The 144179-nt window shown below is 43.6% G+C and overlaps 2 protein-coding genes across 14 annotated transcripts in view; one reads left to right on the top strand and one right to left on the bottom strand.

The window, feature by feature from the left end:
* The window catches only part of ramp1 (receptor activity modifying protein 1), a 94623-nt gene extending 80421 nt beyond the window's left edge, over positions 1-14202 (top strand). Inside the window, exon 3 of the mRNA XM_021579710.3 lies at positions 13066-14202. Within this exon, the coding sequence (XP_021435385.1) occupies positions 13066-13321 (256 nt within the window). The 3' untranslated portion in view covers positions 13322-14202. The remainder of the gene's footprint in view (positions 1-13065) is intronic.
* Positions 14203-31989: 17787 nt separating this feature from the next.
* On the bottom strand, positions 31990-130990 carry LOC110501860 (NEDD8-conjugating enzyme UBE2F). 13 transcript variants are annotated; one of them, XM_036959292.2, is made up of 11 exons: positions 130645-130961; positions 126467-126603; positions 121099-121128; positions 118260-118325; positions 101845-101912; positions 96692-96762; positions 96149-96206; positions 68494-68526; positions 66621-66683; positions 39548-39594; positions 31990-32733 (listed from the first exon to the last, which is right to left on the bottom strand). In XM_036959292.2, the coding sequence occupies exons 2-11, from the start codon at positions 126582-126584 to the stop codon at positions 32523-32525; spliced, it is 765 nt and encodes a 254-aa protein (XP_036815187.2). In that variant the 5' UTR covers positions 126585-126603; positions 130645-130961; the 3' UTR covers positions 31990-32522. The 13 variants fall into 13 exon arrangements, 5 of the variants coding, with proteins under 5 accessions (XP_036815187.2, XP_090072297.1, XP_090072298.1 ...); XM_090216171.1 differs by having other exon boundaries at positions 126467-128250; positions 130645-130873; XR_016490652.1 differs by lacking the exon at positions 31990-32733 and adding an exon at positions 38078-38418 and having other exon boundaries at positions 38485-39594; positions 130645-130990.
* Between the last annotated feature and the right edge of the window lie 13189 nt (positions 130991-144179).

Raw genomic sequence — 144179 nt, 5'->3', positions numbered from 1 at the left:
CATTAGAGTTACCAGCCTCAGAAATTGCAGCCCAAACTAATGCTTTACAGAGTTCAAGTAACAGACACATCTCAACATTAACTGTTCAGAGGAGACTGTTTGAATCAGGCCTTCGTGGTCAAATTGCTGCAAAGAAACCACTACTAAAGGACACCAATAAGAAGAAGACACTTGCTTGGTCCAAGAAACATGAGCAATGGACATTAGACCTGGTAGAAATCTGCCCTTTGGTCTGATGCGTTTAAATTTGAGACGCAGAGTTGGTGAACGGATGATCTCCACATGTGTGGTTCCCACCATGAAGCATGGAGGAGGAGGTGTGATGGTGTGGGGGTACTTTGCTGGTGACACTATCTGTGATTTATTTAGAATTCAACGCACACTTAACCAGCATGGCTACCACAACATTCTGCAGCGATATGTCATCCCATCTGGTTTGTGCTTAGTGGGACTATCATTTGTTTTTCAACAGGACAATGTGTAAGGGCTGTGTAAGTGCTATTTGACCAAGGCGAGTGATGGAGTGCTGCATCAGATGACCTGGCCTCCACAATCACCCGACCTCAACCCAATAGAGATGGTTTGGGATGAATTGGACTGCAGAATGAAGGAAGAGCAGCCAAAAAGTGTTCAGCATATGTTGGAACTCCTTCAAGACTATTGGAAAAACATTCCAGGTGAAGCAGGTTGAGAGAATGCAAAGAGTGTGAAAAGCTGTCATCAAGGCTGCAAATTTGAAGAATCTAAAATATGAAATATATTTTGATTTGTTTAACACTTTTTTGGTTACTACATGATCCAAATGTGTTATTTCATAGTTTTGATGTCTTCATTATTATTATACAATGTAGAAAATAGTAAAAATAAGAAAAACCCTTGAATGAGTAGGTGTGTCCAAACTTTTGATTGGTACTCTATATATGTACAGTGCCTTCAGAAAGTATTCAGACCCCTTGATTTTTCCTTATCAATCTACACACAATACCCCATAATGACAAAGCAAAAACAGTTTTTTTTAAGTTTTTGCTAATTCATAAAAAATAAAAAAATATCACATTTACTCAGTAGTTTGTTGAAGCACCTTTGGCAGCGATTACAGCATTGAGTCTTCTTGGGTATGACGCTACAAGCTTGGCACACCTGTATTTGTGCAGTTTCGCCGTTTCTTCTTTGCAGATCCTCTCAAGCTCTGTCAGCTTGGATGGAGAGTGTCATTGCACAGCTATTTTAGGTCTCTCCCGAGATGTTTGATCAGGTTCAAGTCCGGGCTCTGGCTGGGCCACTCAAAGACATGCAGAGACTTGTCCCGAAGCCACTCCTGCATTGTCTTAGCTGTGTGCTTAGGGTTGTTGTCTTGTTGGAACATGAACCTTTGCCCCAGTCTGATGTCCTGAGAGCTCTGCAGCAGGTTTTCATAAAGGGTCTCCCTGTACTTTGCTCCGTTCATCTTTGCCTCGATCTTGACGAGTCTCCCAGTCCCTGCCACTGAAAAAAATCCCCACAGCAAGATGCTGCCACCACTATGTTTCACCGTAGGGATGGTGCCAGGTTTCCTCCAGACGTGACGCTTGGTATTCAGGCCAAAGAGTTCAATCTTGGTTTCATCAGACCAAAGAATCTTGTTTCTCATGGCCTGAGAGTCTTTAGGTGCCTTTTGAAAACTCCAAGTGGGCTGTCATGTGCCTTTTACTGAGGAGTGACTTCTGTCTGGCCACTCTACCATAAAGGCATGATTGGTGGAGTGCTGCAGAGATGGTTGTCCTTCTGGAAGGTTCTCCCATCTCCACAGAGGGACTCTGTCAGAGTGACCATCGGCTTGTTTGTCACCTCTCTGACCAAGGCACTTCTTCCCCTGATTGCTCAGTTAGTCCGAACGGCCAAGTCTAGGAAGAGTCATGGTGATTCCAAATGTCTTCCATTTAAGAATGACGGAGGCCACGGTATTCTTGGGGACCTTCAATGCTGCAGAAATGTTTTTGTACCTTTCCCCAGATCTGTGCCTCGACACAATCCTGTCTCGGAGCTCTACGGACAATTCCTTTGACCAAGTACTCTCTAACATCCTGTTTACTTTCTTATTTCAGTAAATAAGAAAATCTCCTTTCTTTTTTTCATTCAAGCAGAAAAACAGAGAAAGGCATCGGGAGAATGTTTTGTAATACAATACAATGCACCAGTTTGGCTTCTCACTGCAGCAACAACAAATAAAAAGGGATCCAATTTGCTTCACGCTTTGTTTGCCTCAGACTCCCACATGAGTTGTGTTTGTTCCCATTTGTTTCCAGTCAATGGAGCAAACAAACCCTAAACAAACTAAGCTCTTTCTCTAGCTTGTCAATTACCATCTCTCTGTATCATCCTCTGTTACAGAAACAAAGCTTTCAAAGTCATTCATTTGGATCATTTATGTAATGACATGGGATGACATAATGGGAGCAGGAAACAAGTGATCTCTTTCAGTTGTTCAACATTCAGTTTTCAATAGCAAATATCAGCAGGCACAGTCAGCTATATGGCACTCCAAATCTCTGAGATTACGATCTTTCTGATGCCTGTTTAATAAAGATATTGAATGATGAATTGGCAGAGTCTGACATTGTATCTCAAAGTCTCAACCTTTACACTGCTGATTCAATATGTAACTATATGACTTTGTCATGAGGGTTGATGGGGGGGGGGGGGGATGAGGAAAATCAGCTCTCAAGACATTATCCAGAGCAAGGTCTTCAGTAAATGTCACAGAGCCACTCGCCCATTGAAATGACTTACAAGGGGTTGCCCTCCTGCCCTTTTTAAATGTGGCGTCATGTGGCGAAAACAACCAGTTTTTGTGCAGTATTGATTTACCATCCTTACAAACCACTTACTGTAAATGTGCATTACTGTATAGTACATAGGCTGGTCATCGAGGTTTGTACCTGTAGACTTTACATCACCATGAAGAAGAACGATGCACAATACAGTAATTGAGTACATTGAGACAGCAAGTGATTGGTGATGATGTGGCTCAGTTGGTAGAGCGTGGCGCTTGCGATTCCTTTACAGACCTTTACTAGCCCTGTATTAGCAGACCTTTACTAGCCCTGTATTAGCAGACCAATATAGACGTCTGTAACACTGGGTCTTTACTAGCCCTGTATTAGCAGACCTTTACTAGCCCTGTATTAGCAGACCAATATAGACGTCTGTAACACTGGGTCTTTACTAGCCCTGTATTAGCAGACCAATATAGACGTCTGTAACACTGGGTCTTTACTAGCCCTGTATTAGCAGACCTTTACTAGCCCTGTATTAGCAGACCAATATAGACGTCTGTAACACTGGGCCTTTACTAGCCCTGTATTAGCAGACCAATATAGACGTCTGTAACACTGGGCCTTTACTAGCCCTGTATTAGCAGACCAATATAGACGTCTGTAACACTGGGCCTTTACTAGCCCTGTATTAGCAGACCAATATAGACGTCTGTAACACTGGGCCTTTACTAGCCCTGTATTAGCAGACCAATATAGACGTCTGTAACACTGGGCCTTTACTAGCCCTGTATTAGCAGACCAATATAGACGTCTGTAACACTGGGCCTTTACTAGCCCTGTATTAGCAGACCAATATAGACGTCTGTAACACTGGGCCTTTACTAGCCCTGTATTAGCAGACCAATATAGACGTCTGTAACACTGGGTCTTTACTAGCCCTGTATTAGCAGACCAATATAGACGTCTGTAACACTGGGTCTTTACTAGCCCTGTATTAGCAGACCAATATAGACGTCTGTAACACTGGGTCTTTACTAGCCCTGTATTAACAGACCTTTACTAGCCCTGTATTAACAGACCTTTACTAGCCCTGTATTAGTGGACCAATATAGATGTTTTCAGCGCACAATTTCTTCTTCTTCTGTGCATCCCCCCCCCCCCCCCACCCCCCCCAGTCTTGCAGCACCACCACCCTCACAGCACCCCCCACGGCTATGGCTTACCTTAACCCTAACCCCTAACTCTAATGGTTGCCACCTGGCTAACATTAGCCTTAACCACAGCTAACATTAGCCTTAGCCACCCAGCTAACATTAGCCTTAGCCACTCAGCTAACATTAGCCTTAGCCACCCAGCTAACGTTAGACGTAGCCACCCAGCTAACGTTAGCCGTAGCCACCCAGCTAACATTAGCCGTAGCCACCTAACTAACGTTAGCCACAACACAACACACTCCAGCCACTTTAATAATGGGAATTGATGGGAAATTATGTAAATATATCACTAGCCACTTTAAACAATGCTACCTTATATAATGTTACTTACCCTACATTATTCATCTCATATGCATACGTATATACTGTACTCTATATCATCGACTGTATCCTTATGTAATACATGTATCACTAGCCACTTTAACTATGCCACTTTGTTTACATACTCATCTCATATGTATATACTGTACTCGATACCATCTACTGTATCTTGCTAATGCTGCTCTGTACCATCACTCATTCATATATCCTTATGTACATATTCTTTATCCCCTCACACTGTGTACAAGACAGTAGTTTTGGAATTGTTAGTTAGATTACTTGTTGGTTATTACTGCATTGTCGGAACTAGAAGCACAAGCATTTCGCTACACTCGCATTAACATCTGCTAACCATGTGTATGTGACAAATAACATTTTATTTGATTTGATTTGATTTGATTTTTATTCGTAACATATACATTTAGCAAATTCATAACATACTGTATCATAGAAATTGTAAATCGTAAAAAAACATACTAAAAGGATGATGGACCTCTACAGATAAATACATACCATACGAAACATAACATATCATACTAATTGGAGCGTCTCGGATTGACATTTACTATGTTACGTCTACCCAAGTCCAGGTTGCAGCTGCTTCTGTACATCGAGGAAGGTTAGGGGACTTTTGACCACCTGTTGGTTTATAACGCAAGGTGCCATTCTTTTTGTTCTGGAATGGGAACTGGGTGATCGGAGCGGAGGCAGTGAAATGTTAGCTAACCGTTTATAGCAAGCAGTGTGAACACTAGGTACTGCTTTGGAGTCTTGTTTCGTGCATGCGTGTGCATATGTGTGACTGTGTGTGTGTGTGTGTGTCAACCCGTCTGTCTGTCTGTGTTTCTTGCCATCAGTCAGTCTGTCAACAGCTTCCAAGGCCTCTAATGTTGCAGTATGGAAAGTAAACAGTAAAGAGGACATCGAAGAGGACAGTATGTGAGAGAGAAAGGAGGGGGTGGATTTAAACTGACATGTTCCCTGGAAGAGCAGGAAGGAAGGGGGTGGATTTAAACTGACATGTCTCCTGGAAGAGCAGGAAGGAAGGGGTGGATTTAAACTGACATGTCTCCTGGAAGAGCAGGAAGGAAGGGGTGGATTTACACTGACATGTTCCCTGGAAGAGCAGGAAGGAGGGGGTAGATTTAAACTGACATGTCTCCTGGAAGAGCAGGAAGGAGGGGGTAGATTTACACTGACATGTTCCCTGGAAGAGCAGGAAGGAGGGGGTGGATTTAAACTGACATGTCTCCTGGAAGAGCAGGAAGGAAGGGATGGATTTAAACTGACATGTCTCCTGGAAGAGCAGGAAGGAAGGGGTGGATTTACACTGACATGTTCCCTGGAAGAGCAGGAAGGAGGGGGTAGATTTAAACTGACATGTCTCCTGGAAGAGCAGGAAGGAGGGGGTAGATTTACACTGACATGTCTCCTGGAAGAGCAGGAAGGAAGGGGTGGATTTACACTGACATGTCTCCTGGAAGAGCAGGAAGGAGGGGGTAGATTTACACTGAAATGTTCCCTGGAAGAGCAGGAGGGAGGGGGTGGATTTAAACTGACATGTCTCCTGGAAGAGCAGGAAGGAAGGGGTGGATTAAACTGACATGTCTCCTGGAAGAGCAGGAAGGAGGGGGTGGATTTAAACTGACATGTCTCCTGGAAGAGCAGGAAGGAAGGGGTGGATTTAAACTGACATGTCTCCTGGAAGAACAGGAAGGAGGGGGTAGATTTACACTGACATGTTCCCTGGAAGAACAGGAAGGAGGGGGTGGATTTAAACTGACATGTCTCCTGGAAGAGCAGGAAGGAAGGGGTGGATTTACACTGACATGTCTCCTGGAAGAGCAGGAAGGAAGGGGTGGATTTACACTGACATGTCTCCTGGAAGAGCAGGAAGGAAGGGGTGGATTAAACTGACATGTCTCCTGGAAGAGCAGGAAGGAAGGGGTGGATTTAAACTGACATGTCTCCTGGAAGAGCAGGAAGGAAGGGGTGGATTTACACTGACATGTCTCCTGGAAGAGCAGGAAGGAAGGGGTGGATTTAAACTGACATGTCTCCTGGAAGAGCAGGAAGGAAGGGGTGGATTTAAACTGACATGTCTCCTGGAAGAGCAGGAAGGAAGGGGTGGATTTACACTGACATGTTCCCTGGAAGAGCAGGGAGGAGGGGGTGGATTTAAACTGACATGTCTCCTGGAAGAGCAGGAAGGAGGGGGTGGATTTAAACTGACATGTCTCCTGGAAGAGCAGGAAGGAGGGGGTAGATTTACACTGACATGTCTCCTGGAAGAGCAGGAGGGAGGGGGTGGATTTACACTGACATGTCTCCTGGAAGAGCAGGAAGGAAGGGGTGGATTTAAACTGACATGTTCCCTGGAAAAACAGGAAGGAGGGGGTAGATTTAAACTGACATGTCTCCTGGAAGAGCAGGAAGGAAGGGGTGGATTTACACTGACATGTCTCCTGGAAGAGCAGGAAGGAAGGGGTGGATTTACACTGACATGTTCCCTGGAAGAACAGGAAGGAGGGGGTAGATTTAAACTGACATGTCTCCTGGAAGAGCAGGAAGGAAGGGGTGGATTTACACTGACATGTTCCCTGGAAGAGCAGGAAGGAAGGGGTGGATTTAAACTGACATGTCTCCTGGAAGAGCAGGAAGGAAGGGGTGGATTTAAACTGACATGTCTCCTGGAAGAGCAGGAAGGAAGGGGTGGATTTACACTGACATGCTCCCTGGAAGAGCAGGGAGGAGGGGGTGGATTTAAACGGACATGTCTCCTGGAAGAGCAGGAAGGAGGGGGTGGATTTAAACTGACATGTCTCCTGGAAGAGCAGGAAGGAGGGGGTAGATTTACACTGACATGTCTCCTGGAAGAGCAGGAGGGAGGGGGTGGATTTACACTGACATGTCTCCTGGAAGAGCAGGAAGGAGGGGGTAGATTTACACTGACATGTTCCCTGGAAGAGCAGGAGGGAGGGGGTGGATTTAAACTGACATGTCTCCTGGAAGAGCAGGAAGGAAGGGGTGGATTTAAACTGACATGTCTCCTGGAAGAGCAGGAAGGAAGGGGTGGATTAACACTGACATGTTCCCTGGAAGAGCAGGAAGGAGGGGGTAGATTTAAACTGACATGTCTCCTGGAAGAACAGCAAGGAAGGGGTGGATTTAAACTGACATGTCTCCTGGAAGAGCAGGAAGGAAGGGGTGGATTTAAACTGACATGTTCCCTGGAAGAGCAGGAAGGAGGGGGTGGATTTAAACTGACATGTCTCCTGGAAGAGCAGGAAGGAAGGGGTGGATTTACACTGACATGTTCCCTGGAAGTGCAGGGAGGAGGGGGTGGATTTAAACTGACATGTCTCCTGGAAGAGCAGGAAGGAGGGGGTGGATTTAAACTGACATGTCTCCTGGAAGAGCAGGAAGGAGGGGGTAGATTTACACTGACATGTCTCCTGGAAGAGCAGGAGGGAGGGGGTGGATTTACACTGACATGTCTCCTGGAAGAGCAGGAGGGAGGGGGTGGATTTAAACTGACATGTCTCCTGGAAGAGCAGGAAGGAGGGGGTAGATTTACACTGACATGTCTCCTGGAAGAGCAGGGAGGAAGGGGTGGATTTACACTGACATGTCTCCTGGAAGAGCAGGAAGGAAGGGGTGGATTTAAACTGACATGTCTCCTGGAAGAGCAGGAAGGAAGGGGTGGATTTAAACTGACATGTCTCCTAGAAGAGCAGGAAGGAAGGGGTGGATTTAAACTGACATGTTCCCTGGAAGAACAGGAAGGAGGGGGTGGATTTAAACTGACATGTCTCCTGGAAGAGCAGGAAGGAAGGGGTGGATTTACACTGACATGTCTCCTGGAAGAGCAGGAAGGAAGGGGTGGATTTACACTGACATGTCTCCTGGAAGAGCAGGAAGGAAGGGGTGGATTAAACTGACATGTCTCCTGGAAGAGCAGGAAGGAAGGGGTGGATTTAAACTGACATGTCTCCTGGAAGAGCAGGAAGGAAGGGGTGGATTAACACTGACATGTTCCCTGGAAGAGCAGGAAGGAGGGGGTGGATTTAAACTGACATTTCTCCTGGAAGAGCAGGAAGGAGGGGGTAGATTTACACTGACATGTTCCCTGGAAGAGCAGGAGGGAGGGGGTGGATTTAAACTGACATGTCTCCTGGAAGAGCAGGAAGGAAGGGGTGGATTTAAACTGACATGTCTCCTGGAAGAGCAGGAAGGAAGGGGTGGATTAACACTGACATGTTCCCTGGAAGAGCAGGAAGGAGGGGGTAGATTTAAACTGACATGTCTCCTGGAAGAACAGCAAGGAAGGGGTGGATTTAAACTGACATGTCTCCTGGAAGAGCAGGAAGGAAGGGGTGGATTTAAACTGACATGTTCCCTGGAAGAGCAGGAAGGAGGGGGTGGATTTAAACTGACATGTCTCCTGGAAGAGCAGGAAGGAAGGGGTGGATTTACACTGACATGTTCCCTGGAAGAGCAGGGAGGAGGGGGTGGATTTAAACTGACATGTCTCCTGGAAGAGCAGGAAGGAGGGGGTGGATTTAAACTGACATGTCTCCTGGAAGAGCAGGAAGGAGGGGGTAGATTTACACTGACATGTCTCCTGGAAGAGCAGGAGGGAGGGGGTGGATTTACACTGACATGTCTCCTGGAAGAGCAGGGAGGAGGGGGTAGATTTACACTGACATGTTCCCTGGAAGAGCAGGGAGGAGGGGGTAGATTTAAACTGACATGTCTCCTGGAAGAGCAGGAAGGAGGGGGTGGATTTAAACTGACATGTCTCCTGGAAGAGCAGGAAGGAGGGGGTAGATTTACACTGACATGTCTCCTGGAAGAGCAGGAGGGAGGGGGTGGATTTAAACTGACATGTCTCCTGGAAGAGCAGGAAGGAGGGGGTAGATTTACACTGACATGTCTCCTGGAAGAGCAGGAAGGAAGGGGTGGATTTACACTGACATGTCTCCTGGAAGAGCAGGAAGGAAGGGGTGGATTTAAACTGACATGTCTCCTGGAAGAGCAGGAAGGAAGGGGTGGATTTAAACTGACATGTCTCCTAGAAGAGCAGGAAGGAAGGGGTGGATTTAAACTGACATGTCTCCTGTAAGAGCAGGAAGGAGGGGGATCTGTAGAAATAATACAAGGGGAATAACACTGTTCTCTTCTGATGCGATATAAAACTATAAGGACAATTTTTTTATACATTTTTATTTCACCTTTATTTAACCAGGTAGGCCAGTTGAGAACAAGTTCTCATTTGCAACTGCGACCTGGCCAAGATAAAGCAAAGCAGTGTGACACAAACAACAACACAGAGTTACACATGGAATAAACAAACTAACAGTCAATAACACAAAATCAGTGTGTGCAAATGGCGTGAGGAGGTAAGGCAATACATATGCCATAGTACCAAAGAATTACAATAACTACCACACCTTCTGCATATGCATACCCCCACTACACATAGTTCAGCAGGTCACATAGCTAAACTGTATTAGAAGAGCCAGAGTATATATACTCCACATTAGGTCATGTAAAGAAGATAGGATCATACAGAAGAAATGATTACAGGTATATGTGTGTGAGTTCAGACAAGATAAGTTAATACTGACAAGGGAAGATACAACCTCCTGTGTGTGTTGAGACAAGACACGTTTTAGCGGAGCTCTTGAAATTGTGCCATATCTGGGTTATTATAAATCTCTTAGTTCTCAGTACAGAATAGGTTCCAGTTAGCAGGGGTGCCCTTGCCTTAGCCAATGAAGCATCGCCATTGGCTCTTAGGGATAAATGTTTTGGAGAAATGTACAGGGAGAGAAAAGGGACTGTCTAGCAACGATTAATTTCCTCCGATGATGAAATGTTGCAGATGACGTGACTTTGGCAAGAGTGTTCTTTCAATAAAGCAGCTGTAATATAAAGGTATTGAATCCTGTCATGTCAATAAATTGGTCATGGCCGTACATCTGTAGTGGATAAATGTGAGGAGAGAATAGGGGTTTGCTCATATTTCTATTCTTGCTGAGGTCTAATTTTACACTGTGTTCTCCTACACAGAATATCAACTATCACTATTTCTCTCTCTTCTCTTTCCTCTCTTTTTCATTCTTTCTCTCTCTCCCTCGTTCCTCTCTCTCTTCCTCTCTCTTCTGTTCATAATGATCACGATGCATGATTATAATGTCTGTCTGCCTTGGAAGATGAGCCAGATGGTCTGCCTTTTACCCTGTGTATCACTCTCCCACTGGGGGATTGGGTAAGCTGAGACAGACATTACTCCTCGGTTGTGTTAGGGGACACCTGTGGATTATAAAAAGGTCCTAGCTATGCCAGGCATGCCACACCAGGGAGGATGTGGGTAGAAAGAGCAGGCCATATGGAGGGCATGTTCTGAGGAGAGGGGGGAGAGCTCTTGTTCAGGAGGAGGGGAGGGTGGATGTGTGTCTCTGTGTTTTTCACTCTCTATCTGTCCTCTGTCATTACCAGGGGTCATTACTCTCAATCATGGCAGGCCTATACACACGAGGGAGCACAGTCACACGCAGAGAGCTGTATGAGGGAAAATATTGATTTGCACACGACGGTTGATTGCACCATTAGTGTGTGTATCCCGTTTGTGTATTTCATTTTCAAAGTCTCTCCCCTAACTTCAAATTAACATTGCCTACAGTACGTTCCATGAAGGCAGTCCAGGTAGATGTTAGAGGGCCCTTTTACTGAAGAATGTGTTCGTTTCATATGATTTGTGTTTAGCTTCTTCATGTTTTGGGGTTGCTTTTCAATGTATTGTTGTGTAATATAGATATGTACAGTGTAATTGATGTGTACATAGATATACAGTTGAAGTCGGAAGTTTACATACACCTTAGACAAATACATTTAAACTCAGTTTCTCACCATTCCTGACATTTAATCCTAGTAAAAATTCCCTGTCTTTAGGTCAGTTAGGATCACCACTTTATTTTAAGAATGTGAAATGTCAGAATAATAGCAGAGAGAATGATTTATTTCAGCTTTTATTTCTTTCATCACATTCCCAGTGGGTCAGAAGTTCAAATACACTCAATTAGTATTTGGTAGCATTGCCTTTAAATGGTTTAACTTGGGTCAAACGTTTCTGGTAGCCTTCCACAAGCTTCCCACAATAAGTTGGGTGAATTTTGGCCCAAGTTTGACGTTTGACCCAAGTTAAACAATTTAAAGGCAATGCTACCAAATACTAATTGAGTGTATGTAAACTTCTGACCCACTGGGAATGTGATGAAAGAAATAAAAGCTGAAATAAATCATTCTCTCTACTATTATTCTGACATTTCACATTCTTAAAATAAAGTGGTGATCCTAACTGACCTAAGGCAGGGAATTTTTACTAGGATTAAATGTCAGGAATTGAAAAAAACTGAGTTTAAATGTATTTGGCTAAGGTGTATGTAAACTTCCAACGTAAACTGTGTAGTGTAATTGATATGTATAGTGTAATTGATGTGTATATAGATATGTATAGTGTAATTGATGTGTATATAGATATGTATAGTGTAATTGATGTGTATATAGATATGTATAGTGTAATTGATATGTATAGTGTAATTGATGTGTATATAGATATGTATAGTGTAATTGATGTGTTTATAGATATGTATAGTGTAATTGATGTGTATATAGATATGTGTAGTGTAATTGATGTGTATATAGATATGTATAGTGTAATTGATGTGTATATAGATATGTGTAGTGTAATTGATGTGTATATAGATATGTGTAGTGTAATTGATGTGTATATAGATATGTATAGTGTAATTGATATGTATAGTGTAATTGATATGTATAGTGTAATTGATGTGTATATAGATATGTGTAGTGTAATTGATATGTATAGTGTAATTGATGTGTATATAGATATGTATAGTGTAATTGATGTGTATATAGATATGTATAGTGTAATTGATGTGTATAGTGTAATTGATGTGTATAGTGTAATTGATGTGTATATAGATATGTATAGTGTAATTGATGTGTATATAGATATGTGTAGTGTAATTGATGTGTATATAGATATGTGTAGTGTAATTGATGTGTATATAGATATGTATAGTGTAATTGATATGTATAGTGTAATTGATATGTATAGTGTAATTGATGTGTATATAGATATGTATAGTGTAATTGATGTGTATATAGATATGTATAGTGTAATTGATGTGTATAGTGTAATTGATGTGTATAGTGTAATTGATGTGTATAGTGTAATTGATGTGTATAGTGTAATTGATGTGTATAGTGTAATTGATGTGTATATAGATATGTATAGTGTAATTGATGTGTCTATAGATATGTATAGTGTAATTGATGTGTATATAGATATGTATAGTGTAATTGATGTGTATATAGATATGTATAGTGTAATTGATGTGTATATAGATATGTATAGTGTAATTGATATGTATAGTGTATATAGATATGTATATAGATATGGTGTAATTGTTGTTTATTGATGTGTTCTGTTCTGCTCTTGGTATCAGCATGGCTCCCTGCTTAAATAAAAGGTTCAATAAAGATTACACTGTAGATCATGAAACTGGTGTTCAATTTAAAAACCACACTTTGGAGACCCATTAAGAACCCCAAACTGTCCTAAATGTCTATTCAAAGGTGTAGGCTATTATTTACCCTCATTGGGATGTACGGGACACAAACCAAACCTCGTCTTCATTCCATTAATGTGACCTCCCACTGTTCCTTTCCGTCTCTCCCTACAGACCTTACGGTGAGCTCACCAACTGCACCTACCTGATCGCCCTGAAGATGGACTGTTTCTGGCCCAACCGGCTGGTGGACGAGTTCTTCATCCGCATCCACAAGCACTACTTCCACGACTGCTCCCTGTCGGGACGGCTGCTGCGTGATCCGCCCAACCGTATCCTTGGGCCATTCATCGTGGTGCCCATCCTTGTCACGTTGCTCATGACTGCCCTAGTGGTGTGGAGGAGCAAACGCAGTGAAGGCATGGTGTAGCCAGGCCCAACCTCCAGGCCACCAGCCAGGGAGAAGAGGTCCAGAGGAGGCCCCCTTCACCTCCACCTCCACCCATGACAGACTCAGATACACATAACACTGCTGCTACCTACTACAGAACAGACATCATGGACCAGGTGAGGGACTGGGAGGACTGTCTAAGCCTGTCTCAAGGATAACATTATAGAGCATCTCTGGTCCTATCACTGTTTGATAGGAGACCGAGCTAGAGGCACAGGATATAGGAAAGTACACGGACTACAAGATGAGAGTTCATATAACTACAGTGATTATACCCTGCAGACGGACTGGTTTAAAAATGGAAGAGTGATTCCATTGCCCTTTATCTACTAAATCCAATCTGGCTGGAGAATCACAAGCTGTTTGCCATGAAGGACAGATGGTGTCTGATTGGTTTGAAGGACTTCCTGGACACATTAGGTAATTTCCTGTGCAGTGAGTTGAGACACTTTGGCACAGCTCCTGGAGTGGACTTCTTACAGTCAGTCACTGATTGGTTGATATAAAGCATCGTCCTATCATCTCTGTGCTTTATGGATGTTGTCTGTGCACTCTGTACTCTCCTCAAACACTGTTTGGTCCCCCCTGTTCCTGTCCTTGCCCGTCAGAACCAACAGATTTCCACACTCACCCTTCAAGTCCTTACTTTGTGTACTGTGCCAAAGTACCTGTCAGTAACCAAAATAATTACAAAAATATTCAAATCAAATGTGTCCATGAATAGAAAGTGAATGTGAAAAAGAGAATATTATTTTATGTGTGCGAGACTGAGGTACAACATACTGTGCAAATGATGGATTAATAGCCTCCTGTTGGTATTTCATAATGACTGTGTTCAATAAACTTGGATTAAAAACAAAGACGTGACATTGTGTATCGGCTGCTTTGTAAAGGTGGTTTGGTGGGTATAACTTTTATCTTCGTGGTCACGAGGCTTGTGGATTGTTTTGTAAGTTACTGATACACCGTCGTGTCTGTGGAACATCTGAGTTGATTGGGTCTTTAGTAAGGCTAATGCTGTCATCACCAGATAGGGACATTGCCTTTAAGAGCAGAGCATCCTGCTAATGGCATTTTCTGACGCACTCTTCATCTTATTAGTACTGAGAGGCAAAGCGTCTGCGTGTCTGACTGCCTTACTAATTGCCTTTATATTACTATGGCTGAGACACGGTTTTGCTACAAGATCTGAGCTCCCAATGACTCCAAGTAGATACCTGCTTACTCTTCACAGGGCAACGGAAAACTATATATATTTTTTCTATCTCTGTGTGTGTGTCTCTTTCTCTCAAAGCACCTTGATTGCTTTAAGAGATATCCTAAACCTTTTGTGGTGCTCTAGTCAGACCCTGTATTAAAACTCTCCCCGTCATTATGAGTCTAGTCTGGCTCCCGTGTAGAACCCAGTGTACTCTGGGAAACGCAGTTAAAGACCTCCCAGAGGATAACTGACTGTTAGTCGTTGGGGAATTCTTTAAGGCATTAAATATAGAGAGCATATTTATCTAATTATAATTTTGTGGTGTTTTAATCTAGTCTGGTTACCAGTCTGTTTAGCTATCATTCCACTCCTTGCCACTCTGTGTCGTATGTCAAAGAGACTGGCAAATGTCACGGGAAATAAACCAAAATTAAACCATCTTACTGACCTGAGAACGAATGGTTTCCGCCATATTCCTGTTTTTGTTTGAGGCTGAAGACAGCAGCACATCTTAAAAAGAAATACAAGTCTGAGACAGGCTATTAAAATCCTAGTTTTCCTTTGCCTACTCTACAACAGCTACATTCAAGCCCAGTAGAGTAAATAGAGAAGAAGAAGCCGGTATGACCTAAGTCTCTCCATACAAATAGAAGGCTCCATCTGCTCCCAGTCCGATGCACAAGCATTGGATGTCCATTCTGCAATACTCTGCACTTCGAAATGCCATGTATTTAAGGGCAGGGCTGGCCAGGGTTAGTTAGGCATGCCTTAGCTGTATTAAACGTGGCTGGTTCTCATGCAACTGATGAGATAACCTAAAAACATGACAATTACCAGCAAATCAATAAAACAAAGAAAGCTTGAAGAAGGGACTAAACTAAAGCCTGTGGGTTGGGATTCGATGTTGGTGGAGTACATTTAATTACATCACAGAGTGTAGGCAGAGTTAAACAGTGTCTATTGTGACAGAGCTGGTACAGAGCTGACAGGGATGTGGGATTTCAATGTGCTTGATTTTCCCTGCCTGTGGCATGTTCCTGGGTCCCCCACATGAGTTTGCAACTGGGGTAAACCTCCATCTTTCTCCTTTCCCTTCTCCAGAACAGAGCATAGCGGAACAGAATAGAACAGAGAAGAAAATAACAGAAGACCAGAGCAGAAGAACAGAACAGCAGAACAGAGCAGAAGAACAGAACAGAACAGAGCAGGGAAAAACAGAACAGAGCAGAACTTGAAGAATGGAATAGAGCAGAGTAGAACAGAACAGAATAGAACAGAGCAGAATAGAACAGAACAGAGCAGAATAGAACAGAGCAGAATAGAACAGAGCAGAATAGAACAGAACAGAGCAGAATAGAACAGAGCAGAGCAGAATAGAAGAGAGCAGAATAGAACAGAGCAGAATAGAACAGAGCAGAATAGAACAGAGCAGAATAGAACACAACAGAGCAGAATAGAACAGAGCAGAAAAGAATAGAGCAGAATAGAGCAGAACAGAGCAGAATAGAACAGAGCCGAGCAGAACAGAGCAGAATATAACAAAGCAGAACAGAGCAGAGCAGAATAGAACACAACAGAGCAGAATAGAACAGAACAGAGCAGAATAGAACACAACAGTGCATAATAGAACAGAGCAGAATAGAGCAGAGCAGAATAGAACAGAGCAGAGCAGAACAGAGCAGAGCAGAACAGAGCAGAACAGAGAAGAATAGAACAGAGCAGAGCAGAATAGAACAGAATAGAACAGAATAGAATAGAACAGAATAGAACAGAGCAGAGTAGAATAGAACAGAATAGAATAGAACAGAGCAGAGTAGAGTAGAACACATCAGAGCAGAATAGAACAGAAGAGAACAGAGGAGAGCAGAGCAGAGCAGAACAGAGAAGAATAGAACAGAGCAGAGCAGAACAGAGCAGAATAGAACAGAATAGAACAGAATAGAATAGAACAGAATAGAACAGAGCAGAGTAGAATAGAACAGAGCAGAGCAGAATAGAACAGAATAGAATAGAACAGAGCAGAGTAGAGCAGAACAGAACAGAGCAGAATAAAACAGAGCAGAGCAGAACAGAGCAGAGCAGAGCAGAACAGAACAGAACAGAACAGTGCAGAATAGAACAGAACAGAGCAGAATAGAACAGAGCAGAGCAGAACAGAGCAGAGCAGAACAGAACAGAGCAGAGCAGAACAGAACAGAGCAGAGCAGAACAGAACAGAGCAGAGCAGAGCAGAGTAGAACAGAGCAGAACAGAACAGAGCAGAACAGAGAAGAATAGAACAGAGCAGAGCAGAACAGAATAGAACAGAAGAGAACAGAGGAGAGCAGAATAGAACAGAGCAGGGCAGAACAGAACAGAGCAGAATAGAGCAGAACAGAACAGAACAGAGTAGAGCAGAACAGAGCAGAGCAGAACAGAGACCATAAGAGAATCCTAATGAAAGTCCTGCTCACTGTGACTGAAAAAGCTGAGATGGCACTTACACATTCATACACACTTTCACTCATGCTCTGATGCATATTGTAGGCACACACACACACACACACACACACACACACACACACACACACACACACACACACACACACACACACACACACACACACACACACACACACACACACACACACACACACACACACACACACACACACACACACACACACACACACAAAGTTCTCACACACACACAGAAATAAGTAGTCTGCCGTGTTTTGGTCTACTTTCGGTGATATATTTCATTCCCTCACAGGAGCACCTCAGGGAAAGTTTGTTCATGACAGAAATATGCCAGAGCCTCACGGGAGACAAAGACAAATTGGATTCTGCCACACAGACTGAACACTGAGTGAGAGTAAACTGATATGTGATGAAAGACAGACATCTGTAAATTATATTACAGACATTTTATCCACTTTGTGATGACCCAGAGGGCCTAGTGCCTCCCTCTCTACAGAAACATCTCCCCTTGTCAGGTCTTCCTTGATGTGTCAGTCATAAGCTCATAATGACCCACAATGGCTATTGTCGTTAGATCGCTCACACTGAACCGATTCTGAAATCTTTATGAAAGAATAGAACATATGGTGGTAACCTATGTCCACACTACCACATTACACAACCTTATCATGAATGGACAATATTACCCATTCTAATCACAACTGCATGATTCTGTGTCAATACACACTTTTCACCTCGGGAGGGACAGTGTTTGACCATTCACGCTTCAACATGCTCTATCAGACGTTCAGTTGGTTATCTATAGTAACTCCTTCTGGACTTATCCAGACTGATACAGCACGGCAGATCCAGGCTGACCTCTTTTATGGAAGGAGACCCAAGTGTAGATCTATAAAGGACACATTGTCTACTTTATCCAGCAGTGATACACTGCTGGATCCGGTTGTTCTAGCAAAAGCGATACACATATCTATCTTGTTGTTGAGTAACCTCAGCAAGCGCCGCTGTTTTTGTCTTTATCTCAGCGCCATGTCTTGTCATGGCTGCTGTTTCTCTCCTCTGGAAAGAACAATCTTGTACAGTGTTTATACTGTAACTGGCCCATGGTGACAAGCAGCATGTGTTCGACGGTCAAAACACACTACAGTCCATGACATCACAAAGATGTCAGACACAATCAGAATCAATAAAATGACAGAAAGTGGAATCTCCTTGCTAATGATCCAAGGAGTCATTAATCAGTTAAGTGTCATAGCGTATATTTGCAATCACACGGCTTTTGTGTTATTTCTGGAGAAGACTGATATGAGACATTCTGGAGGATTGGAGAGGTCCCACAGCTCTGAACGAGACAGAAACGTACTAATTACCAAGGAGACAGTTCCACAGGGGGACAGACAGGGACGAGGACAGGGATGGAGGGAGAGAGCGAGAGAGAAAGTATGAGAGAAACTGTGAGATAGAGGGAGATGAGGAGTACAGAACTCATAATTAGAGTGTAATTAATCACTGATGCATTAGAAATCTGTAGAAACTGAACCCAGACCGGGCCTTAGCTGCTAACTTAAGTACTTTGTCTCATTTCAGAAGGGTAATTGGAGACCGGAAACGCAGCTTCACACGGTTTAATAATCAGACTGGGAACAAGTAACTTGACCGTTGGTGTGAATATTTGACATAACTTCTCGTCCAGAACATACCTCATCATCACCATGAGATAAATGTTGCCAGAAAACAGAAATATAAAATAGTCAAACTCAAAGATGTAGTTTGACATGAATTCATTCTAAAACCTGTAATATTACTATATCTAATAATATCTAAAAACAAGACAACTGTGATAAAAAAAAATAATGAATAAAACTAAAATAAACTCTTTGGACAGAGGAGTGCATGGATCAATGTCCTGGAGGAAGCGAGGAGCATAGCCTTTGTCTTCAGTAATATAATCTATCCTTCACACAGACAGCTCAGATTAGCTAGCGGAGGATGAGCACAAATTCAATTTTTCAATTGAGGCTATTGGGTGGGGCCTTGCAGCTATGTTCAGTGGCCCAGATCCACAAGGCAGAGGCTGAGACTGCTGACATCACAGGAAACTCACTTCTGCATTCTAAATGGTACACTATTCCCTTTGCAGTGCAGTACTTTTGACCAGGGACCAGAAGTAGTGCATTATGTAATAGGGTTCCATTTGGAATGGAGGGTAATAGACTTTCACATTGGAGAGTATGTCACTTTCAAAGTACTATTGTAGGTGTATTCATTGTCACATTTCACTTCTCTGGGTATTACTTCTGCATCCCATGTGTTATTTCAGTGCAGTTATAATAACTTCAGCATTCCATTGTGTCTTTGTGAAGGGGGATTGCCTCATACAAAACCATGGGGCGATAAAGACAAAGGTATTGGAAGGTATATGAATATTAATAATGGCATTAGGATTCTTTATCTGAAATAATACATTAGCATATGTTCAAAGTGGGAGAGAAAGAGAGAGAGACAAGGAGACAGAGAGAGAGAGAGAGAGAGAAGGAGACAGAGAGAGAGAGAGACAAGGAGACAGAGAGAGAGAGACAAGGAGACAGAGAGAGAGAGACATAGGGAGACAGAGGGATAGAGAGACACACAGACAAGGAGACAGAGCGAGAGAGACAGAGACAAGGAGACAGAGAGAGACAGAGAGAGAGTCCCCTCCTGTACTCCCTGTTCACCCACGACTGCGTGGCCAGGCACGACTCCAACACCATCATTAAGTTTGCTGACGATGCAATGGTAGGCCTGATCACGGACAACGACGAGACAGCCTATAGGGATGTCAGAGACCTGGCCGTGTGGTGCCAGAAAAACAACCTATCCCTCAACATAATCAAGACTAAGGAGATGATTGTGGACTACAGGAAAAGGAGGACTGAGCATGACCTCATTCTTATCCACGGGGCTGTAATGGAGCAGGTTGAGAGCTTCAAGTTTCTTGGTGTCCACATCACCAACAAACTAGAATGGTCCAAAAACACCAAGACAATCGTGAAGAGGGCACGACAAAACCTATTCCCCTCAGGAAACTAAAAGATTTGGCATGGTCCTCAGATCCTCAAAAAGTTATACAGCTTCTGTTATCAATTGGCTACTTTGAGGAATCTCAAATATAAAATATATTTTTATTTGTTTAATACTTTTTTGGTTACTACATGATTCCATATGTGTTATTTTATAGTTTTGTTGTCTTCACTATTATTATACAATGTAGAAAATAATAAAAATAACTAAAAAACCTTGAATGAGTAGGTGTCCAAACGTTGGTACTGTATGTAAACATTAAGTTGTACTTAAATCAAATCAAAGTTTATTGGTCACATACACATATTTAGCAGATGTTATTACGGGTGTAGCGAACCGCTTGTAAATAAGGCGAGAACCGGGTGCATTTGAATGAATTCAAAGTTTTATGAAAATGTTAGTTTTTCTGTCTTGAATAAAAGTAATAATAGAAACAAATTATGGCTGGATCTTCACTTAATTATTTAATGTTATTATATAGTCCAAGTTTGTGTAGCCAGGAGGCTCACGTTTTATTTATTTTATGCTGTGACATAAATAAACGTTTTTTAAACAAGACCTTGAGAGGTAATCATTGATTTTTTTGGCTAGAAATGCCATAGATTTTTAGGCTAATGAATGATAACTGATAAATGTTAGCTTTTACGTAAAATATAGCCTAACTTAGAATGGCACATGATTCACCTCAGGTTTAGATTCGCAGGCAATGATCAACTGCAGTACTGTCCATGGTGCTGAATCGCCACAACAGCTTATCTGTATGATTAGCAGAGAATCAGATATGTTCAGATATGTTCTCTCTGACAGAATCACCACAATAAGCGGGTTAAAAACCACCACAACATTCTGAAATTCTCCCGATAGCCATGTGCAAGGGGAGAGAAAAGGACCAAGCTGCATCTTTCAGTCAAAGGTAGGCTAAAACTAAAGTCATTTTCACTAGACTGCAATAACCTCATAATATTTTGAGTCGGCCAACAGGCCAATAAGGCTACGTCAACGAAATAGTTTGGTGACTTTGAGAGAACTTTCAGTTGAGTAAATTGCAACAAATACAGCAAGACACTGTTAAGATTCATGTGTATATTGTGGCAGATGGCAGGGAGTGGTGATTGAAGGAAGATATCTTCAATCCCCAAGCCTTAAATGGACTTCCTGACCCAATGAGGCAAGGCAAAGCGGATCATTAAGCCATTGAGTGCTTGGGGATAAAAGAGGAAGCGGACTGCACAGAGGGGGAAAGGACCGAGAGGGAAACGCGCGTTATGGAGTGAATACGGAAAAGGAGAATGATCTGTATGATTACCTGTTGTGAACTGGTTGATGGAATCCCCCCCTTTCCCACCGTGTGCAAATATCCCTAATAAATTCCTGATTTGCATTCTAGTTGTGCTCCCTGTGCATGTTTGGTTGTTGAACTTGGTGATGTGGAAACCCCACACCCTTGAGCCTGCTACATATGGTGGAGAATGCGGGCACCCCAAACCAAGCTCAATAACTAAACAGAAACGGAGCACAATGGAAGCATTTGTGAAACAGCTGGTGGAGGCGAACATAGCGCAGCAGGCTATGCATCTGGAGCCACTGGAGGAACAGCGTCAGCAGCTGCGAGCTGAACTCCCTTCGAGAGGACGGCAGCTAGGGAGAAATGGCCCCATGACCAGTTAGCCAGCCTGCTAGCACCCTTCCTGCCAGGCATAGAAGACCTATCAGAATCTGACGGATGACCAGGCGATGCATCCTGCGTTGGGATGGTTACACCCTGATTAGCAGAGCGCAAAGATTCCATTATTGGGTGTATGACACCACAGTGTCACCCCAGATCGCAAATGCATGATCTGATTAGGCTGGCTAACTGCTGAACCACTGACGATCACGGCCATCGAGAAAGTGGTCATAGATACATTTATACGCTCTCTCCAGTTCTAAGCTAAAAAGTTAGCAAGCCAAGCAAACACGCAGAGCGTGGATCAGCTGGTGGAACTGGTGGAAGGTCAACAGGGGGTTTTGGAGGTCCTGCGCAGGGGACAACCACGGAATGCTGAACCCTCCACTCGCCCAAAAGAGCAAAAAAGGACAGAGGACCCCGGACAAGGATGGGGGGGACACAAACAGCCAGCTTCCCGAGACGATACCCCGCCCTGAACACGGACAGCAGGAAGTGCAACGAGTGTGGCGAGCCGGGACACATTGCCTGGAACTGTCCAAACCGCAATGTCCCAATGCCTTCGGCTTCAGCCAGTGGGGTAGCCACTGGGCGTCCCTGCGGCTTGCTGATGACAGGATGGGCTAAGAAGAGTGGTCCTTCCCGCCACCCCAGTAAGAGCCAATGGAAAGGACACCATAACAACTTTCGCCCAATCCCAGAAACTGACTGACACCGTGGCCATCACGTGCATAAACGGTGAGATCAAGGACTACCCTACCACACTCCTCCACCTACAGACCACAAAGAGACAACACAAGTAGCCAGTGGGAGTCGTCCCGAACCTGCCAGTGCCGGTCCTTATCGGAAGGGATTTCCCAAAGTTCCACCAACTGTGGACCTGTATTTTCAGAGACGAGGGAACCAGAAGGGAGGAGGAGGCCGGAGAGGCGGGCGGGACCCCAGAAGGAGGGATGCTCGGATGTGTGGATTCCAGGAAGTGGACCCACAGGCGTCAACAGAACCCCTCTCTGAGGGGGACTCGGGTGAAGCAAGACTGGAGGAAGGTGAGGCGAGTCTGGGCGACATGTTCCCGATGGACCATGAGGTGGAGCCAGAGCCCGCCTCTCTTGCGGGCCGGTCCAGCACGGCCCAATTGGAGCATCTCAACCTGGCCAGCACTCAGCAGGTGACCGTGGTAGATGGAAAGCCCATGGAGGGGGTAAGTCAGATCTCCTACCCCCATTTTGAAGAAGAATGACGAATGTATGGATTTGTTGTTGGTGCCCCGTCCCGTTGTACAATCTGTCCTTCAGTTGGTGTGCTCCCACCTTCTTGGGGCTCACCTACGGTTGGAGAAGACCTTTAACAGGATCAAGGCACGATTTTACTAGCTGGGTGTGAAGAGAGCAGTGGAGGATTACTGCCACAGTTGCCCGGAGTGCCAGCAGGTGGTGCCAAAACTGCACTTTCAGTCCCTTTCAGCAGGATCGCAATGGACCTGGTGGGACCTCTACCCAAGAGCAACCGAGGCCACCAATACATCCTGGTGATTCTGGATTATGCCACCAGGTACCCAGAAGCCATTCCCCTGTGCACCATGTCTACCAAGGGAATCACATGTGAGTTAGTCATGCTATTCTCCCTAGTCGGCATTCCCGACGAGATATTAACTGACCAAGGAACCCCATTCATGTTGCGAATCATGAATGATCTCTGCAAACTAATGAAAATAACCCAGTTGCGCACCTCAGTGTATCACACGCACACCAATGGATTGGTGGAAAGATTCAATAGAAACCTGAAGCAGATGCTAAAGAAGGTGATGGAGGTGGACTGAGAAGTACCAAAAGCTTCAACAGGGTTCTCTCCCTTTGAATTCCTGTATGGGAGACGACCCGGAGGACTTCTGGATGTGGCTAAAGAAGCCTGGGAACAGCAGCCGTTGCCCCATCGAACAATGGTGGAACACATGAGAGACCGGATGGCAACCCTGTGGCCCCTGGTACAGGAACACATGCTGAAGCCCAGGATGCCCAAGCGCGGGTGTACAACAGAGGGGCCCAACAAAGAAACTTCTAGCCAGGAGACAAAGTGTTGGTGTTTTTATAAACAGAGTTTTTTATTTTATTTCACTTCACTAATTTAGATTATTTTGTGTATGTCCATTACATGAAATCCAAATCTAAATCAATTTAAATTACAGGCTGTAATGCAAAATAATAGGAAAAACAGCAATGAGGATGAAACATTTTGGAAGGCACTGTAAGTAGGAGCAAGGAGACAGAAGGAAGAGTAATATAATGTTAGACATGTAAAGTCAGAGGAGCTCTCTCGAGACCACAGCGGAATCAACCTTTATAACTAATCTTGATCCTTTAGGCCAGAAGCGTCCATCAACCTCTGTTCTCTGTCAGTACAAAGCATACATAAACTCATCTAAAAAAAATAAACGTCCTCTCACTGTCAACTGCATGTATTTTCAGCAAACTTAACATGTATACATATTTGTATGAACATAACAAGATTCAACAACTTAGACAAACTAACATGTGACTAACAGAAATTGAATAATGTGTTTCTTGAACAAAGGGGGGTGAATCAAAAGTAACAGTCAGTATCTGGTGTGGCCACCAGCTGCATTAAGCACTGCAGTGCATCTCCTTCTCATGGACTGCACCAGATTTGCCAGTTCTTGCTGTGAGATGTTACCCCACTCTTCCACCAAGGCACCTGCAAGTTCCCGGACATTTCTGGGGGGAATGGCCCTAGCCCTCACCCTCCGATCCAACTTGTCCCAGACGTGCTCAATGGGATTGAGATCCGGGCTCTTCGTGGCCATGGCAGAACACTGACATTCCTGTCTTGCAGGAAATCATGCACAGAATGAGAAGTATAGCTGGTGGCATTGTCATGCTGCAGGGTCATGTCAGGATGAGCCTGCAGGAAGGGTACCACATGAGGGAGGAGGATGTCTTCCCTGTAACACACAGTGTTGAGATTGCCTGCAATGACAACAAGCTCAGACGATGACGGACCCTCCACCTCCAAATCGTTCCCGCTCCAGAGAACAGGCCTCGGTGTAACGCTCATTCCTTCGACGATAAACGCTAATCCGACCATCACCCCTGGTGAGACAACCTCGACTCGTCAGTGAAGAGCACTTTTTGCCAGTCCTGTCTGGTCTAGCGAGGGTGGGTTTGTGCCCATAGGCGATGTTGTTGCTGGTGATTTCTGGTGAGGACCTTCCTTACAACAGGCCTACAAGTCCCCAGTCCAGCCTCTCTCAGCCTATTGCGGACAGTCTGAGCATTGATGGAGAGATTGTGCGTTCCTGGTGTAACTCGGGCAGTTGATGTTGCCATCCTGTACCTGTCCCGCAGGTGTGATGTTCGGATGTACTGATCCTGTGCAGGTGTTGTTACATGTGGTCTGCCACTGCAAGGACGATCAGCTGTCCGTCCTGTCTTCCTGTAGCGCTGTCTTAGGCGTCTCATAATACGGACATTGCGATTTATTGCCCTTGCCACATCTGCAGTCCTCATGTCTCCTTGCAGCATGCCTAAGGCACGTTCACGCAGATGAGCAGGGACCCTGGGCATCTTTCTTTTGGTGTTTTTCAGAGTTAGTAGAAAGGCCTCTTTAGTGTCCTAAGTTTTCATAACTGTGACCTTAATTGCCTACCGTTTGTAAGCTGTTAGTGTCTTAACGACAGTTCCACAGGTGCATGTTCATTAATTGTTTATGGTTCATTGAACAAGCATGGGAAACAATGTTTCTTTTTTTGATGAGTTTATTATCTCACACATAAATCATGCACGTACGCACATACAGTGGGCTGCTTCTGGAGTACCCCACACACTCAAGTATTCTCTTCAATCTATCTACACTACAGGTCAAAAGATTTAGAACACCTACTCATTCAAGGGTTTTTCTTTATTTCTACCATTTTCTACATTGTAAAATAATAGTGAAGACATCAAAACTATGAAATAACTCATATGGAATAATTTAGTAACCAAAAAAGGGTGAAACAAATCAAAACGTATTCTATATTTGAGATTCGTCAAATAGCCACCCTTTGCCTTGATGACAGCTTTGCACACTCTTGGCATTCTCTCAACCAGCTTCACCTGTAATGCTTTCCTACAGCCTTGAAGGAGTTCCCACATATGCTGAGCACTTGTTGGTTGCTTTTCCTACACTCTGCGGTCCAACTCATCCCAAAACATCTCAATGTGGTTGAGGTTGGGAGATTGTGGAGGCCTGGTCATCTGATGCAGCCTTCCATCACTCTAATTATTGGTAAAATAGCTTATACACACCCTGTTGGGTCATTGTCCTGTTGAAAAACAAATGATAGTCCCACTAAGCCAAACCAGATGGGATGGCGTAATGCTGCAGAATGCTGTGGTAGCCATGCTGGTTAAGTGTGCCTTGAATTCTAAATAAATCTCAGACAGTTTCACCAGCAAAGCACCCCCACACCATAACACCTCCTCTTCCATGCTTTACAGTGGGAAATATACATACGGAGAGCATCCGTTCACTAACACCGCATCTCACAAGGACATGGCGGTCCTTTGGAGGACAAATTTCCACCGGTCTAATGTCCATTGGTCGTGTTTCTTGGCCCAAACAAGTCTCTTATTATTATTAGTATCCTTTAGTAGTGGTTTCTTTGTAGCAATTCAACCATGAAGACCTGATTCACACAGTCTCCTCTGAACAGTTAATATTGAGATGTGTCTGTTACTTGAACTCTGTGAAGCATTTATTTGGGCTGCAATCTGAGTTAACTCTAATGAACTTGTCCTCTGCAGCAGAGGTAACTCTGGGCCTTCCCTTCCTGTGGCGGACCTCATGAGAGCCAGTTTCATCATAGCGCTTGATGGTTTTTGTGACTGCACTTGAAGAAACTTGCAAAGTTCTTGAAATGTTCCATATTGACTCACCTCATGTCTTAAAGTAATGATGGACTGTTGTTTCTCTCTGCTTATTTGAGCTGTTCTTGCCATAATATGGACTTGGTATTTTACCAAGTAGGGCTATCTTCTGTCTACCACCCCACCTTGTCCCTGATTGGCTCAAACGCATTCATTTAATTCCACAAATGAACTTTTAACAAGGCATTCCAGGTGACTACCTCATGAATCTGGTTGAAAGAATGCGAAGAGTGCAAAGCTGTTTTCATGATAAAGGGTGGGTATTTGATGAATCTCAAATACAAAATATATTTTGATTTGTTTTACACTTTTTTGGTTACTACACAATTTCATATGTGTTATTTCATCGTTTTGATGTCTTCACTATTATTCTACAATGTAGAAAATAGTACAAATAAAGAAAAACCCTTGAATGAGTAGCTGTTCTAATACTTTTGACTGGTAGTGTAGTTCTAGTGACACATTCCAAATGCTCTTGTAGACTGTGGTATCCACACTCCAACACCTCCTCTCACAATGATAACTTCAAACTGTGTTGGGTCAGGCAAGGCTTTCTCCTATAGAGCTCCATTTTTATGGAATGCTCTGCCTACCCATGTAAGAGACGCAAACTCGGTCTCAACCTTTAAGTCTTTACTGAAGACTCATCTCTTCAGTGGGTCATATGATTGAGTGTAGTCTGGCCCAGGAGTGGGAAGGTGAACGGAAAGGCTCTGGAGAAACAAACCGCCCTTGCTGTCTCTGCCTGGCCAGTTCCTCTCTTTCCACTGGGATTCTCTGCCTCTAACCCTATTACAGGGGCTGAGTCACTGGCTTACTGGGGCTCTTTCATACCGTCCCTAGTAGGGGTGCGTCACTTGAGTGGGTTGAGTCACTGATGTGATCTTCCTGTCTGGGTTGGCGCCCCCCCCCCCTTGGGTTGTGCCGTGGCGGAGATTTTTGTGGGCTATACTCGGCCTTGTCTCAGGATGGTAAGTTGGTGGTTGAAGATATCCCTCTAGTGGTGTGGGGGCTGTGCTTTGGCAAAGTGGGTGGGGTTATATCCTTCCTGTTTGGCCCTGTCCGGGGGTGTCCTCGGATGGGGCCACAGTGTCTCCTGACCCCTCCTGTCTCAGCCTCCAGTATTTATGCTGCAGTAGTTTATGTGTCGGGGGGCTAGGGTCAGTTTGTTATATCTGGAGTACTTCTCCTGTCCTATTCGGTGTCCTGTGTGAATTTAAGTGTTCTCTCTCTAATTCTCTCTTTCTCTCTTTCTTTCTCTGTCTCAGAAGACCTGAGCCCTAGGACCATGCCCCAGGACTACCTGACATGATGACTCCTTGCTGTCCCCAGTCCACCAGGCCGTGCTGCTGCTCCTGTTTCAACTGTTCTGCTTTATTATTATTGGACCATGCTGGTCATTTATGAACATTTGAACATCTTGGCCATGTTCTGTTATAATCTCCACCCGGCACAGCCAGAAGAGGACTGGCCACCCCACATAGCCTGGTTCCTCTCTAGCTTTCTTCGCCTTTCTAGGGAGTTTTTCCTAGCCACCGTGCTTCTACACCTGCATTGCTTGCTGTTTGGGGTTTTAGGCTGGGTTTCTGTACAGCACTTTGAGATATCAGCTGATGTACGAAGGGCTATATAAATACATTTGATTTGATTTGAAACTCAAAGTCTCTTTTCTTATCTCACTGGTATCCATGCAGCTAGCGTCATTGGTAGCTAACCTTGGGGCCTAGCCAGTGGTGGAAAAGTACCCAGTCTTCATACTTGAGTAAAAGTAAAAGACACCTTAATAGAAAATGACTCAAGTGAAAGTGTGTCACCCAGTAAAATACTACTTGAGAAAAAGTCTAAAAGTACTCGCTTTTAAATATACTTAAGTATCAAAAGTATCTCCTGGTCGAGGATCCAAGGCCTCAGATCAGCCTGGCAAATGGCTGACGATAGCCAGACCCCCCTCTCTCCCATAGAAGCGAGGGGGGGCTGGGCCAGTTTAATGAAACCTCGCGGCAATCGTACATCATATGCAGCCCTCTTATACTCTTCAGAACCCTCTTCTGCTCTTCAGTATCAACCAAAGGAATGCCTTTGTCTCCAGAAGACTGTTGCCAGCCAAAAAACTCTAACATCCAAAAAGTGGATAATGGAACAATAATTCTAACATAAATAATTTGGGAAATGGTCAGTGGGGATCTAAAGAATAATAATGTCATATTGCTTTTCATTTTGTGATGTTATTAAAACTGTATGAACCAAATACTGTAACTTAGGAAGGAAACGCCCTTCGGCTGTTAAGTATGACAATATGACGTTAATTCAGTATGAAAAATGATGAACCTATTTTGTTAAGATAGAGAACTAAAATCACATTCCTAACGAGATCATTGTTTTCATGTCCTTTGCAAATTAACCATGCCACGCCCCGAATGAGGTCAGAAGAGCGTGTCAGTTTGATGTAACCGCCCTTTTGACCAGAGTGCTTAAAAGGACTCGCCATGAATGAACATACCAGACCAGCAGATGTGAAGCGTGAGCTAAACTTTACAAATGGTTGAAACTCCCAGACCAGAAAGCGTGCAGCTGTGGCTACACGTTGAAATGGTTGGAGACTCTGAAACTCATCATGAGGTGAAGAAGATAAACACACTAGACCAGAACATTTGACAGTCTGCAGCTGTGCATGTAGAAAGATCTAGAACTTTGACTAGCTACCTGAAAAAGAGGCAAGAAGCTCACCTCAAACAATCACGGGTGCATCTATGTAGCTGCGCTGGAGAAACACGCCACTCCAAGCCAGGGCAACCAGAGCCTTACACCCAACGAGCCCTTCCCATAGAAGGATTGTTTGGTTTCAACAGAGAGACGATGAACAAAGACATCTACACGTAAATACATTACATTTCTTACCCAAACGGGTGGTGGTCCATGAGCAAAGTTTTATTATTACTTTGAGGGTAGTTTCCAAATGTACGATTGTCTCTCCCCCTCTTTATCTACCCCTCCCTCTCCATATGTGTAACAAGTCGTCATATCTTGTCAGTCCACTAGGGACTTTTGTCTCATGTAAGTGTGTATGTGTATTCTGTGTTATTATTTAGTTAGTAAATAAATCAATGAAATACATTTGTGTAGTACTGAATAATCAGAAAAGGCTGGGGTTCTTGCGGATTCATGAAGTCTGCAACATTCAGAATTGAGACTGAAATGACGTAATGATTAATAAGTGACTTTTATCGATATATAACATATATGTATGTATATCTTTTAGAGTTGAATTCGGGAGATGATAACTCTATAAAAAACTTCTGTTGTGCCTCAAATTCCTAATGAGTTAATTGTTACATGATTCATTTAAATCAGGTAACAATTAAACATAGTTAGTTGATTAGATAAATAACAGTCATCAGATTAATGAAAGTCCTGACAGTATCAAGCAAGCCAGATGGCACAATTTAGTTTTTTTTAAATTTACTAACCGCCAGCAGCACACTCCGACATAGTTTACAAACAAATAATTTGTGTTTAGTGAGTCTGCCAGGCAGTAGGGATGACCAGGAATGTTCTGTTGATAAGTGCGTGAATTAGACCATTTTACTGTCCTGCTACGCATTCAAAATGTAACAAGTACTTTTGGGTGTCAGGGGAAATGTAGTAAAAAATACATTATGTTCAAAAATATAAATAGTAAAGTACCCCCAAAAACTACTTAAGTACTACTTTAAATCATTTTTACTGGAGTGCTTTAAACCACATGGCCGCTGTAACCCACAGCTCTACTTTACTTCCTTGCTACAGGGAGAAAGATTCCATTCAAGTGTCTCGGTGCCCATTTAACCTCCACATTGTTTCCTCTACCCAAATCCCCACTATATTTCCTCTGTTTAAATTGACTTCGCCAATAGCTGTTTGTTTGAAGGAAGTCTAATCTCTCCACAATGCCTCCCACATGTGGAATAAATGTGTGGGTTTATTTTCCCTCACTGTCTCATTACATGTGGGTGACTTTGATGAGATGAAGAGAAAGAACACGAGTAACTGGAGATTGGGTGAAGGGAAGCGTCCAGGTTGGTCGCTGCATGAGCTGACAAATCACAAAGACAGCTTTCTCCATGAGGAACATAACCCCTGCATCATTGGTCATCTATTAGCCATATTGCCCAGTCAATACTTATACTTTCATGCACAGATTAACCATGAAATAAAAAAAATAACATTCACCGCTTCAGTGACCCTTTTCCAAAGACATTTAAGCATTGGTGTCGAAGGGTAACGTAGCAGGAACTCATAGAGTCGGACCCAGTCCCAACAGCTCAGTATAAACTAGTAAAGTGGTTATTTTATCCTGGGGAGGCTGAAACGGCAGTCAGAACACAAATGGAAATAGCTAACCTTTTCTCGCTAATGCATTTCACGCATGCACACACCTCACTACATAATCCCCCAGTGATTTCTGGGCTGTTTCCTGACTGCTGTCGAACCGCTGGGGGCCAGGGGAGGTCACGGAGGGGCGTATCGATCTCCGCCCGGCTCATATTACACCTGCTCAGCACTTCCCATTGGTGGCGACCCCTAACCCTATCATATTACACCTGCTCAGCTCTTCCCTGTGGTGGCGAACCCGACGGTGGTGTGAGGAATACAGTGTCCCCTTTCCCTTGTGCTTAACTTTAAAGCAGAAAAGGCAAGCTTTAACATTTTTAAAGGCATGCCATATATTGGTGTTTCTTGGGATGGATACATGTGAGTGCTGTGGCAAAGGAGTCCCTTTAAATGGGCAATTTACCACTCAACCAACCACTGGACAGAAGACAAGAGAGGACAAAACCCTACACTCAGGTATGGTCACTGTGCATGCCGCTGGGGCTCCTGATCAACCTATGACACTGGGAAGGAGAACCCTTACCTCCATTTGGTTCGGAAGGACGTCGACACTCAGGTGTGAAGTCCAACCCCTGGCCTGGGCCTTATTGCTACAGCATGTCTGTCAATGGCTATAAGAGGCTATGATGAACATTAAGTAACATAAGGGTAGATGGATTACAGAAGCCTCTTGTTTGCCCTGGTAGTGTCTCAGGCAGACAGCTTATAGCAAGATGTATAATGCATTATAAGTACACTGTATCACTAGGCCTTATAAATGCATTTATAAAAGGCATTTTGTGTGTGACTTATTTTCCCTTTCCAAGGTATGGCACACGGTCTCGTCTCCTGACCTGAGTGCTCTCAGTAAGAACAGTTTACACAGCTCGCTCCTGAAAGTCTGTGTCCTCTGTAAAAGCAGCTACTGCGTGACTAGGAATAATTCAGTGTTTTTTTTTTTGTACAGAGGCATAATGACCATGTCTTTAAATACATCAAGTTTTATTGGGGTATTTTCTGTCTGAAAGGTTAACCTGTGAATCAAGGACCACAGAGACGATGCTGCAGAAATGCAGTACAATAAAAAACACTGCCAACTTTAGGACTTGAACATTACCAGTGTCAATACCTTAAATGGGTAAATAGTTTGGTTGTAAAGCAATGCAGTTTAAACTTCAAACAGAACAGATTCATGATTGATGCAGACACCAGTGTTAAATGCTACATGTAAAGGGTTGAGCTTATGTTTCCTTATTCTAAATAAAATATCCCCGAAATGTTCCATACACACAAAAAGCTTATTTCGCTCAAATTTGTTAGTGAGCATTTCTCCTTTGCCAAGATAATCTATCCACCTTACAGATTTGGCATATCAAGAAGCTGATTAAACAACATGATCATTACACAGGTGCACCTTGTGCTGGGTACAATAAAAGGCCACTAAATATGAAGTTTTGTCACACAATACAATGCCACAGATGCCTCAAGTTGAGGGAGCGTGCAATTTGCATGCTGACTTCAGAAATGTCCACCAGGGCTGTTGCCAGAAAATTGAGTGTTCACTTCTCCACCATAAACTGTGTCCAATGTCGTTTTAGAGAATTTGTCAGTACAGCCAACCGGCCTCACAACCATAGACCACGTGTAACCACGCCAGACCAGGACCTCCACATCCATCTTCTCCACCTGCGGGATTGTCTGAGACCAGCCACATGGACAGCTGATGAAACTGTGGGTTTGCACAAACAAAGAATTTGTTCACAATTCCTGGAAGCTGAAAATGTTCCTTCCTGGCCTGCATTTATCACCAGACATGTCACACATTGAGCATGTTTGGGTTGTTCTGGATCAACGTGTACGACAGCGTGTTCCAGTTCCCGCCACTATCCAGCAACTTCACACAGTCATTGAAGAGGAGTGGGACAGCATTCTACAGGCCACAGTCAACAGCCTGATCAACTCCATGCGAAGGAGATGTCGCACTCCATGAGGAAAATTATGTTCACACACACGGACTGCTGTTCTGATCCACGCCCCTACTTTTTTAAAAGTACGGTATCTGTGACCAAAAGATTCATATCTGTATTCCCAGTCATGTGAAATCCATAGATTGGAGCCTAATGAATGTATTTCAATTCACTGATTTCCTTAAACTGTAACTCAGTAAAATCTGTTAAATTATTGCATGTTGTATTTATATATTTGTTCAGCGTACCATCACATCTGTACTAGAAAAGAGGAGGGAATCGTTGTTCTGCTCCTGCTGTGAAAAAATGGCTACATCTGACATTCCTTTTTCTGGGTTAGTGTGTGTGGGTAGATTATCATCAAAGACGATTGTCCTATTTTTCTTGTGAAATGAGTGTACATGTCATGTTGAAAGCAGATAATGATGTAACAACACACTGTGCACTACAGACAGGCTGTGGTTGGTCATTAGTGCTGGGTTTGGATGTGGTTGATGAGGATGATGGCTACCTACAGATTTGACTAATGACTCATCCTACCACAATCGTCATTGTACTGTTTTTAGAAAGGAGAGAGTGGGTGAGTGAGTGAGGGAGGGAGATGGGTTTGTACGGGTGTGGGCACAATGAAAAACACTTTCCGTCAGGCTGACTGATGTAATCTGAGAAGTTTATTCCATTGCGCCAGATGTTATTAATTTCATTGGGGACCGTCCACAAAAGTGGCATCGCAGCGCGCCCTTGCTGTTGAAGGTTCCGTCGGGAAACAGATACAGCATCATTTGAAATTTTGCAAACTTTGCGTCATCTTTAGTGCAGCCAGATTCCGTCAACAGAACAGCAAGTTACCAAACCACAGAATAAGATGAAAATTAGTTTTTCGGCAGAATGGGATAGCTAGCGAGTAATATTTTATATAAATGTCAATACACATTGGCTGTTAAGCCAATTATATATGACTGTTGCTTTCCATTTTTATTTATTTTGATGGTAATGACGTTTGTAACGATAATGGCTCTCCTCCATCTTGTCTTGCGTTGTGAAACCCTCCCTATGCTCTCAATCCAGTAGCGGAAGGAGATGCATGAAGATGACGTATGGTGTAGAAAAATACTTTGAGATGTAAACGGGGCATGACTGATCAGAGCCCATGATCTGCTATTTTAACACAACGTGGAGAGTTGTCCTGCTTTGTTCGCGTAAGACCTTCACTTCTCATTATCAAAACACTCACTGGAGCGAAGTGACAATCAAAAAACAACAACATAATGGTATTCATTGAGTACATGAGCACCTCTTTAATGCTAAGAGCCTGGATTTGAATCACAAGCGAAAATGGAAACTACACCGAGTGTACAAAATATTAAGAACACCTGCTCTTTCAATGACACTGACCAGGTGAATCCAGGTGAAAGCTATGATCCCTTATTGATGTCACTTGTTAATAACTTCTTTGAGATAGGGGGCAGAGTTTTCACTTTTGGATGAATAGCGTGCCCAGAGTGAACTGCCTCCTACTCAGTCCCAGATGCTAATATATGCATATTATTATTAGTATTGGATAGAAAACACTCTGAAGTTTCTAAAACTGTTTGAATGATGTCTGTGAGTATAACAGAACTCATATGGCAGGCAAAAACATGAGAAAAAAATCCAGGTTTGTAGTTTTTGAACTACCCCCTATTGAATACACAGTGGGATTTTGGTTATGTTGCACTTCCTAAGACTTCCACTAGATGTCAACCGTCTTTAGAACGTTGTTTCAGGCTGCTACTGTGATGTGGGACCGGATGAGAGCTCTTTGAGTCACTGGTCTGCCAACAGCCTCGTTCTCAGTCATGCGGAGATTTAAGCCTTGGGGCATGGATTTTGTATGTGTGCCATTCAGAGGGTGAATGGGCCAGACAACATGTTTAAGTGCCTTTGGGGTATGGTAGTAGTTGCCAGGCGCACCGTTTTTTGTCCAGAACTGCAACGCTGCTGAGTTTTTAACACTCCACAATTTCCTGTCTATCAAGAATGGTCCACCACCCAAAGGACATCCAGTCAACTTTACACAACTGTGGGAAGCATTGGAGTCAACATGGGCCAGCATCCCTGTGGAACCCTTGACACCTTGTAGAGTGATGAATGAAGTGAGGCTGTTCGGAGGGTAAAAGGGGAGGGGTGCAACTCAATATTAGGAAGGTGCTCTTAATGTTTTGTGAACATTGTATTTATTATGTTTATTCTGATTCCCCTGATGAATACAATCTCTCCACTCTGCTTTGTTATGCTCCACTAGTGCTGATTCATACTATGGAAATCAACTAAATACTACATTTAGTTCATATCAGGGCTTTGCAAGGATCCAAATAGTCATATTTTGAATAAGGAGGATTACAGTTAGTGGGTTGATACATCTTCGAGAGACATCTTCCCGACTCTGGTCTCTTTAAGGACACTCTCTGTGTGCGAGTACCTAATCTACCGACCGTCTGATTACCCACTGTCAGCGGTCCAGAGGAACCTTCATTCAGCCACTCTACACATGGCAGGTAGGGAGACGCGCTGCCACTGTCATTGTGTGGACAGATAGTCAGCCAGCCAGCCAGTCAATAAATCAGCCAGAAAGCGTGGAAAGAGATTAGTACAACACTTAACAGATAAATAGATACCATCTCCTTCAGATGGCCGTGGACAAAGGGGCCACAAAAGGTTGGGGGAATCAGCTCTTTTGGTCAATAAAAACCTTGTCCCCGAGGTTGCAGTGTTGTAAAGAAGTTAAGGTCTACGTGCAGAGGAAGAGAAGGTGTCTGGGTTTATAGTTCTGGGTGTACACCCCTAGTTAAGGAGGCAGTAGCAATGAGAGGAATCTTTCATGGGGAAAGGAAGAAGCTTCGACCCAGTGATGGTAAAGTGGGTGTCTCAGGCTCAAGCAAGATGGCCGTAGTCCAACTGCTCCATCTGCCTGCCTCAGTACAGCAGTCTCCCCCCCGTTAGAAGAGAGCGTGGGGCGGTACAGCAGTCTCCCCCACGTTAGAAGAGAGCGTGGGGCGGTACAGCAGTCTCCCCCTCGTTAGAAGAGAGCGTGGGGCGGTACGGCAGTCTCCCCCTCGTTAGAAGAGAGCGTGGGGCGGTACGGCAGTCTCCCCCTCGTTAGAAGAGAGCGTGGGGCGGTACAGCAGTCTCCCCCTCGTTAAGAAGAGAGCGTGGGGCGGTACAGCAGTCTCCCCCACGTTAGAAGAGAGCGTGGGGCGGTACAGCAGTCTCCCCCTCGTTAGAATAGAGCGTGGGGCGGTACAGCAGTCTCCCCCTCGTTAAGAAGAGAGCGTGGGGCGGTACAGCAGTCTCCCCCTCGTTAGAAGAGAGCGTGGGGCGGTACAGCAGTCTCCCCCTCGTTAGAAGAGAGCGTGGGGCGGTACAGCAGTCTCCCCCTCGTTAAGAAGAGAGCGTGGGGCGGTACAGCAGTCTCCCCCTCGTTAAGAAGAGAGCGTGGGGCGGTACGGCAGTCTCCCCCTCGTTAGAAGAGAGCGTGGGGCGGTACGGCAGTCTCCCCCTCGTTAGAAGAGAGCGTGGGGCGGTACAGCAGTCTCCCCCTCGTTAAGAAGAGAGCGTGGGGCGGTACAGCAGTCTCCCCCACGTTAGAAGAGAGCGTGGGGCGGTACAGCAGTCTCCCCCTCGTTAGAATAGAGCGTGGGGCGGTACAGCAGTCTCCCCCTCGTTAAGAAGAGAGCGTGGGGCGGTACAGCAGTCTCCCCCTCGTTAGAAGAGAGCGTGGGGCGGTACAGCAGTCTCCCCCTCGTTAGAAGAGAGCGTGGGGCGGTACAGCAGTCTCCCCCTCGTTAAGAAGAGAGCGTGGGGCGGTACGGCAGTCTCCCCCTCGTTAGAAGAGAGCGTGGGGCGGTACAGCAGTCTCCCCCTCGTTAAGAAGAGAGCGTGGGGCGGTACAGCAGTCTCCCCCACGTTAGAAGAGAGCGTGGGGCGGTACAGCAGTCTCCCCCTCGTTAGAATAGAGCGTGGGGCGGGACAGCAGTCTCCCCCTCGTTAAGAAGAGAGCGTGGGGCGGTACAGCAGTCTCCCCCTCGTTAGAAGAGAGCGTGGGGCGGTACAGCAGTCTCCCCCTCGTTAGAAGAGAGCGTGGGGCGGTACAGCAGTCTCCCCCTCGTTAAGAAGAGAGCGTGGGGCGGTACAGCAGTCTCCCCCTCGTTAAGAAGAGAGCGTGGGGCGGTACGGCAGTCTCCCCCTCGTTAGAAGAGAGCGTGGGGCGGTACGGCAGTCTCCCCCTCGTTAGAAGAGAGCGTGGGGCGGTACAGCAGTCTCCCCCTCGTTAAGAAGAGAGCGTGGGGCGGTACAGCAGTCTCCCCCACGTTAGAAGAGAGCGTGGGGCGGTATAGCAGTCTCCCCCTCGTTAGAATAGAGCGTGGGGCGGTACAGCAGTCTCCCCCTCGTTAAGAAGAGAGCGTGGGGCGGTACAGCAGTCTCCCCCTCGTTAGAAGAGAGCGTGGGGCGGTACAGCAGTCTCCCCCTCGTTAGAAGAGAGCGTGGGGCGGTACAGCAGTCTCCCCCTCGTTAAGAAGAGAGCGTGGGGCGGTACAGCAGTCTCCCCCTCGTTAAGAAGAGAGCGTGGGGCGGTACAGCAGTCTCCCCCTCGTTAAGAAGAGAGCGTGGGGCGGTACAGCAGTCTCCCCCTCGTTAAGAAGAGAGCGTGGGGCGGTACAGCAGTCTCCCCCTCGTTAAGAAGAGAGCGTGGGGCGGTACGGCAGTCTCCCCCTTGTTGGAAGAGAGCGTGGGGCGGTACAGCAGTCTCCCCCTCGTTAGAAGAGAGCGTGGGGCGGTACAGCAGTCTCCCCCTCGTTAGAAGAGAGCGTGGGGCGGTACAGCAGTCTCCCCCTCGTTAGAAGAGAGCGTGGGGCGGTACAGCAGTCTCCCCCTCGTTAGAAGAGAGCGTGGGGCGGTACAGCAGTCTCCCCCTCGTTAGAAGAGAGCGTGGGGCGGTACAGCAGTCTCCCCCTCGTTAGAAGAGAGCATACAGTAATAACATTGTAGTTGAATCAACATTGATGGCAACAATCCCAACCCATGAATATGACAGGGACACTGACTATAGAATAAAATACAGGTTCATTTTCCTTATTACATCCTCTTTAATATATCTTTAAAAAACGATATACAATCTGAAAGCAAAGGAGGATTTGAACTGAGGGACAGACCCTCCTGAGCCTCACAGGAAACTAGGCTAGCTGGGCCAGTAAAACAAGGAGTGTGGGGCTAGGAACCAGAGCATGCTAACAAGTCAAATCTGAACTTGTTCATTTGAAAGCACGCGCTCACACACACTAAAATACACCACCACCTGATCACATACACTTTGCCTCATGGAAACGTAAATACAATGTTTAATACAGTGATGACACTGAATGTTATGTTCCAATGTGCACACAGGCACAAAGCCAGCCCAGGCAAAGCTACACACACACACACACACACACACACACACACACACACACACACACACACACACACACACACACACACACACACACACACACACACACACACACACACACGGAGGGACAGACAGACACACAAGGACAAAGAAGAGAGCGAGACCACAGGCCCTCCCTTCAGAAAACTAATCAGAGGACTCATACACAACCTAGGAGAGGGAGAGCGCCCTGGTATTCCCCTACCTTGGGGGCAGAGGAGAACACATGAGGTGGGTGGGGCCTAAGAGGTGTGGAGGGAAAAGCAGCAGGATAGAGAGATAAAAAACAGCAGGCTTCGGCCCACGTAGGGTCCGAGTTGAATATCTCTGCCCTATATAATGCACTCACTACTTTTGACCAGGGCCTATAGGGTTGTGATTATTGGGATTATTAGGGTGCCTTTTCAGACATATCCAGAGTGAAATGGAGAATATGGGGACTGACTGGAATGGGGACTGGGTTGAATGGGGACTGGGTTGGTGGCACTTGTCATTCACATGCTGTCTGGTGAGTTGGGGGTGGGCAGGAACGAGTGACATAACAGATATGTCCTTTTTCTAGCTGTGTGTTTGCATGCACAGCCAAGTGCTGTGTGTTGTGAGAAGCTAGTTGAGTATGTTCGTTTCTCAATGTGCATGAAGGGATTGTGTGTGTGTGTGTGTGTGTGTGCGCGTGTGAGCTCGCGTGCATTTTCTTTGCAACACAAACATGGCAGGCACTAGAACTGAGAAAAACTAACAGATCATCTTTCTCTTTGATTCGCCGATTCTTAAATAACAGATAACTGGATTGATTAAATCCCGGGTCCTCACTGCCACCGGCGCCCACTCTGATTGGCTCAGACACAACGAGAAGCCCAGTCATTGGACGATCCCTGTTGTGACGGATGATTACTCTGGTCCAATAAACAAGTCCCTCCTCAAACTTTAAAAAAACGTGTTTAATCTTTCATTCTTCCAGCGACGTCTTATTGCAGTCGGGGCGTGTCAGCGGTGCGCAGCGGTTAGTTGGTTGATGAGACATTAGGGACGGGGTTCAGCTGCGCAGTCACAGACGGGGGAGGGGGGGGGGGGGAGCAGGCAGCTGGCGCAGCTGATGCAGTCATCACCTGGCGTAGTGCTTGATGTAATCCTGAACCTTATTCCGGAAATCCTCCTAGAGCAAGACACAAAAACAAAATCATCATCAAATCTTTTCTCTATCAATATCCTTGTTTCATTCATTTTTTACAAACATCTAACCCCCAATTGAACTGCTCTGAAAATCTTTAGGCCAATATACAGTGTGTTCATCAGTTGTACTACATTTATGGAGATATTCAATTTAAAAAAATGCAGTAAGCACCATCAGAGGGTTGATGCCAGTGATACAGTGGGATGAAAACATTACCCATAAACCACGCACACACAAACATGACATCCACTGCTCTGGCATCAGCCAGAACTATGAAAGAAATGGACCGCAGAGCGTCAGTCCAGCCGGCTAGGGAATACAGTCACCTAGACTGTGGAGATGGAGGTAGATATGGAGGCCACAAGAGCAGCTCTGGCTCCCTCCGAGTAAACAGCCTCCAGCAACAAGATGTCAGAGCCTGAATGGAACCCAGGAGGGCTCGGGATTCTTCACACAGCTCTGCTGGCCCGTTGCTCCATAACAAGTACCAGGCTGTAAATAACCCCAGTCTACATGGAGTCCTGAGGCACACAGTGAATGGCCCGCCTTTGCTCTGATCTGTCTGTGACCACCTCTTTTCCCCCAGCTGGCGCATCGGTCTGAATGGTGTCGGACACTTCAGTGAAGTACCTCCATTACAGGTCACGAATGGAGAGCTGAATGGAGAGCTGAATGGAGAGCTGGGGAGTTATAGCCTGGGTCCCAGTGAGTGTGTGTGCATGATATAGAGAGAATGTGTGTACTCTGTGTGTGTGCAGGGTTTAAATAAAATGAAGTCAAATCAATTCCCATGACCCCTCTGGGGACAGTGTTCCATGGCGCAGCTTGATGATGGATGGAGAGCAAAGGTGGAGCCAAGTTGGCATGGCAGTTTGATGATGGATGAAAGGGAGAGAGAGAAGTGGAGACAGGTTGGCATGGCAGTTTGATGATGGATGAAAGGGAGAGAGAGAAGTGGAGACAGGTTGGCATGGCAGTTTGATGATGGATGAAAGGCAGAGAGAGAAGTGGAGACAGGTTGGCATGGCAGTTTGATGATGGATGAAAGGCAGAGAGAGAAGTGGAGACAGGTTGGCATGGCAGTTTGATGATGGATGAAAGGGAGAGAGAGAAGTGGAGACAGGTTGGCATGGCAACGTATGTAGCGGATGGCGGCGGGCAGTAACTCAAAGCGGTTGACATGTTGGTCCCTCCTGCGTCAGCTTGCCCCCTGCCCCCTGCCCCCTGCCCTTTCCCTTTACCATGGCCAGCTATACTAAACCACACCAGCACAGCAAAGCTCAGCACAGCAACAAACACATAAAACAAAAGCCTACTTCTTTTCTCACTGGTGGTCCAGGCTTTGGGTTCGATTGGACAGGGGTAGGAAGGGGGTGGAGCCCGTTAAAAGACTACACAGCCCTGGTATCAGGAGCCAAGGGAAGTGAAGGGAGCAGCAACAGTAAACCCTCCTCCAATCTGCATAGAAACCTCCTATTGACATCAATGCATTATTTACCCATTAAGCTTCAGTTTCACAGATGCATGTTTCCCAAGATGGGATTCAGTTCTTAAGAGAATATGCTCAGAAGGAGCAGGCTTGGCCAGGGCTGGAAAAGGTCAGGTGACAACAAAGAACAAGAACAACAAAGATGCCAACCATGACGACAACTTGATGTAAAAAGGGCTTTATAAATACATTTGATAGATGTGATTTAACTTAAGGAGATAAGACCAAGACGTACTGCTTTGAAATGGAGACTACTTTAGGACAAATGTGTGTGGCTGACTTAGTTCCTCGCATACCATATAAAGAGCCTGGGCCTGCTACTCTACAGCTTACTTTACCCTCATGGAAAGACGATTAGCACTGCAGATCTCTTCTCTCTCTGTCCAACATGTTTATTTTAACCTTTATTTAACTAGCAAGTTAGTTAAGAACAAATTCCTATTTACAATGACGGCCTACACCGGCCAAACTATCCTATGGGACTCCCAATTACGTCCAGTTGTGATACAGCCTGGAATCGAACCATGGTGTCTGTAGTGACGCCTCTAGCACTGCGATGTAGGGCCTTAGACCGCCCCTCCAAAGGGGAGCTATTGCACAAAAGCTAATACAGTGCCTACAGAAAGTATTCAAACCCCTTGACTTTATCCACATTTTGTTGTTACGGACTGATTTTAGATTTTTTGGTCACTGCCTACACACAATACCCCATGATGTCAAAGTGGAATTATGATTTTCGATTTTTTGTAATACAAATTCATATAAAATTAAAAGCTGAAATATCTTGAGTCAATAAGTGTACAACCCCTTTGTTATGGTAAGCCTAAATAAGTTCAGGAGTAAAAGGATAGTGTTTAACATGATTTTTGAATGACTACCCTATTCCTGTACCCCACACATACAATTATCTGAAAGGTCCCCTAGTCGAGCAGTGAATTTCAGACACAGATTCAACCACAAAGACCAGGGACAATTTCCAATGCTCGCAAAGGGCACCTATTGGTATATGGAAAATTAAAAATGACATTGAACATCCCGTTGAGCATGGTGAAGTTATTAATTACACTTTGGATGGTGTATCAATACACCCAGTCACTACAAAGATACAGGCGTCCTTCCTAACTCAGATGCCATAGAGCAGTGGTTCCCAAACTTTTTATAGTCCTGTACCCCTTCAAATATTCAACCTCCAGCTGCATACCCCCTCTAGCACAAAGGTCAGCGCACTCGCAAACATAAGAATGAGTGTGAGTTTTTGTCACAACCCGGCTCGTGGGAAGTGACAAAGAGCTCTTATAGGACCAGGGCACAATTAATAATCAATAATATTGCTCTTTATTTAGCCATCTTACATATAAAACCTTATTTGTTCATCAAAAATTGTGAATAACTCACCACAGGTTAATGAGAAGGGTGTGCTTGAAAGGACATCCATAACTGCAGTGTTGGGTTGTATTGGAGAGAGTCTCAGTCTTACATCATTTTCCACACAGCCTGTGCCTGTATTTAGTTTTCATGCTAGTGAGGGCCGAGAATCCCCTCTCACATAGGTAGGTGGTTGATAAGGGCACCAGTGTCTTAACAGTGCGATTTGTCAAGGCAAGAAACTCTGAGCGCAGCCCAATCCAGAAATCTGGCAGTGGCTTCTGATTAAATTAAATTTTCACAGAACCGTTTGTTGCAATTTCGATGAGGATCTCTTGTTCAGATATCGGTAAGTGGACTGGAGGCAGGACATGAAAGGGATAACAAATCCAGTTGTTTGTGTCATCTGTTTCGGGAAAGTACCTGCGTAATTGCTCACCAACTCACTCAGGTGCTTCGCTACATCACATTTGACATTGTCCGTTAGCTTGAGTTCATTTGAACACAAAAAATCCTACAATGATGGAAAGACCTGTGTGTTGTCCTTGTTAATGCAGACAGAGAAGAGCTCCAACTTCTTAATCATAGCCTCAATTATGTCCCACACATTATATATAGTTGGAGAGTCCCTGTAATCCTAGATTCAGATCATTCAGGCGAGAAAAAACCTCAGGCCCTGAAGCCAGGATATGCATATAATTAATACCATTGGAAAGAAAACACTGAAGTTTGTAGAAATGTTAAAATAATGTAGGATAATATAACACAATAGATATGGTAGGAGAAAATCCAAAGACATTTTTTTCCTTCTTTTTTTTGAGAGAGACTATCCTCTTAGAATGGCAAGTAAAGGTCATATTGAGAATTTGCTCCCTGGATGCTATTCCTATGGCTTCCACAGGGTGTCAGCCGTCTATGTTCAAGGTTTCAGGCTTGTAACTTCAAAAACGAATAAGAAATATCAGTTTTAGTACAGGGACACAACAGTCTTGGATATTAGTGTTTGTGCGCACCATGAAGACAGGATGCACATACTAAAATCAGTTTCCTATTGAACATCCTTCTTTCTGTAAGAAATATTATAGTTTGATTACATTTTATGGTATGTGAGGAGTAAATAAACATATTTTGAATTGTTGAAACAAAGTTTAGGGGTAGATTTTCCGGATTCCTTTCTCTACATGTTGAATGAGTGGATTACTCAAATCGATGGAGCTAACTAAAACAGGGATATAAAGAAAGATTTTTACTAACAAAATGACACTACATGTTATAGCTGAGACCCTTGGGATGACAATTCAGAGGAATATTTTCCAAAAGTGAATATTTAAAATCGGTATTATGAAACCTGTGCCGGTGGAAAAATATTTTGATGTGGGGCTCCGTCCTAAAACAATCACATGGCATGTTTTAGCTGTAATAGCTACTGTAAATGGGACAGTGCAGTTAGATTAACAAGAATTTAAGCTTTCAGCCGATATAAGACACTTATATGTACCGACGTTTGTTGTTTCTCTAAAATCTAAATGTTTAATATACATAATTTTTATGATTATTTATTTGAATTGCGCGCCCTCCAGTTTCACCGGAAGTTGTCCCGCTAAAAGTTAACTTTTCACTGTAGTGTCCAAAACGTCTCACAAGCTGTCAGGTATTCCCTTGGCAGCAAGAGCCTCTCGGTGGATGCTGTAGTGTACCCAAGTGGCGTCGGGAGCAACTGCAAGCACTCCACTGTCTCTCTGTCATGGCTTTTGCGCTATCAGTACAGATACAGTGCCTTGCGAAAGTATTTGGCCCCCTTGAACTTTGCGACCTTTTGCCACATTTCAGGCTTCAAACATAAAGATATAAAACTGTATTTTTTTGTGAAGAATCAACAACAAGTGGGACACAATCATGAAGTGGAACGACATTTATTGGATATTTCAAACTTTTTTAACAAATCAAAAACTGAAAAATTGGGCGTGCAAAATTATTCAGCTCCTTTACTTTCAGTGCAGCAAACTCTCTCCAGAAGTTCAGTGAGGATCTCTGAATGATCCAATGTTGACCTAAATGACTAATGATAATAAATACAATCCACCTGTGTGTAATCAAGTCTCCGTATAAATGCACCTGCACTGTGATAGTCTCAGAGGTCCGTTAAAAGCGCAGAGAGCATCATGAAGAACAAGGAACACACCAGGCAGGTCCGAGATACCGTTGTGAAGAAGTTTAAAGCTGGATTTGGATACAAAAAGATTTCCCAAGCTTTAAACATCCCAAGGTGCACTGTGCAAGCGATAATATTTAAATGGAAGGAGTATCAGACCACTGCAAATCTACCAAGACCTGGCCGTCCCTCTAAACTTTCAGCTCATACAAGGAGAAGACTGATCAGAGATGCAGCCAAGAGGCCCATGATCACTCTGGATGAACTGCAGAGATCTACAGCTGAGGTGGGAGACTCTGTCCATTGGACAACAATCAGTCGTATATTGCACAAATCTGGCCTTTATGGAAGAGTGGCAAGAAGAAAGCCATTTCTTAAAGATATCCATAAAAAGTGTTGTTTAAAGTTTGCCACAAGCCACCTGGGAGACACACCAAACATGTGGAAGAAGGTGCTCTGGTCAGATGAAACCAAAATTCAACTTTTTGGCAACAATGCAAGACGTTATGTTTGGCGTAAAAGCAACACAGCTCATCACCCTGAACACACCATCCCCACTGTCAAACATGGGGGTGGCAGCATCATGGTTTGGGCTTGCTTTTCTTCAGCAGGGACAGGGAAGATGGTTAAAATTGATGGGAAGATGGATGGAGCCAAATACAGGACCATTCTGGAAGAAAACCTGATGGAGTCTGCAAAAGACCTGAGACTGGGACGGAGATTTGTCTTCCAACAAGACAATGATCCAAAACATGAAGCTAAATCTACAATGGAATGGTTCAAAAATAAATATATCCAGGTGTTAGAATGGCCAAGTCAAAGTCCAGACCTGAATCCAATCGAGAATCTGTGGAAAGAACTGAAAACTGCTGTTCACAAATGCTCTCCATCCAACCTCACTGAGCTCGAGCTGTATTGCAAGGAGGAATGGGAAAACATTTCAGTCTCTCGATGTGCAAAACTGATAGAGACATACCCCAAGCGACTTACAGCTGTAATCGCAGCAAAAGGTGGCGCTACAAAGTATTTTACTTAAGGGGGCTGAATAATTTTGCACGCCCAATTTTTCAGTTTTTGATTTGTTAAAAAAGTTTGAAATATCCAATAAATGTCGTTCCACTTCATGATTGTGTCCCACTTGTTGTTGATTCTTCACAAAAAAATACAGTTTTATATCTTCACGTTTGAAGCCTGAAATGTGGCAAAAGGTCGCAAAGTTCAAGGGGGCCGAATACTTTCGCAAGGCACTGTACCAACAAATTTTTTTTTATTTAACCAGGCAAGTCAGTTAAGAACAAATTCTTATTTTCAATGACGGCCTAGGAACAGGGGGTTAACTGCCGTTCTGCCTGTTCAGGGGCAGAACGACAGATTTGTACCTTGTCAGCTCGGGGGTTTGAACTTGCAACCTTCCGGTTACTAGTCCAACGCTCTAACCACTAGGCTACCCTGCCGGCCCTTGACCACCAAAGTCCATTTGACGTCACCAAGCTGTCCAGTACTTAAAAAATATAATCTCATGTTGTTCTGGCTTCCAGTGGATTGCAGAAGAGGTCTTCCTTAATTGACCTCCCATAAACATAAACGGACATACACCAGGAGCTGTGCCAGGCCCGCCACATCTGTTGACTCATCCAGCTGTAACGCATAGCTTGTATGCAAAGCTGGAATTGTTTCAAAACATCTCATGCCAAGTCACTGATGCGTCGTGAAACAGTGTTGTTTGATGAAGTAACTGTCTAACTTTTTTTGGCCTTTTCCCCCAGCATTGTCCCAGCCATATCGGCGGCAGCAGGAATAATTAAGTCCTCCACAATAGTATGGGGCTTGCCTGTCCTGGACACTCGGGAGCTCACCATACGATGCTTCTAGCCCCTTCTTATTAATGGTATCTGTTGATTTTATACGTGTTACTACTCAAAAGTTGTGTAAATTCTCACTCAAAAAACTCCCGTGGAGTTATGTTTAGTTTCTAAATGTCTGCGCAAGAGTGAAGGTTTCCTGCGAGAGAGTAACGGTTAATGTGATTGGATGTTAATTATTTGACAAGACTACCTGTATTTGACATTGTGTTGTTACTTCGCTGAACACTAGATGGTTAAAATGTATTTTTGGCAGTGAAACGAGGCTACTCAGGTGAGAAAAAAACCTCACCCAAATGTATCGCCCCGTTGGAAAATATAAACGTACTGCATGAATATTTTTATGTGAATCACATTTTTATTTGGCGTACCCCTGACGGCAAGGAAACCGCTCAGGGATTTCACCATGAGGCCAACGGTGACTTTAAAACAGTTACAGAGTTTAATGGCTGTGATAGGAGAGAACTGAGGATGGATCAACAGCATTGTAGTTACTCCACAATTCTAACCTCATTGACAGAGTGAAAAGGAAGCCTGTACAGAATAATACTATTCCAAAACATGCATCCTGTTTGCAACAAGGCAATAAAGTAATACTGCAAAAAAATGTGGCAAAGCAATTCACTTTTTGTCCTGAATACAAATCAAATTTTATTGATCACATTCACATGGCTAGTAGATGTTAATGCGAGTGTAGCGAAATGCTTGTGCTTCTAGTTCTGACAATGCAGTAATATCTAACAAGTAATCTAACAATTTCACAACAACTACCTAATACACACAAGTGTAAAGGGATGAATAAGAACATGTACATATAAATATAGGGATGAGCGATGGCTGTGCGGCACAGGCAAGATGCAGTAGATGGTATAGAGTACAGTATATACATATGAGATGAGTGATGAATGACATGTAACCATTATTAAAGTGCCGTTATTAAAGTGACTAATGATAAGCACAGGCAAGATGCAGTAGATGGTATAGAGTACAGCATATACATATCAGATGAGTAATGTAGGATATGTAAACATTATTAAAGCGGCATTGTTTAAAGTGGCTAGTGATACCTTTATTAAGTCCATTTATTAAAGTGGCCAGAGATTTGAGTCTGTATGTTGACAGCAGCCTCTCCATGTTAGTGATGGCTGTTTAACATTCTGATGGCCTTGAGATAGAATCTGTTTTTCAGTCTCTCGGTCCCAGCTTTGATGCACCTGTACTGACCTCGCCTTCTGGATGATAGTGGGGTGAACAGGCAGTGGCTCGGGTGGTTGTTGTCCTTGATGATCTTTTTGGCCTTCCTGTGACATCGGGTGCTGAAGGTGTGCTGGAGGGCAGGTAGTTTGCACCCGGTGATGCTTTGTGCAGACTGCACTGCCCTCTGGAGAGTCTTGCGGTTGAGGGCAGTGCAGTTGCTGTACCAGGTGGTGATACAGCCCGACAGGATGCTCTCGATTGTGCATCTGTAAAGGTTTGTGATTGTTTTAGGTGACAAGCCAAATTTCTTCAGCCTCCTGAGGTTGAAGAGGCGCTGTTGCGCCTTCTTCACCACGCTGTCTGTGTGGGTGGACCATTTCAGTTTGTCCGTGATGTGTACGCCGAGGAACTTAAAACTTTCCACCTTCTCCACTACTGTCCTGTCGATGTGGATGGATGGGGGGGGGGGGGGGGGGGTGCTGCATCTGCTGTTTCCTGAAGTCCACGATCATCTCCTTTATTTTGTTGAGTGAGAGGTTGTTTTCCTGACACCACACTCTGAGGGCCTTCACCTCCTCCCTGTAGGCCGTCTTGTCATTGTTGGTAATCAAGCCTACCACTGTAGTGTCGTCTGCAATCTTGATGATTGAGTTGGAAGCGTGCATGGCCACGTAGTCATGGGTGAACAGGGAGTACAGGAGAGGGCTAAGAACGCACCCTTGTGGGACCCCAATGTTGAGGATCAGCGGGGTGGAGATGTTGTTTCCGCCCTTCACCACCTGGGGACAGCCTGTCAGAAGGTCCAGGACCCATATGCACATGGTGGGGTCGAGACCCAGGGTCTCAAGCTTAATGACAGGTTTGGAGGGTACTATGGTATTAAATGTTGAACTGTAGTCAATGAACAGCATTCAAACATAGGTATTCCTCTTGTCCAGGTGGGATAGGGCAGTGTGATGGTGATTGCATCTTCAGTGGACCTATTGGTGCGGTAAGCAAATTGGAGTGGGTCTAGGGTATCAGCAGGTCCTTGACTAGTCTCTCAAAGCACTTCATGATGACAGAGAAGTTGCACGAATGCTGCCATCAATCCACGGTTTCTGGTTAGGAAATGTTTTAATAGTCACAGTGGGTATGAAATCACAGATGCACTTGCTAATAAACTCGCTCACTGAGTCAGCGTATACATCAATGTTGTTGTCTGAGGCTATCCAGAACATATCCCAGCTGTGACAATAATCAAAGAGAATTCTCTTGGAAGATAATGCGGTTGCATTTGATTGTAAGAATTTCTAGGTCAGCTGAACAAAATGACTTAAGTTCCTGTATGTTATTGTGATTGCACCATAAGGCATACACCCCTGCCCTTCTTCTTACCAGAGATTTTTGTTTGTATCTGTCGGCGCGATGCATGAAGAAACCGTATGGCTGTACCGACTCTGACAACATATCCCAAGTGAGCCATTTTTTCTGTGAAACAGAGAATGTTACAATCTCTGATGTCTCTCTGGAAGGCAACTTGTGCCCTAATTTCGTCCACCTTGTTATCTAGAGATTGGACATCGGCGAGTAATATGCTCGGGAGTGGTGGATGGTGTGCTCGCCGCCTGAGTCTGACCAGTAGGCCGCTCCGTCTGCCTCTCCTACGGCGACCTCATTGTTTTGGGTTGGCCTCTGGGATAAGATCCCATGTCCAAGGTGGAGGCCCGAACGGGAAAGACGTATCCCTGGTCGTAATGTTGGTAAGTTGTCATCACTTTTATATCCAATAGTTCTTCCCGGCTATATGTAATAACACTTGAGATTTCCTGAGCTAACAATGTAAGAAATAATACATTAAATAATACATTAAAAAAAATAATAATAATTGGACCTGAAGCGAGGCGACCATCTCTGTCGGCGCAGGTTGTAATGGTTAAGGACTGGGGAATTTTCAAAATAAATAAATAAATGGAATGGAGCTAAGCACAGGCAAAATCCTAGAGGATAAACTGGTTCAGCCTGCTTTTCACCAGACAGTGGGAGATTAATTCACCTTTCAGCAGGACAATAACCTAAAACACAAGGCCAAATCTACACTAGTTGCTTACCAAGTGAATGCTCCTAAGTGGCTGAGTTACAGTTTTGACTTAAATCTAGGGTTGCACATTTTGGGGAATATTCAAAGGTGGAAACTTTCAGTGGGAATTAACGGGAATATATGCAAATTAATATTAACACAATTTAAATGTAGATGTTTTTTGCATTGGATATATTTACCATATCATATGGAGACAGAAACAAATATTTAATCATAAGTAGACATAATTGCAAATTATTAAATCCTTCCAATAGAAATAAAAAAACGATTTAGTTATGAATTGAACTTTAATTAAATGAGTTGACTCTTCACATGGGATGATTTCACTGAACAAAAAGGGAATATTGAATGATCCCCAATGATCCATCACATCTCCCAAAAAACGTTTTCAACATACATCTGTAAAATGATAGTCTAGAAACTAAAGCTTTGGTTGTCTTCCTCTCAGGCTTCCATATCTTCTCCCTGGACCTCCTGAATGTCCACCTCTTGAACATCAGATTCTGAGGCCTCATCTTCACTGTCACTTTCCAACCTTGTTGAGGATGGCTCGTTGTCAGGCTCAAAAAGCCTCAAATTTGCCCAGATGGCCACAAATTTTTCAACCCTTGTATTGGTCAGCCTGTTGCGTACTTTGGTGTGTGTGTTCCCAAACAAGGACCAGAAGCGCTCTGAGGTGGCTGCTGAGGGTGGGATTTGGAGGATGATGATGGAGGCAACAGGGGAAAGAGCCTCAGGTCCACAAAGTCCCTTCAACCAGGTGTCGGATGAGATATGTTGGCACGACTGCCATATTGCATCTCCATCCCAAAGCCCTTGCTTGGAAGTGTACTTCGCCAGACTGCCAAGAACCTTGCCCTCATCCAGGCCAAGGTGGCGAGACACGGTAGTGATAACACCATAGGACTTGTTGACCTCTGCACCAGACAGGATGCTCTTGCCAGCATACTTGAGGTCCAACATGTACGCTGCAGTGTGTATGGGCTTTAGGAAGAAGGCTTCACGCTTTTTCATGTATTTCAGAACTGCAGTTTCCTCTGCTTGGAGCAACAATGAAGTGGGCAGGGCAGTATGGATTTCTTCTCTTACATCTACAAGCAGAGACTGAACATCAGACAGGTTGGCATTGTCTCCCTCAATCCGTGCAGTGGCTACTGCTATAGGTTTCAGGAGTTTCAGGCTGCTTACCACTCTCTCCCAAAATACGTCATCCAGGAGGATCCTCTTGATGGGGCTGGCCATATCGGCAGACTGTGATATGGCCATTTCTTGGAGAGACTCCTTTCCCTCCAGGAAACTGTCAAAGCATTGTCTGTCACCAGTGCAAATACCTTCTGTAGTTCAAGGTCATTGATGACTGCCTTCAGCTCATCTACAATGTAGAGACCGGTGTGTTTGTTGTCCCTTGTGTCTGTGCTCTTGTAGAATACTGGTTGAGGGGTGGAGATGATGTAGTTAATTATTCCTAGCCCACGAACATTCAACCACCCATCAGAGATGATTGCAATACAGTCTGCTTTCTCTATGATTTGCTTGACCTTCACTTGAGCTCTGTTGAACTCTACATCCAGCAAATTAGTAGATTAAGCATGTCTGGTTGGAGGGGTGTATGCTGGGCGAAGAACATTCAGAAATCTCTTCCATTACGCATTGCCTATGAGCATCAGAGGTGAACCAGTTGCATACACACCTCTAGCAAGACATTAATCAGCATTTCTGACTACTTTCCTCCACGGAGTCAAAAAAACATCTGATTCCAGGAGGACCATGAGCTGTTGAACTCTGTTGAACTCTGCATCCAGCAAATGAGTAGATCAAGCATGTCTGGTTGGGGGGCTGTCTGGTTGGAGGGCTGGACCATGAGCTGTTGCTATCGATAAGATGTCTGATTCATCATTTTCACCTCAAATAGAAGTAGAGGGACTTTTGTCAGAGGTTGCTTGTTGTGGGCGAGGAGGGAACTTTATGCACTTGGCCAGATGATTCTGCAGCTTTGTTGCATTCTTCACATATGATTTGGCACAGTATTTGCATATGTACACAGCTTTTCCTTCTACATTAGCTGCAGTGAAACGTCTCCACAGATCAGATAGTGTCCGTGGCATTTTCCTGTAAAGATTAGAAGAAAAAATGTTTAAAAAAAAACCCTAATACAATTCCATGTACAGATAAATAGTTAAGCAGTTATCTTACAAAGGAGTTGTTTAATCTAAATGTTTTAAAATGAAACATGTATGAAACAGGTGAATTAACACTCCTCAGTTAGCAGGCTCAAGCAAGCTAAAACCCACATGGTAGCAAAAAATTAACTAGCAGAAATTGCTAAGTTAGAAATGATTTAAAACACACTTTGCTGCAGGCTACTATTTACTAGTTAACAAGAAATTACGTCATAAAATATATTCACCCCATCCAGTATTGTAATCAAAACTTACCAGAAAGCATGTAGTCCTTGGCTCAGACAGTGTAGTAGTAGTGTGGGGTCAATAGCATCTCATTAGTGTGCAAGATCTTGAGAGATCAGCTGTACATGTGATGGAAGAATGCACTGTGAATGCAGAGGGTTGCAATTCCATTGAATTGGGGATAGTTTAACCAAAATACGCCACAAGACCTAGAATTGCCTTGTGTATCCCACAAAAAAAGGTTCACTGTTATGAACTACCCTTTTTGAATTATTTAAGCAACATTTCCGGGCTTAAAAATGACGTAAATTTACTGGAAAGTTTCAGACTCTTTGCAACCCTACTTACAAATCTATGGCAATACCTTAAAATGGTTGTCTAGCAATGATCAACAACAACAACCAATTTAACAGAGCTTGAAGAATTTTGAAAATAATCATGGGCAAATGTTGTACAATCCAGATGTGAAAAGCTCTTAGAGACTTACCCAAACAGACTCATAGCTGGAATCACCCTTAGAGACTTACCCAAAAAGACTCACAGCTGGAATCACCCTTAGAGACTTACCCAAACAGACTCACAGCTGGAATCACTCTGAGAGACTTACCCAAAAAGACTCACAGCTGGAATCACCCGTAGAGACTTACCCAGACAGACTCACAGCTGGAATCACCCTTAGAGACTTACCCAAAAAGACTCACAGCTGGAATCACCCTTAGAGACTTACCCAAAAAGACTCACAGCTGGAATCACCCGTAGAGACTTACCCAAAAAGACTCACAGCTAGAATCACCCTTAGAGACTTACCCAGACAGACTCACAGCTGGAATCACCCTTAGAGACTTACCCAAAAAGACTCACAGCTGGAATCACCCTTAGAGACTTACCCAAAAAGACTCACAGCTGGAATCACCCTTAGAGACTTACCCAAAAAGACTCACAGCTGGAATCACCCTTAGAGACTTACCCAAACAGACTCACAGCTGGAATCACTCTGAGAGACTTACCCAAAAAGACTCACAGCTGGAATCACCCTTAGAGACTTACCCAAAAAGACTCACAGCTGGAATCACCCGTAGAGACTTACCCAAAAAGACTCACAGCTAGAATCACCCATAGAGACTTACCCAGACAGACTCACAGCTGGAATCACCCTTAGAGACTTACCCAAAAAGACTCACAGCTGGAATCACCCTTAGAGACTTACCCAAAAATACTCACAGCTGGAATCACCCTTAGAGACTTACCCAGACAGACTCACAGCTGGAATCACCCTTATAGACTTACCCAAAAAGACTCACAGCTGGAATCACCCTTAGAGACTTACCCAAAAAGACTCACAGCTGGAATCACCCGTAGAGACTTACCCAAAAAGACTCACAGCTAGAATCACCCTTAGAGACTTACCCAGACAGACTCACAGCTGGAATCACCCTTAGAGACTTACCCAAAAAGACTCACAGCTGGAATCACCCTTAGAGACTTACCCAAAAAGACTCACAGCTGGAATCACCCTTAGAGACTTACCCAAAAAGACTCACAGCTAGAATCACCCTTAGAGACTTACCCAAAAAGACTCACAGCTGGAATCACCCGTAGAGACTTACCCAAAAAGACTCACAGCTGGAATCACCCTTAGAGACTCACCCAAAAAGACTCACAGCTGGAATCACCCTTAGAGACTCACCCAAAAAGACTCACAGCTGGAATCACCCTTAGAGACTTACCCAAAAAGACTCACAGCTGGAATTGCTGCCAAAGGTGCTTCTACAAAGTTGGGCTGTGAATGCTTACGGAAATGAGATATTTTTGCATTTCATTTTTAATAAATGAACAAACATTTCTAAAAAAAAACATGTTTCCACTTGGTCATTATTGGGTAGTGTGTGCATATGGGTGAGCATTTTTTTATTTTTTTTATCAATTTTGAATTCAGACTGTAACATAACAACATGTGGAATAAGTCAAGAGGTATGAATACTTCCTGAAGGCTCTACTCCCTGTAAATCCACTCTAAACTGTGGATGAAAATCACTGTCAGTTGAAAACCTGCTATTTGAGTCATAATCTACTGCATCTCATCAGTCCTTAGTGAAAGCCATATAAATTCCCCTTTAAACAGTAATACCTCAAACAATGACTGGGGACCAGTTTTACAGAAGGGACAGTTTTACTGAGAGATTATGACGTCTGTCTGTTACGTGGTCATTCCTTAGTGAACTGAACCATGTCACCAATCCTACCCAATTAGCTCATCCTGCCAGCAGGCAGGTACACCAGTGTTCAAAACACCTCTTCAAGAGGTAAATTAATGAATGCAAATGGTTGTCCTTCCCCTTGGGTGGAACGTGGTACAGCTTTCTAGTCCGACTAGAGCAGCAGAGCAAAGCACACAGCATTAAGTTAAAGAGCCCTCAGCACAGCTAAGCAGACAGAACAGACTTAGAACTAACAGAACTGGAACCTCGGAACACACTGAGCTCTCCAAGCTGAGACCCCCGGGGATTCCTGTGCTGCACCCCCATCCTACCCCTGCCCCCTCCAACCCCCCGCTCCCCCTCTTGCATAACACTGCAGCCCGCTAAATATTTTGGCAGTAACTCAGTGAGCCAAGTGCAGCACAGAGTATTAAATAGCCCCATGTAATTATGCTTATTAATATGACCCATTATAAATGTGAGGGGTGTCTGGTGGATTGTGGAGCTTTGGCTAAGCTGATTGGGCCATGCCTTTCTTCCCTGGCTAATTGCCTTTTGATACACCTCCATATGCAGTGTTACAAAGTGTTATAGTATTAGGCTTTACTACGACTGATCATCATCATCATCATCATCATGGAGATGAATGATGACATTCAGAACAGCTCAGATGTACACTCAGCAGACAGTTTATTAGGTACACCACTCCATTCTCTAAAATGGTTCGCTCCTACAGACAGTGAAAGACTCTGCATGGTCAATCCGATGTCTGCAGTGTTCGTACAGGATTCACTGTGAAACGGCCTCTGTAAAAGTCAGGGCATTCATACTTCTTGCGCTTCGCAGAGCTGTTGTGAAGGAAGTTGTCAAGAAAGTGAGTGTGTGTTTATACAGGACCTCCTGCCCCCACCTACCGTCAACCAATCATGTCAGTGCGGAGCTACACAGAGCCCGCCGCATTGCTACAAAAATTGGGAGGCGCATGGCAGTAAAGGGCTCGATTTGGCCTCTGCAAGCCTCCAGAGGCTCCACAATTGCATCACATCCTCCATGCTGCGCCTCCGGACAACATTACCGGATCAAGCATAAATCAGCTGTGAGTCACGTCAGACATTGAGGCATTCAGTTAGATTGAACGTAAGAATGGGCAACACAAGTGACCTACGTGACTTTGAACGTGGTTCTGTATGATAGTACCTCAGAAACAGCTGACCTCCTGGGCTTTTCACACACGACAGTGTCTAGGGTTTACAGAGAATGGTGCGGCAGACAAAAAACATCCAGTCATCGGCAGTCCTGTAGGCGAAAACGGCTCGCAGAATGAGAGGTCGAAGGAGAATGGCAAGAATCGTGCAAGCTAACAGGCGGGCCACAAACAGACAAATAACGGCGCAGTACAACAGTGGTGTGCAGAACGACATCTCAGAACGCACAAGTCGTCGGTCCTTGTCACATTAGGCTATTGCAGCAGATGACCACACCGGGTTCCACTCCTATCAACTAAAAACAAGAAGAAGCAGCACTGGACAATTGAGGCATGGAAAAATATTGCCTGGTTCGATGAATCAAGCTGATGGCAGTCAGAGACCATGGACCCAACCTGCCTGGTGTCAACGGTACAGGCTGGTGGAGGTGGTGTACTGGTGTGGGGAATGTTTTCTTGGCACACGTTAGGTCATTTGATAACAATTTCCATGCCACAAAGATTTCAGGCTGTTCTGGTGGCAAAGGGGGGGGGGGGGGGGGTCCGACCCAGTACTAGATGGGTGTACCTAATAAACTGTCCATTGAGAGTACAATGCAATGTCCTCAAACGACTTCAAAAGTAAAACTGGAGTGACTCAACATAATCATGCAGACTTGTAAACCATTTTCCTCAGGGAATAAGTAAAAATGACATACTGTCCCTCCCCTGGTAGAGAATACAGGGAAAGAGACAAGCAGAATTTCCTGTCAGATCTCATCAATGTCAGTGTTCAGACTCCCAGGCGATGATTGAGTGAGCTGTCATTGATACGGCACGTTTGTTTATTAGACTCAGATGGGAGAGATGACATTATTTGGTTTGGCTATATAGAAGTTTTCAGACACAAAAATGACCAATCATGGGATTCAGTGACCCTGTGACATTAATTTCTTACACCAAACAAGGTAACGTCAGGACACAGGCCTGCATGGCTCCTCTTCTCTCCTCCCTAACCAGGCAGCGATAACAGGTGACTTGATCTTTTTACTTAGTGAGGAGCACGTCATCCAGAGATGTTCTATACTCCTCTCTATTTTGGGACAGTTTGAACCATCTGCAGAGTGAGAGACCCTCAAACACTCACTCCCCCTCCAGTCTAAATAGTCTGATAGCCCAAACTGGATGTGTACTGTCCAGATGGGACCAGACTGCCCAGCATTAATATGATTCTGCTGTAAACTGCTCGTCTCTCCTGACGCCACTGTGTGCACCACAGGCAGGAAGCAACATATATCATATCAGTGTTGCAACAGGGCTTCCTGGGTAGTGGAACACTACCGTGTCTGGTACACCCTATCAACTCAGAGGCCCAGGCATGCTGTACACCACTATTGCTGCAGGCAGGAGCAGCAGTATGGTTATGTAACGGTAATCACCTCACCTGAACACCATCTCAGTAGAGGCTGTCATGATAGGCAGCGGAAGGAATGGAGGGATGGATGGAGAGGTGGATGGGATGATGAAAAGGAGGGGGTGGCCGATAGAGAGATAGATCTGTGGTGAGAAAGGAGACCTCACAGCACTCATTTTTCACTTTTAATCACTGTTAATCCCCTCTACCGCCACAGCAGGGCTAGTGAGAAAACATTCTGGAGGCCAATGGCTCAGCTGGTAGATGGGATCGATTCAGGTCAGATCTGGTCAGGGTTGAAGGTGGCCTACAGCCACCAAGTTAAACACTAGACAGACAGTATGACATCACACAGGTCAGATAGTGATTTCACAGAATGAACGAAAATAACTACTTCTGCACCATCCAGATTTTCACTTCATGAAACAGACATACATGGCGTAAATGACCACTGTGTAGAACCATGTAGAACCAATACAATGCAGAACCATGTAATGTAGAACCATGAAGAACCAGATCGGACATGCAAACAAACAGTTGGCTAATTGGCTATTAATCCACAGTGAGACAAACTGGCCCTGTGTTGGATGGAGATCCATAGACTTGCATTAGGATGCAGTCAGAAGACCACAGGGTTCCTCATGGTTCCTCAGAAGAACCTTGTGGAAAGGCTTCTCTAAGCCATCGGACCGGGGCTCATTAATGGTGCAGAATGGCTGATCATGCTAGAGTGACTTATCACTGGAAATGTTGCTGTAAGTTTGCTGTGGCCAACTTTAAAATCAACCGTTTTCTGTGGCATTGCCACAGCTAGGTGAATACCACATTGACATGTCAACATATAGGTCCAATATTATTTTGTGTTTGTTAAAAAACATACAGTATGAAGGTCAAGACAGACATCTCGCCTGGCTAATCAACGGTTTCATTAGGCGCTATAGTTTTAAGGTCAACGATCAAATAGCAGTCTATTCCGTTATGGTATGTTCCATCTCTCACACAGAACTACTGTATGACCCCCATGGAGGTGTCCTGTCCACTCTGAAAGAGGGAGGTAGAGGGAGAGAGATGAGGGGAGAAAGGAAAGAGAGAGTGTGAAAGAGACAGAGAAAGTGAAAGAGCGCAAGAGAGAGCGAGAGAGTTTGAGTCCCAGCTGCCTGTGAAGAGACACCACAGGGGAGTCAGTAAGCAGGGTAACTGATGCATCAGTATGGTCGTTACATGGTCATTTAGCATTCGTGAGGCAGACGTGCTATGTGGCGGACGTGTGAGTTGTGGTTCCCCAGTTCCCTCCTGCACAGTGACTTGGTGTTGTCGGCATGCCACAGCTACAGAGTCAGGGGAGACCCAGAGATTGGACACTCCTCACGCCGAGAACCACAGACTGTGGACATCACAGCAGGGGGTGGGAGGGGGTGGGAGAGGCAGCTGGGACAACTACTACAGAGCTGTGGTAGTGTGAGGAAGCGTGTACAATGTTCCCTCTAAGCTGCACGCGCACCCCGAGACTGTCACGCAGAACAAATACTCTATCAGCCCACAGAGAGAAGCATGATATTGAACTTCACTCTTTCTAGAGTTTTCCCTGTTAGTTAACACTATCAATGTTCCCTTTACTGTGGTAATTGTGATCGAATCCACACAATATTATCCACTTTGAATGCAACATACCGAAACAAAACAAGCTACGCAATAGATATTCCAGAACGCATCGGAGTAGGATTATATTGCATTAACACACATGACTCAGCCCGTACTCTACACAGACTGATGTGGCATAACCAATCAGAGCTGCAGTAGGCCTATATGCAAATAGACCATTGCCATATATGGATCTGTGCCATTTACTTTGAACTGGACTGTGTTTACAGCTGTGGTCCTGAGTAGATGAGCTTGTTTTGAGATCAAAGTAAGAGCTGCATGTAGCCACGGGTGCAAGTTTTGTTCATATCCTTTACTAGTTAGTGAGTTATCAGCACAGTTATAGATCATTTGTAGTCAGCAATACGGGAGGGATTTCTTCCTACAAGAGCACAAACCATGTACATTTCTAGACATCTTTGAATAGTGAGTCAGGTAAAGAACTTTTTTTGTCTTAAAGTAGCAGTGTTGTATTTCGAAACAGGTTTGAATAAGCTAAGTAGCCAATAGGGTAGCATAATTTGTCTGATTATCTGTAATAATGGTATGTGAATAGTAATGCATTTTATTTTGTAAAGTGGTTTATTTCATCAAATACCATTTTCAGTCACCTTGTCTGAAGGACAAGTGGATAAACAGGTTAATGTCAAGCCCTGCATGTCCCCCCCCCCCCCCCCACAAAGTCTCAAGGAATGTGGGCCTACATTGAACACCACACATTGGCTGCTACTGTAGGCTGAATGATAGAACAGCTATTTCCATGTAAAAATATTATGGGATGCATTTTCTCCATTGTTTTTGATGGTAGGCCACTCTGGTGGGCCACTCTGGTGGGCCTTAGTTATGATCAAATTGCCACAATAGCCTACTCAGTCACTGTTAAAACTAACAGAGCGGGTACAGCCTCAGTGTTCACAGTAAAAGCACGCTGGAAGTTGCACAGAATTTTCACAACGTTCAAGTCTTCCCTCAGCAGACCTGAAATGTACTGAGTGCTGAGAAACATTTGAGGGAATATTGCATGGGCCATCGTTCCTTTACTTAGCTTTGATTGTGGACCTGACTCACACCAACACCCGACCTGGCTTCACCAGCTGTTACTAGCGCCACTCAGCCATTTTCAACGCCACAGGGGAGCTGGCTTGAGAATCATTCTGACACAGCAGAAAACGTTTAGTTCAGTCAGTTTCGATAAACATTCCTGCTCATTTTCATTTTCCCATTTCCTGCAGAGTGGTGTGAATCAAATTGACCTTCAAATTCTGTCCCGAATCTCGCCGAAGATGGTGCCTCTTCCTGTTCGGGCGGTGCTCGGCGGTCAGCGTCGCCGGCCTATTAGCTGCCATCGATTCCCTTTCCGTTTGTTTCTGGTTATTGGGTACACCTGTTTTGAATTAGTGTTTGTTTGGAGGCTATTTAAGGGCACTAGGCCCGCTGGGTATTTGTGCGGGCTTGTTTTCTGTTATTTGGTGTATGAGTGTAAAGAGTATGTTTTCCGGACAGTTTAGTCTGATGTATTTTGGGACGGGTTGTAGGTAGATGCAACGGTACTGTCCAGGGGAACTCGTCACAGTAGTGATCACCGGTACTGTCCAGGGGAACTCGTCACAGTAGTGATCACCGGTACTGTCCAGGGGAACTCGTCACAGTAGTGATCACCGGTACTGTCCAGGGGAACTCGTCACAGTTGTGATCACCGGTACTGTCCAGGGGAACTCGTCACAGTAGTGATCTCCGGTACTGTCCAGGGGAACTCGTCACAGTTGTGATCACCGGTACTGTCCAGGGGAACTCGTCACAGTTGTGATCACCGGTACTGTCCAGGGGAACTCGTCACAGTTGTGATCACCGGTACTGTCCAGGGGAACTCGTCACAGTAGTGATCTCCGGTACTGTCCAGGGGAACTCGTCACAGTAGTGATCTCCGGTACTGTCCAGGGGAACTCGTCACAGTAGTGATCTCCGGTACTGTCCAGGGGAACTCGTCACAGTTGTGATCACCGGTACTGTCCAGGGGAACTCGTCACAGTAGTGATCTCCGGTACTGTCCAGGGGAACTCGTCACAGTAGTGATCACCGGTGCTGTTCTGACACAAGGGGGTTTCTCAGTTCACAGCATAGCTCACAGCGTAGTTCACAGTGTAGTTCACAGCGTAGCTCACAGCGTAGTTCACAGTGTAGTTCACAGTGTAGTTCACAGCGTAGTTCACAGCGTAGTTCACAGCGTAGTTCACAGCGTAGCTCACAGCGTAGCTCACAGCGTAGTTCACAGCGTAGTTCACAGTGTAGTTCACAGCGTAGCTCACAGCGTAGTTCACAGCGTAGTTCACAGCGTAGTTCACAGTGTAGTTCACAGCGTAGTTCACAGCGTAGTTCACAGTGCAGTTCACAGTGTAGTTCACAGTGTAGTTCACAGTGCAGTTCACAGTGCAGTTCACAGCGTAGTTCACAGCGTAGTTCACAGTGTAGCACCTTGTTACCTGAGTGTTTTGGGGCCCACTGTGTAGGAAGCCCACTATGGCCTGTGGACACTAGTCTGTTTGTAACTCTCTGTAATTGGTCTGAATGGCTGCTCTGAACAAAAACCTTACAGTTACAGTGGCGTGTGAGAGATGAGTCGTCTCCCCAACAGAGCCTTCTGCCTGCCCGGCCAGTTGAGCAGCATCATTCAGACAGACAGGATGGACAGACCATCACACAGAAGGATCCATACTCCTAATGTGACCAAATGGCTGCCACAGCAACACAGTTGGCCCCCAGCTCCAGCCCCCAGCCCCAGCCCCCAGCTCCAGCCCACATCCCCAGCTCCAGCCCCAGCTCCAGCCCCAGCCCCCAGCTCCAGCCCACATCCCCAGCTCCAGCCCCCAGCTCTAGCCCACATCCCCAGCTCCAGCCCCCAGCTCCAGCCCACATCCCCAGCTCCAGCCCCCAGCTCCAGCCCACATCCCCAGCTCCCAGCTCCAGCCCCAGCCCCCAGCTCCAGCCCACATCCCCAGCTCCAGCCCCCAGCTCCAACCCACATCCCCAGCTCCAGCCCCAAGCCCCAGCTCCAGCCCCAAGCCCCAGCCCACATCCCCAGCTCCAGCCCCCAGCTCCAGCCCCCAGCTCCAGCCCACATCCCCAGCTCCAGCCCCCAGCTCCAGCCCCAGCTCCAGCCCACATCCCCAGCTCCAGCCCACATCCCCAGCTCCAGCCCCAGCTCCAGCCCCAAGCCCCAGCCCCCAGCTCCAGCCCACATCCCCAGCTCCAGCCCCAAGCCCCAGGTCCAGCCCCAAGCCCCAGGTCCAGCCACCAGCCCCAGCCCCCAGCCCGTTTGGTAGAAAGGCTGAAGTTCACAAAGCTGAGAAATATGAGGTCTGCAGAAGAAAGTGTTTTTAAGTGAATATAACTAATTGTATGTAAATAATATGCAAATACATGTCTGAATGCACAGCTCCAGGCATTGTACTATAGAGACCATGCTAGAGGCTAACTGGAAAACACATAAGGAAATGTATGGATAAGTCATATGCAAATGATGTTGCATTCATTGAAGATAAATAATAGATAAATAATAATTCTAAGAGCTTTAGGAGTTATTTGAATTAAACATTTTAATACTTATTTGGCAACTCATCTAAGGATGTTAATAGCGAGGATGTTCATATTAAAGAATATATACTTTAAAGTGGATTAATAGTTTTCAAACAAACATTCGGCACATATGCACATACTGCACTGGTTAATAACTACATGTCAACCACTACTCCTACTGTAAAAGGTGGAAGTTTTAGGTGTGTAATGTTGCAGAACACAGATTCACTGCTCAGGCCTTGCGACGGTTAAACAGACAGAACTTTAGAGACGAAAGACAACACCGGAACCCTCAGGACTGTAGAGACCAGAGGACACCATCCATTGAAATAAATACTTCCTGTAGGTCCTGCCTCCTCTCCTGTCTCCCGCCTCCTCTCCTGTCTCCCGCCTCCTCTCCTGTCTCCCGCCTCCTCTCCTGTCTCCCGCCTCCTCTCCTGTCTCCCGCCTCCTCTGCCCTCTCCCGCCTCCTCTCATGTCTCCCGCCTCCTCTCCTGTCTCCCGCCTCCTCTCCTGTCTCCCGCCTCCTCTGCCCTCTCCCGCCTCCTCTCCCGCCTCCTCTCCCGTCTCCTCTCCCGTCTCCTCTCCCGCCTCCTCTCATGTCTCCCGCCTCCTCTCCTGTCTCCCGCCTCCTCTCCTGTCTCCCGCCTCCTCTGCCCTCTCCCGCCTCCTCTCCCCTCTCCTGCCTCCTCTCCCGCCTCCTCTCCCGTCTCCTCTCCCGCCTCCTCTCCCGCCTCCTCTCCCGCCCCCTCTCCCGCCTCCTCTCCCGCCTCCTCTCCCCTCTCCCGTCTCCTCTCAGACATCAGTTTAGCATGTTCCTTCCTTCCCTCACATACTATCTCCGGTCTCTTTTCCTCTAGTTTGTGTTCCTCAAGCCCAATCTGACTTTTGAACAGGGCTTGAGGTGTTGGTGTGCGAAACCAACCGGTATGAACCGGTCACCAAGCCAGGCAGTCAAAGCCTCCATTCTACACAGGAGGAGACGGTGCCGATATTGACCTGCTGCAAGTGGCCAACAGACTGAAGGCCTGACCTTTCCTGTATTTTATTTTTATTTCACCTTTATTTAACCAGGTAGGCCAGTTGAGAACACCTTTATTTAACCAGGTAGGCCAGTTGAGAACACCTTTATTTAACCAGGTAGGCCAGTTGAGAACAAGTTCACATTTACAACTGCAAGCTGGCCAAGATAAAGCAAAGCAGTGCGACAAAATCAAACAACACAGAGACAAACTCACAGCCAATAACACAATAAAAAAATCTATGTACAGTGTGTGCAAATGTAGAAGAGTAGGGAGGTAGGCACTAAATAGGCCATAGAGGCAAAATAATTACAATTTAGCATTAATACTGGAGTGATAGATGTGCAGATGATGATGTGCAAGTAGAGATACTGGGGTGCAAAAGAGCAAGAGGGTAAGTAATAATATGGGGATGAGGTAGTTGGGTGGGCTGTTTACAGATTGGCTGTGTACAGGTACAGTGATCGGTAAGCTGCTCTGACAGCTGATACTTAACGTTAGAGGGAGATATAAGACTCCAGCTTCTGTGATTTTTGCCAGTCGTTCCAGTCATTGGCAGCAGAGAACTGGAAGGAAAGGCGACCAAAGTAAGTTTTGGCTTTGGGGATGACCAGTGAGATATACCTGCTGGAGCGCGTGCTACGGGTGGATGTTGCTATGGTGGTGCAATACCTAGCATAGACTTTCAGATGACCTGGAGCCAGTGGGTTTGGCGACGAACATGTAGTGAGGGCCAGCCAACGAGAGCGTACAGGTCACAGTGGTGGGTAGTATATGGGGCTTTAGTAACAAAACAGATGGCACTGTGATAGACTACATCCAGTTTGCTGAGTAGAGTGTTGGAAGCTATTTTGTAATGACATTGCTGAAGTCAAGGATCGGTAGGATAGTCAGTTTTACGAGGGTGTGTTTGGCAACATGAGTGGCTTTGTTGCGAAATAGGAAGCCGATTCTAGATTTAATTTTGGATTGGAGATGCTTAATGTGAGTCTGGAAGGAGAGTTTACAGTCTAACCAGATATCTAGGTATTTGTAGTTGTCCACATATTTTAAGTCAGAACCGTCCAGAGAAGTGATGCTAGACGGGCGGGCGGGTGCGGGCAGCAATCGGTTGAAGAGCATGCACTTAGTTTACTTGTATTTAAAAGCAGTTGGAGGCCTCGGAAGGAGTGTTGTATGGCATTGAAGCTCGTTTGGAGGTTTGTTAGCACAGTGTCCAAAGAATGGCCAGATGTACACAGAATGGTGTCGGATCAGAGAATCACCAGCAACAAGAGCGACATCATTGATATATACAGATAACAAAGTCGGCCGAGAATTGAACCCTGTGGCACCCCCATAGAGACTGCCAGAGGTCCGGACAACAGGCCCTCTGATTTGAAACACTGAACTATAGCTGAGAAGTAGTTGGTGAACAAGGTGAGGCAGTCATTTGAGAAGCCAAGGCTATTGAGTCTGCCGATAAGAGTGTGGTGATTGACCGAGTCGAAAGCCTTGGCCAGGTCGATGAAGACGGGTGCACAGTACTGTCTTTTATCAATAGTGGTTATGATATCATTTAGGACCTTGAACGTGGCTGAGGTGCACCCATGACCAGCACGGAAACCAGATTGCATAGCGGAGAAGGTACGGTGGGATTCGAAATGGTCGGTGATCTGTTTGTTAATTTGACTTTTGAAGATTTTAGAAAGGCAGGGTAGGATGGATATAGGTCTGTAACAGTTTGGGTCTAGAGTGTCTCCCCTTTTGAAGAGGGGGATGACCGCGGCAGCTTTCAAATCTTTGGGGATCTCAGACGATACGAAAGAGAGATTGAACAGGCTAGTAATAGGGGTTGCATCAATTTCGGCAGATCATTTTAGAAAGAGACGGTCAAGATTGTCTAGCCCGGCTGATTTGTAGGGGTCCAGATTTTGCAGCTCTTTCAGAATATCTGAATATGTCTGGATTTGGGTGAAGGAGAAGCGGGGGGGGGGGGGGGGGGGGCATGGGCAAGTTGCTACAGGGGGTGCTGAGATGTTGGCCGGGGTAGGGGTAGCCAGGTGGAAAGCATGGCCAGCCGTAGAAAAATGCTTATTGAAATGATCAATTATCGTAGATTTAGCGGTGGTGACAATGTTTTCTATCCTCAGTGCAGTGGGCAGCTGGGAGGAGGTGCTTATTCTCCATGGACTTTACAGTGTCCTTTTTGGAATTAGTGCTACAGGATGCACATTTCTCTTTGAAAAAGCTAGCCTTAGCTTTACCTATTGACTGAGTATATTGGTTCCGGACTTCCCTGAAAAGTTGCATATCGTGGGGGCTATTCGATGCGAATGCAGAACGCCACAGGATGTTTTTGTGTTGGCCAAGGGCAGTCAAGTCTGGGGTGAACCAAGGGCTATATCTGTTCTTAGTTCTACATTTTTTGAACGAGGCATGCTTATTTAAGATGGAGAGGAAAGCACTTTTAAAGGGCAACCAGGCATCCCCTACTGGCGGGATGAGGTCACTATCCTTCCAGGTCGATTTGAAAGGCCTGCTCACTGAAGTGTTTTAGGCTGTAAACCACATGTAATAAAGCATGAGTCCATGGAGACAGTACAGTAGTCTTGCCCTGCTGTTGAGATATTAAGCTGCTCTTTCCGTCTCTCTGCAGTGAAGCACATGCCTGGCTGGGGACTGGGGAGCACCTGGGGAGTACTGCAAACCCCAGCCGAGCACTATTTGGGAGCGAGTGCGAGTGGTCCCACCACAGTTTAATTATAGAGCGGTTGGAACAGCTGCTAGCTCTGTCTCTCTGCAATTGTGCTACTAGGCTAGGCCTGCAGTATGGTAGGAGACGCATCACAGTGAATCCAATCACTCATGTCAACAACAGTCTGATCCCAGACCAGCTCTTGGGGGAGCTGGCTGTTCCGGTAGTCAGTGTGTCAGGATGTAAGTTCCTCTGGGATCTGAGGTTCCCAGATCACCTCTTGGGGGGCTGACTTAGGGGCTCGCTGTTCCGGTAGTTAATGTGTCAGGATGTAAGTTCCTCTGGGAACATCTGATCCCAGACCAGCTCTTGGCAGCCTGGTTGGCTGGATGTTTCAGCAGCAGTGTGTACAACAGGATGTAAGTTAATCCACGTCGACACACTGGTCTGTCTCCTGCAGGGAGAATGAGACATAGGGTGCATCCCAAATGGCTCCCTATTTACTATATAGTGCCCTGCTTAGACACACAGAGAGAGACATACACTACAGCCTAGTCCCTAGTGGTTCTGAAAGGTCCACTTGACCCACTCACAGTCCAGTGGTGGTGAGAGAGAGTTCTACAGAACTACCTCACATTCTACCTGTAGAGCTTTCCAACAACAATTCCAACTTCATGCTGTTCATGTAAGGCCATGTACAGGATAGAGGGAAGATGACCTCCCTCCAGGTGGACTGGTTGGTTTCGTTACCTTATCACGCAGATGATGCTCGGCCGCGTCAATGTTCAACGGGTCATCAAAGTTAAGTAGATCCTGAGGGAAATGAGAGAGAGACAGCGGAAGTTTACAAAAAAACGGTTTAAATAAACAACAACAACCTGCTAACCAAGATTAAAACAAAACAACCACTTGCCAGACTATTAGGTTTGTTGTTGTCTGATACTAACTGACAAAATAGTGTAATAATCCTGTTGCCATAGAGACTGTGTGCATGGCGAGCGAGGCGCATTGTGTTATTAGGGAGATAAAATGGCGGCTAGGTCTGTGTGGCGAGCTCCTCACTTCCTGATTAAAAGCTAAGCATCAGGGCATGACTGAGCATCAGGCTGCAGCACCACCAGAGTCCGTCCGATATATCGGTTCACCGATATTAGTGGCTGAAATTGGCCTTTTACCGATATATTGGTATCGGACGAAAATGTCACAGATAACAGATTTTCAATAAAAAGGATGAAAAAAGGAAATTTCAGGCTTATCTGATCATGTGCGACCATTCTCGTGATGTGTTATTATTTTACAATATAAGAAACACATTTTAAGCATATTTCTTGAACAATCTCTCTTTTAGATGGCAATTTGAGAACACGTGTGAAGATATTACACTTTTTAATTTTCGTGCTGTTAAATAAGAGATTTTAACATCCTCAGTCTACCTGTTCCTCATACACGGGCCTATGCAGAGCCTTCAGAAGGTATTCACACCCGTTGAGACTTTTTCCACATTTTGTTGTGTTACAGCCTGAACTTAAAATGCATTTAATTCAGTTTCTTTGTCACTAGACTACACACAAAGTTGGAATTACGTTTTTTAGTCATTTATAAAAATGTATAAACAAATGAAATGTCTTGAGTCAATAAGTACTCAACCACTTGGTAATTGCAAGCCTAAATAAGTTGATGAGTAAAAATGTACTTAACAAGTCACATAATAAGTTGCATGGACTCACTTTGGGTGCAATAACAGTGTTAACATGATTTCTGAATGACTACCTCATCTCTGCAACCAACACATATAATTATCTGTAAGGTCCCTCAGCCCTGCAGTGAATTTTAAACACAGATTCAATCACAAAGACAAGAGGTTTTCTAATGCCTAGCAAAGAAGGGCACCTATTGGTAGATGTATAAAAAAAACTAATTTGAATATCCCTTTGAGCATGGTGAAGTTATTAATTACACTTTGGATAGTGTATCATCCAGTCACTACAAAGATACAGGCGTCCTTCCTCAGTTGCTGGAGAGGAAGCAAACCGCTCAGCGATTTAATCATGAGGCCGATGTTGACTTTCAAACAGTTTTTACTTAAATCGGCCTAAAAAGCTATGTCAAGACTTTAAAATGTCTGTCTCGCGATGATCAACAACAAACTTGCCATTGCTTGAAGAATTTAAAAAAGAATAATGTGTACAAGCCCGGTTTGCAAAGCTCTTAGAGACATACCCAGAAAGATTCACAGCTGTACTCACTGCCAAAGGTGATTCTAACATGTATTGACTCATGCAAACTAGATATTTCATTTCAAATACATTTGAAAAAAATGTCTAAAAACATGTTTTCACTTTGTCATTATGTGGTATTGAGAGCAGCTGGGCAAGAAAAAAATAATCTATTGAATCCATTTTGGATTCAGGCTGTAACAACAAAATGTGGAATAAGTCAAGGGGTATGAATACTTTCTGAAGGCACTGTATACCCTGTGTGTTATGGTAATTGTTGTGGCACTGATCTGTCACCTCTGTGTGTTGCTGGTGATAGATCACCCATTACAGAAGGCACTGTACACCAAGAACGAACACATTTTAAGATAATTTTCAAATCAGTTAATTGATTACAAGGTACTTACGGTAAACAAGGAGTTCAATCCCCAGACTACATCCTGAAAGACACAGAAACAGACAAGAACATAAATAAACATGTATAGACCATCCATAGACCATTCATAGACCATCCATAGACCATCCATAGACCATTCATAGACCATCCATAGGCCATTCATAGACCATTCATAGACCATTCATAGACCATTCATAGACCATCCATAGACCATCCATAGACCATCCATAGACCATTCATAGACCATCCATAGACCATCCATCACATGTTATGTACCATTAAAAGTGAAACTAAACTAGTAATTAATAACCAGGTCATCGTTGAGCATTTTCATTCCAACAAATTAACAAACAAAATTGTTGAATTCCCCAAATAGATTATAAAGCGGGGCCCTCTATCGTCTCTACAGGCACCATTGTATCTAACGAAGACAGGAACCTTCTGTGAATACGCAAGTGGATTGTCTCTCAGCGCGTATTAGGCAAATTTCCTTGATGTTCAAACACTGTGAAGAAGTGATTATGATGGGTATTAATTAGCATATCTATTTTGAGGACATTATAAAAGGATACTGGCATTTGTAATTGAGCATCTCAGAGGGGTGTGAATTCATGAATGATAAAGAGATTTGTTAAATTAATTAAACAACGTGTAAACAATTACCCTTAATAAAGGTAACTGCCAAAATAAAGGAAACACCAACATAAAGTGTCTTAATAGGTTGTTGGGCCACCATGAACAAGAACAGCTCAATGCAGCTTGACATATATTCTACAAGTGTCTGGAACTCTACTGGAGGGATGCCACACCATTCATTAACGAGAATTCCATCATTTGGTGTTTGGTTGATGGTGGTGGAAAACGCTGTCTCAGGCACAGCTCCAAAATCTCCCATGTATTTAATTGGGTTTAGATCTGGTGACAGATGGCCATGGCATATCATGTTTTATTTTACCAGGTAAGTTGACTGAGAACACATTCTCATCTACAGCAACGACCTGGGGAATAGTTACAGGGGAGAGGAGGGATGAATGAGCCAATTGGAAGCTGGGGATGATGGCCATCATGTTGGCCATGATGGTATGAAGGCCAGATTGGGAATTTAGCCAGGACACTGAGGTTAACACCCCTACTCTTACGATAAGTGCCATGGGATCTTTAGTGACCACAGAGTGTCAGTACGCCTGTTTAATGTCCCATCCAAAAGACGGCACCCTACACAGGGCAATGTCCCCAATCACTGCCCTGGGGTATTGGGATAATTTGTTTTAGACCAGAGGAAAGAGTGCCTCCTAGTGTGCCTCCAACACCACTTCCAGCAGCATCTGGTCTCCCATCCAGGGGCCAACCCTGGTTGGTTACATCGTTTTCATGCTTATCAAACCATTCAGTGACCACTAATAAATAACCTGTTGATGGGGTCATTGCCATCTTATAGGGGCATAGCCATGGTAGCCAAAATAATGGCCCGCCCAGCATTTCTATACATGCATGATGGGATGTTAATTGCTTAATTAACTCAGGAACCAAGCCTGTGTGCCTGATTTCAATATACTTTGTATCCGTCATTTACTCAAGTGTTTCCATTATTTTGACAGTTACCTGTAGATCTTAACGTATTCATGTATGCTAGCTTCACCTTCAGGATGCCAGCACAGACAGAACAAGAAGCCAGATGTTTCACCGGATGTAGAAATCTCAAGCATCTGGTTGTTATTTCCCCTCCCCACCAAATATGGTGAGGAGAGGAAGCCCAGTGGCCAGCAGTGGGAGAGTATGGAGCGAGATGGAACTGGGCCAACATTCTGCTGATTTTTTTGTCAAAGAAAAGCCCGATGGCAATACAGTTTTCTGTTCTCAAAGCTAGAATCTGTTACGAACATAGTGCACTAAGTTTTGTATATTTTCCAAAGTAAAAAAAAAAAGGCTAATTAAGGTATTGCACACACGCGGTTCAAAGAGAAGAATATTCCCCAAAGGAAATATGTAAATATACATGCTAGAATGTGCCATTAGGATCTCACTAGCGTGTGCTTGTTCTGCCCACTATGCTACATTTGCTCCCATTGAAAACAACACGGATGAACCATCTTGGGTTAGTTATAAATATCTTTAACGTCAGTGTGGACATTCAACTCTGTCCCCCTGCCAACTAATAATGTCATAGACTTGTCACACATGCAGGACAGGATGAGAGTAAGAACAAGAAAACATGACTGTTAATGGATACTATCCCTAATGGGGTTTTCTAATGGTAATAGATACACAATTAAAACAGATATAAGCCTCGCAGAAAACAAAGGCAATGAGCCCAATTTACTCTTATCACTTTGCTATTTCATTATAAAACAAAGTGTGGTCCCATCAAAGAACACAGTGAAGATGGGCCTATAAAACAGACATGGAATAAAACAACAACGAATGTTTTCCAGGGTTGTGATGCAAACTGCTGTCAGACGCAGTGATTGAAAGTTGGTGGAATTGCATTTAAATGAAATAGTCAATACCTTTCTCTACAGGACCTGCCCTCTATCTTATTTCTCTAACGAGAACCATTTCTTGACCTTGAAAACACCATTGTGCATAATAAACCTGCAGTTTACTTTCCTTACCAAGATATGTGGTTTGATTCTAATTTGTATTTTTATTTATTATGGATCAGTACTCTTCCTGGGGTCCAGCGAAATTAAGGCAGTTTATAAAATTTTAAAAACATGACAATACATTCACAGATTTCACAACACACTGTGTGCCCTCAGGCCCCTACTCCACCACTAGCACATATCTACAGTACTAAATCCATGTGTGGATTTCAAGTTTTCATAACAATCGGAAATCTGTATTTTGGGTGCCGATTTTTAATTTTTTTATTATTTTTTTACACCTTTATTTAATCTTTATTTAACTAGGCAAGTCAGTTAAGAACACATTCTTATTTTCAATGATGACCTAGGAACGGTGGGTTAACTGCTTCGTTCAGGGGCAGAACGACAGATTTTCTTTCACCTTGTCAGCTCGGGGGATCCAATCTTGCAATCTTACAGTTAACTAGTCCAACGCAATAACAACCTACCTCTCTCGTTGCACTCCACAAGGAGACTGCCTGTTACGCGAATGCAGTAAGCCAAGGTAAGTTGCTAGCTAGCATTAAACTTATCTTATAAAAAACAATCAATCATAATCACTAGTTAACTACACATGGTTGATGATATTACTAGATATTATCTAGCTTGTCCTGTGTTGCATATAATCTGACTGAGCATACAAGCATACAAGTATCTAAGTATCTGACTGAGCGGTGGTAGGCAGAAGCAGGCGTGTAAACATTCATTCAAACAGCACTTTCGTGTGTTTTGCCAGCAGCTCTTCGTTGTGTGTCAAGCATTGCGCTGTTTATGACTTCAATCCTATCAACTCCCGAGATGAGGCTGGTGTGATAGAAGTGAAATGGCTGGCTAGTTAGCGCGCGCTAATAGCGTTTCAAACTTCACTCGCTCTCAGCCTTGTGGGGTGGTTGTTTCCCTTGCTCTGCATGGGTAACGCTTCTATGTGGTGGTTGTTGTCGTTGTGTTGCTGGTTCGAGCCCAGGGAGGAGCGAGGAGAGGGACGGAAGCTATACTGTTACACTGGCAATACTAAAGTGCCTATAAGAACATCCAATAGTCAAAGGTTAATGAAATACAAATGGTATAGAGGGAAATAGTCCCATAATAACTACAACCTAAAACTTCTTACCTTGGAATATTGAAGACTCATGTTAAAAGGAACCACCAGCTTTCATATGTTCTCATGTTCTGAGCAAGGAACTGAAACGTTAGCTTTCTTACATGGCACATATTGCACTTTTACATTCTTCTCCAACACTTTGTTTTTGCATTATTTAAACCAAATTGAACATGTTTCATTATCTACTTGAGGCTAAATTGATTTTATTGATGTATTATATTAAGTTAAAATAAGTGTTAATTCAGTATTGTTGTAATTGTCATTATTACAAATACATGTAAAAAATTTAAATTGGCCGATTAATCAGTGTTGGCTTTTTTGGTTCTCCAATAACCGGTATCGGCGTTGAAAAATCATCATCGGTCGACCTCTAACGCGTGTAATGCGTATGATATTGTGTGTGTGTGTGTGTGTGTGTGTGTGTGTGTTGGTGTTTGTTCACAGTCACTCGCTGTTCCATAAGGTGTATTTTTATAATTTTTTTAAATAACACTTTACTGCTTGCATCAGTTACTTGATGTGGAATAGTGTTCCATGTAGTCATGGCTCTATGTAGTACTGTGCACCTCCCATAGTCTGTTCTGGACTTGGGGACTGTGAAAGAGACCTCTGGTGGCATGTCTTGTGGGGTATGCATGGGTGTCTGAGCTGTGTGCTAGTAGTTCAAAACAGACAGCTCGATGCATTCAACATGTCAATACTGCTCATCAATCCAATTAGTGATGAAGTCAATCTCTCCTCCACGTTGAGCCAGGAGAGATATTAGTTATCTGTGTACATTCAAGGGACAGCCATGCAAGGGACAGCCATGCTGCCCTGTTCTGAGTCAATTGCAATTTTCCTAAGTCCGTTTTTAGTCCAGGTGCGACAAAACTAGGGCCTGTAGGACCTGCCTTGTTGATAGTGCTGCTAAGAAGGTAAAGCAGCACTTTATTATGGACAGACTTCTCCCCACCTTAGGTACTGAATGATGAATAAGAGAACCAACAACACATGAATAGATAGGAAGACAGACAGTCACCTGTCCTTGCTCTCTATCCTTGACATTACTAAGGTGATATCTCACAGGAAAACTAACCCACAAAAGGCTCCATAACGCCACACAGCTGAGGGCTATGGGACTTATCCACCAACTAAACTAGATGTTTCAAGTCTTCTCTTGCTTGTGATTGCACTTAGCCTTCCTATACCACTCAGTTTGTTAAACAGGACTCTCCACTTGTTCAAAGAGGACTGAATCTATGGATACAGTATGTAACTATTGATCAGATCTGACTGCAACTACCAAAGAGCATCCCTCCCCACAAAGCGATAGCAGTCTATTTTTAAGTGAGTAGTAAGCTTTGTGAGATTGAGGGGGAGAACGTGTGGGGGAGGAAGAATGAAGACTATTAAAGAGAAATAAGGACATGTTCTGTTGGTAGAAGTTCATTTTGGGCAAGTCACTGGAGGTGAGTAGGACGGATAGACAAATTATTAAAAACTCCTCTTTTGTCAGGCTGCCAATTCAAAATGAGTCAAGCACTGAGTGAGTGAGTGAGTGAGTGAGTGAGTGTGTAAATAGCAAAATATGTAGGTGTGTGCCTATGTTTATCTATTGACACATGTTTTTGTGCCTGAGTGAATGTGTGTTTGGGCTGCTTAGTGGAAGAGGAGAGAGATGAGAGGTGACAGTAGCTGTGTGGGTTGGAGCTGTGCTGCACAGTAGAGGTGACAGTAGAGGTGACAGGAGCTGACAGGGAAGATACAGGACATCGTCACACTCTCGAACACACACACGCAATGCACTAATCTACACACCCACTCATTTGACATACACTTATCATAGAGAATGCCCCGGGCCAGGTTCTACCATACAAAAAAAGCTTCACATTTTTTTACCTGATCTTTTCTAGATCTTGTTTGTTCTTCATTTTAAAAAAAACAACATTTTTTAAACCTTTATTTAACTAGGCCAATACTAAAAGTCAGTTAAGAACAAATTCTTATTTTTAATGACGACCTGGGAACAGGCCGTCTGCCCCTGAACTGCCTGGCAGAATGACAGATTTGTCAGCTCGGGGATTCGAACTTGCAACCTTTCGGTTACTAGTCCAACGCTCTAAACACTAGGCTACCCTGCCGTCCCAAAGCAGCCTGTTAAGTATTAACAATATAGGTTGCTTCTGTCTATTGCAACTCACTGCTGAAAGGCACAGTACATTAGGAAATAAAAATGCAGAAAGCTGCATCTGTGGTTGATGCCAGTGATACAATTACCTACAAACCACGCACACTTCATGACAACCACAAATGGACCGCAGAGCGTCCGACGGGCTAGGGAACACAGTCTCCATTGTCAGACTGTGGAGATGGAGGTACAGTGCATTCGGAAATTATTCAGACCCCTCGACTTTTTCCACAATTTGTTAAGTTACAGCCTTATTTTAAAATGGATTAAATAATAAATGAAAAATCCTCATCGATTTACACACAATACTCCATTATGACAAAGCGAAAACAGGTTTTTAGATTTTTATGTAAATAATAAAAAAACTTATTCACATAAGTATTCAGACCCTTTGCCTTGAGACTCGAAATTGAGCTCAGGTGCATCCTTGAGATGTTTCTTCAAATTGATTAGAGTCCACCTGTGATAAAGTCAATTGATTGGATATGATTTGGAAAGGCACACACCTGTCTATATAAGGTCCCACAGTTGACAGTGTATGTCAGAGCAAAAAAACTGAGCCATGAGGAATTGTCTACAGAGCACCGAGACAGGATTGTGTTGAGGCACAGATCTGGGGAAGGGTACCCAACAATGTCTGCAGCATTGAAGGTCCCCAAGAACACAGCAACCTCCATCATTCTCTCTCTAAAGTGTGTAGAATGGATCAATCCCTCGCAGGGGGGAAAACAAAAGCTTGGTAGCCAGAGAGCGTTTGACATTTGGAGCGATAGTCACTAGATGTTCTTGAATCTTAGGTTCAGAGAGAAGAGCGAGTGCCAGTGATGCATACTGTATTGATTGGTGGGAGCAGGGTTGCAAAGGGAGGGTATACAACTGTAAACTTTTGAAGTTTACCAGAACTTCGGTAACTTTCAAGGAATATTTGCAATTTTATCAGATGGCATATCAGTGGCCTTTTTGAATACTTCAGATTATCACATTTGCCTAATTATCTCTGGCCCTCTGTGAGGCCTTATCACATGTAAAATCTATATTTTAAAATCTAATATGATATATAAAAAAAAAGCTTGAAGGTTTCAGCATGAAAAATCCTTTATGTATTTTTTTTACACACTTACTTATATCACTATGTCAATACGTCTTTGTTGTAAATGTTAATTTACAGAGTTAATTGCATTGTTGAATGCATGTTTTTTTTCATTCATTAGGCCATTCTCTTGAACCATATGGTCTATCCACTAGAAAGTAATGGACAATATGGACACAGATATAAAAAAGTAATACTATATATCAGGGGTTGGCAACTAGATTCAGCCGTGGGCCGATTTTTGTCCGAGAGCCGGAACGTAATTACAATAATTTGTACACTGCAAATTGACCACAACTAAGCCCAAAAAGAGATTGCTGAAAGTAAGCTGAGTTTACAAACTTAACATGTGTAAATATTTGTATGAACATAACAAGATTCAACAACTGAGACATAAACTGAACAAGTTCCACAGACATGTGATTAAAAGAAATTGAATAATGTGTCCCTGAACAAAAGGAGGGGGGGGGGGGGGTCAAAATCAAAAGTAACAGTCAGTATCTGGTGTGGCCACCAGCTGCATTAAGCACTGCAGTGCAACTCCTCCTCATGGACTGCATCAGATTTGCCAGTTCTTACTGTGAGATGTTACCTCACTCTTCCATCAAGGCACCTGCAAGTTCCAGGACATTTCTGGGGGGGAATGGCCCTAGCCCTCACCCTCCGATCCAACAGCTTGCAGCATGCCTAAGGCACGTTCACGCAGATGAGCAGGGACACTGGGCATCTTTCTTTTGGTGTTTTTCAGAGTCAGTAGAAAGGCCTCTTTAGTGTCCTAAGTTTTCATAACTGTGACCTTAATTGCCTTCCGTCTGTAAGCTGTTAGTGTCTTAACGACCGTTCCACAGGTGCATGTTCATTAATTGTTTATGGTTCATTGAACAAGCATGGGAAACAGTGTTTAAACCCTTTACAATGAAGATCAGTGAAGTTATTTGGATTTTTACTAATTATCTTTGAAAGACAGAGTCCTGAAAAAGGGAAGTTTCTTTTTTTGCAGAGTTCATTTGAAAATAACAATAATTTCATACCTTGATTACACTGAGACAGTCACGTCTATTTTTATATTTATGTGTGGAATACTTGGTGAACAGATTTCCTAAATGAAATAATTATTTTTGCAGATTTCATGGCGATTTTAGTATTTTTGACCAAAAACAAACCTTTTTTTTTGTGCCAAAAACCACAATGTACAGTGCCTTGCGAAAGTATTCGGCCCCCTTGAACTTTGCGACCTTTTGCCACATTTCAGGCTTCAAACATAAAGATATAAAACTGTATTTTTTTGTGAAGAATCAACAACAAGTGGGACACAATCATGAAGTGGAACAACATTTACTGGATATTTCAAACTTTTTTAACAAATCAAAAACGGAAAAATTGGGCGTGCAAAATTATTCAGCCCCTTTACTTTCAGTGCAGCAAACTCTCTCCAGAAGTTCAGTGAGGATCTCTGAATGATCCAATGTTGACCTAAATGACTAATGATGATAAATACAATCCACCTGTGTGTAATCAAGTCTCCGTATAAATGCACCTGCACTGTGATAGTCTCAGAGGTCCGTTAAAAGCGCAGAGAGCATCATGAAGAACAAGGAACACACCAGGCAGGTCCGAGATTCTGTTGTGAAGAAGTTTAAAGCCGGATTTGGATACAAAAAGATTTCCCAAGCTTTAAACATCCCAAGGAGCACTGTGCAAGCGATAATATTGAAATAGAAGGAGTATCAGACCACTGCAAATCTACCAAGACCTGGCCGTCCCTCTAAACTTTCAGCTCATACAAGGAGAAGACTGATCAGAGATGCAGCCAAGAGGCCCATGATCACTCTGGATGAACTGCAGAGATCTACAGCTGAGGTGGGAGACTCTGTCCATAGGACAACAATCAGTCAGTCGTATATTGCACAAATCTGGCCTTTATGGAAGAGTGGCAAGAAGAAAGCAATTTCTTAAAGATATCCATAAAAAGTGTCGTTTAAAGTTTGCCACAAGCCACCTGGGAGACACACCAAACATGTGGAAGAAGGTGCTCTGGTCAGATGAAACCAAAATTGAACTTTTTGGCAACAATGCAAAACGTTATGTTTGGCGTAAAAGCAACACAGCTGAACACACCATCCCCACTGTCAAACATGGTGGTGGCAGCATCATGGTTTGGGCCTGCTTTTCTTCAGCAGGGACAGGGAAGATGGTTAAAATTGATGGGAAGATGGATGGAGCCAAATACAGGACCATTCTGGAAGAAAACCTGATGGAGTCTGCAAAAGACCTGAGACTGGGATGGAGATTTGTCTTCCAACAAGACAATGATCCAAAACATAAAGCAAAATCTACAATGGAATGGTTCAAAAATAAACATATCCAGGTGTTAGAATGGCCAAGTCCAAGTCCAGACCTGAATCCAATCGAGAATCTGTGGAAAGAACTGAAAACTGCTGTTCACAAATGCTCTCCATCCAACCTCACTGAGCTCGAGCTGTTTTGCAAGGAGGAATGGGAAAAAATGTCAGTCTCTCGATGTGCAAAACTGATAGAGACATACCCCAAGCGACTTACAGCTGTAATCGCAGCAAAAGGTGGCGCTACAAAGTATTAACTTAAGGGGGCTGAATAATTTTGCACGCCCAATTTTTCAGTTTTTGATTTGTTAAAAAAGTTTGAAATATCCAATAAATGTCGTTCCACTTCATGATTGTGTCCCACTTGTTGTTGATTCTTCACAAAAAAATACAGTTTTATATCTTTATGTTTGAAGCCTGAAATGTGGCAAAAGGTCGCAAAGTTCAAGGGGGCCGAATACTTTCGCAAGGCACTGTACCTAACAAGACAATGTTGTTAGTGTATGCGTGTCATCCAACACCTCCCCACCCACACAGTAGTTAATAGTCAGGTGCTCACTCTTAGCACTCATCGACCAGGGGACCAGGGACGGGGGATATCAATACCCTGATTGATTAGGCAGGAGGCTGAGGGGCCAGGAGATCCTGGGGCCCATCGAAGGACAGAAACATTGGTATCAATTACACCTGCAGATAGAACGAAGGGCTATTTGTCTGTCTGTTATTGTGCAAGGGTAGAAACTGGAGTGTGCAGAGCACAGCCGATAGTCTGGGAACAGGTTTAAGAAATATTTGAGCAGTGCCTTAAGACACTACCTTAAAGAGAAAGGGGGGATACCTAGTCAGTTGTACAACTGCATGAGTTCAACTGAAATGTGTCTTCCCGCATTTAACCCAACCCCTCTGAATCAGAGAGGTGCGGGGAAGCTAGCTCCAAAAAAAAATTACTTAAAAGGTAATACAGGTGCCCATTCACATTCCTCTGATGAGACATTTAAGGGAAAAAATTATGAAACTAGCATAGAACTAAAATTACTTCCTGTTTTGGCAAGTACTGTTTGTCATAGGAGGAAGACAGGACAGAGAGAAAAGGAGAGAAGAGGACAGGAGAGAAGAGGAGGACACGAGAGGAGGAGATCCAGACATCTTTATCTATCCAGGCTACAGAAACCGATAACTCTTTTTATAGGCTTGTGTTTGAGAGAAGGCTTTCAGAGGCTGATTGGCCATTGGTCAACGTTTGAGGTTTGGATGATCGAGTCGCTTTTGTTTCGCTCACTCCACCTCAAGGTTGATGATAATGAAATCCATAATCCTTCCCCAGCACCAGACTCACATGATGTTCTAGAGGAATTTGGGAAAAGAAGGACTGGTACAGTCACCTCTCGACTCTGTTTAATGTGTATCCTGTGAGAAAGACGAGCGAGACCGAGCGAGAGAAAAAGAGGCTGTGTCTAGACTTCAGAAAACGTCATGCATCTACAGCTACATGTAACTCTGTCTACCGTGTCCAGTGTGTCCTGATTCCCTTTTCCCGCGCTATATTCAAATGCCAATATGCAGTCTATAAATGGTGGAATAGGCTAAATATGATAATAACACAACAACTGATGGCAGTAGCTAACTACTGGCGCTAACTATAGGTAGCATGCAACGCTAAAAGGGATTGCAAACGGGTCAGCATAACTCTAGCCAAGCAAAAAAAACATATTTTTTTCTAAATATTAGCTAGCATTTATGAGACAAGCAAACACGTTCCTCACACGCTAGTGGCGTATTTCCTCCAACGCTTTAATGAAAAAGTGCCTCTCAGTCCCAAACCACACGAGGAGACTTGTGGGAGGAGTGCTGATGACGTAGCAGATGACGTAGCCCACTGTATGTGCTTTTGGTAGCCTGGTTGTGTCCAGACTGAGGAGAAATCCACACACAATGCATCCCTGACCACCTGCTGGCCAGACAGATCTGAACACAATCAGACCACAAAGCAACTTTTGAGCATCTAGACGTGTCTTTTTTCAGTGCGACCTTCGTATTCTGATAGCAGAAGTAGCATGTAGGTATCAAGTGTAGACACAACCACAGAGACAGATGGAGAGAGAGAGACAGAGCTACACTTCCGAACCTCCTGCCAAATGTATGAACACATTGGGGACACATATTTCTTACAGATCCACAAATAATTTGAAAACAAATCAAACATTGATAAACTCCCATATCTGTTAGGTGAACTACAGTGTGCAGTCACAGCAGAAAGGTGTGTGACCCGTTGCCATGAGAAAAGGGCAACCAGTGGAGTACAAACAACATTGTAAATACAACCAATCAGTTTATTTATTTTCCCTTTCATACTTCAACTATTTGCACATTGTTACAACACTGTGCATAGCCAATAATATAACATTTGAAATGTCTATATTATTTTAAAACTTGTGAGTGTAATGTTTACTTTTGGCAATGCAATGCAATGTTTCCTATGCCAATTAAGCCCTTTGAATTTAATGAGAGAGATAGAGAGAGACACACACACACACACACCTGGTAGTCCCATCTACCAAACTCCCAAGTGTGAAACAGAGAATAGACTGTATGCTGATTTGGTATAGAGAAGACCTAACCCACTATATTAAATTAGTCAAACAGGAGCATTTTACCTCTGGCTTGAAATTAAAAAGGAAATTATCTCTACAGAGAAATATGTCCTCCTGTGTGCTACCTATATCCCCCAAAATAATCCCCATACTTGATGACAGCTTCTCCATCCTAGATGGGGAGATCATTCACTTCCAGGCCCAGAGACATGTACCAGTCTGTGGCGACCTAAATGCCAGAACTGGACAAGAACTTGACACTCTCAGCACACAGGGGACACACACACCTACCTGGAGGTGATAGCATTCCCTCTCCAATATACCCCACTAGACACTACTACGACAAACCAACCAACAAAAACTCCTGCAGCTTTGTCGCACACTTGGTCAAACGTAGGCTTCGAGGGGACTCCTTTGGTAGCTACACCTGCAGCTCATCCCTTTGCAGAAGTAATGTAGATTACTTTATCACTGACCTCAACCCAGAGTCTCCCAGAGGGTTCACAGTCAGCCCACAGACACCTCTATCAGATCACAGCAAAATCACAGTCTACTTGAAGAGAGCAATGCTCAATCTTGAGGCATCAAAGCCAGAGGAACTGCATAATATTAAGGAATACTATAGATGGAAGGAAAGTAGTGTAGAAACCTTCCCAAAAACTATTAGGCAACAACAAATTCAATCCGTTTTAGAAAACTTCCTGGACAAAACATTTGACTGTAATAGTGAAGGTGTAAACTTAGCAGTAGAAAACTTCAACAGTATATTTAACCTGTCAGCTGCCCAATCAAAAACAAATTCAAGCAGACAACCAAAGAAAATGAACATCGATGACGAATGGTTTGTTGAAGGCAATAAACTAACATAGAAATTGAAAAATCTATCCAACCAAAAACAGAGACCCAGAAAACTTGGCCTACAACTAAACTATTGTAAAACACAAAAACATCACAGAAATACACTAAGAAAAAAGAAGGAACAGTACATCAGAAACCAGCTCAATATAATTGAAGAAGCCACAGAATTCATAGAAAATCAGAATACACTAAACCAGTGATTCCCAACCTTTTTATAGTCCCGTACCTCTTCAAACATTCAACCTCCAGCTGCGTACCCCCTCTAGCACCAGGGTCAGTGCACTCTCAAATGTTGTTTTTTGCGATCATTGAAAGCCTGCCACACACACACACACACACACACACACACACACACACTATAAATGTATTAAAGATAAGAATGTATAAGAGTTTTGGTCACAACCCGGCTCGTGGGAAGTGACAAAGAGCTCTTATAGGACCAGGGCACAATTAATAATCAATAATATTGCTCTTTATTTAGCCATCTTACATATAAAACCTTATTTGTTCATCAAAAATTGTGAATAACTCACCACAGGTTAATGAGAAGGGTGTGCTTGAAAGGACATCCATAACTGCAGTGTTGGGTTGTATTGGAGAGAGTCTCAGTCTTACATCATTTTCCACACAGCCTGTGCCTGTATTTAGTTTTCATGCTAGTGAGGGCCGAGAATCCACTCTCAGATAGGTACGTGGTGGCAAAGGGCATCAGTGTCTTAACTGCGTGATTTGCCAAGGCAGGATACTCTGAGCGCAGCCCTATCCAGAAATCTGGCAGTGGCTTCTGATCAAATTACATTTTCACAGAACCGTTTGTTGCAATTTCGATGAGGCTCTCTTGTTCAGATATTGGTAAGTGGACTGGAGGCAGGGCATGAAAGTGTTGTGACGTTGCATTAGTTAATGTGACGACTGTCGCTCATCGAATGATTAAAGGTTTCTAATTGCGTGATTAAATGAATCAAGCAATTATTAAACTCATTAACCTGGGGCACCATGGGAAAATTTGTTTTATTGAGTTTCTATTTCCCAAATTAACTCAAAGAATATCAGAATATCAATTTTACAACAGCCGCTAATTAACCAGTTTCCTCTACAGTCTCGTTCTGAACGTCGTATAGCCCGTGAATCTGCACGGACCCGGGTCTCACCAATGAGTTCGTACCACACTAATCTCAGTTGATTATTTATTTACAAGAAAGCTAAAATGATAAAAGATACACAAAAACACAGTCTAGGCTATTGATTAGAACTTAGTATAACGGGCCAACACACTATGGCACCCCCAAAATGGGGTTTTAAAAGAGAGAGAAAAAGAGAAAGTACACGAGAAAAATATACATTTGGGTGCATTTGTCAGCTATGCTTATTTTAACCGTAGCCTTGCCCCGAACTGCCGCTCTTATGGGTCAGAATATAATGATGTAATTACGTGTTGGAGGTCTCAGAGGGGAAGCTCCGCGTGGGTCCTTTAGGCTTCTCAATGACGCACTTCTCCGACGCAACTCTCTGGTTGTCCTCACGAGGTCAGTGTCCTTTTGGCTTAGTGGTCTGATTCCTCGCCCTTGCTCTGGAAGGGGTCTTCTGAGGACAGACAGCTCTGTAGCTCAGAGCTCACAGCATATGAATGAAACAGTGTAGATACCACGATTCGATGGAGAGTGGAGGCTAGGTGGTCCGGCTTGAATTCACCCGCTTAGACACAGCTACTCATCATGGGCATGGGTAGAAAAAAAGATCGTCTTCAACCTTGTGTTGCGTTTTGGGTTCGTTGACTTTTTAGACCTTGGCTGCAGCTTGGGCCACTTAGTCTGATATGTCAATTCTTAACTCACATGTCTTATACCCTCGGGTCAGAAGTGGGCGTAACCGCCTTTAGGGCAATTCACTGAGCGTACCAAGTTAAGACACAAGGTCTAGATTTGACTCAAATCCAATTTTAGACAACTAACTTCACATTTCATCTTTACCAAAACATTATCTTTGATTTGGACATTTTCCACACAAGTACAATGTATAAATATCAAGCATATACTGGGAAAACTCTTAAAGTTACAATGTTTTCGTAACAACGTCATCTAATAACCTTTTAATAACAAAACAAAAATGACAAATGTTCATATTCCATCTATTCCATCATCAGCAACCGCTGAATAGCATAGCGCCCCAGTCAAATAATAATAATAGCAATCCAAGCATTAGTGTAAGTTTATCAATCGCATGACAAAACATTAAGTACACTTAGCATCAGGTAGCTTGGTCACGAAAATCAGAAAAGCAATCAAATTAATCATTTACCTTTGATGATCTTCGGATGTTTTCACTCACGAGACTGTGAGAATGTTCCTTTTGTTCCATAAAGATTATTTTTATATCTAAAATACCTCAGTTTGATTGTCGCGTTATGTTCAGAAATCCACAGGAAAGAGAGGTCACGACAACGCAGACGGAAATTCCAAATAACATCTGTAATGTCCACAGAAACATGTCAAACATTTTATATAATCAATCCTCAGGTTGTTTTTAAAATATATAATCGATAATATATCAACCGCAACGGTCTTGTTCAGTAGGAGAGGGAAATGAAATGGCTGTCCGAACTCTGTTGCGCGAGCAAAGTTCACCTGACGCAATGTTATCTTTCTGGCTAATTTTTCAAAATAAAAGCCTGAAACTATGTCAGTTGTGCGCCGCCCTATGGGACTCCCAACCATAGCCGGTTGTGATACAGCCTGAATTTGAACCAGGATGTCTGTAGTGAGGCCTGTGGTGTTGATGGTACCCTAAATTAAATAATAAAATATACAGACCACAAATTCCAATTGGTTATACTCTTTAACATCATCCTCAGCTCTGGCATCTTTGCCAATATTTGGAACCAAGGACTGATCACCCCAATCCACAAAAGTGATTGACTAACAAACCTAAATAAAAGCAAAGTCCTCTCATGCTTTGTTGATTTCTTTCCACATGGCCGTGGGGTGAGACAGGGATGGAGCTTGAGCCCCACCCTCTTCAAGATATATATTAACAAATTGGCGAAGGCACTAGAAGACTGCAGCACCCGGCCTCACCCTACTAGAATCTGAAGTCAAATGTCTACGGTTTGCTGATGATCTGGTTCTTCTGCCCCCAACCAATGAGGGCCGACAGCAGCACCTAGCTCTTCTGCACAGATTCTGTCAGACCTGGGCCCTGACAGTAAATCTCAGTAAGATAAAAATAATGGTGTTCCATTTTTTTTTTACAGTTACCAGGACCACAAATACAAATCTAGACACCGTTGCCTTAGAACACACAAAATACTATACCTACCTTGGCCTAAACATCAGCACCACATGTAACTTCCACAAATCTGCGAATGATCTGAGAGACAAGGCAAGAAGGGCGTTCTATGCCATCAAAAGTGTAAAACTAACAATGACTCGATAATCCACGCATTCTGGGAACGCTATGAAGTCCAAAAGTTATGGGCGGAGTTAGAAAGTTGGCAGAAGTATTACAATATCAATTTAATGTGAATCTGTCTGCATATTTCAAGACATGACATATGAGTGTGCAGTGAGATACCCGATGGGTTGGACGAAACTTTTCTTGTCAATCATCTTGAAAAAACATACTCTTTAAAACGGTAAGTCAACCAATCCTCCATCGTTAACACAATGGAAAGGTCAAATGCTTTGTTATCTAAATGTTAAAAGTGTGTGGGCGACGGAGAGAAACTAAATGGTGCAGTTTGAGGCCATGTGGCAGAGTGATGCTGGCGCTGGAGATGGGGGTGTGAACAGGTGGATCTGGGCAGCGGTGATGTTGTGGGCCAGCTACTGGTAGCTAACAGAGAGCTTGTTCCTACGGGCCAGGTACTGGTAGCTAACAGAGAGCTTGTTCCTACGGGCCAGGTACTGGTAGCTAACAGAGAGCTTGTTCCTACGGGCCAGCTACTGGTAGCTAACAGAGAGCTTGTTCATATGGGCCAGCTACTGGTAGCTAACACTAGGCTACCCTGGGGCGGCAGGGTAGCCTAGTGGTTAGAGTGTTGGCCGTCATTGAAAATAAGAATTTGTTCTTAACTGACTTGCCTAGTTAAATAAAGATAAAATAAAAAAGAGAGCTTGTTCCTACGGGCCAGGTACTGGTAGCTAACAGAGAGCTTGTTCCTACGGGCCAGCTACTGGTAGCTAACAGAGAGTGAGATGATACTCAGTCCCATGTATTTATGCTGCAGTAGTTTATGTGTCGGGGGGCTAGGGTCAGTTTGTTATATCTGGAGTACTTCTCCTGTCCTATTCGGTGTCTTGTGTGAATTTAAGTGTGCTTTCTCTCTTTCTTTTTCTCTCTCGGAGGACCTGAGCCCTAGGACCATGCCCCAGGACTACCTGACATGATGACTCCTTGCTGTCCCCAGTCCACCTGGCCGTGCTGCTGCTCCAGTTTCAACTGTTCTGCCTTATTATTATTCGACCATGCTGGTCATTTATGAACATTTGAACATCTTGGCCATGTTCTGTTATAATCTCCACCCGGGAACAGCCAGAAGAGGACTGGCCACCCCACATAGCCTGGTTCCTCTCTAGGTTTCTTCCTAGTTTTGGCCTTTCTAGGGAGTTTTTCCTAGCCACCGTGCTTCTACACCTGCATTGCTTGCAGTTTGGGGTTTTAGGCTGGGTTTCTGTACAGCACTTTGAGATATCAGCTGATGTACGAAGGGCTACATAAATACATTTGATTTGATTTGATTACACCTCCCTCGAGGAGACTGCTGGAGGAAGGCAGAATAAGACTCTCCTAACTACCTTTGTGGATTATCCACAGGGCATGCTCAGCGTAATACTAGCAAGTAATGACTCCGATGAATAACAAGCACCCTCATATATGCCTACTGACTAGTGTGTGCAAAAAGAGACAATGGCTATGTCTGAAATCTGTCTTGCATACTATTTACTAAAACATGCTGTGTAATAACTGTACTACATAATATTTAGAAAAGCACTGTTTAGTAAAAACGAAAGCAGAAATAAATAACATACTAGGCTCATCCATACTGAGAATGCCTCATGTGGATTCCTTCCATCCGTAAATCCTGGCATATAAAGCTAGCTCAATTTAAACTTCACATACTTTAAAAGTCATACCCAAAATCCCTACTATTTAGAACGCAAGTACGAGTATTTGGACACAGCCACGCTTTCTTCACGTTGCCGTCTCACTATGGCCAATATTAAGTAGGCTAGACCTAGTCTGTGTCCCAAATGGCACCCTATTGGGCCCTGGTAAACAGTAGTGGTCTAAAGGAATAGGCCGTCGTTTGGAAAGCAGACCTTGTGCAGCAGCAGATTGCCTCAATTACTAGGCTGGCTAATTTACACGCAAAATCACAGCAGTCCAGTAGAACGAGCCTGAACAGGCCAGGCAGCCAGCCATCACCTCAGGTACTGACTGACATAAATCATTTCCTCCCTCTGCCTGATAGCAGCAGTACAGGAGCCTAATGCCTAATGATTACAATATTCTCCTCAGAACTGATATTAGTATTACTCCTCCTGTCAATGCCCCCCCCCCCCCCCCCCTCTCAAGGATGGGGGGAAACACAGTCTCTTTTTTGGGCTGGGGGCACCCTGGAGGTCAACCCTCTCTCCCTCCCCACACGAACAGGTCATAACCCTTGGCAAAATAATATTGAATTACAGGAAATAAGCTGTAAAAATGCCAAATTCTCTCAGCCTCACTGCAAAATGTGTAGAACAGCATGATTAGATTGAAAACTGCAAATATTTCTCTCTACCGCATGGCACTGTGTGTAGAATAGCTGGAAATCAGCTTTAAACATGTACTATTCTAAATGTGTAGAATATTAATAGATTAGCTAGAAAACTGCACATTTCTGTTTAGCCCAATTGCAAAATGTGTAGAATAGAAGGAAGTTAGCAGTTTCTCCCCCACAAACAAATCCCTTGCTCAGACAGTGCCTCCTGTCCACCTTATTCTCTTAAATAGCTACTGTACTTCTCAACAATTTCTACGACTACACCAGTGAGAGCATCTTGACTGGCTGCATCACCGCTTGGTATGGCAACGGCTTGGTATCCGACAAGCAAGGCACTACAGAGCGTAGTGCGGACGAGCTCCCTGCCACCCAGGACCTCTATACCAGGCGGTGTCAGAGGAAGCCCCTACAAATTGATAAAGACTCCAGCCACCCAAGTCAAAGACTGTTCTCTCTGCTATTCACGGAAAGCGGTACCTATGCATGAAATCTGGAACCAACAGGATCCTGAACAGCTTCTACCCCCAAGCCATTTGAGTGTCAAATAGCTACCCAGACTATCTGCATTGACCATTTTTACTTCACTGCCTAAAGTCCGATGCTATCCTTCTTACACACCTTAGCTAGGCTATAGGAGTATACTGCCAGCTATACAACTGCACTCCATAGTCCAACTACTATTTTACACCAGTATGAGTGAAACCCTTTCCCACAGCTTTGAGACTGCAGAAATATCTGGTTAATGAGGATACGTTAATATCAATTGCTTTTGAAACAGTCTCACTCCACGCTGTATAGTAACCCTGACTGGCTGTGGGTGTCATTGTTAGAGCCCAACTAATATGGGATTTTTGGGTCCGATACCGATTTTAGGGAGGAAAAAGTTACAAATGACTGATATATTTGTTGTTCAGAGGTGGACTGAAAAACATACCTTTTGTTGGATCGCATGTGTGCCTTAAGTTACGCCTAAGCTGGCATCCTTAATTTTCTAGGCGTACTGGTGCTCTGAATTACAAGTTCAAGTTGCACAGCAAAATATTTAGGCACATATGCAAGTAAAATGGTGGCACTGTGGAGCCCTGTAATGTCACCACTAGATGTCAGCATTTTGTATTAGTAGATTCACAACAGTGCTTTTACAACAGTCAAAGGTCATGTAAAGAAACACTTTATGGCAACATCGCAATGAGAGCCTGTTATGACCATTCTAATTATACCTCAGGTGGTTGTGACCATAATGTAAGAACCACACGCAAGCTGCTCATTCTGACAATGTTTTCTTACTGAAACCATAATGTCAATTACAGTGTTATCCAATACAAAATGTACTGGCTATGTATTTCAACTGCAAAATGGCATGCGCTGATGACTGAAAATGTTAATGCAGCAAAAATAGAATGTGACGAGGACAGGGCTGCTTGCTAGGTGAGGTGTGCTTTTGATTATTCACCTATTGAAATACGCTGTGGCAAGCTACGCACAGTCGAACCATCATGCTAGGCCGATAATATTGGACGATTATACTGGTTGATCGATTTATCTAGTCGTCGTTCTCTAAGTAAGACATCGGTTAGCTGAGGGCGTCACGGGGATATCAGAACTGTTCATTACACAAGGAAGCCCTCTCACAGGAACAGAAGACGAGAGCGAGTCAGGGAGCATGATGTAGTTAGTTGTCGTGAGCGCGTGCCTGTGTATGTGTGTGTGGACCTGGCAGTTGGCTGTATGTAGTGTGGAGATGAGCATGGTGTTGCGTAGCAGGCAAGACGTCCTGGCTAACAAGCTCCTTATTGGGGTCAGGGAGAGGGGGCTAGACATCCTGGCTAACAAGCTCCTTATTGGGGTCAGTACAGGGGGCTAGACGTCCTGGCTAACAAGCTCCTTATTGGGGTCAGGGACAGGGGGCTAGACGTCCTGACTAACAAGCTCCTTATTGGGGTCAGGGACAGGGAGCTAGACGTCCTGACTAACAAGCTCCTTATTGGGGTCAGTACAGGGGGCTAGACGTCCTGACTAACAAGCTCCTTATTGGGGTCAGTACAGGGGGCTAGACGTCCTGGCTAACAAGCTCCTTATTGGGGTCAGTATAGGGGGCTAGACGTCCTGACTAACAAGCTCCTTATTGAGGTCAGTACAGGGGGCTAGACGTCCTGGCTAACAAGCTCCTTATTGGGGTCAGTACAGGGGGCTGGTGGTACGGCCTAACTAACAAGCTCCTTATTGGGGTCAGTACAGGGGGCTAGAGGTTCTACCCAACAAGCTCCTTATTGGGGTCAGTACAGGGGGCTGGTAGTACGTCCTAACTAACTGTGGAAGGAAAGAAGCTTCTAGCGAGAGGAGCTGGTATGACGTCACAGCAACTCCTCTGTAATGTGATTAACATAGCATCTTGTGATGGACGTGGTGTGTGTGTGTGTGTGTGTGTGTGTGTTTGTGTGTATGTGTGTGTGTTTGTGTGTATGTGTGTGTTTGTGTGTGTGTGTGTGTGTGTGTGTGTGTGTGTGTGTGTGTGTGTGTGTGTGTATTGTATAGCAACTTGGAGATGAGCAGCAGCACAACAATAACAACAGCTTATTTCAGTGTCACGTCTTTTATCTCTAACACCATCTATTTAATCAACAAAGTTTTTGAGCTGAGGGCCTTTAAATATGCAGTGGCTGTGGCACTACAAACGGAATCCATTTGAATGGGATCTCAGCGTGACAGAGGGGTTTAGAGGAGATCGAGGAGATATACACCCCATCTTCTAGACGGTTAACTGGACTTGTTCTTCTTTTGATTTGGGCTGCCGAGTAGCGCAGCGGTCTAAAGCACTGCATCGCAGTGCAAGAGGTGTCACTACAGTCCCTGGTTCAAATCCAGGCTGTATCACATCCGGCTGTGATTTGTAGTCCCATAGTGCGGCGCACAATTGGCCCAGTGTCGGCCAGGTTAGGCCGTCATTATAAATAAGAATGTGATCTTAACTCACTTGCCTAGTTAAATAAAGGTTAAATGTAACAAATATATATATATATATATATTTTATTTGCAAAACACATAATCAACTGTTGGAGGTAGTAACATAAGCATTTCACTGCATCTGCTGTAACACACCAGCAGATCTGTGTGTGCGACCAATAAACTTTGATTTGGTATGACGTAGGTGTGACAGGGAGATAGATGGAAGGTAGTTCGTTAGAGAAGGAACAATGGTAGGGGGCTGTTGGTCGGGTTGTGGCTTCTGAGAAGGGTAACACAGCAGTGAGTCACAATCAACACAATCAAGGCCTCAGGAGAGCCAGCAGATACGACCAGCTTGCTTACAATTGCACTATGGCTGATGCTACTTAGCATGAGGAGGAAAAGGACCGTTTTCTTCTCTGTGTAACAGTTGGGATAATGGGACAATTCAGAGTACAATGCATTTCTCATCTCTGGATTGAGGTACATATTCCGAGCCATATCTCACGCTAGCATCTTAATCGACACAGAAAGTCTGTCTGACCCTAGTGTAGCTGTAAGCAAGTGGTCGGACCAGCTGGCTATGCCTCGGGGTTGAGTTTTACCATTAAGATACAGTCTGAGTTTGAACACCAAAAACATTAGTGGTGTGTATTGGTCATAAGTCACACGGACACATCTAATAGATTTAGGTTTGGAGTTTGAAACCCCAAATGACTCTTTTACAAGGGGTCATAAATGTATCTGGAATTCTAAAGCAAGTCGAATGCATAGTACATGTTTAACCCCATGTCTCTGGGGTCAAACGTGTGCCATTTATCAAAAGGTCAACTTTTGGGGTTTTCAGGCATGGAGCCCTGCTTCAGTGAGCCAATTCCCAGAGGATCAATACATGACAGCAGACCACCACCAATGAGAGTAGGATAGTGCCTCGTCCTAAGAAATCAGTTTATTTGGTTCAATAACACACACCCCTCAGCAGAGAAAGGTTTAGCAAAGTACCCCAGGTCTACCTGCAGTTCAGTCCCCTTAAGGCAGTGAGATTTATCCTACATTCTCAGTCCAGACATCTACCAAACGCAATGTAAGGCTGATGGCATTAACCTCTCACACAATTTAAAAGTGCCCTCCTTTTTAGAGAAGACTGGGATCTTTCAATTGTAGAGATGAGAAAGGCTGGTAGAAGACAGTCATGGTTCATGCTAGTTTAAAGAACACACTTAAGTGCTCGTTTAGATTTCAGAACAAACCTTGAGAAGCAGGCAAGGTATTAAGAAAACCAACAGGTGAGCGCTTCACAATGACGCACGCAGCACTTTTTAGACTAGTGCTACCATGTTTCCCTCCCCTGTAGCAGTATCTATCTACCATGTTTCCCTCCCCTGTAGCAGTATCTATCTACCATGTTTCCCTCCCCTGTAGCAGTATCTATCTACCATGTTCCCCTCCCCTGCAGCAGTATCTATCTACCATGTTTCCCTCCCCTGCAGCAGTATCTATCTACCATGTTTCCCTCCCCTGTAGCAGTATCTATCTACCATGTTTCCCTCCCCTGTAGCAGTATCTATCTACCATGTTTCCCTCCCCTGTAGCAGTATCTATCTACCATGTTTCTCTCCCCTGCAGCAGTATCTATCTACCATGTTACCCTCCCCTGTAGCAGTATCTATCTACCATGTTTCCCTCCCCTGTAGCAGTATCTATCTACCATGTTTCCCTCCCCTGTAGCAGTATCTATCTACCATGTTTCCCTCCCCTGTAGCAGTATCTATCTACCATGTTTCTCTCCCCTGCAGCAGTATCTATCTACCATGTTACCCTCCCCTGTAGCAGTATCTATCTACCATGTTTCCCTCCCCTGTAGCAGTATCTATCTACCATGTTTCCCTCCCCTGTAGCAGTATCTATCTACCATGTTTCCCTCCCCTGTAGCAGTATCGATCTACCATGTTCCCCTCCCCTGAAGCAGTATCTATCTACCATGTTCCACTCCCCTGTAGCAGTATCTATCTACCATGTTACCCTCCCCTGTAGCAGTATCTATCTACCATGTTTCCCTCCCCTGTAGCAGTATCTATCTACCATGTTTCCCTCCCCTGTAGCAGCATCTATCTACCATGTTTCCCTCCCCTGTAGCAGTATCTATCTACCATGTTTCCCTCCCCTGTAGCAGTATCTATCTACCATGTTTCCCTCCCCTGTAGCAGTATCTATCTACCATGTTTCTCTCCCCTGTAGCAGTATCTATCTACCATGTTCCCCTCCCCTGTAGCAGTATCTATCTACCACGTTTCCCTACCCTGTAGCAGTATATATCTACCATGTTTCCCTCCCCTGCAGCAGTATCTATCTACCATGTCTACCTGTAGCAGTATCTATCTACCATGTCTACCTGTAGCAGTATCTATCTACCATATATACCTGTAGCAGTGTCTATCTACCATGTTTCTCTCCCCTGTAGCAGTATCTATCTACCATGTTTCTCTCCCCTGTAGCAGTATATATCTACCATGTTTCCCTCCCCTGTAGCAGTATATATCTACCATGTTCCCCTCCCCTGTAGCAGTATCTATCTACCATGTTTCCCTCCCCTGTAGCAGTATCTATCTACCATGTTTCCCTCCCCTGTAGCAGTATCTATCTACCATGTTCCCCTCCCCTGTAGCAGTATCTATCTACCATGTTTCCCTCCCCTGTAGCAGTATATATCTACCATGTTCCCCTCCCCTGTAGCAGTATCTATCTACCATGTTCCCCTCCCCTGTAGCAGTATCTATCTACCATGTTTCCCTCCCCTGTAGCAGTATATATCTACCATGTTCCCCTCCCCTGTAGCAGTATCTATCTACCATGTTTCTCTCCCCTGTAGCAGTATCTATCTACCATGTTTCCCTCCCCTGCAGCAGTATCTATCTACCATGTTTCCCTCCCATGTAGCAGTATCTATCTACCATGTTTCCCTCCCCTGTAGCAGTATCTATCTACCATATCTACCTGCAGCAGTATCTATCTACCATGTTCCCCTCCCCTGTAGCAGTATCTATCTACCACGTTTCCCTCCCCTGCAGCAGTATCTATCTACCATGTTTCCCTCCCCTGTAGCAGTATCTATCTACCATGTTTCCCTCCCCTGCAGCAGTATCTATCTACCATATCTAACTGTAGCAGTATCTATCTACCATGTTTCTCTCCCCTGTAGCAGTATCTATCTACCATGTTTCTCTCCCCTGCAGCAGTATCTATCTACCATGTTTCCCTCCCCTGCAGCAGTATCTATCTACCATGTTTCCCTCCCATGTAGCAGTATCTATCTACCATGTTTCCCTCCCCTGTAGCAGTATATATCTACCATGTTCCCCTCCCCTGTAGCAGTATCTATCTACCATGTTCCCCTCCCCTGTAGCAGTATCTATCTACCATGTTTCCCTCCCCTGTAGCAGTATCTGTCTACCATGTTCCCCTCCCCTGTAGCAGTATCTATCTACCACGTTTCCCTCCCCTGTAGCAGTATCTATCTACCATGTTTCCCTCCCATGTAGCAGTATATATCTACCATGTTTCCCTCCCCTGTAGCAGTATCTATCTACCATGTTACCCTCCCCTGTAGCAGTATCTATCTAACATGTTTCTCTCCCATGTAGCAGTATCTATCTACCATGTTTCTCTCCCCTGTAGCAGTATCTATCTACCATGTTTCCCTCCCATGTAGCAGTATATATCTACCATGTTTCCCTCCCCTGTATTAGTATCTATCTACCATGTTTCCCTCCCATGTAGCAGTATATATCTACCATGTTTCCCTCCCCTGCAGCAGTATCTATCTACCATGTTTCCCTCCCATGTAGCAGTATATATCTACCATGTTTCCCTCCCCTGTAGCAGTATCTATCTACCATGTTTCTCTCCCCTGTAGCAGTATCTATCTACCATATCTACCTGCAGCAGTATCTATCTACCATGTTTCCCTCCCCTGTAGCAGTATCTATCTACCATGTTTCCCTCCCCTGCAGCAGTATCTATCTACCACGTTTCCCTCCCCTGTAGCAGTATCTATCTACCATATCTACCTGTAGCAGTATCTATCTACCATGTTTCCCTCCCCTGTAGCAGTATCTATCTACCATGTTTCCCTCCCCTGCAGCAGTATCTATCTACCATGTTTCCCTCCCCTGCAGCAGTATCTATCTACCATGTTTCCCTCCCCTGTAGCAGTATCTATCTACCATGTTTCCCTCCCCTGCAGCAGTATCTATCTACCATGTTTCCCTCCCCTGTTGCAGTATCTATCTACCATGTTTCCCTCCCCTGCAGCAGTATCTATCTACCATGTTTCCCTCCCCTGTAGCAGTATCTATCTACCATGTTTCCCTCCCCTGTAGCAGTATCTATCTACCATGTTTCCCTCCCCTGCAGCAGTATCTATCTACCATGTTTCCCTCCCCTGCAGCAGTATCTATCTACCATGTTTCCCTCCCCTGCAGCAGTATCTATCTACCATGTTTCCCTCCCCTGCAGCAGTATCTATCTACCATGTTTCCCTCCCCTGTAGCAGTATCTATCTACCATGTTTCCCTCCCCTGTAGCAGTATCTATCTACCATGTTTCCCTCCCCTGTAGCAGTATCTATCTACCATGTTTCCCTCCCCTGTAGCAGTATCTATCTACCATGTTTCCCTCCCCTGCAGCAGTATCTATCTACCATGTTTCTCTCCCCTGCAGCAGTATCTATCTACCATGTTTCCCTCCCCTGCAGCAGTATCTATCTACCATATCTACCTGTAGCAGTATCTATCTACCATGTTCCCCTCCCCTGTAGCAGTATCTATCTACCATGTTCCCCTCCCCTGTAGCAGTATCTATCTACCATGTTCCCCTCCCCTGTAGCAGTATCTATCTACCATGTTTCCCTCCCCTGTAGCAGTATCTATCTACCATGTTTCTCTCCCCTGTAGCAGTATCTATCTACCATGTTTCCCTCCCCTGTAGCAGTATCTATCTACCATGTTTCCCTCCCCTGTAGCAGTATCTATCTACCATATCTACCTGCAGCAGTATCTATCTACCATGTTTCTCTCCCCTGTAGCAGTATCTATCTACCATGTCTACCTGTAGCAGTATCTATTAGAGGTCGACCGATTAATCGGAATGGCCGATTAATTAGGGCCGATTTCAAGTTTTCATAACAATCGGTAATCTGCATTTTTGGACACCGATCATGGCCGATTACATTGCACTCCACGAGGAGATTGCGTGGCAGGCTGAGTACCTGTTATGCGAGTGCAGCAAGGAGCCAAGGTAAGGTGCTAGCCAGCATTAAACGTATCTTATAAAGAACAAATCAATTTTAACAAACAACAGTTAAACTAGTAATATCATCAACCATGTGTAGTTATCTAGCTTGTCCTGCGTTGCATATAATCGATGCGGTGCCTGTTAATTTATCATTGAATCACAGCATATTTCGCCAAACGGATGATATAACAAGCGCATGCGCGAAAAAAGCACTGTAGTTGCACCAATGTGTACCTAACCATAAACATCAAAGCCTTTCTTAAAATCAATAGACAAGTATATATATTTAAACCTGCATATTTAGTTAATATTGCCTGCTAACATGAATTTCTTTTAACTAGGGAAATTGTGTCACTTCTCTTGCAATCTGTGCAACAGAGTCGGGGTATATGCAGCAGTTTGGGCCGCCTGGCTCGTTGCCAACTGTGTGAAGACCATTTCTTCCTAACAAAGACAGCCAACTTCGCCAAATGGGGGATAATTTAACAAAATCGCATTTGTGAAAAAAGCACAATCGTTGCACGAATGTACCTAACCATAAACATCAATGCCTTTAAATAAAAATAAAAAAAACTGCATATTTAGTTTAAATTAATTCATGTTAGCAGGCAATATTAAACTAGTATTGTTGCAATTGTCATTATTACAAATATATAAAAATCAACCGATTTAATCGGTATCGGCCTTCTTTGGTCCTCCAATAATTGGTATCAGCGTTGAAAAATCATAAATCGGTCGACCTCTAGTATCCATTCTCCCTCTCAGAGCAGGGGGGAAGAGGGTGAATGGTGCTTCAAAAGGTACATTACTTGTATAAGAGTGGGCGTTTTGGGACTAGAGAGATTCAATCAGATGAGCACTGATGCCAGAGAGATTAGAGACTTACCTTCAACGTTCTGGTAGGGGCCCAGCCCGTGCCGTCGATAGAGTGCTCCCGCAACAAACTGGGGAAACAGAAACAAGTAGAAATCAAATCTCCATCATCATATTGGAAATCACGGTGGGGGAAAAAAAATCTACATTTAAATAGTCTAGTACTACTGCCAGACCTTTTCTTCCATGACACCCTCATTTGTGATAGGTTGCTCTTTAAATGATTGGAAATCCCAAAAGAAAGTGAGCCAGCCAAACATCTAGGGGTGTTTCTCAATATGCATACTACTGTGGTCCAAGCATGCAAATTGGAGCACGGGAGGGTCAGAGCGTGAGTCCAAATCAAAGTAATGTGAAACGGAGCATAGAGGGCGATTCTCAGATGCGTATTTAGTTTGCACATATTTCTAAGAAACGGAAAGTACGCCAAGAAATATGACCTAGCCACATAACAAAACGTTGCAAAATGTATTGAACACAATGGCAGCTATTATTTGAGCTGAAGTGAATTAAATGAAGTGTCAATGAGTGTGTGGCGATGTGAGAAGTGAATTACCTCAAACAGATCTCCCCCGTCTCAGCAATGTTGGGGTGCCATATTCTGGTCTGGCATTTCACTTTGGGAGGCTGGAGAGAAACATGGGACAACCACCCGTTAGCATAGGATTATGTCGTCCACCAGTTTGCTCTCTCTTGAGGCTGAGGAAGAGTTGAGGACCAATTGTATCGCAAGGTTTGACCAGAATGGAACACATACACTAACCTACAGTTTATCAGGTACACCACCCCGCTCACAAAAATGGATCGCTCCTACAAACAGTGAGTCACGTGGTTGTGGCTTGCTAGATAAAGCAGGCAGACAGGCATCCAGTTACTGTTTGATTGAACGTTAGAGTGGGCAAAACGACCTACGTGACTTTAAGCGTGGTATGATCGTCAGTGCCAGACGCGCCGGTTCCAGTATCTCAGAAATAGCCGACCTCCTGGGCTTTTCACGCACGACAGGGCCAAGAGTGGTGCGACAAACAAAAAACATGCAGTCAGTGGCAGTCCTCAGGGTGAAAACAGCTCGTTCATGAGAGAGGTTGAAGAAGAATGGCAGTAATCATGCAAGCTTACAGTCGGGCCAAAAACAGAAATAACTCCTCAGTACAACAGTGGTGTGCAGAACGGCATCTCGGAACGCACAACTTGTCGATCCATGTCACCCAATAGAGAATCTTTGGTCCAATCTGCAGAAACTGCATGATGCCATCGTGTCAGCATGGCAACGTTACTGACACCTTGTAGAATGCCCCAAGTAATTCCAGTTGTTCTGGAGGCGAAGGGGGGTCCGACCGGTACTAGATGGGTGTACCTAATAAACTGGAGAGTGAGTGTAGGTTCCCCTGAGGCAAACTATCCCCCAGAAAGAAAACACAGCATAGCTGAGGAGAGTAGTACTGAAACTCTTTAAAAAAGAACCCCTGTATATTTTCTCCCCAAGACAAACAAAAAACAAACAAGAAAAACACACCCAAAAAAGTAGTCTTCTGATTCTTTAACTTTGTTTATTTATATATATCATATGTCAGCCTTAGACCTGATTAGTGTTCCTCAGAACTGTGAGATGAGAACGGCGAGGTGGCAGAGAAACAAAGCTGTATAATAAACAGTACAGCGAGAGAACTAGACGTGTCAGTCTACCATAGTTGATCAAAGAGGCCTTGTAGCAACTGATCATGTAATAGCTGCTAATAATGTTCACTTTTGCATTTATAATGTAATAAAATGCTGATAATGTAATAAATTGCCAATAATGTAATACATATGCTAAACACTTAGCACAATAACGTTTTTGCGCATAATGTAATTATTTACTTTTAAAATACAGAAATACAACCAGGAATACTGCAAAATGCAGCATCATATGATGCAAAATGCATCATTTGGCTGTATTTCTGTATTTTGAAAGTTATATATCTTGAAAACTTGATTGCTGACATGCAAAACAATGGACTGATGAAAAGAACACCAAAAGATAGCATTTCCTTAAATGGTTCACATTGGACTTTTCCAAAAACACCACTCTCTCCTCCCGTCAATTTCCCAAAATGAAGCCCTTTTTTAGAGACATGCACTATCTGAAACATTACATGAAAGAGACATTTCAAAAGACATATCGGCCTAGCAGTCCCTACTGGCATGGAATGAAAAACTTGCTGAATCCCAACTCAAGACTAGAGTGCTCTGCATGAAACTTCTGCTCTCTCTTAATATTGTTTATGCTGGGCTGTCAAGCTTTAAGGAGATCTTTTTCTCTAAAGCACACAGTTAAAAATATTCACTAACTAAGGTGAACTGGAGAGAGAAAAAGGAGTGATTTTTTAACTCAGTGACTAGAGTCACCGACTCAAAACCAGAAGACGGTAGAACACATTTCAAACGTTGCTTGTTAGGGGGAGGTCGTTTCAGAAACGTTGGAATGGTTTAGTCGGCTTCCTCGCCGGTTGGTCCAGATTCGTTTTTCTTCTTCTCTTCTATAGTCCCAAAATGGATTTGAGATAACCTTATATTTTGTAGTCTGTAACTATGCTCTTTCATTCCCCAGTATTGAGTGCTAATGAGGCCCAGTCCTGGCTAAGAACGTCTATAAATGATAGATTTATACAGTAGAGTATACTGTTCTTTCCATTGCCACCCATACTGTCATCTTATACCATTATCAAACGCTTCAGTTTACTTACTGCCTTACCACTTGCTTAGAAGAAAATAAAAAACATACTTTACTATTCAAGGCTGGGATCAAGACATTACACCATTTAGAAAAAACTCTCAAATAATCTCATAATGTTTTAACCTCTTTGTACAATATTGCGATCCAGTTTTCTATAATCAAATAAAATGTTATTCATCACATGCTTGGTGAACAAGAGGTGTGGACTAACAGTGAAATGCTTACTGACTGGCCATTCCCAACAACACACAGAGAGAAAGACAATAGATCAATAACACAACAGTAAATCACGTAACAATAAAATCTATAATAAAACACACACAGAGTAAAGATAACTTGGCTATATATGTAAGGGGTACCAGTACTGAGTATGTGCAGGAGTACGAGGTAATTGAGGTAGTTATGTACATATAACTAGGAATAAAGTGACAGCAGCAGCATGTGATCTAAATAATGCAAAAAGGGTCCATGCAGATAGTTAACCGAGAAGCTACCGGACTAACTATTTAGCAGTCTTATGACCTGGGGGTAGAAGCTGTTCAGGGTCCTGTTGGTTCCAGACTTTGCGCATCAGTATCACTTGCCGTGCGGTAGCAAAGAGAACAATCTATGACTTGGGTGGATGGAGCCTTTGACAACGACTGGTATAGAGGTCCTGGCGGGCAGGAAGCTTGGCACCAGTGATGTACTGGGCTGTACACACTTCCCGCTTTGCGGTCGGATGTCAAGCAGTTGTCATACCGGTGATGCAGCCAGTCAAGATGCTCTCAATGGTGCAGCTGGAGATCTGAGGGCCCGTGCCAAATCTTTTCAGCCTCCTGAGGGGGGAAGAGGCGTTGTCGTGCCCTCTTCACGACTGTGTTGGTGTGTTTGATGTATAACAATATAATGGTTAAATGTTCTAATAAACGTAATGTGTTGGGTATGTAGGGCCTAGGCAACAAAAAAAAAAAGCTGTCAGGGTCTTTATGGGTCTCTTTCAGGCAGTTTACTAGCTCTCATAAAAGCCTGATAATTCCATACATGCAGGTGGTAAACACAGCCTTTACTGCCTGTCTAATTAACCTCCATTAAGATAAAGCACAGAGCATAAGGTTTTGATATGAAGCAGGTTGTAAATTCTAATGAAGCCACAAGAGAATGTGTGTGTGTGTGTACTTGGGAGTGTGTGTGGACGTGTGTGTGTGTGTGTGTGTACTTGGGAGTGTGTGTGGACGTGTGTGTATGTGTGTGTGTGTGTGTGTGTGTGTGTGTGTGTGTAGTAAGACCACCAGTGTGAGGTGAGATAAAACTGCATCCAGGATGGATGGTTGGCAGATAAAGCAGAATGGAGGGATGGAGAAAAGGAAAGGCTGAGACTCTGTGTGGGGCTGTAACTCACCCTGCTAACTCCACCTAAACCTCCACGCTAGCCTGTTCAGGGAGAGGACTTTAACTCACTTTCGCCTGACAGGGCCGTGGACAGCAGGCAAACTGGGACAGCGTAAATTACCCATGCTGCTGCTGTTCACGGGGTGCTTATCGCCACGAAACTACTGGTGTGCGTCCAAAATGGAGCCCTATTCCGTAAAGTGCACTACTTTTGACAAGAGCTTCAGACATTGTATGTTTTGGCCACGAGGACATTCAAATGGAAGGCAGGACCTGACATGTTTCATAGATCACAGAACTCTATCAGAGTGACCATCGGGTTCTTGGCCACCTCCCTGACGAAGACTTGGTGGTTCCAAACTTCTTCCATTTCAGAATGATGGAGGCCACTGTGTTCTTGGACCTTCAATGCTGCAGAATGTTTTTGGCTTGCTCAGATCTGTGCCTCGACACAATCCTGTCTCGGAGCTCTACGGACAATTCCTTAGACCTCATGGCTTGGTTATTGCTCTGACATGCACTGTCAACTGTGGGACCTTTTATATAGACAGGTGTGTGCCTTTCCAAATCATGTCCAATCAATTGAATTGACCAAAGGTGGCCTCCAATCAAATTGTAGAAACATCGGAAAGATAGGTCGCAGGTGTAAATGAAAACTTGTTCTCAACTAGCCTACCTGGTTAAATAAAATGAATGAATGGAAACAGGATGCACCTGAGCTCAATTTCGAGTATCATAGCAAAGGGTCTGAATATTTACATAAATAAGGTATTTCAGTTTTTTTTTTACATTTGCCAACATTTCTAAAAAACTGTTTTTGCTTTGTCATTAAGGGGTTTTATGTGTAGATTGATGAGGAATAAGGCTGTAATGTTATAAAAAGTGTAAAAAGTCAAGGTGTCGGAATACTTTCCCAATGCACTGTATTACTGTAGGTCCAAGATGGAGGAATATTCTATAACATGACAACTGAATGTACCTCAGGTGGACTCCAATCAACTTGTAGAAACATCTCAAGGATGATCAATGGAAACAAAATGCAACCAAGTTTAATTGAGTCTCTTAGCAATAAGTTACTTCAGTTTTTTATTTTTAATTAATTTGCAAATATTTCTAAAAAACATGTTTTTGCTTTGTCATTATGGGGTATTGTGTGCAGATTTGAGGAAATAAATGTATTTAATCAATTTTTGAATAAGGCTGTAACGTAACAAAAAGTCATGGGGTCTGAATACTTTCTGAATGCACGGTATATTAGCCAATCAATATATCACTGTATAACACGCTGACCAGACCACATGCCAACACGCTGACCAGACTGCACGCCAATACGCTGACCAGACCACATGCCAACACGCTGACCAGACCGCACGTCAACACACTGACCAGAATGCACGATAACACGCTGACCAGACCGCACGCCAACACGCCGACCAGGCCGCACACCAACACGCTGACCAGACCGCACGCCAACACACTGACCAGACCGCACGCTAACAGAATTAGACATGGAAATGTATACCACTTAAGGACCAGGCCTCCTCTGCATCCCTCATCGCCTGTTATCATTAGCACCTCTATCTGACCCCCACACACTAATGAGACATGACAGGACCACTTACCACCATGTTGTAGGCTTCAGGGACGTCTATTTCAAAATGGAACGTTCCACTCTGGTAGTAGCCTTCATCTGCAGATGAAGAGAGAGAAAGATACAGTGAGCAGCAGTGAGGTTTAGCTGGTGGAATTGTCAGTGGTTTCCTGGGGGGGCTGTGTTGTTAGTCTGCAGAAGGATTGATGGCGGGGTCAGGCTCCCAGCGACAGGGACAGGGTTTCGATGAGAAAGTGGTGGAAACATGAAATATGACACTTTGGATCCCCTTGGCTCTCTATGGCCTCTTCCCACCTCTCCATACTGCTGAGGATTGAAAGCAAAAAGCTCAGGCTACAGCCAACTAGCAGGGATACAACAACCTCTCCCCCTAGCGGTTTCCCAAATGGCACCCTATAGGGCTCTGGTCAAACATACTGCACTATTAAGGGAATAGGGTCCCATTTGGCATGCAACCGCTCTCTCCCTGTAGCCTGTAGGGGGAGAGGCTCACACCGGGTCACCTGCATGCTCTCTCTGTCAGTCAATGAAGGTGACCTTTCTGATACTTGTGAAAAATCTTCTCGTCTAATGCACTGGTTGAGCAACCATGGCCCAGTAATGAGCTCCTCTCTAGGAACTGTCTACAGCGGATATGGCTGTCTTAATTGGGATGACGGCCAATAAAATCCTGTGTGATTCCAAGCCTTTATGGGTCTGTTATTGAGAGACGTCTATAAAACCAGAGCTGTTCCCTCCCTCTGGGGAAGGATGTCTCTTAACCCTGAACAGACCTGAGCAGAGGGAAACAGGCTGGTCTAATTAGCAGCAGCTTGACACCAGACACACACATTATGAATCAGCCTTGGAACCCCTCTGAGAACACACTGGTTCTGCTCTGATTAGCACGGAGCAATCAACCAACGTTTTTGGATTTTTAAAAATGTGTTATTAAAACAACGAATTGACTAAGGTCGGTTCAATTACCTGAATTCCAATTAGTTTCTTCTTTTATTTTGGTAAGCCCAAATGACTTCAGTCACTGAAATCAGCAGATCTGATCCCTTCACTCTCTGCACCAAAGCATGGACACATGCTGAGGAGTCAGAGCAAGCAGGGGTGGAAAGCAGAGGCACCATGTCCTGATTCCAAGGTGGCTAAGTAGCATGCTATTTGCTTGATGTCTACAGAGTGATCGCTGCAGTCAGAAAGAGCTGCGCTAGCCTGGCACATGTTTGCTGGGTACAGGGGGCGGTACAGTTCACAGATGGCACGGCAGAGATCACAACAGTGAATGTGGTCTAGGCAAAATGAGTATTTAGTATTTATTAGCATCCCCATCAGCTGCTTGACAAGGCAGCAGCTCCTCTTCCTGGGGTCCAAACAGGAAGAAAACAGTACATTAACAATACATTGTGCATTATACATATGTACTTCACTCCAAAACTACAAATGTACAATAATAAAAGATTACAATGTGTGGGTGTTTGCACATATGCGTGTGTGTCTCTTCAGTTCGCATTGCGCTGTGAGGTGTTGTTTTATCTGCTTTTTAAATCTGATTTATTGCACGCTTGAGTAACTTGATATGGAATAGAGTTCCATGTGGTCATGGCTCTATGTAGTACTGTGCCTTTCCCAGAGTCTGTTCTGGACTTGGGGACTGTGAAGAGACCCCTGGTGGCATATGTATGTGTAACAGTATAGCTTCCATCCCTCTCCTCGCCCCAACCTGGGCTCGAACCAGGGACCCTCTGCACACATCAACAACTGATACCCACGAAGCATCGTTACCCATCGCGCCACAAAAGCTGCGTATCAGAGCAAGTGACGTCACCAATTGAAACGCTATTAGCGCGCACCACCACTAACTAGCTAGCCATTTCACATCGGTTACACTCACCCCCCTTTTTGACCTCCTCCTTTTCCGCAGCAACCAGTTATCCGGGTCAACAGCATCAGTGTAACAGTATAGCTTCCGTCCCTCTCCTCGCCCCTACCTGGGCTCGAACCAGGGACCCTCTGCACACATCGACAACAGCCACCCTCAAAGCATCGTTACCCATCGCTCAACAAAAGCCGCAGCCCTTGCAGTGCAAGGGGAACCACTACTTCAAGGTCGCAAAGCGAGTGACGTCACCGATTGAAACGCTATTAGCGCGCACCACTGCTCTGTTCTGGGCTAACTGTAATTTCCTGTAAATTTAAGGGCTAGCTGTGCTGCTCTGTTCTGGGCTAACTGTAATTTGCTGTAAATTTAAGGGCTAGCTGTGCTGCTCTGTTCTGGGCTAACTGTAATTCACTGTAAATTTAAGGGCTAGCTGTGCTGCTCTGTTCTGGGCTAACTGTAATTTCCTGTAAATTTAAGGGCTAGCTGTGCTTCTCTGTTCTGGGCTAACTGTAATTCACTGTAAATTTAAGGGCTAGCTGTGCTGCTCTGTTCTGGGCTAACTGTAATTCACTGTCAATTTAAGGGCTAGCTGTGCTGCTCTGTTCTGGGCTAACTGTAATTTCCTGTAAATTTAAGGGCTAGCTGTGCTGCTCTGTTCTGGGCTAACTGTAATTCGCTGTAAATTTAAGGGCTAGCTGTGCTGCTCTGTTCTGGGCTAACTGTAATTCACTGTAAATTTAAGGGCTAGCTGTGCTGCTCTGTTCTGGGCTAACTGTCATGTCCTGTAAATTTAAGGGCTAGCTGTGCTGCTCTGTTCTGGGCTAACTGTAATTTCCTGTACATTTAAGGGCTAGCTGTGCTGCTCTGTTCTGGGCTAACTGTAATTTCCTGTAAATTTAAGGGCTAGCTGTGCTGCTCTGTTCTGGGCTAACTGTAATTTCCTGTAAATTTAAGGGCTAGCTGTGCTGCTCTGTTCTGGGCTAACTGTAATTCGCTGTAAATTTAAGGGCTAGCTGTGCTGCTCTGTTCTGGGCTAACTGTAATTCGCTGTAAATTTAAGGGCTAGCTGTGCTGCTCTGTTCTGGGCTAACTGTAATTCGCTGTAAATTTAAGGGCTAGCTGTGCTGCTCTGTTCTGGGCTAACTGGCACTTGACATAACAGCAGAAGCCTACCAGATGCCTCCGTTTAATACGCCATACAGTCAAAGATTAGAAATGTCCTGAGATGTTTTAATGACACTAAGCATGTTGTGAGAATGAGATGCTCTAAACGTTTCACCAACAATGCAGTGGTCTGATTCCTTGCAGTATATTAACATCCCCAGAGAGAGACCGGCTAGCTTGATCTAAAATAAAACCAACGCTGTTAACCAGTTGAATCATCTCTGTGAACATTGACTGTTGTAACTTTTCCATTTCCAGGTATTCCATAGACCTGATACTGTTGCCCGTGCTCATTCAAACCTATTTCACTGAGATACAGGGTGGGATGCAGCAGAACCAGAGGGATCTGATGCGCTGAGTGAGCAATCAGCCCCCTAATCCTCCCTGGCCCACTATCAGGACAATACTCTGTGTAGGCTGTCTACTGAGCCTGTGGAGGTTGAAGGAACTTGCTCTAGTCTCAAGCCTTGCTGAAAGCTGATCTAGTGTAGCGCACACACACACACACACACACACACACGTCCCCCTAATACCTCTATCTGGCGTAATACCACTTTCTCTCCCCATTCTCCACACAGATCAAGTTTCCTCACACAACTCAGGATTCTTGGAGAGACTGAATTCCACACACCCATTTCACACCACAACAACAACTGCTAGATGTGTACAGATATGACTGGGTACAGCACCACTCTTTAAGTCTACACCAAGCTACACACTCCACTCCAGCACACTGGGCTTCCAGGTGGCGCTGCGGTCTAAGGCACTGCATCTCAGTGCTAGAGGTGTCACTACAGTCCCTGGTTCGAGTCCAGGCTGTATCACATCCGGCCATGATTGGGAGTGCCATAGGGCCACGCCCAGTTAGGCCGGGGTAGGCCGTAATTGTAAATAAGAATTTGTTCCTAACAGATTTGCCTAGTTAAATAAAAGTTCAAATCAAGAAAAATGTAAATATTGTACTAGTCATCACAGAGGTTGGAACAAGCCCATCCAATTCCTGGCTTTTGTGCGGGATTCCTGCCTTTCCCTTGCAGATTTAGGCCAATATCCTCATCGCCAGCAGTCGATTTGAAACAGCGGGTAAATATTGAATGACAGGCTAAATGTTGCGAGAATGAGGATGGCAAAGCCGCAGGTCAGGCTGGGGGATAACAACACTATGGTGCTTCCTCTACTCTGTCAGTGACTACTGTGTACTAATCACGATGTTCCCACCAAAGGACCATTTAGGGCCGGTCTGAGAGACACCGACATGTTCCTCAGAGTACTAGTCAATCAGGACACACCACCATGTTCCTCAGAGTACTAGTCAATCAGGACACACCACCATGTTCCTCAGAGTACTAGTCAATCAGGACACACCACCATGTTCCTCAGAGTACTAGTCAAGGCAGTGTAGCCTAGTGGTTAGAGCGTTGGGCTAGTAACCGGAAGGTTGCAAGTTCAAATCCCTGAGCTGACAAGGTACAAATCTGTCGTTCTGCCCCTGAACAGGCAGTTAACTCACTGTTCCTAGGCCGTCATTGAAAATAAGAATTTGTTCTTAACTGACTTGCCTAGTTAAATAAAGGTAAAATAAAAATAAAAAAATCAGGACACACCACAGCTGCCAGATGGGTCTCTCTATGTTAAGTGGAACAACTTCAGAATGTTCTCTGCTCTGAAAAGTGTAAATTATTCCAGCTGTCATGACTGGCCTGTGAGGATCAGGTTACAGTGGATTACGGTCTCTCTCTCACCCCTACAGAGATCTCTCTCACCCCCACAGAGGGGGGAGGTATAGAGGGATTGATTGATGGGGGGGGGGGGGGGTTATGACACCTCCATTGTACAGCTTAAGGCAGCAGTTTTCCTTTAGTGATTGGGCCTTATGGAAAATCTAGCTCAGAACTGTACCATGCAACAAATGGACTTTGGGACATTATATTTCATCAACCAAAATGGTGGTAACAATCACAGATGGAATATGAAAATGAAGGTCCAAGTTATGTTATTAAAAATATTATGAAGACGTTATAACGAAAACATTAACTTGAAGAGTTTTCATAATGTGTATGTGATGTTTACATACTTTATGTTGTGTAGAAAATATCCAGATGAAAGAGAATGTTTTGGTGACGATAAGACTGATTTTAGTTGTCTAAATGAGATCATAGCAATTTATAATACCTTGCCTCGTAACTAGCTACGCCCCAGGGAACCCAGAGAGTGTGTCAAAGACGGGAACGCCCTTTCTACCCTGGGGTATAAAACATGTGAGTTAAGAATTTACATACCAGACTAAGTTGACCGCGCGCTGTAGCTGAGGTCAACCACTAGTTGTGAGCCCGGAACGCAACACGAGGAAGAGGACAAAGGAACCTCTTAGTACTGTATCTAAGAAGGTGAATTCAAGTCACCGGTTGTCTACACGGCCCTCTTACCCAAGCTGGGAGCGTCGACATGACAGATTAGCCTCCTAAAAAGACCACTCTCACAGAACGAGTGCAAGGAAGCAGACAACTAAGAGAAAGGCCATCGCGTGGACAATCAGAGACTTACACCCGATAACGAAGGAGACGCGGCGATCGAAAGAACAGGGCGTCGGCCAAACCTATCCCACTAAGCGGAACTCAGCCCACGAACAGATACCCAACGGAGACCTTCAACACATAAATACATGCATTATAATTCTGACCCATAAGAGCGGCAGTTCAGGGCGTTAGTTAGGGCTAAACTAAGCATAGTTTACAAATGTATCCAAGTGTTGCTTTTCTCGCACTTTCTCTCCCACTCTCTCTTTAAATCTCCATCTTGTGTAACACGTGTCATATTGTGTTGGTCTGCTAGGGACCGTTTGCCATTGTATTAAGTTCTAACCAATAACCTGGACTGCTGCGTCTCTCAGACAAAAAAACTGTATCAAATATAAATCATGTAGAAGATGTAGCAAATGGTAGAAAGAGTATGTGGCCCTTCTCTGTAGCCTACAGGCTGGAGATACAATGTAATGAGACGGACACTTTTTCCGATCAAATAGCCTAACCCAAATGGCACTCAATCAAAAAATATATATACAAATAAAAATAACAACAACATATCCTAAAAACAGGACAGGTCAAAGTAAAATGAACAATATGGACAATCACAACTGTTGTCTAGGAGTTTCATATGGGATGGACAATAACAACTGTTGTCTAGGAGTTTCATATGGGATGGACAATCACAACTGTTGTCTAGGAGTTTCATATAGGATGGACAATCACAACTGTTGTCTAGGAGTTTCATATGGGATGGACAATAACAACTGTTGTCTAGGAGTTTCATATGGGATGGACAATCACAACTGTTGTCTAGGAGTTTCATATGGGATGGACAATCACAACTGTTGTCTAGGAGTTTCACCCCATCATCATGATCAGTGGTTTCAAGTTACCCGCTGTGTAAACACATTGCAAATAGGCTCAAAATAACTCCTGATAAAGTTGGTCTCGCCTAAAGTAAAGTAATGTGAACAAAATGGTTAATAAGTGATATGCAGTAATACGTGGTCACTACCATCATGTGACTTAATTGTTTTATTCTGTGTTACAGCGTTCAACCCACATTATGCATTTAAAATGTTAAAAAAACAACAAAAAACAAACCGAAACACCCTCAAAAATCACTAATCACTCAGCACTATTATTGGTTAACCGTAAAAGAGGATGAATTGGTAACGGTGAGCACCAGGCTTATCAATCTTTATCAGTGTTTTCCATTAGGTGTCAGGCCAGGGGCAAGACTTTGTTAACTATGCAGGGCAATCATACAGTGGAATAAGGCTGTAAGGTAACAAAATGTGGGAAAAGTCAAGGGGTCTGAATACTTTCCGAATGAACTGTATTTTGCACACCAGTATCTCTACCTGCACATGACCATTTGATCATTTATCACTCCAGTGTTAATCTGCTAAATTGTAATTATTCGCCCACCTCCTCATGCCTTTTGCACACAATGTAAATAGACTATTTTTTTCTACTGTGTTATTGACTTGTTTATTGTTTACTCCATGTGTAACTCTGTGTTGTTGTTTGTTCACACTGCTATGCTTTATCTTGGCCAGGTCGCAGTTGTAAATGAGAACTTGTTCTCAACTAGCCTACCTGGTTAAATAAAGGTGTTCTCAACTAGCCTACCTGGTTAAATAAAGGTGAAATAAATAAATAAATATACTTCCGGATTAAAAACAGGCTGACACACAACAAGATATTGCATACAGCAACAGCTGTTGAGAGGAAATGACTGATACTTAGTAAATAAGTCATGTTCTTGTGGACTACTGAATGCTCATTCTGGAGGAACTATCTACACAGCCTCGGGTGATATACAATATTGTAGATATACCAAGTAGTTTAATATTATCATTACAAAGCAGATAGTCAAATCTATTGAGTAACAGGTTGTGTAGCCTAAATGTGCTTTAAAAATGTTAACTTTTTGTTGCAACTATACAGTAGCGAGTTTATTCAGCATGGAGGTGGCACCTATAGATGAACAGATGTTACTAAACAGTCAATGCAAATAATGTATCTCCTTAAACATGCCGGTTTACTTGAAAGGACATGTTGTTGTTGTTTTGGACCATGCAGAGAGTTTGTCTTGCAGCTCTTTGGCTTTGCGGTTTCTCATTACAGAAATAGATACTCAGGTCACAATGTGGACAGCAGTAGGTAGTAGAGAAAATCTGGCATGAGCTCCATGTTTGGAAATCTAATTTGTGAAACAGTTGGCTCTCGTCCTCTCTCACCTGTGGTCTTTGCTACAAGGCGAAATGCCAGTCATTAGGCCTAAATCAAATGCATCAACAACTTGTTTCCCAGCCCCCCTCCACTGAGACCGTGGATTCTGAACTGACTACAGTCCAGAAAACAGACAGCCAGCCTATCATTCCCCTCCCTGTTAAGACATCATTCAAATAACATTTGCTTATCTACAGATAACTCTTCACTCTCTACGTTCCTCAATACCTGAGCTGACCGATTCATTAGAATTCGATCCTAGAGCTCCTACTCTGATACATTATGAACACCCAGAGCTCAACTTCACCATGGTCACATATCAGGAACCCAAACTGGACTGGGCCAATTTAGTCCAGGCATTCCCGACATGTTGTTCCAATTGTTTAAAGCTACTCTCCTTTATAAACAAGCCTTGCTGTTCTCTGCTAAAGGCTCCATATCAAACCAGGGAAAGTTTCCGACTCATAATGGCCACAAATAACGCAGAACAAAAGTACCAAGTGAACCCAAGCTGTCGGTGTTCTAGTTCTATAGGGAGATCCTGAGACATAGTGCTGTAAAACGCAGGCAAAATGGGGTGAGTGGGGCCCGAGAACAGTGTGTGGTTCCACTAAGTCATGCTGAGAGTAGGGGATAGGGGTTGACCAGTGAGTAGGGCCCGAGAACAGTGTGTGGTTCCACTAAGTCCTGCTGAGAGTAGGGGATAGGGGTTGACCGGTGAGTAGGGCCCGAGAACAGTGTGTGGTTCCACTAAGTCATGCTGAGAGTAGGGGATAGGGGTTGACCAGTGAGTAGGGCCAGAGAACAGTGTGTGGTTCCACTAAGTCCTGCTGAGAGTAGGGGATTGGGGTTGACCGGTGAGTAGGGCCTGAGAATAGTGTGTGGTTCCACTAAGTCATGCTGAGAGTAGGGGATAGGGGTTGACCGGTGAGTAGGGCCCGAGAACAGTGTGTGGTTCCACTAAGTCATGCTGAGAGTAGGGGATAGGGGTTGACCGGTGAGTAGGGCCCGAGAACAGTGTGTGGTTCCACTAAGTCTTGTTGAGAGTAGGGGATAGGGGTTGACCGGTGAGTAGGGCCCGAGAACAGTGTGTGGTTCCACTAAGTCTTGTTGAGAGTAGGGGATAGGGGTTGACCGGTGAGTAGGGTTCATTCTGTAGAGACACAGACAGACAGGGTTGTAAGGACACAGGGGACGGAGTGAGTAGGGTTCATTCTGTAGAGACACAGACAGACAGGGTTGTAAGGACACAGGGGACGGAGTGAGTAGGGTTCATTCTGTAGAGACACAGACAGACAGGGTTGTAAGGACACAGGGGACGGAGTGAGTAGGGTTCATTCTGTAGAGACACAGACAGACAGGGTTGTAAGGACACAGGGGACGGAGTGAGTAGGGTTCATTCTGTAGAGACACAGACAGACAGGGTTGTAAGGACACAGGGGACGGAGTGAGTAGGGTTCATTCTGTAGAGACACAGACAGACAGGGTTGTAAGGACACAGGGGACGGAGTGAGTAGGGTTCATTCTGTAGAGACACAGAGAGACAGGGTTGTAATGACACAGGGGACAGAGTGAGTAGGGTTCATTCTGTAGAGACAGAGACAGACAGGGTTGTAATGACACAGGGGACAGAGTGAGTAGGGTTCATTCTGTAGAGACAGAGACAGACATGGTTGTAAGTAGGGCCACGGTAATTGTGATGACGACAACCTTGGAAACTCTTGTGAATGGTGCCAATGTTAGCTAGCTCAAGTACTGCCTTTATTTACAGCAGGACAGGAAAGGTCTTAGGAATGGGTTGCGTGTTATGTTGTGAAGCAAATTGAGTCACTTCCTCTTCAAAAACATGAATGAGGGTTGTAACAAATCAGCCATTCAAGTAAGTGACATTGCCTATATTGCTAAGGCTGAGGCTAACCTATAGATTACTGTGAAAGGTAATATACCAAGGTAGTATCATGTAGAACCACAAATTACCCCCAAAAATTGTTAATTCTATTCATTGGATACTAATGGGTTCTGCGACACTCCAATACTGCTTCCTGCCATGTAGCCTCATTTCCTGTCTGTATACAAGGCTAGTCCTCCATGATTACAGTCCCTGCTCAAACCACATTAACTCTCATAGCACAGCACACTGCAGGTGAATGCAATTACAGCCATCTACCCCCACCCATCATGTACCCATACACGCCAACACATATGAGAAGGGGGTGATCTCTACATGTCCTTCCTCTCTAGCTGCCCTGTTAGTGGGCAAAGCAGCACAGCATCATCCAATAAGGCTGTCTTAGCAGATGCTTTTTCCCTCATCTCACAACGCTTCTTCTTCTGCTGAAATGGACATTTTATAGAATATTCCTCCATCTTGGACCTACAGTAATACAGTGCATTGGGAAAGTATTCCGACACCTTGACTTTTTACACTTTTTATAACCTTACAGCCTTATTCCTCATCAATCTACACAAACCCAAACCCATAACCCATAAAACCCATAATGACATAGCATTAGAAATGTTTGCAAATGTCTAAAATTTTAAAATAAAAACGTATTTATGTAAGTATTCAGACCCTTTGCTATGATACTCAAAATTGAGCTCAGGTGCATCCTGTTTCCATTGATCATCTTTCCAATATTTCTACAACTTGATTTGAGGCCACCTTTGGTCAATTCAATTGATTGGACATGATTTGGAAAGGCACACACCTATCTATATAAAAGGTTGCACAGTTGACAGTGCATGTCAGAGCAAAAACCAAACCATGAGGTCTAAGGAATTGTCCGTAGAGCTCCGAGAAAGGATTGTGTCAAGGCACAGATCTGGGGAAGGGTACAAAAACATTTCTGCAGCACTGAAGGTCCCCAAGAACACAGTGACCTCCATCATTCTTAAATGGAGGAAGTTTGGAACCACTAAGACTCTTCCTAGAGCTGGCCGCCCAGCCAAAATGAGCAAAAAGGGGAGAAGGGCCTTGGTCAGGGAGGTGACCAAGAACCCGATGGTCACTCTGATAGAGCTCTAGAGTTCCTCTGTGGAGATGAAAGAACCTTCCAGAAGGAAAACAATCTATGCAGCACTCTACCAATCAGGCCTTTATGGTAGAGTGACCAGACGAAAGACACTCCTCCGTAAATGGTACATGACAGCCGGCTAGGAGTTTGGCAAAAAGGCACCTGAAGACTCACAGACCATGAGAAACAAGATTCTCTTGTCTGATGAAACCAAGATTGAACTCTTTGGCCTGAATGCCAAGCGTCACGTCTGGGGGAAACCTGTCACCATCCCTATGGTGAAGCATGGTGGTGGCAGCATCATGCTGTGGGGATGTTTTTCAGCGGGACTGGGAGACTAGTTAGGATTGAGGCAAAGATGAACGGAGCAAAGTACAGAGAGATTCTTGATGAAAACATGCTCCAGAGCACTCAGGACCTCAGACTGGGGCGAAGGTCCACTTTCCAACAGGACAACGACCCTAAGCACACAGCCAAGGCAACGCAGGAGTGTCTTCGGGACAAGTCTCTGAATGTCCTTGTTTTGGTTTTTGTCATCCTTATTATTGTGTGTAGAATGATGAGGAAAATGTATTATTTAATCAATTTTAGAATGAAGATGTAACGTAACAAAATGTTGAAAAATTCAAGGCTCTGAAAACTTTCCGAACGCACCCTATAACACGTTCATTTCTCTGTTGGAACCACAGACGTGCTTTACGTGTGTTTTCTGTTAGGTTCAACTTTAAAAATTAGGCCCGTCTGCTCAAAAAGCTTTTCTATTTAGTTTACAGAGTTTGTATAAAGTTTGTTTCCAGTTAAAGACCCTCAGTGTGCAGGTCAACGCTGAAAATAAATGCTTATGTGGGCTGCTAAATAAACATTCAACAAAATAATGGCAGTGTTAAGCTCTGATTTTGCACCATCTCATATTCATACCAGTGCATTTCTAAGTTCCCAAGCATTCCCCTTCCCAGTGACAGAAGGCTACATATCACTATGGCTGCTTCCCTGCAGTTTTATCACTATAAACATCCTTCAAACTGCAGTTTCCAGTCCAGCGACTACCGCCTGCCTGCGTCTTCCTGAGTGATTGACAGAAGCTCACAGAAAAGACGGGGAAGACAGCCACCCACGGCCTGAGAGAAGAGACAGCTACAGTGTTAGAGGAGGGAGGACAAGAGTGGGAAAGATCATGATCATTATTGCTTACATTAAGCTGATGAAGATGATCATTATAGCTAAGGATAGAAAAATGATTGATCAATGAATGACTCATGTTGAAATCTGGAATACAGGCCTAGTTTCTGAGAAGAGAAACACAGTAGGGACTGTGTGTGTGGGACAGCTGTACTGAGGTGAACGAGTAAACCCTCTCTCTCCCTGTGTGTCCTTTAATAATTCCGCGGCTGAGACTACCAGATGGACACTCACCTCTCTGCTCCTCTACTGGTCATTAGAGGTCGACTCCAGAGCAGAGGTGCCTTGACTTTAATGATGTAATACAATGGCAGGCTATAAGATGTTTATTTTAAAAAATATTTATTTTTACCTTTATTTAATAGGCAAGTCATTCTTATTTTACAATGACGGCCTACCCCGGGCTAAACCCCCCCCTAGCCGGGGCGATGCTGGACCAAATGGGACTCCAGATCACAGCCGGTTGTGATACCGCCCGGGATCGAACCAGGGTCTGTCGTGACGCCTCTAGTACTGAGATGCAGTGCTTTTAGACCACTGCATCACTCGGGAAGAGAATACTATTAATTCAGAGTTAAAGAGGGCTTAGAGCCTTGGCAGTGGGCACACACACACACACACACACACAGCTCAGCAAATAAAAGGGTCTCCTTTTAAAAGACTAACTGGCTGACAGCAGTGCAGAAAGAGAGTGAGAAGAGGTGTCTCCTTAACTAATACACCACATCTCTAAATGCATAACGTTCCCGCTATTCTTGGAATTTCCATTCCAGCCGGGAGAACCGGAGAACCGGTGGGTTTTTCCAACAACACCTGTATAGTAAATTTCTCTCCTGGGTCGTTCAGCTATAAATCGCCATTATCTCTCCCACAGTTTGTGAATTTAAAAAGATCAACTTCCCCCAAAACCCAACTAATACCTTTGCAAACAGCCGAGTAAATTAAGGTTGGGTTTACAATTATGTCAACAAATCATGCCCCCTTTTGCCAAGCTCCACGTGCAAATCCCCCTTCCACCCACTTCACTGAATTGGATTCTGTTGTTTCATCACCTCCAACGCGTTTAAAGGACCAAGGCCGTTTGAGGCTGAAGATACGGATTGACCGTGCAAATGCATCCACATGCCCTGTCAAATGGACCCTAAGATGCGGGAATAGGTGGTTAGAGTTCGTTGGTCCCCAGTGGCAGTGTTGCCAACTTAGCGACTTTGTATATTAAACGAGTTCAGACCCCCTCAGCGACTTTTAATAGTAAAAGATTATTGCGACCAATTCATCTACTTTTTAGGCTGCCTTTGGGAAGTTTTGACACCAGGGCCAGAGTTGTTTCATAACAGTTGGGGCTTTGTCCTGAAGACAGGGGCTGAGAGATTTGTGGGTCCCAGAAAAAAAAGGGGACTTTCTAAAATAATTTTCTGCGATTTTACATGACTGGAGACTAGAGGTCGACCAATTAGGATTTTTCAACACCGATACCGATTATTGGAGGACCAAAAAAGCAGAAACCGATTAAATAATTAATTCACGCATGCACACACACATACATACATACATACATACATACATACATACATGGCCAAAAGTTGAGAATGACACAAATACACATTTTCATAAAGTCTGCTGCCTCAGTTTGTATGATGGCAATTTGCATTTACTCCAGAAATGTTATGAAGAGTGGTCAGATGAATTGCAAAGTCCCTCTATGCCATGCAAATGAACTGAATCCCCCAAAAACATTTCCACTGCATTTCAGCCCTGCCACAAAAGGACCAGCTGACATCATGTAAGTGATTCTCTCGTTAACACAGGTGTGAGTGTTGACGAGGACAAGGCTGGAGATCACTCTGTCATGCTGATTGAGTTCGAATAACAGACTGGAAGCTTCAAAAAGGAGGGTGGTGCTTGGAATCATTGTTGTTCAATTGTTGTGAAGAAGGCTTGAGGGCCCCCAAGAAAGTCCAGCAAGCGCCAGGACCGCCTCCTAAAGTTGATTCAGCTGCGGGATCGGGGCACCACCAGTACAGAGCTTGCTCAGGAATGGCAGCAGGCATGTGTGAGTGCATCTGCACGTACAGTGAGGCAAAGACTTTTGGAGGATGGCCTGGTGTCAAGAAGGGCAAAGAAGCCACTTCTCTCCAGGAAAAACATCAGGGACAGACTGATATTCTGCAAAAGGTACAGGGATTGGACTGCTGAGGACTGGGGTAAAGAAATTTTCTCTGATGAATCCCCTTTCCGATTGTTTGGGGCATCCGGAAAAAGCTTGTCCGGAGAAGACAAGGTGAGCTCTACCATCAGTCCTGTGTCATGCCAACAGTAAAACATCCTGAGACCATTCATGTGTGGGGTTGCTTCTCAGCCAAGGGAGTGGGCTCACTCACAATTTTGTCTAAGAACACAGCCATGAATAAAGAATGGTACCAACACATCCTCCGATAGCAACTTCTCCCAACCATCCAGGAACAGTTTGGTGATGAACAATGCCTTTTCCAGCATGATGGAGTACCTTGCCATGAGGACAAAGTGATAACTAAGTGGCTCGGGGAACAAAACATCAATATTTTGGGTCTATGGCCAGGAAACTCCCCAGACCTTAATCCCATTGAGAACTTGTGGTCAATCCTCAAGAGGCAGGTGGACAAACAAAACCCCACAAATTCTGACAAACTCCAAGCACTGATTATGCAAGAATGGGTTGCAATCAGTCAGTGGCCCAGAAGTTAATTGACAGCATGCCAGGACAGATTGCGGAGGTCTTGAAAAAGAAGGGTCAACAATGCAAATATTGACTCTTTGCATCAACTTCATGTAATTGTCAATAAAAGCCTTTGACCCTTATGAAATGCTTGTAATTATACTTCAGTATTCCATAGTAACATCTGACAAAAATATCTAAAGTCATCATGTTGTGGGGGTGCTTTGCTGCAGGGACTGGTGTACTTCACAAAATAGATGGCATCATGAGGGCGGAAAATGTGGATATATTGAAGCAGCATCTAACGACATCAGTCAGGAAGTTAAAGCTTGGTCGCAAATGGGTCTTCCAAATGGACAATGACCCCAAGCATACTTACAAAGTTGTGGAAAAATGGCTTAAGGACAACAAAGTCAAGGTATTGGAGTGGCCATCACAAAGCCCTGACTTCAATCCCATAGAACATTTGTGGGCAGAACTGAAAAAGTGTGTGCGCGCAAGGAGGTCTACAAACCTGACTCAGTTACACCAGCTCTGTCAGGAGGAATGGACCAAAATTCACCCAACTTATTGTGGGAAGCTTGTGGAAGGCTACCTGAAACGTTTGACCCAAGTTAAACAATTTAAAGGTAATGCTACCAAATACAAATTGAGTATATGTCATCTTCTGATCCACTGGGAATGTGATGAAAGAAATAAAAGCTGAAATAAATCATTCTCTCTACTATTATTCTGACATTTCACATTCTTAAAATAAAATGGTGATCCTAACTGACCTAAGACAGGGAATTTTTACTAGGATTAAATATCAGGAATTGTGAAAAACTGAGTTATATATATACATATATTATTTTTTTAAACTGCACTGGTGGTTAGGGACTTGTAAGTCAACACATGTGACTAATAACATTTGATTTGATCTAAGTACCTACCTCTGAAGACTAAAGGGATTATAAACAGCTTCCAAACTGCTACCATATCATAACTACCACAGTAACTGGCTAACTGATTATAAACAGATTATAAACAGCTTCCAAACTGCTACCATATCATAACTACCACAGTAACTGGCTAACTGATTATAAACAGCTTCCAAACTGCCACCATATCATAACTACCACAGTAACTGGCTAACTGATTATAAACAGATTATAAACAGCTTCCAAACTGCTACCATATCATAACTACCACAGTAACTGGCTAACTGATTATAAACAGCTTCCAAACTGCCACCATATCATAACTACCACAGTAACTGGCTAACTGATTATAAACAGATTATAAACAGCTTCCAAACTGCTACCATATCATAACTACCACAGTAACTGGCTAACTGATTATAAACAGCTTCCAAACTGCCACCATATCATAACTACCACAGTAACTGGCTAACTGATTATAAACAGATTATAAACAGCTTCCAAACTGCTACCATATCATAACTACCACAGTAACTGGCTAACTGATTATAAACAGCTTCCAAACTGACACCATATCATAACTACCACAGTAACTGGCTAACTGATTATAAACAGATTATAAACAGCTTCCAAACTGCCACCATATCATAACTACCACAGTAACTGGCTAACTGATTATAAACAGCTTCCAAACTGCCACCATATCATAACTACCACAGTAACTGGCTAACTGCACGCTTTTGTCCTAGATTTGTTATTTTATTTGGGTCTCCAAACACACAGGTTGGATATTAGTGAGATGGAGGGTGGGTGGTCTTACCTGGAGAGACAGCCAGCTGAAAGTGGTGTAGCTTGTTCTCATCAGGGAAGCTGGCTTTACACGTACCTGGGATAGGGAGGAGGAAGTGGGAGAAGAGAGAGCGATAAGGGCATTTATAAACTGGGTGGTTTGAGCCCTGAATGCTGATTGGCAGAAAGCAGTGGTATTTCAGACCATATACCATGGGTATGACAAAACATTTATTTGTACTGCTCTAATTACCTTGGTAACCAGTTTCTAATAGCAATAAAGCACCTCAGGGTTTGTGGTATATGGCCAAAGTACCACGACTAATGGCTGTATCGAGAACAGCCCTTAGCCGTGGTATATTGACTATATACCACAAACCCCCGAGGTGCCTTATTGACTTAATATCTCAGTTGTTACTAGCCAACGATTACAGTTGCATTTATCTTCGCTGGGAAATGTAGATGGATTCACATAGTTATCTTAATCTATGTGTGCATTATACATCTAGGTCTAGCTTATCTCATCTGCGTTATGCTAATATACACTGAGTGTACAAATCATTATGAAAAACTGCTCTTTCCATGACATACACTGACCAGGTTAATCCAAGTGAAAGGTATGATCTCTTATTGACGTCACTAGTTAAATCCAATTCAGATCCGTGTAGATGAAGGGAAGGAGACAGGCCAAATAAGGATTTTTAAGCCTTGAGACATGAATTATGTGTGTGCCATTCAGAGAGTGAATGTGCAAGACAAAATATTTAAGTGCCTTTGAATAGGGTCTGGTAGTAGGTGACAGGTGCACCAGTTTGTGTCAAGAACTGCAACGCTGCTGGGGTTTTCACGCTCAACAGTTTCCCGTGTGTATCAAGAATGTTCCACCACCGGGGAGTCAGGTAGGCTAGTGGTTAGAGCGTTGACCTAGTTAAATGTAAGGTTGCAAGATTGAATCCCCGAGCTGACAAGGTAAAAATCTGTCGTTCTGCCCCTGAACAAGGCAATTAAACACTTTGTTCCTAGGCCGTCATTGAAAATAAGAATTTGACCTTAACTGACTTGCCTGGTTAAAATAAGTTAAAATAAATGTAAACAATTAAATAAAAAAAGGACATCCAGCCAACTTCACACAACCAGCCAACTTCACACAACCAGCCAACTTCACACAACCAGCCAACTTCACACAACCAGCCAACTTCACACAACCAGCCAACTTCACACAACCAGCCAACTTCACACAACCAGCCAACTTCACACATCCAGCCAACTTCACACATCCAGCCAACTTCACACAACCAGCCAACTTCACACAACCAGCCAACTTCACACAACCAGCCAACTTCACTCAACCAGCCAACTTCACACAACCAGCCAACTTCACACATCCAGCCAACTTCACACAACCAGCCAACTTCACACAACCAGCCAACTTCACACAACCAGCCAACTTCACACAACCAGCCAACTTCACACAACCAGCCAACTTCACACAACCAGCCAACTTCACACAACCAGCCAACTTCACACATCCAGCCAACTTCACACATCCAGCCAACTTCACACAACCAGCCAACTTCACACAACCAGCCAACTTCACACAACCAGCCAACTTCACACATCCAGCCAACTTCACACAACCAGCCAACTTCACACATCCAGCCAACTTCACACATCCAGCCAACTTCACACATCCAGCCAACTTCACACAACCAGCCAACTTCACACAACCAGCCAACTTCACACAACCAGCCAACTTCACACAACCAGCCAACTTCACACAACCAGCCAACTTCACACATCCAGCCAACTTCACACAACCAGCCAACTTCACACAACCAGCCAACTTCACACAACCAGCCAACTTCACACATCCAGCCAACTTCACACAACCAGCCAACTTCACACAACCAGCCAACTTCACACAACCAGCCAACTTCACACAACCAGCCAACTTCACACAACCAGCCAACTTCACACAACCAGCCAACTTCACACAACCATCCAACTTCACACAACCAGCCAACTTCACACAACCAGCCAACTTCACACAACCAGCCAACTTCACACAACCAGCCAACTTCACACAACATTGGAATAAACATGGGCCAGTATCCCTGTGGAACGCTTTAGACACCATGCCCCTACAAAGTGAGGCTGTTCTGAGGGCAAAAGGGAGGGTGCAACTCAATGGGGTAGCATACCACCCTGCATACCACTGCTGGCTTGCTTCTGAAGCTAAGCAGGGTTGGTCCTGATCAGTTCCTGGATGGGAGACCAGATGCTTCTGGATGTGGTGTTGGGGGGCCAGTAGGAGGCACACTTTCCTCTGGTCTAAAAAAAATATCCCAATGCTCCAGGGCAGTGATTGGGGACACTGCCCTGTGTAGGGTGCCGTCTTCCGAATGGGACGTTAAACGGGTGTCCTGACTCTCTGAGGTCATTAAAGATCCCATTATCGCAAGGATGTCAACCCCAGTGTCCTGGCTAAATTCCCAATCTGGCCTTCAAACCACCTAAGAATCCCCAGTTTACAATTGGCTCATTCATCCCCCTCCTCTCCCCTGTAACTACTCCCCAGGTTGTTGCTGCAAATGAGAACGTGTTCTCAGACAACTTACCTGGTAGAATAACGGATAAATAAATAAAAAATATTTGGCTGTGGAAGTAAGCAGTCACATCATCTGCCAATGGCTCTGAATCCCCCCCTGGTGTTCAGACTGGAGCACTACACTACAGCTGAGCCAGCCACTGCTGTCTGCACATATCTCCCTCTAACACACAGTGAGACTAATGAGCCATCAGAACATTAAAACCACAAATCAGCTATTGTATAATGTTACACTGCATAGTGTTAAAGGGTGTATACTTACTAGGGAGGTTGGCTTCAAGTTCTGCAACTTCTGCAATGAGAGAGAAGGGGGGGGGGGGGACAAACTAAGAACGCATCCTGCTTGCGTTGGTAGCTAGGAATGAGCAGTCAGTGGTGCGCACCAAATCCTAAAGGAACAACACTCCCTTCCCAGTCTCTCCTGTCTCCCTCAGACCTTTGTTGTTTGGATGCTACAAACTAACTAGAGGAGATGCCCAAAATAACCCTGCAAAACAGTGACCTCATCATTCATAGGCTGAGTGTGTCACTAAAACAAATGTTATGAAACTGTAGCTACACATTGTAATTATGCATCTCATAAATCTGGGTGCAAATAACTCAAAAAAAGACAATAGGACGGATAGACCAGACTTGCAGACGATTCAGCAAATCATTTGTACCTGGTAACCAAGTCAGGTTGTCTACAGACAGAATCAAGTGGAGCAGACCTAACTCAGCAGGAGGAAGGGTTTGCATTGCAAGCACACACACACTCTCTCTCTCTTCACAGTCCCCAAGTGCAGAACAGACTATGGGAGGTGCACAGTACTATATAGAGCCATGACTACATGGAGCTCTATTTCACATCAGCTAAATGGAGAATTAGATGAAAATACACCTTATGGAACAGCGGGGACTGTGAAGCAACACAAACAGACACATGATAACATACGCACTATACACACACACATGTACTTGTGTTGTAGATATGTGGTAGTAGAGGCCTGAGGGCACACACTTTATATGTTGTGAAATCTGTTGTGAATGTATAACTGCTTTAATGTTGCTGGACCCCAGGGGATCCATAATAAACACACATGTACTTGAGAACGCTATATTTTTACCCCCTTCCAGACAGTCCAGTGTATGACTGTATAGTAACAGTAACACTATGGAGTCCTGTCGGGAGAGAAGGGGTTACACTTTGTGTTCCTCTTTCCGTACAATCCCTGCCGGTGCTCTGGCTACAGTAAATGAGGCTTTGATACAGTGCTGTGCTAGCAATATTAAAACAATAATTCATGAGAAAAATTGAGATTGGAAAGTTCCACCATTTCCTGGCTGCTAAAATTATAAAAGTTTGCCTAATTTTAGTATGACATAAAACAAGCAAGTATAGTGTAGAGAAACATTGTACCCTCTAAACCGCTTTAATATATATTTTCTATAACCAACAGTATTGTATTTTCAGCAGTTTCATGCTGGTGTACAAAACCAAAAGTAAAATGACTCAAAAATTAAACACAGAAATAGTGCACATTAGAATTGTTTTCAATGAGAACGACAGATCTTCATATTGAATTCATATTTCTATGTGAATTTTGTCAGGTCGCTCAGCCAAAAAGTTTCAGCTTTAAAAGAGGATGATAGTTCTACCACATTATGGAACAGTGGTAGGACAATAAACAGTGAATATGGCAGTAATAGGGCAGTAATAGAGATTGACAAGGACAGGGGGAGGTGGTGGAAGAGAGGAAAGATACATCTGAATCTGTAAAGGGGTCTAGAGCTGATGATGATGCTACCTCAGAACAACGTTCCGGTCTTGCTAACGTTCAAGCCCACCTCCTCAATCACTTCACTGGACAGATGAGCACCAAAAGAGATGCGACTCTAGCTAGATATTAAAGAAACACTAAAGAGGAAGTGGGCAAAATATGACCTCTCCTATTGTTGCTCTGGAGGACTGACTCTGCAGGCTAAGAGACGTAACAGGAAACTCAAATGACAGAAAGAACTTAAGAACTTTATTTGACCTGAACTACCCAGGAAGTGGAGAAAAAAAATTGCCATTGGTCTAAAATAAAAAAACAATACTTGGAGGAAACATGGGGCAGAGACTGGGGAGAGAACATCCAATGTGATTGTGAACAGGAAGACATCCATCTAATTTGCATAAGATAGGCTTTAGACTTGGAATCTGAATGGATATAAAAGATTTAAAAAAAAATAAAAACGGGAACTAAAGAGCTTGAGAGAGAAAATGGGAGCATGTGAAGAAAAGGAGAAGAGAGCGAAAGGAGAGGGAGGACGATTAAGGGGAGGGAAAGACTAGAAAGAGTGAGCAACAGGACAATTGTGATCAAATGTAAAGACAGACAGTATGGAAAGAGTATGAAGAAAAAGAGACACGGAAAGATGGAACCTTTGAAATTCATGAGAAGAGAAATACTGCTTAAGGTCCTGGAAGCTCTCATTCAGGGGCAAGAAGATTGAGATCAGGGGATAAAGCGAGGCAGGAAGAGAGACAAAAAGAGAGAGATATGAGAGCTGGAACGCAGGAGAGGACGAGGGGGACAAAACCCACCCAGACAAACAGTTCCATGGGCCGCTGCATGAATACTAAAACCAAAGGCAGATTAGACAACCCAGACAGACAGTGAAGCCAGACTGCCTATATTCCCTCTATCCCCAATATCACCCTGCCTGTACTGTCTACAGAACAGTCTACACTGACCTCCAGCATTAGTTGAGCTGCATACTACTGTAGCTCCTTTCATATGTATCTTGTGTTATTTTATGACTGGTTATGACACCCACATAAGAGTGTTAAAAACCACCACACAAGGCAAAGCATTCCATTACACAATAGCCTATATGTCAACACTATTTGTATATATTTATTTAATTTATTGACCATGTTAAATTATCCTTGTAATTGCACACACATTGATATCAGACACGCACCCACCCCAATGCTCTGTTGCTGATGACTGGGATGATTGCAGGACCAGGGCAAGACACCCTAATTTGCCTGGTGACTGATATAAGGGCATGTCTGAAGTGAAACAGGATGGACATAATGCTTCATGAGTCATAAAGTGTATTTTCTACAAGGTATTTCAAATACGAAGAGATAAAAAACATGACTAAAGAATTCATCACAACAACTAAAGGATTTAACAAAAAAAAGCTTTCTAACTAAAAGGACATTTCTTGTCAGAGAAAAAACTAATTTGAATAAATGTGGGTTTTGACACTCTTATTTTTGGTATTTTTTATTTTTATTAGGATTCCCATTTGCTGTTGAAAAATCAGAAGCTACTCTTGCTAGGATCCACACAAAACATGACAATGCAGAACATTAGACAATAACAGAACTACATAAATTTTAAAACGGTACACATAGCCTACATATCAAGACATACACACAAAATCTACAGTACAAGTCAAAAGTTTGGACTTCTACTCATTCAAGGGTTTTTCTTTATTTTTACTATTTTCTACATTGTAGAATAATAGTGAAGACATCACAACTATGAAATAACACACATGGGATGAGTTGGAGCGCAGAGTGAAGGAAAAGCAGCCAACAAGTGCTCCGCATTATTGGCAACTCCTTCAAGGCTGTTGGAAAAGCATTCCAGGTGAAGCTGGTTGAGAGAATGCCAAGAGTGTGCAAAGCTGTCATCAAAGCAAAGGGTGGCTACTTTGAAAAATCTCAAATATTAAATAGATTTAGTTTTTTCCCCACACTTTTTGGTTACTACACGATTTCATATGTGTTATTTCATAGTTTTGATGTTTTCACTATTATTCTACAATGTAAAAAAGAGTACAAATACAGAAAAACCCTGGAATGAGAAGGTGTGTCCAAACCTTTTACTGGTGCTGTAGGTCAAATAGGGGAGAGGCGTTGTGCCATGTAGATGTCATAACCAGCCATAAAATATTGCAATATATGTTATCACAAGTGTGGTAAAAACTTAGATTGGTTGAAATTTTAAAACATGTATTTTTCCACATATACACGTCCTATGTGTTTTAATCAAATCAAATATATGCACTGAGCTTGTCTGATGCTTTAAGCGAACTGTTTGATGAAATAATTAGGACACAATGACTAGAGGGTTAATTGATGAGGGTAAATTGATTTGATTGATTTCATGTGTTATTTCATAGTTTGATTGTGCTGGGCCTGGCTCAGACTTGCTGTGCAGCATAAAAAAAATAAAAGACAGCTAGTGACTGTGTGACTAGCACCCATTGTCTCACTCTCCTTCGAGCTGCAGCGACCACCACAGAACACCAACAGTGTTTATTGCGATGTCTGTGTTGCTGAAGCTGTAACATATTTACAGCCATTTCTGACTGAAAAGTTGTTGCCGAAATCCCTCATTTGTTGAGGAAAAACATTCCCTATTCCCTCAACCCTTGCTCTCTTTACGTGACACACGTATGCACGTGTCAAAGGGCCTGACCTATGACCTATATCATAATCACATCAATGAATTGGTAATAAACTCTGAAAAACGTGACACATGTGAAAGCAAAATGGATACAGAGGACGTGACAAATAAACTTGAAAACGGGAGAATGTTTACTAGTTGCTTGGGAGGTAAAGGGGGAGTCAGATGTGTGGAATAAATGTGACTAGTTGTGGAAAACACTGGAGATCAAGAAAAAGAAGGGAAGGAGGGGCTTCCAACTTTGTGGCAACTGTTTGGGGAAGGCAATTTCCTGTTGGGGAAGGCAATTTCCTGTTTCAGCATGACAAAAGCACATTTGTTATAAAATAATCTTATTTTTATTGGTGTTGTTCTTACATAATATAACCATATACAATTTCAGTAGCAAATGTCTTAGACTGATGGACTGGACTGTGCCACCCCCACGGCCTCCACAATGGACCAGTCCACTCAGACAGGAGCCAATCAGACAGGGGTCTTGTAAACCATGATCATCATCATTTCTTTATTTTGCTACCACTCGACTAAAGAACTCTTGGTCGACCAACAGCCTAGCGACCAAACAATTGACCAGTCAACTAAATGGGGTCAACCCTATAATATATATGGACGTGACAGTGTTATGACAGGCTATGTATGACATGTTATGTCAGCTGTTGTGACATGGTTATGACTGTGTCATAACACTGGGTGTCAAGTGTTACAAACTTTTCTAACTAAAATAAAGAGATATTGGACATCCATTATTTTTTTCTACATTCTTCATATCTGGTTTTAGTTGTTCAAGTTAATATTGAAAACGTTTTACCATAGCAAAAAAAAAATATAGCTCCATTATTTTTTTCTACATTCTTCATATCTGGTTTTAGTTGTTCTTGTTGATATTGAAAACGTTTTAGCAAAAAAAAAATATAGCTCCATTATTGTTTTCTACATTCTTCATATCTGGTTTTAGTTGTTCAAGTTGATATTGAAAACGTTTTACCATAGCAAAAAAATAATAATAATGGAGATATATTTTTGTGCATGGCAGTGACGATTTAGCAGCAGCGACCCAACTCTGCTAAATGAATAGGAAATACTGGCATTACAAAGAAGCACAGCCAGGCCCATCCGTATGCTAGTGTGAAAAGAGTTACTGGAGGAGATCCATTTATACATGTAGAGAACGTTGTGTACCTTTGATGAGCAGTCGGTCCCTGATAGAGACCCTGTGAGAGGAGTCGGAGGGGCCCCCAGGGGGACGGCCAGTCTTCACCCCCTCGTCCCTCTTCAGCTTACTGGCCAACGTCAGCATGGCTGCCCCGCGCTCTCTCCTGAAAACACACAATGACATGACAGTTGATCAGTGACTGTGACACATGTAGTGATATTACAATACAACATGGCCAATTAATAACAGCAGTAGGCTATATAGACACACCCAACATGAAAAAAAATAAAGGAAATAACCTGGCACTCAAATCCCTGAATACACTCGTTTGCAGTTCACAAGTTCATTAGACAAAGTAAAGTTCTGCCAGAGCACGTACAGGAATACTGCCACTCAACAACCACTTTGGCCGCCAGATTGTGACTGAATGTGTTAGTGACAAGTACCCCATTAGATACCCTTTTGTCCCCTGCTGGCTCAGTGGAATTAGGACACCAGTCACCCAGCACCTCCGGGACCCGCCTCATTATCCCAAAAGTCACTGCAGCATCGAAGCTGCTGATAACAACAATGGCTCCTCAACCACATGACCTGGTGACTCCTTCATGCAACTGGAACCTTCGCTGTCAATGGGAATTACATGCGATGTGAAACATGTTTGATAGACTGGCACAGTGGCACAACTAATGGAATGAATCCAAAATCACTTATCTTGACAGTTGGCAGCAAGAATGTTTAGACGGTCATGCTTGACTACAAAATCAGACTTATTTTTCTAGTTACCTTTCTTCATTGCATAATTAGTTACCTAAATAGAGTTTTTAGACAGTTTTATAGTGTTTAAGTCAGACTTAATTAAAGTATTACTTTAAAACAAAGCCCATGTCTGACAGCTCCTCTGTGTTTTAATGGGCTGAACTTCTCTGTTCTCCTCAATCACTTGCCTAGGCTACATTCTAGTCTACCACCACAGGGGAGAGACCAACCAACCAATTCTAGCTAGCCTATTCCCCCTGGCATTCCCTTTAGGTGTGCATTGGCTAGGTATAAGCAATGTTCCAGTGGCTTGGGCAGGGCCCAGGCTGGGGGATAGGCATAGAGGCCAGGTGGTGTTGTTTTCAGAAAAAGTCCCAACAGGAACCATTTTATAAGTCAGCCCTAATGGACCCAGAATAGAGCTTGTCCTAGCCTAATACAAGTTTGTCCCAAACAGACAAAAACCATGACAGGAATGCTTAAAACTGTAAGAGGGAGAGGTATTTACTTCCCAGCTGTTCACACCTTTGATCAGGATGAGTAGACTAATTACAGCCAGGCTAATTAACGGGAAATAATAAAGTAGCTGACGGTGATTAGGTGTTCTAATTCCAATTAGGCTGACAATGATTAGGTGTTCTAATTCCAATTAGGCTGACAATGATTAGGTGTTCTAATTCCAATTAGGCTGACAATGATTAGGTGTTCTAATTCCAATTAGGCTGACAATGATTAGGTGTTCTAATTCCAATTAGGCTGACAATGATTAGGTGTTCTAATTCCAATTAGGCTGACAATGATTAGGTGTTCTAATTCCAATTAGGCTGACAATGATTAGGTGTTCTAATTCCAATTAGGCTGACATTGAGAGAGATCATGCACAGCTCTGTAGGCAGTCTTTAGACAGTTTTTCCTTTAATCAGCTTGTTTACTAAGTGTTCCCAGTGGTCAACTTAGTCTGAATATGAGCAGATGGTTGGCATCATGCAGGTTTCAACTCCAGTTCTTCAGTCAACACAACGCAATCAGGGCCAGCTTGGCAGCCAAGGACAAACTGCCAGGAGAGGAGCAAAAGCACAACAGTACACAGTAGTTCAGTCAGACTAGCCTTCTGTATGAGTCATTCACCCGCTGTGAGACTGGCTGTGCGAAGTGGTCATTCCGATGAGGTTATTCTCTCAGTTCAGCTGTGGCCATCATAGCAAGTGGCCATCATAGCTGGCTAGTGGCTAGGCCAGGGGTACTCAACTCCTACCCTGCGAGGTCCAGAGCCTACTGATTTTCTGTTCTACCTAATAATGAATTGCATCCACCTGGTTTCCCAGGTCTAAAGCAGTCCTTGATTCGTGGGGAACAATGAAGAAATGCAGAGGGAATTTCTGGCTTCGAAGTCCAGAGTTGAGTTTGAGGGGGCTAGGCTGTCATAGCTGGCTAGTGGCTAGAACAGCTACCTACCCAGCCAGAATAATTCAAATAGTTCAGCTGGCTTAAAGAATCACTGACTGAGTAGTCTACTCAGTTTCATACAAAGGAATGGAATGTGTCTGCGACTCTGCATGCATTTATGCTGCAATAATAACAGTGATGACTGCAGTCAAGCCGGCTCTTGAAGTTCACAAGTAGGCCAAATTGATACCAGACTATAATGTTGTATTGATCCATCAAATCATGTTCCTTGTTCTGAAAGTAATTGGAACAACCCCCAGGCATGGGATGACTGCACCTAAATATCAACCCCAAAATCTTGCCGCCCTAGGCTGCCTGCGAGGGAAAATGTGGAGTGAGGGCTTGTGTTCAGAGAAGTGTGTGTGAGAGAGGGTTGCCTGGGTATCAGATATCAATGTTTCCATGAAGTGTGTGCCCAGTTTGACCCCCGCCTGTTTCAGTTGACACTGAAAGTTATTCACTTCCCAGCTGTTCACACCTTTGATCAGGATGCAAGTTGCCTGCCAGCCAGCAATACAGGGCATACTCAGCCTGCACAGAACCGGCATGCATTCAGGCCTTACTTAGAAGAAGCCGATTGCCCTAGCCATGTTTACAGACTGACAATGTAAATAATTCAACAGCTTGGATTGGCAGGTTGTTCATTCCCCCAAATCAATGTCTGGAAACCAGACCATGAATTTTATAGAATTCTATGTCGGGCAGAAATTATCTTTTGAATCAGAAAAGTTTCCTTCCACGACCTCTACATGCCAGAATGATGAATAAAAGGATTGTGAGACATTATGTCCACATGAAAGTATAATTCCATAAACTTTTCAAAGAACTGGCAGTGCTTTCATCTGAAGCATGCGCAGAACCATGTAAACATTTGGACGAGCTCAGCAAGTTGCATGCGTCTCGTGCATGTATTTTTAACTGGCGTGTATGCTCAGGTGATAGATGTCTGAATGATAGATGTCTGAATGCACTTCCTGCGCTTTGAAAAGCTGATAGAATTATAATACTTTCCTATATCGTCTCACATTCCTACCGCCAAATGGACCGATCACAAGGACAACCGGTAAAGTGGGTTAAAAATGTATTCTAGTCAACATTCTGCCTTTTAGAGGTCGTGAGAGGAAACTTTCCTGATTCAACCGCTAATTTCTGCCAGACATGGAATTCAACGTCGGCTTTCCAGGCAAAGGGCAGAGCTGCATTGCACCAATGCAGGAAGTCCGACAAACCGATTTGTTTTCCCATAATAAGCACTGCCAGGATGATGCTGCTTCAGACATCGTTGTCATTTCCCACTTCAATTACAACAGAAAAAAAGTGAAGTTCAGTTAACAGTTAGGACGTAGCCGGCACGAAGGGGAGACTTGCAACAGATAGCAACCCCCCCAAAATCTGGTTAGCTAGTTCATATCTAGAGAATACTGATAGCTAAGAGTAACTAGTTGGGATAAAGATATGAGGTTAGCTACCTATGTGACATCAGTGTGGGAACATTGTTTACCTAGTTAAATAAACATTGCTTTTGTATAGCTAGCAAGTAAACTACAAAAGCAATGACATAGCAAGCTAACTAACATTTTAAGCTAAATAGTTAACTAGCTAAGTACCTAGACATATGAATAATTAGCTAACTAATCAGTACAGCAATCCAGTTAACCAGCTCTTAAGCGTGATATATTCTATCAAATAACAAGTTAGCTACAGCTCAACCACATATAGCAGGCTAGTTATGCCACAATCACAAATAGAACGATGAGATCTTTGGTTATGGTGTTCGCTAGCTACCGTTACCTAGCTAGGTAAGAATAAAGTTAGCTACCAGCTAGCCGACGTTACAGACATATTCACAAACTTTTAGTTACAAGGTTAGAATGGGATGACAACTGGATACATTCATACAAATACATCAAAAGGGTAACACGTTTCTATCAGACATTTAAAAATAAATATCGAATTAAAATGTCACTTGGCTAGCTAATGTCTGCCCCTTGTTGTGCTTTACCTGCTGTCTCAGAGAAAAGGGCTCCGTCTAAACCATAATCAACGACGCTCGGAAGCAAAGGCTCTGGCTGCAACAACAGATTGAAAACTGAACTTCGGTCGCCAAATAACCTTACAAATATATAATGAAATGTAAACAAGCTGACTTTCAGCTGTAACAACTTCGCTCCCGGTATCACAAACAGAATTGCAGTGATTGTTCCGTTCGTTATTGTTGTCCGAGCAAATATGAAATGAAAACATTTGTTCCGCAGGAGAAACCAAAGAAAATAGTCAAAGCAGTGTAGCAAAATAAGCAATTCATTTCGTAGCAAGATGCTGAAATCACTCATTAACATATTGTTTTTGATTCAATGTTGGAAAGATAGAAACATGTTTATCGCTTTGTCTCACTTGCACAGGCCAATGGACTGGATAAGAATTAAGACAGTGTCAAAACCAGTATGATTATTTTAAAAACACATCATTATGTTGTGTTATTTTTTGGTACAGGACATCTCAGTAGTAGTATGGTTTCCAGTTACATTTTACAACTACATGCATGAAACAGTATCCAAAAAGTAATTCACATAAAATGTGAACTCTTGAAAAAGCGAGGTAAAGTGGTCCACCGGCAAATACCCCAAAACCTTGGATGGTGACAGTTCTTGTTTTATTTGTCAGGACCCAGTTACGAACTCGAGTCTCCGGTGTGAGAAACAGTCACTTAGCAAACTGAGCCACTAATAGTTGTCAGAACATGAGGCAGACACAGCAGTACTTGGCACTAATAGTCGTCAGAAGCCAGAAGATGAGGCAGACACAGCAGTACTTGAGACAGTGTTTTAATAAAGTAAAGGAAAGATCGTCAGGCAAAAATATAAATCCACAACTTCAAAAGTAATTCCAAGAGAACAAAAAGGTAATCCTCCAAGGGTGGTAGGTACAGCAGAAAAAGCCTCAAAACAAGAACAAAACAAGAACAAAACAAGAACAAAACAAGAACAAAACAAGAACAAACAAGAACAAAACAAGAACAAACAAGAACAAACAAGAACAAACAAGAACAAACAAGAACAAACAAGAACAAACAAGAACAAACAAGAACAAACAAGAACAAAGTACCACACGAGAGTCCAACTTGCGCAACAAATGTTCACCGCATCACTGGGGCTGGGTGCTAACATTCAAACACAGAGCAAAGAACTGAGGAAAACTAAGGGTTTAAATACAATCAAGGGAAACGAGGCACAGGTGCAAATAATAACTGGAAACAAGGGAAAACAAAAGGGTCAAAAAGCACAATGGGGGCATCTAGTGACCAAAACCGGAACAACCCTGGTCAAATCCTGACATTATTGGTAATTAATCATCCCAAAGACTATTGGATCACTGTGCATCAATCTAAATTACATAATACAAAAAATCGCCATCAAAATCCGTCAGTTTAAGCTAGAGATATGCATTTCAATCCACTGCATCAGCCTATATCGGCCTTCTGCATATGCGGTGGAAGGTGGCGGAGCTACAGAGGTGTTTGTCAGACAATGAGACATCCCGAAAATAGGTTCTCTCACTAAAATGTCTGTAGTGTCTGAACGGCTGTACGACCCCCACAAATGTTACGGGACTCGTCTGACGTTGGTAGAGCTGATGTGCCAACTTCTGTCTGTAGCGTCGGAACACTCTCACAAACACAATTGTTTTTTTGCACTACGACCCAGGAGTCACAGGGCTCGTCTGAAGGTAACCCATACAAACAAATTAAAGTATGGAGGTAGTTTTGTGCCAACAAAAATAAGGGGTTAAATATGTGTCCAAAAAAGTATAATTTCATAAACTTTCTTATATCTCCTAGATAGAGGACATACACTTCAAAACAATATTCCTTATGATTTCTTTGCCATTTCTAAATGTGTTATTCAATGCATTCAATATTTTAGCAAAGTCTTAGAATTGAACTTGAACTTCTTGGGTTTCACTGTATTTGACATAGTCTTGGAAATCCCATATAATGTGGGAGGCAACCTGTCTGCCTAGGGATTTTGGTCAAGCTGGTTGAGCTAGTAAGACCATACCAGATTGGTCAAGCTGGTGGAAACTTGGTTGAGCTAGTAGACCAGCTTGTTCAAGATGGCTATTGTAATGGCATTGCTTGAGCTGATATTGACATTGGCATTAATGTTCATTTATTTTTTCATTCAGAACTCTCATGTAAAAGAAACATATTGACCAAATTTGTATTTGTTTTGTTCGTGTTTGTTGGGGGGGGGGGGGGGGTTACAAGTACATTATCCATTTCAAATTACATGTTTATAAACATGTACCTGTAGAACAAGAAAAAAACAGTAGAAATTACATATAGTTTAAGTGATAATAAATTCAATACAAACAGGAAATGAAAACAAAAAATAATTGGGCCTCCACCCCCAACGTCCCATCCCAATCCCCAAACCCCACCCGGCCAACATGTCTCCAACTAAGCCTCCCAGCAGTAATCGTCTCTGGTTGATTGAGAGATTCAAGGAGCTATCATCGTTAAGTAACATAATACACTGAACAAAAGTATAGACGCAACATGTAAAGTGATGGTCCCATGTTTCATGAGCAAAAATAAAAGATCTCAGAAATGTTCCATATGTACAAAAAACTTATTTCTCTCACATTTTGTGCACAAAATTGTTTACATCACTGTTAGTGAGCATTTCTCCTTTGCCAAGATAATACATCCACCTGACAGGTGTGGCATACAAAGAAGCTGATTAAACATAATGGTCATTACACAGCTGCACCTTGTGCTGGGGACAATAAAAGGCCACTCTAAAATGTGCAGTTTTGTCACACAATACAAAGCCAGAGATGTCTCAAGTTGAGGGAACGTGAAATTGGAATGCTGACTGCAGTAATGTCCACCAGAGCTGTTGCCAGAGAATTTAATGTTAATTTCTCTACCATAAGCCAACTCTCCAATGTCGTTTTAAGAGAATTTGGCAGTATGTCCAACCAGCCTCTCAACTGCAGACCATGTGTATGGCGAGCGATTTGCTGATGTCAATGTTGCGAACAGAGTGCCACATGGTGGCGGTGGGGTTATACAGTAGTATGGGCAGGCATAAGCTACGTACAACAAACACATTTGCATTTTATCGATGGAAATTTGAATGCACAGAAATACCGTGACGAGATCCTGAGGCCCATTTTTTTAAAGGTATCTGTGACCAAACGATGCATACTGTATCTGTATTCCCAGTCATGTAAAATATACAGATCTGTGAACAGACTGTATTATGGGATGGCAAGGTCATATTTTTCCATATTCTGTTGCAGTTAGAGGGTTTTCCAGATTCAATTATATCTGTTCAACACACTTTTTTAATGGCTAGCTCAGAATATGAACTTTCCAAAAGTTGTTTTACAGTCCATTCGGAAAGTATTCAGACCCTTTCCCTTTTTCCACATTTTGTTATGTTACAGCCTTATTCTAAAACGGATTCAATTAATTTTCTCCCTCATAAATCGACACACAATACCCCATAATGACAAAGCCAAAACAGGGTTTTAGAAATGTTTGCAAATGTAGTAAAGATAAAAAACATAAATCCCTTATTTACATAAGTATTCAGACCCTTTACTATGAGACTCAAGTGAGCTCAGGTCCATCCTGTTTGTATTAATCATCCTTGAGATGTTTCTACATCTTGATTGGAGTCCACCTGTGGTAAATTCATTTGATTGGACATGATTCCGAAAGGCACACACCTGTCTATATAAGGTCCCAATGGACAACACATGTCAGTCCAAAAACCAAGCCATGAGGTCGAAGGAATTGTCCATAGAGCTCAGAGACAGGATTATGTCGAGGCCGAGATCTGGATACTTATCGAAAATTCACATTTTTATTTGTAATAAATGTGTGAAAATGTCTAAAAACCTGTTTTTGCTTTGTCATTATGGGGTATTGTGTGTAGATTGATGAGGGTGGAAAACAATTGAATCAATTTTAGAATAAGGCAACATGTGGAAAAATGTAACAACATGTGGAAAAATTCAAGGGGTCTGATCATAAAGTTCAGTCCTTTTGGGAGGCCAGAAAATGTATTTATAAATCCCATCATTGAATGGCTCGGTAGTTGGGTTTCTCAAGGGACACCATACACCAGCATACAATGCCTTCACACAAAAACTATACTTTTTCCACATTTTGTAAAAAAAACAAAAAACAAATAAAGGATGAAACAGTAAACACCATATATTGATTAGAGTATTCAACTCCTTATTTAATTAAAAGGTTTACCTCTTTTTCCGGCTACTATAAAAAAAAAATGAATCAGAAGCTATGCCCCTATGGAGCTTGAGTGACAACAATTTCAATGACTTCCCATTCGACAAAAAAATTGTCTTGTTAATCTTGGCATAAAAATGTTGAATAATCTTCACAACCTGTCTATAAGCAACTTTGTACCTGTCCTTCGGGCAGTAACGGAAGACCTCGATAGGTGGATGGACCTGCCATTATCATGGATGTGTAGAATTTATCTGATTAAAATGAATGTTTCACCCAGACTTTTGTATCCTCCCTAGATGGTCCAATTATATATAACGAAAAATACTTTTAATGAACTCAATAAATAATAATCGTCACTTAACCTCTACCTATATGTACATATTACCTCAATTACCCCGCCTTTTTAATTTTTAATTTCACCTTTATTTAACCTGGTAGGCCAATTGAGAACAAGTTCTCATTTACAACTGCAACCTGGCCAAGATAGAGCAAAGCAGTGCGACAAAAAAAATAGAGTTACACATGGAATAAACAAACGTACAGTCAACAACACAATAGAAACATCTGTAGACAGTGTGTGCAAATGAAGTAAGGAGGTAAGGCAATAAATAGGCCAATAGTGGCGAAGTAATTACAATTTAGGTGTCACGGCTTCTAGGAGTAGTGGGTGGAGGAGTCAGGCGCAGAGAGCAGAGGTAGTACAATCGTGGTCCTTTATTCCAGAACAACAAGTAACAGTAACGCCAAACACTAAGGCGCATCACTTAAACCAGCCCAACAGCAGGACCAAACAGTCCAGGGAAAAGAGTCCACGAGAATCCACACACACATGAACAGAAAAACAAGCCTGCACAAAAGCAGGCGGGCATACCTGGTTTAAATAGCCCAAATCAAAACCCAAACAAGAAACAGGTGAGACTAATCAGACAAAACTAACTGAAACAGAAAAGCGGATCGGTGGCAGCTAGTAGGCCGGCGACGACGACCGCAGAGCGCCGCCCGAACAGGAAGAGGAACCACCTTGGGCGGGATTCGTGACATTAGGAACTTACACTGGAGTGATATATGTGCAGATGAGGATGTGCAAGTAGATATACTGGTGTGCAAAAAAGCAGAAAAACAAAAACAAATATGGGGATGAGGTAGGTAGTTGGTTGGATGGGCTATTTACAGATGGGCTGTGTACAGCTGCAGCGATCGATAAGCTGCTCTGACAGTCAGTTAGTGAGGGAAATATACAGTGCCTTGCGAAAGTATTCGGCCCCCTTGAACTTTGCGACCTTTTGCCACATTTCAGGCTTCAAACATAAAGATATAAAACTGTATTTTTTGTGAAGAATCGACAACAAGTGGGACACAATCATGAAGTGGAACGACATTTATTGGATATTTCAAACTTTTTTAACAAATCAAAAACTGAAAAACTGGGCGTGCAAAATTATTCAGCTAAAGTTAATACTTTGTAGCGCCACCTTTTGCTGCGATTACAGCTGTAAGTCGATTGGGGTATGTCTCTATCAGTTTTGCACATCGAGAGACTGAAATTTTTTCCCATTCCTCCTTGCAAAACAGCTCGAGCTCAGTGAGGTTGGATGGAGAGCATTTGTGAACAGCAGTTTTCAGTTCTTTCCACAGATTCTCGATTGGATTCAGGTCTGGACTTTGACTTGGCCATTCTAACACCTGGATATGTTTATTTTTGAACAATTCCATTGTAGATTTTGCTTTATGTTTTGGATCATTGTCTTGTTGGAAGACAAATCTCCGTCCCAGTCTCAGGTCTTTTGCAGACTCCATCAGGTTTTCTTCCAGAATGGTCCTGTATTTGGCTCCATCCATCTTCCCATCAACTTTAACAATTTTCCCTGTCCCTGCTGAAGAAAAGCAGGCCCAAACCATGATGCTGCCACCACCATGTTTGACAGTGGGGATGGTGTGTTCAGCTGTGTTGCTTTTACGCCAAACATAACGTTTTGCATTGTTGCCAAAAAGTTCAATTTTGGTTTCATCTGACCAGAGCACCTTCTTCCACATGTTTGGTGTGTCTCCCAGGTGGCTTGTGGCAAACTTTAACCAACACTTTTTATGGATATCTTTAAGAAATGTCTTTCTTCTTGCCACTCTTCCATAAAGGCCAGATTTGTGCAATATACGACTGATTGTTGTCCTATGGACAGAGTCTCCCACCTCAGCTGTAGATCTCTGCAGTTCATCCAGAGTGATCATGGGCCTCTTGGCTGCATCTCTGATCAGTCTTCTCCTTGTATGAGCTGAAAGTTTAGAGGGACGGCCAGGTCTTGGTAGATTTGCAGTGGTCTGATACTCCTTCCATTTCAATATTATCGCTTGCACAGTGCTCCTTGGGATGTTTAAAGCTTGGGAAATCTTTCTGTATCCAAATCCGGCTTTAAACTTCTTCACAACAGTATCTCGGACCTGCCTGGTGTGTTCCTTGTTCTTCATGATGCTCTCTGCGCTTTTAACGGACCTCTGAGACTATCACAGTGCAGGTGCATTGACTTGTAATCAAGTCGGAGACTTGATTACACACAGGTGGATTGTATTTATCATCATTAGTCATTTAGGTCAACATTGGATCATTCAGAGATCCTCACTGAACTTCTGGAGAGAGTTTGCTGCACTGAAAGTAAAGGGGCTGAATAATTTTGCACGCCCAATTTTTCAGTTATTGATTTGTTAAAAAAGTTTGAAATATCCAATAAATGTCGTTCCACTTCATGATTGTGTCCCACCTGTTGTTGATTCTTCACAAAAAAATACAGTTTTATATCTTTATGTTTGAAGCCTGAAATGTGGCAAAAGGTCGCAAAGTTCAAGGGGGCCGAATACTTTCGCAAGGCACTGTAAGTCTCAAACTTCAGTGATTCTTGCAATTCGTTCCAGTCATTGGCATCAGAGAACTGTAAGGAAAGGCGGCCAAAGGAGGTGTTGGCTTTGGGGATGACCAGTGAAATATACGTGCTGGAGCGCGTGCTACGGGTGGGTGTTGCTATGGTGACCAGTGAGCTGAGATAAGGCGGAGCTATACCTAGCACAGACTTATAGATGACCTGGAGCCAGTGGGTCTAGCAACGATTATGTTTCGAGGGCCAGCCGACTAGAGCATAGAGGTCACAGTGGTGGGTGGCATAAGGCGCCTTGGTAACAAAACGGATGGCACTGTGATAGACTACATCCAATTTGCTGAGTAGAGTATTGGAAGCTTTTTTGTAGATGACATTACTGAAGTCGAGGATCGGTCGGATAGTAAGTTTTACGAGGGTAAGTTTGGCAGCATGAGTGAAGGATGCTTTGTTGCGAAATAGGAAGCCGATTCTAGATTTCACTTTGGATTGAGATGCTTAATGTGAGTCTGGAAGGAGAGTTCACAGTCCAGCCAGACACCTAGGTATTTATAGTTGAGAACCGTCCAGGGTAGTGTTGCTAGTCGAGAGGGCGGGTGCAGGCAGCGATCGGTTGAAGAGCATTAATTTAATTTTACTAGCATTTAAGAGTAGTTGGAGGCCACAGAAGGAGTGTTGTATAGCGTTGAAGCTCGTTTGGAGGTTTGTTAAACACAGTGTCCAAAGAAGGGCCAGATGTATACAGAATGGTGTCATCTGCATAAAGGGGGATCAGAGAATCACTAGCAGCAAGAGTGACATCATTGATATATACAGAGAAAAGAGTCAGCCTGAGAATTGAACCCTGTGGCACCCTCATAGAGACTGCCAGAGGTCCAGACAACAGGCCCTCCGATTTGACAGACTGAACTCTGAGAAGTAGCTTAATGCCCTGTAAGTAAGCATTTCACTGTAAGGCGCATGTAACAAATAACATTTGATTTGATTTAAATACCTCTCAGACTATATGACACAGAAAAAGATCAAGGTTGAAAATGAGTAAACTGCAGCTACCATATAATTTAGGAGGCCTGGCACGAATTAAATTACTATTTTATAACTGGGCATGTCATGCTCACATCATTTCAGAATTGCTCAGAGATTAACATTGCTCTAATTGGGTCAGTAACAACTCCTGTTTCACATCTCTGTACTCATTAATCAGTGTTATGACTGGTGATATAAACTCAGTCAGCACAGAAGGGAAACATAACCTGACTCTTAACAGCACCTTTAAGATCTGGAGAGATATTTTCAAACATCTTAGGAGAAAGGATTACTTTCTCCCCTTATTAATAACAAGGTCGTTTTAGCAAATCCAACAAACTTTTGCTGTACCACACAGAACGTTTTTGGGGTATCTGCAAGTAAGACATTTAATTGAATCCAAGATGATGTTCAACCCTATACGAACCCCAGTGGACAATCTCCTGTTGAAGCTAAAAGACCTAAACACGTTATCTCTTCATTTTATGCTGCCATACACTCGAATGTTGAAAGTAAGTATTCTGATTAGGGTAATGGAAAGGGAGCTGGGGAGAGGCCCAGAAAATCGTAATTGGACAAAGGCTTGAAGCAAGACAACTGTTCACCAATAGAAGATTTTGCAAAGGATTCATAGGACTCCCATGATAGGTAATACAATTAAAGCAGAATTCTCCGATACCTGTTGTAAGTGTAAGAAGGAAAAGGGCACTCATGGCCATCTGTTTTGGACTTACTCATTCATTAACATTTTTCGGGACAATGTTCAAATGGAGCTGGAGGGCATGTTCATACTGTATGTCCTATACAGGTATTCCCAAACTGGGGTACTCGTCCGCAATGCCGTCGGGAGTACGCCAAATAAAAATGTGATTTTTTTTTTCCTTCACATTTTCAAACAGTCCATTTATATTTTCCAATGGGGCGATACATTTGGGTGAGGTTTTTTTCTCACCTGACTAGCCTCGTTTCACTGCCAAAAATAAAATTCAACCCTCTAGTGTTCAGCAAAATAACAACACAATGTCAAATACAGGTAGCCTAGTCAAATAATTTATATCCAATCACATTAACCTTTACTCTCTTGCAGGAATTCCACTAATGGTTCGTATGTAGCCAAATGGGGCTGCTGCTCATGTTGGTATCTGTATTGATGGCACAAAAGCCATGACAGGGAGACATAGTGGAGTGGTAACGTTCGTGCAAGCAGTTTCTCCCGACTCCACTTGGGTACACTGCAGCATCCACCGAGAGGCTCTTGGGTACACTGCAGCATCCACCGAGAGTCTCTTGCTGCCCAGGGAATGCCTGACAGCTTGCAAGACAATTTGGACACTACAGTGAAAATGGTTAACTTTGTTAAAGCAAGGCCCCTGAGCTCTCTTGTATTTTCTGCACTATGCAATGATATGGGCATCGACCATGTAACGCTTTTACAACATATAGAAGTGCGCTGGTTATCAAGCGGCAAAGTATTTACAATTTTAATTGAGAGATGAGCGTAAACTTTTCTTCACTGACCATAACTTTCATTTATTTACTTATTTTCACTTTCACCTATCTGGGTGATCTTTTTTCTCGACTGAATGATCTGAATCTAGGATTACTGTCACGTTCTGACCTTAGTTCTTTTGTTATGTCTTTGTTTTAGTATGGTCAGGGCGTGATTTGGGTGGGTTGTCTATGTTAGTTTTTCTATTATTTGCTATTTCTGTGTTTGGCCTGGTATGGTTCTCAATCAGAGGCAGCTGTCAATCGTTGTCCCTGATTGAGAACCATACTTAGGTAGCCTTTTTTTTCACCCTTGAGTTGTGGGTGATTGTTTTCTGTTGTGTGTCTGCACCAGCCAGAACTGGTTTCGGTTGTTGGTTTATTGTTTTTGTTCAGTGTTCAAGTTCTTTATTAAAAGATATGGACACATACCACGCTGCACCTTGGTCCTCTTCTTCCACCAACAACGGCCGTTACAATTACAGGGACTCTCCGCAACTATATTCAATTTGTGGAACAAAATTGAGGCTATGATTAAGAAGTTGGAGCTCTTCTCTGTCTGCATTAACAAGGACAACACACAGGTCTTTCCATCCTTGTATGATTTTTTTTGTGTGCAAATGAACTCAATCTAACGGACAATGTCAAATGTGATATAGCGAAGCACCTGATTGAGCTGGGTGAGCAATTACACAGATACTTTCCCGAAACGGATGACACAAACAACTGGATTCACTATCCCTTTCATGTTCTGCCTCCAGTCCTCTTACTGCTATCTTAACAACCGGTTCTGTGAAAATGCAATTTAATCAGAAGCCACTGCCAGATTTCTAGGTTGGGCTGCGCTCAAGAGTATCCTGCCTTGGAAAATTGGCAGTTAAGACACTGATGCCCTTTGCAACCACATAGCTATGTGAGAGTGGATTCTCGGCCCTCACTAGCATGAAAACTAAATACAGACAAAGACTGTGACTCTCTCCAATAGACTCAACATTGCAGAGTTATGTGCATCCTTTCAAGCACAAACTTCTCATTAACCTGTGGTGAGTTATTCACAATTTTTGATGAACAAATAAGGTTTTATATGTAAGATTGTTAAATAAAGAGCAACATTGATTATTATTATTAATTGTGCCCTGGTTTTATAAGAGCTCTTTGTCACTTCCCACAAAACTCTCACTCATTCTTGTGTTTAATTAAATGTATTGTATGGTGTGTGTGTGTGGCAGGCTTACAATGATGGCAAAAAACAACATTTGCGCTTACCCTGGTGCTAGAGGGGGTATGCCGCTGGAGGTTGAATGTTTGAAGGGGTACGGGACTATAAAAGTTTGGAACCACTATCTTATAAGAATGGACCCATGGCGATTTGTACTGGCTGTCGTTGGGAACAGGCCCTGACTTACCTTAGCACAGCTCAATCTTCTTAAAAAAATACTATTCGTGGCATTCTTCTTAACTGGATAGAAGACCAGGCCCGAACAATAAATCAGTGGTATTGTGAGATCTTTAAAGTGTTACTGGAGAACATGAGTGCTATATTTAGTAGCAAGGAAGGGGATTTCTATACAATATGGGACACCTTTTTGCTATCTCTTCCCCCCTAATCTTGCTGATACCGTAAGAAGTGTCAATATAAAACTTCAATGAATTTATGGGTCAACTGGCCCCTGGTCACTTTCTTGTAGAAAATAAATATCTTGTTGCATAGGCCTCTACACTCTGTTAGAGGTATATTACACACTACTAGGCTGAGGGCAGAGCAGGCTGAGGGCAGAGCAGGCTGCATGTGATGGAGTTAGATGATGATGTGGATTACTAACACGACCCCTCTGCCACAGGCTACAGACACACAGCTAACGACCTAACTACTGCCCCCAGGGAGGACGGGTGTGTGTCAATCCTCATCCTCCTATCACAGCCATTAAACTCTGTAACTGTTTTAAAGTCACCTAAGCAGTTTCCTTCCTTGAAGGCAACTGAGTTAGGAAGGACACATGCATCTTTGTAATGACTGGGTGTATTGATACACCATCCAAAGTGTAATTAAAAACTTCAACATGCTCAAAGGGATAGTCCATGTATTTTTTATTTGTTTACATAAGGGGTATCCTCATTGTTTTATGCGGAGGGCAGCATCAGAGGCTAGGCTGCATGATTTTGCATGGATAGCATACCTGAATAATAAGCCAGTCAAGGGGTTCCATCTGTTGGCTTGTACCCTTGTGTGTTGGGTTTGATGTTCTTCTCCAAGAAGTCTTGAGCCTCATTGGCAGTGGAAAGCGTGTGTATTGTGTTCTGGAAGGTCATGATTAATTGTATGGACGTATTTGACAGGTGAAGACATATGGCTGAACATTATGTAAATGTACTATTTTGAAAATATATGATTTTCTTGCACATGTGAATATAAAACATGTAAATAGTCTATATTTTGTAAAGTTAGGACAGAAATATCCATGCTTTGTCACGGCACACTGAGTTGTCAATCACAATTTTAAATGTTCCCAAGCCCAGCCCCGACAAATGGAATTTGCTTAGATGAAGCAGAAGTTACGTGAGCTCCAAAAAAGTCTCATTAAGGCATTTTATTTGAGTCAATATTCATAAATAAAATATTTGGCATGTACGTATAAGTAGTAAGCCAAGGACCTCTCACAAAGCTAATACAACGTGGTGCAGTAGATCTGTCAATGAAAGTCTGTTCTCTCTGGAACAACATGTGTTCACCACCAGGCAGCCTCTGATTGATGGCTCTCCATTTCCACCTTATACATCCACAGAGCAGGCCAGAGGTCGGATTTATTATATCATTTGTGTGTCAGCATTATTGTATAGACTCTGAGGATAAAATAACAATTAAAAAAATAATAATTTCAATAAAAAAATCCCAGCGCTGAGGGTGTATCTACACATTCTTTACTCCTGCAGTCTGGTCCTGGTCTGGACTCCTTGTTGTGACAGTGGCTCCAGAAGCGATGTTGTGGTACTGAGGGAAAGGGGTTTAGGGGATACGATCTATGATCCCTTTTTCCCCCCCAGCTTGGCCCCCTTGAAGTATTCACATGTGAAACCGTTGCCCTATATCACACATAAACAAACATACACATTTTCCCTGCTTAGAGCGGGTGGACATGCAGCACAGCAAGCTGCTTATTTTATCTTTTCCATTTCTGGCTTTTTTTTATACCAAACACTGTGATGGACTCAAGGGGCATGGAGAGGCATATTTTCCTAAGGCAGGGTAATTTACTGTCTCTGTGATGATTTTTACAGATGGAGGTAATTATGTCCCCCATGGTGCCCACGCAGTCAGGACAAGCTCATGTGACGTCCGCTCTTTCTACATCTGATTACACACACAGATACACAAGTGTTGTCACACACACACACACACACACACACACACACACACACACACACACACTGATCTTTTGATCCGATTTTTTTATTTAACCTTTATTTTAACAGGGAAGATATATTGAGACCTAGGTCTCTTTTACAAATGCGCCGTGTATAATACAACATACAGTACCTTCAGAAAGTATTCAGACCCATTTACCTTTATCCACATTTTGTTACATTACAGCCTTTGTCAGATATGCGTAAATGGCTGCAAGGAAGTCAGGCGCAGAAGAGCAGATATTGGGTGGCAAACGGAGCCTTTTATTTAGGCGAACCAAAAGCACACGGCACAACGAACACGAAATACAATACGGGTTGACATAACCCAGCGCAACCAGTCTAACGTGCGCATACATGAAGCAGATAAACAATACCACACAAAGACATGGGGAAAACAGAGGGTTAAATACACAACACATAATGAGGGAAATGAGAACCAGGTGTGTGTGAAAACGAGACAAAACAAATGGAAAATGAAAAATTGATTGG

Source organism: Oncorhynchus mykiss, chromosome 22 (genome assembly GCF_057628025.1).
Source record: "Oncorhynchus mykiss isolate SJ-2025 chromosome 22, ASM5762802v1, whole genome shotgun sequence".
NCBI lineage: Eukaryota > Metazoa > Chordata > Actinopteri > Salmoniformes > Salmonidae > Oncorhynchus > Oncorhynchus mykiss.
Note: the sequence above shows the minus strand (reverse complement) of the source record. Positions and strands in the feature narration are given on the sequence as shown.

Excerpts from the sequence above, each read along its gene's own strand:
- LOC110501860 (XM_090216171.1), bottom strand. The coding sequence starts at position 126,623 with ATGTCATTGTGTGTTTTCAGGAGAGAGCGCGGGGCAGCCATGCTGACG. Across the intron at positions 96,763-101,844 it reads CTGAAGCCTACAACATGGTG|CCTCCCAAAGTGAAATGCCA; the intron begins GTAAGTGGTCCT and ends GTTTCTCTCCAG. Across the intron at positions 96,207-96,691 it reads ACGGGGGAGATCTGTTTGAG|TTTGTTGCGGGAGCACTCTA; the intron begins GTAATTCACTTC and ends CTGTTTCCCCAG.